Here is a 144,179-nt window from a genome sequence, read left to right on the forward strand (position 1 = left end):
CTATGAAAGCATATAACAAGGAGACTTGATTTAGTGTTGGCAATCAGGAAAAGTTTCCCAAAACAAAGAACGTTTTAACCAAGATTTAAGGAAAAAGTAAGATTTGGTATCTGTGTGTGTGGATGGTGGGAAGACTGCTAAGAGGAACAGCATTGCAAAAGGCCTGTGGCAAGACAGACCCATTAGAGATCAAGTCCAACCCTTCGAGTTCCCAATGAGGAAACAAAGGTTCAGAGTTTATGACATGCCTGGTCATACTACATTAATGGCAGAGCAGAGGCTAGAATCCAGGACTCTTACCTCCAGGTTTAGTGTTCTTCACATTCCACTATGTACCCTAGCAAATAGAGGGAATACTAGAACATTTTATATAACGACATTTGTCATTTTATGGCCCATGACATATTATGGGCAATCCATCATTTTGTAATTTATTTTCATTTAAAAATAATTATAGCCAAAATTTTATTCATGATATACTTTTAATTGCTTTTATTGTGCCATAAATTGTAAATAAACATACAAGAGAGCACAAAATAGGAAAGAATGAACATTCACACATTTTGCACGCAGAAGCCACAACAGCGTCATAATGGCCTGGGAGTGTTAACGTGGCTTCCTAAGTGGCTAAATTACACCCCGGAGATTCTCGCTCAGCAGTGTAAGCTGTTAGTGCTTTCAAACATTTTGGGAAATGCATCCATTGCTCCATTCCAAGCTTAATTGGCATAATAAATGTCAATTAAAGCTCTTTTAAGATTTAAACTGTGAAACTGAAGTGAAACTATGTATAGACTCACATAAGACTTCTCTACGTGAAGTCTCTCCCACAAGAGACATGGTGTATTTGCATTTACCATGGGGTAGATACGTTCTAACATGGATACACATAGCAAACTTGCTTCATGTAGAAAAGAAAGATACTTTCTCTAGCTGTTATCCTCAACGCATCACTCTTACATGGCCTATAAACTGTTATACATTTTTACGCGCACATAGAATTCCGTTTTCTTTCAACAAGTGTATAGAGGGCACCAAGTATGTGCCAGGACTAGAAATACAGGAGTGAACAGGATAGAATGCCCCCTCCCATCAGCATGGAAAGATCCTCTGAGATGCTACCAGGAAGCCTCTTCCCATCCCTGATTCTATGTCTACATGCGATTCTTTGTAACTTTTACCTACAAGCCTTAAAAGACAATTACTCATCCAGTGTAAATATAAAACAAGGTCTTTGTTAACTTCTAAACATTGCAAAAACATGTTTTTTGTGTGTCTCATGTACAGTTCATTAATTTAGATGTCAACAAATTCCACTGTAGTTTAAGTAGCCCAAGCTGCCAATTGTTTGATATCATCATCCTCTTCTTCTGCCCTCCTGGAAGATGCTGGAACATAAAATAGATAAAAATTAGTAAGCAGCGACATTCCCACTTTCACCAGAGAAAACAGGTATGAATACAGGTATCAAAAGTTATACATCTATGAAGTAAAAAGTAAGTGTTAAAAGGGATGGACCTGGGTAATTACTTTAGGCAAGTATCTGACTGTAGGTAGTTGAGGTGTGTAACAGACCTGCTCGGGATCGATGCGCAGCAGAAGACATGCCTGACGTTCGACTCGGCATTCTAGCCGGCTGTGCGGGGAGGGAGGAAGAAGGCACATTTGGCAGGTGGATATTTGTCATCTTCTTATTTAATTCTTCCTGCTCCAGTTCTTCAAGTTCTGCCATCAACTCATCCTGAACATAGGAGAAAGAAAGAATTATGAAGTTAACGTTTCAAGAAGTGGGTTTCCTCAAACACAATAACAAGAACATCTGCTACCCAATTGATATGTGAGAACCCAGTGAAACGGAATATTTATTTTAAGACTAAGTCTTTTTTTGCAACACTGAGCAATGATTAAAAACTGAATATTTTGGTTTGTGCAAATTGGTTGTAGTTAATCTTATAATACTTCAGTAAACAGTTATTCAAGTAATTTGTGTTAACTGAATTTATAACTTCCACAGTTTCTAGGAAATTTGCACCTTGCCTGTCATTTTTTCCACTGTATCTTTCCTATTGTAAAAAAGTAAGAATCTGTAAAACTTTAATTGGAGCAAATAAGTACTTCCATCTGGGCTAATGCTTTTGAAAACAGAACAACAGGTATAGCAGAGCCATAATGTACAGAAAGTAAAAAGAATCAAAGATACTATGGTGTCTTTGTTAAATTACCAAAGCCAATATAAATCATGCTGTGTGTTTGGGTAAAGAAAACTGCACCTCAAGGTAGGTACACTGTACTTCTTTCTTTTAGCTATAGTCTCAGAGAATCTGGCTTAATCCTAAACTATTCTCTGTCCTAAGAAGCTTAGAGAAGCAAGACTAGTTTGAGACTTTAAAAGCATAAGTCACCTTATAGCAGATATGACTATGGTAGTTCAGATATAACTGGCTCCATGAATACTCAGGTAGAGTCCAATCCCCACTCAGAGAGCTTGAGAGTCAAAACTAAATTTGTCATCATTTGAATTCTGAGGTTGTCACCATCAGAAATGACCTAAGACACTCATGTTTATTTGACCAGAGAGAGTCTTCATTTATTCATTCATTCATCATTGAACAAATTTATTGAGAGCTCACTCATGGCCAGGTATTGAACTCAATGCTGGGGATGCAAAGCTGAATCAACAGTCCCTACATTTAAGAAGTTCATTATTGAATGTGGGAGAAAGATACATAAATAAATCACCATCTCGTATTAAAATGAGAGTAACGATACTACGGGCCAAGACAGGAGGTACTTAAGCCAACCACAACATTTGACCAAGTCAATGTATATCAGATATGCAGCAAGCCTAATGATTAACCACTGGTAAATCTACCTCATGAAAAGGAAATAAATCATGAAAGTGTATGTCAACAGGCCATGTGAAATAGTATGGTCAGTGTACTTGTGAGCTTTCTGGTTTCCCACAAGCTATATGAATAAAGGGCTTACAGATTGAATACTCTGAGGCCTATTTTTGCTCACAAAACAATTAGGAACAAATATAGTAAACATAGTAATGGCAGAACACACTATTCCACATTGAAGGTGTGCCCAGAATTGTCAATAGCGCTTGAGAGCTATCAACAGTACAAAGAAGATATTGATATTTTCTTTAATAAGTATGATGACAGAATAATCATCTCCTCCATCGTTTACAGCCTTTGAATACCAAACACTCATCCACTGATAAAATAATTTTAGAATTAAGAAACTTCAGAGATAATCTAGCAATCCAGTAATTTTCATTTTATAGATGAAAAAACTAAGGGTCAGAAAAGTGAAGGGGCTTACACAAAGTTTAGTAACAAATGGCAGAACCCAGATGTCCTTATGAGCCCAGAGTCCTTTCCACCATATCATAATGCACTCAATAGGTGCTTATTGGGCTAACCAGGGGTAGGCAACCTTTCTTTAACGGGCCAGATAGCAGTATCTTAGGTTTGCTGGCCACATACAGTCTCTGTTGCATAGTCTTCTTTGTTTCTATTGTTACTACTGTTATTTTCTGCAGTCCTTCAAACATGTGATATCCTTAGCTCACGTGCCATACAAAAAGACTATGGGACGGATTTGGCCTGAAAGCCAAAGTTTCTAACCACTCATCTACACCATTTTGGTGGGGGGAGGCATATTTTTTATTTTAACTCCAGTATAATTAAGCCACAGTATTATATTAATATCAGGTGTACAATATAGTGATTCAACAATTCTATACATTACCCAGTGCTCACCATGATAAGAGTACTCTTCAATCCCCATCACTATTTCACCCATCCTCTCATCTACCTCCCCTATGGCAACCACCAGTTTGTTTTCTATATTTAAGAGCCTGACTTTGTTGGTCTCTTTTTTTATTTTGTTTTGTTTCGTAAATTCCACATATGGTGGTCTACGCTATTTTTAAAAGTTGATAACACTCAGTTCTCATTTCCTAGGCCTCCATGGAACCACATCTTACTTAGTAGAAAGTCAGGAAGTCAGATTCTTTCTCATACTAATCAGACAACTGGAAACATTTCAAAACATATACTAGTCCTACTCACGTGTGCTTTGAGTAGAACAATTGAAATTCACAGTGCAGACACCACCATTATAATTATAGTCTCTATTATTGGACTGATTAATCTAAATGGAATGTGTGTGTTAATAATGCCACTCCACACTTATTTTGTTTCATGGCCTGAGTAATAAACAGAGGCAGACTAACCTCTAATTTAACAACTACAGAGCATGATACGTCTGTTCCTTGCAGAGCGACACAGTCTGCTTTGCTTTGCCCAGATGTGCGAGCACTTGATTCCTTGTAATGGTGCTATTTAGGCTTCAACCATTAAAAGTCACTAACTTTACATAATCACATACTGCCTTTCCTTAATAGCTGAAAACTTAATTAGGGGGTGGTTTGCTAGACTATATTAATCTTTCTTTTAAATCAGAGCTACCAACACTTTCATTCCCCCCTTGTGAGAAACACATCACTAACAAATATCACTTATTCTTTAGTGATGTTTAAGAAAATATTTATGAAAACCCACTTGCTATATATGAGAGGAAGCTATCCTTTTTAGTACCCACAATACTCCATTCTTTACACTGTGTTACCTACCTCATCAAAGTCATCACCAAATCCAGCCCGTTGAGAAAAGGCTTCTGAGATTTCTTGGGCAATATCCTGCTGCTCTGTGATTTCTTGCATCAAATCATCTATTTTGTTCAGATCCCTGGGAAATAATATGTTGTTGAAATATTTTCTTTTCTTTTCTTTTAAATGTTTGTTTATTTATTTTGAGAGAGAGAGAGAGAGAAGATGCGAGCCAGGGAAGGGCAGAGAGAGAGAGGAAGAGAGAGAATCCCAAGCAGGCTCTCTGCTGTCAGGGCAGAGGCTGATGTGGGCCTCAAACTCACGAGCCATAAGATCATGATCTGAGCTGAAATAAAGAGTCAGATGTTTAACCAACTGAGCCACCCAGGCACCTCTAAATATTTTATAATTTTACTTTAAAATTATGAATTCGGGGGCACCTGGGTGGCTCAGTCAGTTGAGCATCCGACTCTTGATTTTGGCTCAGGTCGTGATCCCAGGTTTGTGAGATCAAGCCCCGCATTGGGCCCACACTGAGTGTGGAGGCTGCTTAAGATTCTCTCTCTCTCTCTCTCTCTCTCTCTCTCTCTCTCTCTGCCCCTCTCCCCCACTTATACACACACACACTCTCTCTCTCTAAAATAAAAATAATAATAAAATGAATTCAGCTATAATCCCATATGAAAAATGAGTCAATTTAATGTGAACTCTTAGTTATTTCAGTAAGATAATAAAAATTTCTGGTGATAGCATTTATCAACTTTAAAAACAACTTGCATTTTGTGAAAATTAATAAACCTGCATACACGCATATATTATAAATATTTGATAAATGGCCATTACATTTGGGACTCACTAGAGACTATAACAACATTTGTCGATGCATTTTGGAATTTTGTCTGGTAGAACATATGTTGAATTTAATATATGCTGCCATGTATCAGTTCAGCAGGAAATGGTCCCATGGACCACCAAGGACCACCATGACCAAGATAAGCCGTGGCAACTCTCACCAGTAACTATCCGACAGCAGCCTTTTAGAGAAGCTAAACTCTGGAACTAGAGATCTTCTAGAATGCTTAGTGGCTCTGAGATCCTGACTCCCTGAGAGCTTTCCCATGGCTGCTGATGCCCAGGGAGAATACTAATGAGAGCAGGATGAGGCCTCCGAAGCTCTCAGAAGAATCCTCAACCTCAGCACAGGAATCCAGGTAGCCACAGGCCCACAACGGACAGCTGCTTTGAAGACAGCTTCTGGCACCTGAACCCCACCGGCCTCTAACCACCAGCCTAAGCAGGCAGTGTCTGAAGGCCAGGATCTGAACTGCTTCACTACCATTCTGTCTCTGAATCATTCCTCCAACTCTGAAACTAGGGCAAACTGATTGAATACCAGAGAAGTGACAATTTACCTCATTATTAAGCAAACTGAACACTGAAATTTTGACTCCCAGCGGAATAAATATTGTGCAAGTTTTCCAGACTCTACATATGGGAAGACAAGTATTTTTACATTAAAAAGTTTTCTTTTAGCATCCGCCTATCACCCCTCATTTCCAATTATTATCATTATAACAAATATACAGTGAGCTTATTTATAAAAAGGAGTATGAGAAAGGCACAACTGAAGTTTGGGCCTGAGGTTGAACTTTACTCCAAAGGAATACAGTGGCATACTGCTGCTCAGCTACCTGGAGAGAGAGGCCATGATTCTGTACTACAGTTTAGACCCAGCTTTACAGCAATGATAGATTTTTGACTCTGACAGTGACTCTAGTGATCTTTCTGAAGCTATCAAAATGACAGCTGATTATCAATGAATTATCAAGGCAAGAAAATGCTAGCAAAGATGTCTTCACTGACCCCAGCCTCCCCCTCTCCCATTTTTCCCATCCACAGACACTTCTCTACATCCTTCAGGCATTTTTGCTCTTATACATCTTTGACCTAGACCTCACTGTCCTATCTAATCTCAGGAAAGAATCAGGTCTCAGTCACTGATTTCCCAACGTGAATGTAAAGCAAATTATCACCAGCCCCACTACCACTATGAATATTGGTACTAAGTGCTTACTTTGTGCCAGAAACTATGCTAAGTGCATTGTATCTAGTATCTCATTGAGTCTCACAATAACTACATGAAGTAAGTACTATTATGATCTCCAATTTACAGCTAAAGAAATTGAATCAGGGAGAAGCAAAGTAATTTACTCAAGGACAGTTGGCAATGAAACTGGGATTAAATGTAACTCAGCAAATCTAACCTCAAATTCAAGCTCAAAGCTATTATTCTAGGTCAATATTTCTCAAACACTGGTTAGTATCAGAATCACCTGGAGAATGTGGTTAAAAACAAAAAGGCTCAATCCCTACCCTTCTTCAAGGATCCTGGCCATCTGTGTTCTCTTTTGTAGTTTTCTGGGTTTGACAACCACTGTTCAGTAATTCTAACACTCTCACAGGTGTTGACATTTAGACCTTTTTAAAACAACAGCATGGGGGTGCCTGGGTGGCTCAGTTGGTTAAGCGTCTGACTCTTGGTTTTGGCTCAAGTCATGATCTTAAGGTTTGGTGGGTCCGAGCCCCCCATCGGTCTCTGTGCGTGGAGCCTGCTTAGAATTCTGTCTCCCTCTCTTTCTGCCTCTCCCTCGCTCACACACTTTCTGTCTCTTTCAAAATAAATAAATAAACAACAACAACAACAACAAAAAACAACTGCTGTGTGAAAGCATTTACATGTGGAGTGTCAGACAATATTGAGGCAACTGGGAAACATTAAGAGCAAAGTGAACATCTTCATTTTTTCATGGTCTTTTTTTTTTTTTCCCTACTCTAACTTCTAATCTTTCTCCAAGGGGGCGTTCCATTCCAACATGTCAAAAAGCCTGAAACGAGTAACTCCATTCCTGCCAAAATCATCACATAATTCCAAAGGCTCTTCCCAACATTGAGGGAACTTATGACTTGGAGGGAGACCAAATTCACTCACATGTTTTCATGAACTGCTTTCATCGCTTTTGCCGCAAAGCCCATGTTTCTTAACACCTCGGTGTTGGTGTGTGAGTTTTCCAGGGCTTCTCTCTGGAACTCAATGGTGGAAAGTGTGCCATCAATCTGAGTGAGCTGCTTCTCAAACCTCTTCTTTCTCTTTAGTGCCTGTAATGCAGCTAAATAAGGGAGAAGCCACATTTATCAGCAGAAAGCCCAAGCCACAAACTCAAGAGACATCTGCCCAACACCAACCATAGATTCAGCATTGTCAATCCCTACAGACAATGAGGGTGCCAAACAAAGCTGAGAAACACTAACATCTGCCCTTTCAATCACCTGCAACAACTACTACTCATCAAACATCTTGTTATTCTTTTCTTCCAAAGATCTGGCAAGTGTAAGAGGATGAAAAGTCAGTTTTCATATTTCATAAAATATATCACAGCAGTGTTTCTATCAGTATAGAGTTTTAGGGAAAAGATGGATAAAAATATCTTTTATAGATTTTGAAAGTATGATCCTTTATATGTTTTGGGGAGCTATGATAAGTTTCATGGCAAACAGTTGGAATTGTTAGCTTTTTATTGTCATCAAAGTACATAAAAATCCTATTAATTCCCTTATTCTTCTACTTCCCTTAACTCTGGTATACACCAAAAAGAAATTTTTATTTTCCTTCTTTTATCATTATAAAATAATAAAGGTATTTTGCTAGTATGGAAAAAAATGAATAAAAATCATGCAGTAGAAAAACAAAACTTTAGAGGAAGAAAAGAATCTTAATAACTGTCTATTCTAGCCTGATTTCCTTATTTTAAAGACAAACTAATTGAGATCCAGAGAAGTTATGTGACTTTCTTGAAGGTAGATGGTGAGTGGCAGCTGGAACCCAAACCTAGGTTGATGAGCTTCATGTCTTGCTCTAAAATAATTATGAGCTGTCAGCAAGGTTACATCTAACCATGAGCACCCATGAAATCAACACTGCTAGAGTAAAATTCAAGAATTAGTAGCAAGCTGGTGAGAGAAAGAAATGTTGCCTTCAGAAAAATATCCAAACATCCTCCCATCAGCTCTTAAACAAAATACCCACTTCATTTGAAAATCACAAAATCACAAAACTTAACGAAGTTTTGACTATGGCACCCTCCCCAAAATAAGACCCTAAAATATGAGCTTTAATAAGACATTTAGGGAACGTGCAGGAAAAGAGAAGCAGAAGGATGTTAATATAAAGATAATTAAATGGAACTGACAAAAGAACTCAAGTAGCTTTATGGTTTCAGAGAGAAGCATGTAAGTTATTGCCACAGAGATTTTTAAGAAAAGGCTCTCTTCTAACTCTGTTTTCGTCAATTCATTCTTGTAATCCCAACAGATTTAGTTTGCTTACTCTATGCTTTTTGTTTGGTACACAAAGACTCATAGTCATTATAGTTTGCTAGATTTTACTGGCTATCAGTGTAAAATATTACTGTCTGTCCCATTTAAATCTTTTTGCTCTAAATTCCATTTTGCTTTATATTAATGTTTCAGCTTTCCTTTTGTTACAATTTGCCTGTAATAATTTTATGGGGACCTATATTTCATAATTGTTTTCTATTTGCTCTTTTTTGGTATACCTATTTCAAATAGCATATACTTGGATACGTAGTTTGTGTGACTGTTTTCAACCATTCATATAGTCTCCTTTAATATAAGATTTTAACTCATGTTTATTTATTGTGATAACTGGTATCTAATATCGTCTTTCTATTATCATCTTTTTTGTGTTTTCTGTTATATTTTTGTTTACTTTTTGCTGTCTTTTCTTTATGTATATTGATCAGTTTTTTTTGTTCATTTCCCCCCTTTAATTTGTTAGACCATTATATATACTAAATGTATTCCCCTAAGTATGCTCTTATATTTAAAATATACACATACAGGGCACCTCGGTGGCTCAGTCGATTGAGTGTTTGACTTCAACCCAGGTCATGATCTCGAGGTTCATGGGTTCAAGCCCCACATCTGTCTCTGTGCTGACAGCTTGGAGCCTGCTTCAGATCCTCTGTCTCCCTCTCTCTCTGCCCCTCCCCCACTCATATTCTCTCTCTCTCTCTCTCTCTCTCTCTCTCTCAAAAATAAATAAAATTTTAAAAATTTTAAAAAATTAAACTATACACATACAATTAAGTTTTCTATGTTGAAAATTAATCAAAATTTATAATTTATTGTTCACAAATAAGATTCATTGCTCACCCCAGACCTTCCAATGTTTGATTAAAATAATCTTCAGTTTTATTAGTTACAGATGATTACTGGTTGTTTTACTATCCTTTCAATTTTGAAGGAAACTTAATTCTTAACAATTGCATTAAGTTTGACAAACACAATTTCAACAGTTTACAATAAACTATAGAATTTGCTGGCTTAATTCCTTACTATTGCCTCTTGTATCCTACATCATCCTTTCACGGAGTATTTGTACTTTACTAGAATAAATCTTAAAGGTTTTTTTTTTCCAGAAAGGTGCACAGATATGAATTCTCTAAATACCTATAGGCTTGAAAACGTCTTCATTTTGTTTCAAACTTGAATAATAGTTTGGATTTTTTATAGAACTCTCAGTTCAAAATATTTCAAAAATTCTGACTATTCCATTGTCATTAGGTAATCAATATTTGAAAAGTTAGATGACAATATTATTTGTATCCCTTTGTAGAAAATTTGTTAGCTTATTTCCTCTTTGGAAATGTTTAAGATTTACTTTCTTACCTTAGAGTTATGAAATTTCACCAGCCTAGGTGTAAGCATGTGCCTTTTATTTTTTGCTTCTCCCAACTAAGCATTCAGTGGGGTTTTTTTTATTCTGAAGAATTAAGTCTTCCTTCAGTTGGGGAAACTATATGCTTAAATTTTTTTTTTTATACTTCTTTCACCAAACCATTCTCTGTTTTCTCTCTTTTGAAATCTCTATATGATGGATGTGGGATTCCTTGGCTCTATCCTTCAATCTGTTAGTTTATCTCTTTTTGTTCTATGTTCTAGGAGAATTACTTAACTTTATATTCTGGATTACCAATTAGTCTTCAGCTAGATTTATTCTACATTTTACCCTTTTGTTTATTTATTTTTAATTATGCTTTTTAACTTCTAAGAATTTTTTTCTTCTAGCTACTCATTTTTATGGCAGCCCATTCTTGCCTTATAATTCAATAGCCTCTTGAATCTCCCTGAAGATACCAAAACAAGTTTTGTGTTAACATGTCTTATTTCCTACATCATCTCTTTTCTCTTGAGTTTGGTTGTTTGCTTATCTTAACCCTTCTCTTTCTTGCAATTATCTTTCACTGAATTTCTTCTGAGTCTGTGTTAAAAGCTCATATTTATAAATGAAAGACTAGAATAGTTAGTATAAATAGCTGGGCCTCTTGTAGTTACATAAGTGTGTTTTCCCGTGAGGCCTCTCTCTTGAAAGGCAAGGCTGCCCAAAGCTCTGCAAAAGAAGTGGGTGTGGTATGCCATCAGGCAGGTTTCCTTCCATGGGAGGGAGCAAGTAGACAGGCTTGACAAAGAAAGGCTTTATTTTAGGTGTGGAACATTGTTCTATATTTCCCTGGTAAGTGGTAATTTTCTTCCCCCACGCCTCCCTGCCCACCGTGGAGGTCCAGGGTTATCAGGCTCTGCTCTGCTTCCCTCTCCAGGTGCAACATCACAATTCAAGTCCCTGCTGAACAGTGCTTACACGTCATTCATGAAAGAGTTTTATTTGTTTAACCTGTCCTTTAGGAAAGAACTAAAACAATTTTTAAAAAATTACCTGGCATACAGACCTTTCTATGATATTACACAATATCACCCTGTACAGAGGCTTATCACATTAATGACCAGAGCTGTGTGAAAGTTTTCCCCCCAACATGGGGAGAATTACCAGTTGGTGCTCTGTACTAACACTGCGTGTGGATCCATTTCTACTTCTACATTTATCACACTGCATTATAATTATTTGTAAAACCTTTTCTACCCCACTTCCACTACACCAGTCATAAGCCCTTTGAAGAAAGATGTAGAATCCTATTCTCCTGTTTCCCCAGTTCCTGGCCCATGGCCAATAAAATACATAACAAAAACTAACTTTGAGTATTTGTTACATGCCAAACTGCTGCTAAGTGCTTTGTGTGAATTATGCCATTAACTCACAAAAACTCCAAGAGTAGGTACTATTATTGACCTACTTTACAGTAGATAAAATGAATGAGTATTAAATAAATAAACTTGACAATTTTGTGTACACGGTATAATGACAGCATGGCATAATAGAAAAAGTATGGCCTTCAAGGCCAGAGTGAGACTTCTTCTTCCATAGATACATACGTCTGGGTAACACACTTGCTTTCTTTGAGCTTCAGTTTGCTGTTCTGCAAATGGGGATATAATCACCATGATGCTAGGTGATTGTCTTAAGAATTAGGGATAATTTATGGAAAACACCTCATATAGTGCCTATGCAAGGTAGACACTTAGAAATTACATATTATCATTACTAATAGCAATATATAACATTCATTAATTTATGCAATTGTGTATCTTATTTCTGAGACCAATGAGCAAGAAGTTCCCTGGCTTTTTTGCCATAACTCACCATAACCAGAACATAATACTAGAATACATTTAAAAATCTTAGAAATATCAGAAAATCTTAGGAAGCTAAACTTCAAATACACATCTCCACCCAACATACCCAGAAATGGAATGTTCCAAGTATGTCTCCTCCCTATCTTCTTGGGCTGGTTCAGTGTCTATACTTATTTGGAATATAACTGGTATCCATCGGCCCAAAAGCATTTTCCTTTTTTTTTTTTAAGAAAAAATTTAAAGTTCTCTATTAAAAAATGCACTGTGTTTCCTAGTTAGAATTTTAGAATACTTAGAATACTTAGAAATTTTAGAATTTTAGAATACCTAGTTAATTTTAGAATACTTTCTGAAAATAAAAAAAAATGCAATTTGATATAAAGGATGAGACTTTGGAGTCACTAGAGTTACATTTTAATACTACTCTACCAATTAATAACTGTGCATAATAACCTTGGTGTGTGACTTAACTCTTAAGTGATGTTCCCTACTTGGGTAATAATAATAGTAACAACAATAATATGTAGATGACAATAGAACATTGTGCACTGGAGTCAAGTTGCCTACTTTCAAACCTAGGCTCCATCTATCCATACCTATGTGACCTATGTGCAACATAAGTTGCTTATTGGAAAATGAAGATATAACTCATTCAGTGGTGAAGGATTAAATGAAATAACATATACAGAGTATTTAGTGCAGTGCCTGACACATCATGAGTGATTACTAAATACAAGGGAGCTTCATAATCGTCATCTCCTTCACAGGATTGTCAGAACCATATGGTGGGAGCCACATGGTATAATGCCCAACTTTGCAAATGGTTGTTGTTAATAATAATGAGTTCTGGCTTGGACACAATTTTAAATGCCTATGTTAACATATGGCTTCTGACCTTCAAAATACTCGGGAAAAAATTTGAAAATTCACTAAGAGTTCAGATCTCAACCTATACTTTAATTCCCATACCACACACTACAGATTGGCCTACACCAGTGTTCTAATCTCAGAGGGACCCAAGCAGGTAATGAAAGTTAAGTGAAGCAGAGAGAGGTTAGGGAGAAAGGCCTTTTTTGTTTTCTCACCTGTGAGAGAGAAAAAGATAGAGGAATATTAGTCTATATGATAAGAAATAGTACAAGAGCGATAATAAATGGCAGTGGACCCTGACCCCTGCATCAGGGAGTCAACAGCAAGAAGCAGGGACTCTGGTGACCAGCAGAGCATAAACCTTACTGGAAGCCACACTGCTGAGCTCCAGTCCACCGTGACATGCCCAGCCTTCCACAAACTCAAAAGAAGCAAGAAATCTGGATTTGCATGCAAAATCCTCCAAATTTAAAAGCTGATTCACATTTTTCCAAACACCTTGTGTGAGCAAACCCAGTGATTTCTGCATGGCTGGATCTGGCCCCAGGACGCCTGACACTTGCTGTGACTTCTGCCTGGCACGGTACGCTTCTCCCAAACACTAAGACAAGAGGCTTATGTTCCAAACGCCAAGAAGTGTATGTGAGGAGTCTCCCCGTGAGCTTGCACAGGAAATGATGATGCCTCAGACCCACCATGAGTTAGACAGGCTTTGATTTTGTTTTCTAACACATGATTTGGGGAAAAAAAACAGCTGCATATTTTTAAAGACATGGAACAAATACTGCAAATTAAACTTTGCTCCTGATTTGGCAAAGAAGGACGTTTTTAGAGCCATGTAATTTAACCGGTATAGAAGGTGCAATTCAATCTTCCAACTCCTGTATGTGCTTTTAAGCAGCTGGTGAAACCTGTATAACATTCTTTCTAAAACAAAGGGATCTACTATATTCCTTTGCAGTGGAGAGACAGCCAGGAGTTTTGTCTCTTCACTTAACAGTGACGTTCCTTCAGCAATGGAGATACAGAACCGTGACCTGTATATTCTGCTGCTGGGAGACACAGCAAGAGTTACTACAGCCCATTCAGGACTGCGGCTGAAATTTAAGAATTACTCACTTGAACCAAAACTCCACTAGCCTTAAGCAACTTTACTCAACTACTACTTTGCCAGAGGAGGAAGGCTTCCAGTCATCTATGAAAAACAACTAAAGACAGAAAAAAGTTACAGTTTCATTGTTCGTATAATGTACAGGGCATCGTGGTTGTAAAGGTCAGTCTGTTCTTCACTCATTCGGAGTGCACAAATGTGTGCATCGCTAATCCACTAGTTTGCAAAAAAGGAAGAACATTATAGAAACCATCATATCCAGTGACTATAGACAAAACTGTTTGTGAAATATGAAGCTGCATTATGACAGCTCTTCTCTCTACCAGGAATGGATGGTCTTTAGAGAAGGCCTAAAAGACCGGGCTTGGAAGAGAAATCCCAGAGAGTGCTGAAGATATACATGTCCTATCAGATGAAAGGCTAATATCCAAAATCTATTAAGAACTTATCAAACTCAACACCCAAAAAATAAATAATCCAGTTAAGAAATGGGCAGAAGACATGATCAGACACTTCTCCAAAGAAAACATACAAAATGGCTAACAGACACATGAAAAACTGCTCAGCATCCCTCATCATCAGGGAAATAGAAATCAAAACCACAAAGAAATACCGCCTCACACCTGTCAGAATGGCTACCTAAAATTAATAACTCAGGAAACAACAGGTGTTGGCAAGGATGTAGAGAAAGGGAACCTTCTTACACTGCTGGTAGGAATGCAAACTGGTGCAGCCACTCTGGAGAACAGTGTGGAGGTTCCTCCAAAAGTTAAAGATAGAACCAGCAACTGTGCTAATAGTGCGTGTGTCAGAGGGCACACACCCCAATGTTTACCGCAGTGCTATCGACACTAGCCAAACTATGGGAAAAGCCCAAATATCCATCAACTGATGAATGGATAAAGAGGATGTGGAATATATATACAATGGAATATTGCTCGGCAATCAAAAAGAATGAAATCTTGCCATTTGCAACACTGCGGAGTGTTGCAATACACTCAGAGAAAGACAAATCAGAGAAAGGCTCCATCAGAGGAAGACAAATATCATATGATTTCACTCATATATGGAATTTAAGAAACAAAGTATATGAACAAAGGGGAAGGGAAGGAAAAATAAAATAACAGAGATGGAAGCAAACCATAAGAGACTCTTAAATATAGAGAACAAACTGAGGATTGCTGGGGGGGTGGGGTGGGTGGGGGAATGGGCTGAATGGGTGATGGGCATTAAGGAGGGCACTTGTTGTGATGAGCACTGGGTGTTGTATGTAAGTGATGAATCACTAAACTCTACTCCTGCAACCAATACCACACTATATGTTAACTAACTTGAATGTAAATAAAATCTTGGAAAGAAAAAAAAGAGATACATGTCACACATAATTTGTCATGTCCTCTTTTGCTTTTAACTAGGAAGTATCATAATCATGTTGTTTTACTTGAGAAACTTTAAAGTAAGCCCTGTTCTTACTCACATACAAATCATTTCATTAATTAAATAATACTTTCTATTTATGTCACCTTGTTTTAGTTCTTGAAAAACACAGTCTGAATAAGCATCCTGATAAGTACAAATGGAATAAAAGCAAAATGTTTCTGTTCAAAGTCACAGGTTAGATAGAAAGTAGCTGGGAGAATACTAGAAAATTCCAAGGTTCGTTTGGCCAGGACCGCCCCATTATGAATTTCCCTGGCCTTCTTCAGTTTAAAAAAATATTCTTTGTCCACTCATTTCAGCCGCTCCACAAGTATATACTGTAGATCTACCACACTGCAGGGAAAAGAAATGAGGCTATAATCTCAGAGGATGCAGATATGAAGTGGGCATTCAAACAGCTATTCATCAGTGAACAAGCATTTATTAAACACCCACTATCTTACAGAAATTGTGACCACAGATACTAACATGTGTAAGTTACATTTCAAGTAGCAGAGGAGACATAGAGGGAGAATGACAAGAGACATGTACAAGGTAGAGTGGATGCGCAGAGAAATGTACACACTCTCCCTGGAGGGTGAGGTCAGACATCAGAAAGGAGGCGATGTAAATGAAGTCACAGTAACAGTCTACACTTATAATCACCCACACTAGTCAGGAAGGCACATGAATGATAAAGTGTCACACAAAGGATTCCTCCTAGCCCCCAACCTTCTTCCTGATGCAAATCTCCTACTAAACCATGTGAAGTTTCTGGCAGAGATATATTAGAAGCTGGAATCTATAAACCCCAAAATACAGCAAATCACACCGGCTTGCCACATTAGGTGGGTCTTATAAGCAACCTCCATATTTTCAGAGGTCTCACCAATAGTAAATGTCATCAGGACATAAGCTGATGAAAGGACATTTGCAAGTGGGATACTGCTGTAAGCAAGCCAGTAATGTTGGAATGAATTTTATATAAAAAACAAGAGAAATGGTGATTAATATTATAAAGTATAAAAGATTAGAAAGTGGATAATTAGTGCCCTCTTCCATCTCCAGAAAGATAGGAAATGGGCAAAGGATATTAAAGTTATTTTCCAACAGAAATGATGCTACTCTCCTCTTTCTAAAAAGCTCACAGCTTCTTTTGGAGATGAAGCAGTTCTTACCGCCAGGACGTTACACAAGAGATTCTTAAATCTGAGAGTGAAAGGTCATGTCCAAAAAGTGCTATCAGCCTTGAGTTGCCAAAAAAAGGAAGAAATGCTTGCAGAAGACTCATTTTGAATATCCACTGAAATTCTTATCTCTTATAATTAATTGCTTCAGAGGTCAACTGCCAAGCAAGTCGAATTAACCTGCTATTGGAACAACATACCAATGTAGTAATTAAAATGTACTTGATATTCCTTGTAAAAATCCAGTTACTGTTTGACCAGGCAGAATATATAACTAATTGAGTGGATGAGTTTTCTACCTGCCACTAGTATTATTAGTAACCTCACGCACTGGTAACCTCTATGAGCTTGCTATTGCCTAGAATGTAGGGAAAACAGTATGAATATGAAACCAGCAAATATTAAACAGAAAAACTCAGAAATAGCTGATTATGATTAATTCTACAGGATAAGCACATGTACCTATAGATGAAATTCTATATTGCATGTGTATATATGTATACATGTATACAGATGTGCATATATCTGTATATACATGTGTACATGTGTGCACAGGTGTTTATATTTACATGTATGTATTTGTGTATGAATATGTGTATGTATATGTATAACATAGTTTACTTGTAGCATATTCCTTGCTCACATGATGTGCCAGTATTTCCTACTACTGTGTCCGTGATTTGCAGGTGCTCCTGAGGACCAACAAACTATATCTGTATAGTGCCTTTCAGCTCTCACTGTCTAGGATTCTATGATTATTCCCTTGGGATCCTAAGATCAACACATCTTGAAAAACATATAGCTCCTATCCTTAAGATCACTATTTCTATTTGAAATTCTTTATGAATAGGTTTACCTTGCAATTGGTGATGAGCTGCACTATTCTTTAACTTTTCAAGTGTAAGTGGGAGAACGATGCTCAACAAAGGAAGATAGTTTACTTAAATACAATTTTTCAAATTGCTTACAAAAAGATAAGCCAAAGGCTCTTACATATGTGATCTTTAATATGTATAAATTGGTTTAACATAATAATAGCATTTTTTCTTGCTGCGGTGAACAAAATATAAATTTTAATTAGGATAATATCTTTGTTCAAACTCCAAGGCTATATTCACTTTCACTTACATGTACTAAATATATGGCAACAAATGGTCATGGGGGGCACGCCTGGGTGGCTCAGTCAGTTAAGCAGCTGCCTTCGACTCAGGTCACGATCTCGTGGTTTGTTAGTTCAAGCCCCACGTTGAGCTCTGTGCTGACAGCTCAGAGCCTGGAGCCTGCTTCGGATTCTGTGTCTGCCTCTTTCTGCCCCTCCCCTGCTCACACTCTGTCTCTTTCTCTCTCTCAAAAACGAATAAACACTTAAAAATTTTAAAAACAAAAGACCTTCAAATTAAAAAAAATTGGTCATGGAATTAGCACTGCTCACTGAGAAAGGCCTTTTGAACAATGTAACTGCTAAAGCAAATAAGACACACCTGTAACAGATATGTAGCATATCGCACTGCGTGAAAGAATCAAAGGGATTCAACAGAAATTCATGTTTAAATAGAGAATGAAGTATCAAAAGTGTTCAGTATTTGGTTGCATAATTATATTCTTCTAAATTTATATGAAAGACAAACATAAAAGTATAAACTTTATTTCATTTAAGCCAGGTGGCTAACATTCAATTTTATTTAAGTTTTTATTTATTTTATTATTTTTAATATTTATTTAGTTATTTATTTTGAGAGAGAATGCATACCTGACAGTGGGGGAAGGGCAGAGAGAGAGAGAATCCAAACAGGCTCTGTGCCTGGAGAATAATAATAAAAATGACTATTCCATAATATATAATGCTGCTCCAAGTTCACAAAGGGGGAAAAAAATAGATGTAGTTACATAACACAAGGAATGGTACCAATTACCCTACAAGAAGTAGCTACAAACTGGTGATGTTGACATCACCAAACTGTCAACATCTGTGCCATGGATCCTTGAAAGAATCATTCTAGAAGAGAAACACCCTACACTCCAGTTTCTGGGAGATTAGAAAAGAAGACAATGATAACTAGAAGCCAATATGAGCTCCCAAAGATGAAAAATACCAAAGTAATGTCATTGGCTTGTTTTCTTTGGGTGACTAGATGCTGACTCAAGGAAAAACCACAGACCACCCACTAGCCTTCTAACATTATGCACATCAAAATCAACCAGAAAGCCTTGAATATCACAATCCTAAACTTATCCCAGATTTCTTGAAACAGAATCTCCTGATGTGGCATTTTAAAAAGCTCTCCAGGTAAATCTGATGAAGCTATCAGTTCATAAATGGGCATTTGTGAAGCAGAGTATATGCATATAGTTTGGTTTCAGGAATAGAACCCACAAGGTATACTGAAGCATCCTTAGGGGAAAGAGAAAAAAATGGAGAAAAAAGATGATATGGGCTAAAAATGTAGATCAGGTCTATTTATAGCTAGATAAATAACTGAATTCATTGAGCGTTGATCTGTCAAATTGGTAATCATGCCTTAGCCCAATATTAGATGAAACATTGTTACTGTAATGCAGAGGTATCCTGGAATGAAATCTTTAGAGGCATGCCATGAGGCTCTGTCCTTGGGTTCTGTCTTATTCAATATATTTTAACAAAGTCTTTGTCAGGGAGGAAAAAAAAAAAAGCCTACTGATCAAATTTGCAACCAGTTCAACTAAAAGAAATAGCTCACATATAAGACAATAAAATTAGAATTTTAAGACTTAATTAAAAATAAGATGATATGTAACAAATAAATGTAAAATACTGAATGCAAGCTTAACACATTGATTTAAATGGGGAGAGGATAAATCTGGCTGGGACTTTTAACTCTGAATCCACTGGGGAGAAGCAACTGATCTACCTATGAAAAAGCATATGCAAACTGAGGCAGTATTAACAGAATAAAGGAGATAAAAAGCCCAGGGCATTCTGCCACTTGTACCTAAGTGTGTGAATAAGGGCGTAGGTCCACTAGGATCCCTGCCAGGGCTCAGAGCGGGGAAGGCAGGTAGTACGAAAGTGAGAAGTTCTAATACCACAACTTCAGTGAATAGGCTCCCAGGGCTGGTTCAGATGTTTTAGTTTCCTCCACCATGGAATGAAAGCCCAGGAGAAGCTCCTGAGGTGGGAGAGAAACTGGGGGGGAAAATGGAGGAAGGGTCACATTTCCATTGATCTATGTTTGCCAGAAGAGAGAAGACCAGTTGACTGGAGAAAAAGACCTGACCCCTATGTGGGTGCTGAATGCCCCAGGAATAAAACTCTTTCTTTTCTCTGGTGCCAGAATACACAGGGTATGGTACAAAATATCAAATAATCAGAGGAATGCAGAACACTTTATGATGGTGCTTGGTTGTAATTTGAATATTAGAGAACTCTGAGACCCTTCAAAAGGATTATGGAGTAGTATGCACTTCCCTAAAGAAAACAAATTCAGATGGCGAATGAGGATCTGTCAAAGCTTTGGAAATGTTTCTTCAGCAGTCAACAGGAGGGAGGTAGGTAGAAATTTCTCATCTGGGTCTCGGGGTGATGGAGGAGGAAAGAAGAAACAGGAGGAATGTTGAGGGAAGAAACAGAGTAGAGAATAGAGGCTTCCAGCTTAGCAGCTCATTGAACAATAAACACGTCCTATGTTCCCAAGCTGTAGTCGGCATCAGAATCATTGAGTTATCTGTTCAAAGTTCAGCTTTCTGGGCACTACACTCGACATACTAAATGTGAATTTTGAGGGGGTCCTTGTGAGTCTACATTTTGACAAACATCCTCAAAGAATCCTCACGTAGGTGATCTGAGGGCCACATTTTGAGAAACTCTCTTAAGAAAGGAGGTCACAAGGTAAGTAATATCTCTCAAGGGAGCTCCCATCCATCAGGGCCCTGCATTCTGTATCAGTCTCGTATTACATGAGCCATGCATGCTCTTGCCCTCACTACTTTGGCAAAAAAAGCTGACACACAGCTGACACAGATGTGATTCTTTTTATACAGAAGTCCTTCTGGTCCCTCGTGTCTGAGATTGCAGAATTCAGCTCCATGACAACTATATAATAAAAAGCAAACTCAAGAGCCCCAGGAGGTTCATACACTGGGCCAAACCAGTGGGATCGTGCATGCGCCCCAACTCCAAGGAAGACCAAGTCTCAGTCATGACTCTGGAAGCAAATTCATCCTTGGCAATAAACAGTACAGGCTTCAAAGTGCGCTGGCTCACTCAAATAAAAGACTCTCTGCCCTAGGGTCCCATTCACCAAACAGATACCTGATGAAGAGGTAGAATGGCCTCAGAGCCAAGTTTCCCTGGAATCATGTGTAATGATACTGAGGAGGGATTGTGGCCAAATTTGCTCCTTCCTAGTCTCCACCTTTCATCTCTATCTGCCCACTTCCCACAGCCTGAGGCCTGGGGATAATCCCAGACTGGATCCGTATCTCTCCACATAATGATATATTTGAAGTTCCTGCTCAGCTTGGGACAAGGTGAGCAACAGAGCCAGGCTGGGGGGAGAGGAATGAGAGGCACTTAGGGTACAAATTTAAGGGGGCACTCACTCTCAAGGTCACCATAGACCCGGTCCTGGTTAGCAAACCTCAGCACAGTAAGGGGTGACTGAGGAAGTGACTGAGGAAGGTGAAGTTGAAGAACAGGAGACACAGAGAAATGGCTAATGTCCTCAAATACATGAAAGGTCTTCACATGGCAGATGGAGTAGATTTATTCGAAGTTATTTCAGAAGACAAAATTTGAGGCAGTAAGTAGAACTTAGCAGGAAGCCAATTTCAGCTTTAAAAAAAAAAAAAATGCTACTGTTATCACAATGACTGATACTTATAGAGCATTGAATTAAGGACTTTACACAATAATGTCATTTATCCTCACAACCGTGAACATCAATCTTATCCTTGCCATCGATAGGCCTCATAAATGGTGTAAGGTCACACAGTGTCTAAGTGGCAAGGCAGAGCTAGGAATCAAACCCAGGTTTGTCTGCTTTGAAGCCGAACTCCTAACTAAGACACTAAGTTACTCTCTATCAAATGTGTAAAAACTGGATCATGACCTTACATTTAAGCACATTATAACTATGGCCATCTCTTAGGGATATTATTTTCTAAGAGACCTCATAAGGGAGGTTAGAGTAGTGACCCCTCATGGGATGGAGCCCTGCATCAGGCTCTATGCTGACAGCACAGAGCCTGCTTGGGATTCTCTCTCTCTGTACCCACCAAAATAAAAAAAATAAATAAACGTTAAAAAAAAAAAAAAGAATATCGACCCCTAAAGTGTTCCACCAGACCAGTGTGGCAGGAAGGCGGTTGCAGTATGCTGAGATACAGATTCCTTCAGCTACAGAGGCCATAGCCTGGGGCGTCAAGAGTCCCCAAGCTGTTAGCCCCTGGTTATCCCAGTGAAGCACACAAATACTATCAGTGTCATAGATGTCCATATAGATGCCATCATGTGAAAACAGGAAGCATTCAAGACGAAAGGACCTTGTATTTCTAACTCATTAACATTACTATAGATTTAAGTTACTCATCCTTAAGCAGGCACTTTTAAAAATATTGATGACTGAGCCCCACTCTATTCAATTATATCAGAATCTATGGGTGTGGGACCTGGGCATCAGGGTGACTTAACATTAAAAACTGCTCCAACTGGAGAGTGTGATGCTAAGTGAAACAAGCCATACAGAGAAAGACAGATACCATATGTGTTCACTCTTATGTGGACCCTGAGAAACTTAACAGAAACCCATGGGGGAGGGGAAGGAAAAAAAAAAAAAGAGGTCAGAGTGGAAGAGAGCCAAAGCATAAGAGACTCTTAAAAACTGAGAACAAACTGAGGGTTGATGGGGGGTGGGAGGGAAGGGAGGGTAGGTGATGGGCATTGAAGAGGGCATCTTTCGGGATGAGCACTGGGTGTTGTATGGAAACCAATTTGACAATAAATTTCATAAAAAAAATAAATAAAAACTGCTCCAGATGATAGGGCTCAAAACAGAAAAATTGAGCCACCTGGGTGGCTCAGCTGGGTGAGCGTACAACTCTTGATCTTTTGGTTGGTGGGATTCAGCCCTAAGTGGGGCTCTGTGCTGATAGCATGGAGACTGCTTGGGATTCTCTCTCTCCCTCTCTCTCTGCCCCTCCCCTGCTCAAGCTCTCACGCTCTCTCTCTCTCTCTCCCAAAATACATAAATAAACTTTAAAGAAAGAAAATAAAAAAGAATAAAAGTTAGTGGTATGTAAAAAGTTTGCTTTTCCATAAAGGAGATTACCAGCTATGAAGCAGGGGTAATCTACATAAACTGCATCAAGTAATCTCAGACCTCCTAAAATTTATTTTTATTTCTATTTTTTTAAGTTTATTTATTTTGAGAGAGGGGTGGGGGGAGAGAGAGAATGAGAGGGATAGGGGCAGAGAGAGAGGTAGAAAGGATTCCAAGCAGGCTCTGTACTGACATAGCACAGAGCCCAATGTGGGGTTCAAACTCACAAACTGTGAGAGCATGACCTGAGTCGAAATAAAGGGTTGGATGCTTAACCATCTGAACCACCCAAGCACCCTCAGACCTAAAATTTCAACCAAATTATAAATCTTGCTCCAAGTGTTAATCTTAAAGATCAACAGGGCCTTGAATATCATGGGTGTTGCGAAAACAATTTGGTGGTGCACATTCAGGTTCTTTTTGGTAGATTATGGTAACTACCAAAGAAGTTTGAGGTGAGAATTAGCTATGCCTGAACAACCTTGGCATAAGATACAGTGAGAGCAAGTTTCAGACTAAATGCTGCATAAACAAACATACACCGCAAGCAGGCAAAAACTCAGGATTCCATGAGTTCAATGAAGTCCCAAGTGTATGTCTCTTCAGGGCCTCCAATATACCTTGTATGAAAGGCTCCCTGAAGGCAGTAACATCCCCTAGTAAGGTGCTGTGCCCTGTGGGAGGTGCGCTGGGGCAGAAATACACGTGATCCAAGGACTTTTTTTTTATGTTTGTTTGTTTGTTTGTTTATTTATTTATTTATTTATTTATTTATTTATTTTTATTTTTGAGACAGAGAGAGGCAGAGCATGAGCAGGGGAGGGGCAGAGAGAGAGGGAGGCACAGAATCCGAAGCAGGCTCCAGGCTCCACACTGTCAGCACAGAGCCCGACGCGGGGCTGGAACCCACGGACTGCAAGATCATGACCTGAGCGGAAGCTGGACGCTTAACCAACTGAGCCACCCAGGCGCCCCAACACGTGATCCAAGGACTTGACATGGCACTGATCTGAGATCAAGCCTCAGGTAGCATTCTAAGTTGGTTATACCTCTAGTAGATTCTTACCACCTGTTCTTACATTGGGAAGCAAGGAAGTGTCTCAAACTATTTTATTCAATCCACACATTTAGGATATCTATAATTTCCCCAATGAGATCTCATTTCTAACATTCATTGCGCTAATTTAAAAGTTACTCATTTTACCCATAAAACCCACTTTTGACATTCAGAATGCTGGCAAAGCTTCTGTTGTAGAGAAATAGATTACTGAAGAATTTGTAGTCGCTAGGAGTGTGGTTCTTTCTGATACAATGCTAGCTGACCAGCCATGTCTAGAAGTAAAACTTTACTGCACATACATTATATCACTCAGGTTATAATGTAAACTACAGCTCTTATACCACAATATACGGCCCTGTATTATATACAGCCTTGTATAGCACAAGGTCCATTTTGTACTAATTATATTGGGCCTGATTACACTATGTGTGTGAAAATATTTCTTGGTAGCTAATGGAAAACAGAAACTATTGTGTATATGAAGCTATCTGGTTTATTTGGAAGATGCTGATATTGACAGGGTTTCTGATGCAGAGGCCCGTGAATTCTTTCCATAGTTTAGAGTACAGAAGAACTCATGCTAACTCCCCTGTTTCTACTCTCAGGATCACTGTAAAATCAGGTGTGGGCTAACACCAGTGAAGTTTCCAAGGATAAATGACAAAGAATAAGTGAATTTTCAAACCCCAATTGATTATTTGCACATAATACTTGCATCTGTAACTTCTCTGATTTAAGAAAGTTATATTGATGCTCTTAATTAATGTTGTCTTTAATTATGGGGGTGGGTCTTTATATAGTCAACCTGTAACGCACTTTAGTGCATTACCAATTGGAGACCATTTCTGAAAAAAAAATCAATAAAACCTATATTATCTTACATTTTTTATCTTCTGAAAGCAAAACCTACATTTTCACCACTTCTTAAGAACAGATGTTCGATTTTTAAGATTTTTTAAACCAGTATTTACTGAGCAACCACTGTATATAAAGCGATATACAGACCCAAAAGGATGACAGACAGAAAGACATCCCTTGACAGACGTTATGCAAATTTCAGAGTGCACATCAAACTGAAGAGGAAGAGCAGAGAAACAGAACTACCAATGACTTTTTAGCAAGCCATAATGGCATGGTATTCTCTTTAGAAATTGCCATTTAATAGCTTCCCAAAGTATTTTCAGACATAAAGTAAAAATAGAAACCAGCATTTAACTCTAAAACAGGCTATAATGTAGACGAAAGTTATATGCAGTAGCAGAGAAAAATGAAACTTGGCCGTTTTATCGTTGGTAATAAGTGGACACAAATGTATCAGGCACATTTTTATGGGAAGCAGCAGAGTTTTTCAAGGTCAACTCCAGAAGACATTATTCCTTTCCTGCATTAAACAATGGCAGCATCATTCAGGGCTAAGTAAATCTTCCCAAGGCTTTGTTATGACTAAAGAAGCCTGACTTGCGGATACAAGTTCAGGGTTAGGTGGTGGACACAGTTCTGTATTACCGCTTCTGTTTCTGAGGTGGCCATTACAAGACCACTTCCATTTCTAGTGTTACCACACCAAATCACTTCAGCTTCTCCCTGGGCTTTTATATATGTGCTGTTTAGGTCTATTCTCTATAAAGAGAGCAGTACACTGAAGAAACCAATTAACTCTGGACAATAACAAGGGTTCAAGGTGTGACAGGAGCACCAAGAATCATTACTGGTTCAAAGTCCCTTGTGTGGTAAAAACCAGTAATAAGAAATATAATATTTAATTCCCTGCTTTTTTTAAAAAAAAAAGTAATGTCTCAACTGCACAGCAGCCAACTAAACTTTTCAATGGCTGAGGAGCCAGGTAAACCAGAACATACCAGAAAATACTCCACTAGAGATTTCCATGCAACTTAAAATGTATGATTTGATATTTATAAACACACAGCAGAAAACCTGATATTTGAAGTCTGCAGGGCTGGACTAGGGTAAGTCAGAACAGGAGTAAAATTTAAAGGGTACCAAAAGTTAGTAATCAAGATAAATAATATTTTAATGCAATGTTTTTAAAAATAAAAATCAATACAAAAAATTCATGATGGACAAAACATTACATTTCTAAAAAAAAGAATGTTAAATAAAAAAGTGCTTTATAGGACGACATAAGAGCCAGAGGCAAAAAGAAAAAGAAATCAACAATACCAATTGTCTTTATTTAAAATTTTTGATATTTTGTTCATCATGAGGTTTTTGCATTAATTCTGAACTTTTAAAATATTGCATTAAAATACTGTTCATCTTGATTGGAACTATCTAACATTTTGCTATCTAGGATTATGCCTGGCTCAGCTCACTCCAGTTTTGGCCCTGGGGGGGGGTCAATACCAGTTCCTAGAAAGGCTGTGGGAGCAAATCTGGCCTCCTGGGATACAGGTGCTGTGGGCAGATTTTCCCCCAAGGAAAGGGCTGGGGACAGAAGGGGGACAGCTCACGTCTGCGGCCAGATCCCAAGCCTACCTCGCTTATTCTGCGTGCCGTGCTTCTTGGCCAGGGCGAGTTCTCTCTGGATTCGATTTTCCAGGTACTCTTGTTTCTTGCTCAGCATCTCCTCTGTCTCCCGAAGTCGGGCCAGGGCCTCCTGGGGGCTGGGAGCAGCTCGGCTCTTAGAAGAGCCTCCCCCTTTAAAGAATTTGCCCAACTTGCTCATGGCTGTGGATCTGAGGGGCGAGGGGTCCCGGGAGAGTCTCAGGAGCGCCCGGGGCCGCGCCCGGGGAACAGGTGAGCGAGATCGTCCTCTGGTCTCGGGGGCCCAGAAACTGAAAGGCAGCGCTCCCAGGGAGTCAACAAGCCGTCGGGGGCAGGTGACACACACTCCTGGGCATTTCCTGGCAGCCGGCTGGGCCCCGCCCCTCCGCGCGGTTAGGGCGGAGAGGCCACTGGAGTAGGACGTGGCTGTCCGGTCCGGCGCCGCCCGGCCGTCTGGGAGTTAAGGAAGAGCACAGCAAAGAGTTGAAAAGATTGCCGAGACTGCAACAAAGTTGCCGTTTGATCCACGCTGAGGACACACCTCAGGGGGAAGGACTGCCCCGTTTGTGAATGGCTCCGAGAAAAGCCCTTTTCCAGGGGACTCCAGCGGGGCCTCGAAGTGTGTGATAAGAGCGCTTTACCGACCCAGATTTTTGAAAAGTACTTTATTCCACGTATGTGTTTTTGTTTGTGACTGCTGTGAGCACAGTGTTTCTGTATTCAGATCTCTGACTATTCAGATGTGTTCGTCTAAGTGTATACCGTGTGGGTGTGAGTGTGCAGAGGCACGGGCTTCCAGGACGTTTTTCTGCCACTCGGAGGCAGGTGTGTGGCCAAGCGGCTTCTTCTAGAAGCCACGAGGCTGACTGGGCTTTCCCCTGCAGATGTAGACTCTGGCCAGGTTGATATGTGCCTGGATGCCGGTTGGCATGGGTCGGTTCTGGATCATCCTCACATGGCTTGAAGTGGCTGAAAGGTGGTATTCATCTCTTTTCCTATCTAAGGTCAGGACACAGTGTGTTGCATTCAATTCTGTAATTAGGCGTCTGAAGCTTTCAGTGTGGATGCTGGCATATCAAAACCTTTAATGGAGTGCCATTGTGTTTGGATCTAAGTCAAACATCTTTATGAAGACACCCAAGTAACAAAAAGGAGAGAGGGTCCTAGAGAAAAGAAACGCTCTTCTGTTCATGCTCACCGATCTCAGTCCCATTTATTAGAGCTATAAGCAGAGAGTGGTGAGATGAAAGGACAGCAGTAGGTATTGATTATGGATGATGTCATACAATTGAACACCTGTGCTGAGCATGCTGCAAAGAAGTGGAATATGGAATGGAGTCTCTGTTCTAGTTTTTAAGAGCTAGTATATACTCCCACGTAAGACACCCCTATTTGAGACACATTACCCAACATCATCAGAACCTATTTGTGATGTTAGCTAACCACTGATTGTTAAAGCAGGGGAAAAAAGCATCCATTACTATAACAAAGACACCTTGATACCCAGGATCAATAACCCAATTTTGCCCGCCATTATAGTAACACAGAAGCGGCAGGTTAATCCATTTTATCCAACATTGGTGTAGCCAGCATCAAATTTTGACAAAGAAATACATTTTCACAGGAGGCTCACTCGTGTAGATCTCACACACACCAACATGTGAACATATCATTTTCCAATAACTCCAGCCAGCCACCCCTTATCTTTTCCTGCCTGGCCATGCAAAGCACTTATGGTTGTAACACATATGTTACTATAATTTCATATGAATTATAAACTATAGGAAGTATTCTATCTCATTATTATGTAAATATTTCATGAATATGTCTTGGAACTTACTTTCTTGCTTAGACTCTAAGCCCGATGAGAGTTGAGAAGGAGCATATATTCTGCCACAGTTCCCATTGTTGGTCAGCTTAACCAATCTTTATTAAGAGTATTCAGTATGTAAGATACTAGAAATGCAAGTGTAATCTGCCCTCTAGGAGCTTACCTTCTAGTGACAGTAGTAACAACTGCTATCTTTTGAGCACTTACTATGTGACATGCATACTACATGCATCATTAATAACCACTACATAAACCACACAAAATACGAATTGCTATTTCTGTTTGACAGATAGAGAACCAAAAGCTTAACTGGTAACTTTGCCAGGCTCACACAGGCAGTTAGAGGGTAAGAGAGCTTTATATTTTAAAGCTTATGGTCTTCGCATTATTTACATGACCTTCTTTCCCTCTATATGGCTTGGTCTAGAGGAGAAACACATTAAATATTTATTTAGTTAAATAAAGTGGGGGGGTGAAGAGGCTGGTATGATGCATTAACTTTAAGGGATCCTACAAGCATTAATGAATTCATTGAGGGGTATATTTAAATAAGATCTGTTCCAGTATAGCAAAACATTCCTTTGTGGTTCACTAACAACTAGTTTTTGTTGGGAGAGCACTCAACAAGTGGAACAGAGGACTGAAAGTTATAATGAGGTATTGCTTAATCATTCTTCCATCCATGTTTCATTTAACAGATATTTATAGAGCATCCCTTTGTCCCAGGCATTATGCTAGATGTCAGAGAGACCATTAAGAAAGAACAAGATAGAAGCACACTTGGTGGCTCAGTTGGTTAAGTGTCCAACTTTGGCTCAGGTCAACATCTCATGGTTCGTGGGTTCTCCCCATGTCCGGCTCTGTGCCGACAGCTCAGAGCCGGGAGCCTGCTTTGGATTCTGTGTCTCCCTCTCTCTGTGTGCCCCTCACCCACTCACGTGCACGTGCTGTCTCTCTCCCTCTCTCTCAAAAATAAATAAACATTTAAAATTTTTTTAAAAACAAGAAAAGGAGATATTTTACAGTTTAGGGGAGAAGACAGGAGTTAAGCAAATTATCTCACAAAAAGTAGAGTTTATAAGCTAAAATCCTAGGAAGTTCTATGGAGAACTTAGAAATATAGAGAATTGTAAGAACAAATAATAGAGAAAGCTGATCTTGTCTTAGGAGGGTCAAAAAAAGGTAGCCTGAAAAGGTGATATTTAAGCTGGAATTAGGATGATGAATACAAGTTACCTAGGTTTAGAGAAGGGAAATTGGTATACCAGGATAAGGAATCATTCATTCATTCATCATCTTTTTCTGAGTGCATACTATATACCCAACACAATTCTAGATGCTAGAGATTCAGCAGTGAAGAAAGAAAGATGAAAATCCATGTATTTTTTGCAGCCTACTTTCTAGTTAGGGGAAGATAGGCAATTGAGTAAGTAAGTAATGTACTATTTGTGTTATGCAGGAAAAATAAAGCAGGCAGTGTTAAAGAACTAAAATTTTAGACAATATGTGCAAAAATCTTGAATGTAAAATAGTAGGATTTGAAAGAAGACCAGGGTAGCTGGTGATTACCTTTAAAGGTAGGCAGAATGCAGATCACTTAAGGGTCCACATGATGTGCTAAGCATCTTGTATTTTATGCAAAGAGCAAACGAAAATCAATCAGAAATTAAAACAAAGGACTTAGTCATTAATTTATCATTCAATTAAAAAAATCAATTTTATGCAATTTAATGTGTATGTGGTATGCAAAGCAAGATACACTGAAATTAAAAAGCATTCCCTTCCATTAATACAGAACCTCAATGGGGAAAAGATAATTCTTGCAAGCAAGTAAACCGTCCAAATATATATTAGTGTTTAATCCAGCAGTGGGATATAGAGAATAAATTTTTAAATCAATGATGTGGGAGCTGAAAATAACCCATTTATCTTCATTCAATCCTCACCCTACAAATGTGGTTTCATAAAGAGTTCTCAGCATCTAGTGTATTTTTCATTTTCTAATCTCAATTGATCTCAGTTAATAAGGAGGCTGTTGTTCAAAAGAATGATCTTGTTCAGGATGATTTACCATGGTTAAGATGGCAAAGGAAATTGGAAATTTATAGATCTGTTAAAAAGACCTACATGTCAGGCTAATTGATACATTTTGGCCACTGCTTGAAATTACATCCATTCTTAGAATGCCAAATGAATTCTCTAAAGCAACAGAAGAAGAATTACCCTTTAAACATACTGCAGAATCATCATCAAATAGTTATTTATTAGGCAGCCCAACAAGCATGTGCACATTCTTTTCATCAGCAGTTCTTTTTGTTTCTTAGAACCAAATATTCATTGGACATAATAATCACAATAATGAGTACAAAACTAGCCCTTATGAAAAAATAATAATTTTGCAAAAATAACTTTTATTCCCCTAATTCATAATGAAGATATATGGTGCCTGTGGTTGAGTTTTGCCTGCATAGCTCTTTACCCATGTTTTCCCATATCTCTGTCTATCCTTGATCAGAAAGAAGTTAAAGAATCTAAGGGTTATCAGATTTGGTTATAGAATGTTTTTGATACCAACCACTTAATGAATATAAAATGAGATGTAGCCCTCTGCCTCAAGATCACCCTTATTACATAATCTACCCAAAGGTGATTCTTACACCTCCCTTTATCTCCAGAATTTGGTTATACCTGAGTGCAATCACAAGAGATTTTGTGCTTCATCGAGGAACACACAAATGGTTTCCTTCTCTTCTTAATTAACAATACCTATAGCCTTCCTTTTGTTCAGATCAAAAACCCTGGTCATCCTTCACACCTCCCTTTCTCTCACCTCCATGCAATCCATTTGCAAGCCCCATGTGCTCTAACTCCTACAAAAACCCGGTCACTCGCCACCACCAACACTGCTCCGAGCCACTCTCACCTCTCAGCTATCTCTCACAGACTTCTACCTCACCTCCCTGTGATCATCTTGACCTTGCTGCTATTTCCCTACATTGCAGCCAGAGTGAGCCTGGGTCAGACTCCCCCACCCCAAACTGACTTCCCATCTTCCTTCAGTAAAAAGCCAAGCCCTTTGCAAATGTCTTTAAGTCCCTACAGGGAGTGCTACCTACCCCCACCGTCACATCACCAGTACCTCCCTGTCCACATATCCTCCTCCACTGGCCTCCAGCCACACTGGCCTCCTCCCTCTGGCTGGACTTTAACCAGATGCACTCTCCCTTCAGAGCCTGGGCACTGCTCTTCTGTCCAGAAACCTGACCAGACATTGGTGTTCACTCCTTCATGTTCTGTAGCTCGCCATTTAAGTCTCCCCTACTCAATCCACCCGATTTAAAATTGCAGGCCTCTCCTCTCACCATCCTACTCCTACAGGACTCCTATCCACTTTCCCAGCTTTACTTTTCTCCATAGCACTTACCACTGTCTATCATATGCTGTTTTGATTTTGTTATTCTGTTTATTTTCCACGCCTCTCCCCACTAGAATGCTCCCCATGAGGGCAGGGATCTTTATTTGTTTTGTTTACCAGTGTATTCCCAGTTCCTAGAACAGATCCTGGCACATCAAAGGCTCTATATCATTATTTGCTGAATAAATGAATGAAGAAATATAAGTGATAAAATATTCAAACAGTGATATAAAATATGAAACTATTGGGAAGCACATTCTCTACATCCACTAATCTGTGTCATCATCATTCTGATACAGAAGAGAAAGTATACTTTGAAGCTTCAAATCTCTGAGACCAGTATGCAAAAAAATTTCTGGCCATATTAATCGGGGCAACGGAAAAACTTTGGACAGATGTTGCATCTAGCGTCTGAGAAGGAGGTAACCACTTTCTCATATTTTAAAAATATACTCTAGAAACTAATTCATATTTTAAAATATTTGTTTCCTTTTTTGTTGGTGGGAATTTCAAGGAGTAAAGTTAATAGTAGCTGCTATTACACTTAAAAAAAAAATCTTATAGTTAGCACCCTGCAAGCCAACATAGAGGGACCCTTCCCTTCCAGCTCTGCCTGAGAGGTACGGGTGTCTATTAAGAAATGATTCCCAGGGCACCTGGGTGGCTCAGTCTGTTAAGTGTCCAACTTCAGCTCAGGTCATGATCTCACAGTTCGTGAGTTCAAGCCCTGTGTCAGGCTCTGTGCTGACTGCTCAGAGCCTGGAGCCTGCTTCAGAGTCTGTGTCTCCTCTCTCTGCCCCTTGTGCTCTCATGCTCTCCCTCTGTCTTTCTCCCTCTGCCTCTATCCATCTCTTTCTCTCTCTTTCAAAAATAAACATTAAGAAGAAAGAAAGAAAGAAAGAAAGAAAGAAAGAAAGAAAGAAAGAAAGAAAGAAAGAAAGAAAGAAAGAAAGAAGAAAGAAAGAGAAAGAAAGAAAGAAAGAAAGAAAGAAAGAAAGAAAGAAAGAAAGAAAGAAAGAAAGAAAGAAAGAAAGAAAAAATGCTTCCCCATTTGGGTCTGAAGGGACCTGAAGGGACCTGCTGCTGGGCCAGGCTTGGAAGTTTGGACTTGTTTTGGAGGAAAATAAAGCCTCATGAATGAACAAACAAACAAACAAACAAACTTACAGTGAATTAATAACATGTGAGTATCCAATTTGTGCCAAACAAAATTTAAGTCATTTCAAAATAATTTTATGTATGCTTATGAGGACAACTAAATTACCTCCTAAAGAGTAATTATTTATGAAAATGTTACAAAGTCTCCTTCTGGAACAAACTGTTGCTAAAAAGGCTTGCTTTCCAAAATGCACACATGCATTGCACCCACACACGTGCACACTGGCTGCTGTAATAGTGGTGTGATGGTAGGTCTTGATGGGGGGGGGGGTCTTCACTTCACTCTTTTCTTCAATTCTGCTGATTAAGCCCCAAACGTTATAAGTGCTCTTTTACATAATACTGTTTCTCATTCTCCACCATCCTGTTGCCTTCCTTTAAACCTGCCCCAATCTACCTCTTCCACACTTGAAGTATAAAACCGAGCACAATATTCCAGGTGTTTTTTGACCTGTCAAGCAGAGTGAAACAAGCTATTATGTTGATGTTCCTTGTTGTGAAGATTCCATTTTTATTAATGCTGATTAAGATTAAGAATGCTCTTGGAGGGTCTGTCTGTCAATGTTGATTTGTTCATTCCCTGATTCAGTAGACAGGTATTTTTTGAGGCCTTACCATGTGTCAGTTCTGGGAAGTATGAGAACATATATTGGAGTAGTTAATATAATGATCCCCCAAAGTTGTCCACATTACAATCCCTGAAACCTAGAACTGTTTCTTTATATGGCAAAAGGGAATTTACAGGTGTGATTGAGTTAAGGCTCTTGAGATAGGGAGAGCCCCAGGTGGGCTCAATGTACCCGCAAGCCTTCTTAAAAGAGGAAGGCAGAGGGGTCAGAGCAAGAGAAAGTGATTGGTGGAAGGACAGGAAAAGAGATATTTGAGGATGCCATTTTGCTGTCCTTGAAGACGGAGGAAGGGGTTGTCGTGAGCCAAGGAACACAGGTAGTCTTTAGAAGGTGAAAACACAAGGAGTTGGATTCTCCCTTTGAACCTTCAGAAGGAACACGGCCATGCCAACACATGGGCTTTATGACTTCTGACCTCCAGTACAGTAAGGTAAAAAATTTTGTGTTGTTTAAAGCTACTAAGTGAGTGGTAATTTGTCACAGTAACAATAGGAAACCAGGGAAAAGGTCCTAAAAGCCTTTTTTTGAGAGCTGAAAGATGAGGAGGAGATGAGGAGGCTAGGTAAATTTGGGGAAAGGAGAAGGAATTCCAGATGAAGAGATTACTTCATGAGGTTCACCAGGAAGACAAGTGGTAAGTACAATTAAGTCAGGCGATGAAGAGGGAGAGCAGTTTCTGATACTGGGGACAAGGAGGTAGGAGTTGGATTATTCTTATAGGCCATTCGATGAAAGGAGAACAATAATATTGATCTTAAAGCGTTTTTTTAAAAAATGTTTATTTATTTTGAGAGAGAAAGAGCGTGTGTATGCGTGGAAAAAGGGCAGAGAGAGGGAATCCCAAGAGGCTCTGTCCTGTTAGCTGGGAGCCCAACGTGGGGCTACGAATGGTGAGAGATCATGACCTGAGCTGAAATCCAGAGTCAGGCACTTAAGCTTAACTAACTGAGCCACTCAGGCACCCCATCTTAAAAGTGTTTTTGTGAAGATAAAATGATCCATTTCAGTGCCTGGTATGTAATAAAGTAATCAGAGAGTTTAGCTGTTATAACTGTTAACGTTTGAACTTCTAGTGTTCAAAGACTTGATACAGAATATGTAAGATAAATTTATTCGGAGATATAACAAATCTATAGACGAGTGTATAGACATGAAGACAGATTAACCAGAATTCTACAGTGAATGTCTATATAACCACAAAATCAGGCCCCTGTCCTCACGGAGTTTACAGCTTGGAGGGGGAGACCAACATTAATCAAATAATCATACAAATACAAAATCAAGTCTGGGACAAATGCTTTGAAGAAGATACAAAGTGAATGTAATAACAGCAGGACTTGTCCTAGTCGGGAGAACAAAGAAGAGTTTCCTAAGGAAAAGATATTTGAGGTGACTGCTAAAGAAAAAGCAGAAACCAGGTGGAGAGTAAGGAGCATTCCTAGTAAAAGGAACAACACCTGGAAAGGGTCTGAGGCTACAGCAAGCACAGCCTGTAGAAAGGTCTTTGAGCAATAACAAGAAAGGGAGGTTGGGATATTCCTTCCTAGACTTTGTGAGCTCCTTGAGGTCAGAGATTGTGTCGTACTCAATTTTGTATCAAATCTAGAATGGGTTTGTTAAATTGACTTGGGTGCAGATTTTATTTTGTAGCTACTGGAAGCCACTGAAAGTGTTTTTTGGATCAGGTAAATTAAATACTGCCTGGTTAGTGCTAGTAAGGAGAGTATGTAGTGGCTGCTACCACAGCATGTGCCTGATACCCTGGAGGACTGAATTTTGCCTATGTACTCAGCTTTCTCAGTCGAAAGGATAACCGAATAATATTCTGAAGGTGGAGTAAAAGAGAAACCTGTGTTTTAAACTGATCCAACAAGAATGAATGTGAGAGGACTTGTTAAAGATCGAGCTTCCCAGGACCCATTCCAGACCTTCCAAATTAAACCCAGGGAGGGATATGGACAACGGTGTTTACTAACAAGCACCCCACCTGATTCTTATTTTCAAAGTTTGGAAAACCCTGGCATAGAGAAAATTCAAGGGAAAAGGAAAGGCATGTGTAAAAGTATGAGCCTATGAAAGAAACAGAAGATGTATTTAGGAAATTATTGGAGAGTGGGGTGCTTGAGGGGAAGTAGTTATTGCTGAGGCTGGAGATTCCTCATTAAGTTAATAAATCTTGTGAATGGAGAATCATTGGAGTATCTTAGGTAAGGAAGGGAGTCATTTGAGAGGAAGCAACCTGAGAAATTGAAGAGCACAGGTTTGCAACACTTCTGAGGCATAATTGATAGAGCTTAATGGCGACTTCCATGAGAGAAATAAGAAAGGAGTGGTAAAGAGCCAACTCAAGGTTTCTAATGTGATAGACTGCCTTTGTTAGAGAGGGAATGATATGGTAAGAAAGCATCCCATTTTGGCTCAAGTTTTATATGACAGATGACACCAAGTGAATATGCCAACAGATCGAAATAGAGACTTTCAGTTTGGGGAAAAAGTTCTCAGGATAGAGAATATGGTTATGGGAGTCATTTCAAATCAGGAGAGTCTCACTTGTATGAGGATGTAAGCTGATAAATGGACTACACACAAAATTAAGAGAAACTGACATATTGAAGTAGCACCTAGAGGAGAAATCCACAAAGGAGAACAGAGATGAAAAAGCTAGCAACTGCAATCTTGATTAGTCTAATCATCTAATGCTCCCTACAATTCCAGAGGAAGTGAGCTGAAAAAGTAAGAATATTTTAATTTTTTGGTTGGACTGATAAAATATTTGCCACCTATCTAGAACATTCTAAACACTTAGTAAAATTCTAGAAAACCTGCTATTGATTGACCCAAGCAGCTAAAAGAAACATACAAAATCAAGTTGCTGATTCTTAGATTCAAGAATACCAGAAGTCATTGATACTTGAATTTTAGTCCTGGCTTTTCCACTAATTTGGGCAAATCATTCATTTATTTTTAAATGGCTATTTATATTGAGAGAGAGGCCACATGAGTGGGGGAATGGGGGGAGAGAGAGAGAAAGAGAGGGGGAGGGGTGGAGAAAGAGCATCCCATGCAGATGCCATGCTGTCAGCCCAGACCCTGACTCAGGCCTCCATCCCACAAACCTTGAGATCATGCCCTGAGCAAAAATCCAGAGTTGGATGCTTAATCAACTGAGCCACCTAGGCACCCCTGGGCAAATCACTTAAATGCTATAAATCCATTTCCCCATCTTAAACAAACAAAGACATTGGGATAACTGATGTCTTAGGTTGCTTCCAGCTGTAAAATCTGAAGTTTTTCCAGAGACACAAGCAAATCTGAGATGGAGATCTTAAACAGATTTATTCAAGAGCAAATCTTGAAGTAATGATAATTGTTTCCCAATCTCACCCTTCCCCCATCCTTAATGAATATTGATTTGGATATACCCAGTTATAGACGAAGCATTGAATACTTTTCTAGTTCCTGTCATGAGTACATTTTTGATTGTCACTCATCCTACTCTGAGTCGTGTCTGATGTCACCTCAGTGGAATGGTATCCATTTGTACCCCACCTAGAAGAACCTCTACTTCCTTGGTACCTTTTAAAGTGGCTCATCAAGTCTGAAACTCCCCTTTTCCCCAATGGAATCACAAGCTTACTTCAGGGAGTTGGGAGATGGGACTCTCTAAACTGAGGGACTCAGTGCAGTTTAGTATACACTTGGGACCTCAAGAGCTACAGACTTAAAAAAAAAAAAAGATTGGGGGAAAAAAACTTTAAAAAGCCTCATGACTCCCTTGCAAGAGGCATTTACTTTATATCCACTGGTGTAGAACGCATACGGAATTGGATAACCAGTGTCCTCCTTCTCTTGATTACTGCAAATACTTGTGCCTGCCACAGTGCTGGTTTCCAGAGTTACATTAATTTTAAAAAGACAGTCCTTGTGAGGTCGGCCCCGATTTGAGTTGCTGCACAGAGGGAATTTCAGCATGCAATATTTTAGAAAAGCAATTGGGCATATCCATAAAGACTGGGCTCGAAGACCTCTGCCTAGGAAAAAGACAAACAGACCAACTCCTCTTTCTTTGCGCCGCCTCCCTAGGCGTCTGGAGTGCATATACACTGGTCACTCCAGGCACTCCCAACCGGATGACTGCTTCCGGTGAATGTACCAACCCACCTGCAGGCTCCGCCTCGAGGTCCGCCACCCTCCCAGCAGGCGCTGCGCATGAGTTGTAGCCCCGCCTCTTGCGGCGCTGTGCTATGGCGGAATTGGACATAGGACAGCACTGCCAGGTGGAGCATTGCCGGCAGCGAGGTGATCTAGCTGTCCTTAACTCTAGGCGTGGTAGATGTGTACCCTGCTGAGCCTCCACGGGTAGTGGCGGTGGGTGAGGGGAGGTCGTGGGGCGGGGTCGAGTCTGAGGAGGCAGGGCGGGTACGTCCCTCCTGGGTCGGCAGTGAGATGTGTTGGTATTTTTGTTGTCCCTGAGCCTTTGGCAGTCTGGCGGTCTCTTTGGAAGGGAACTATGCAATTTCTGGAAACATGGCTTGCAGTGTTCATTTTGGGTTTCGAGTGCGCTTTGCCAAGAAGTTGCGTCGCTCCCAGTCCTTTCTGACACTTAGGTCTGGGAGTGTGGAGACCTGTGTGCCCCTCTGGTCCTGCCACTGCGGCCTTGGGCAAGACACCTCTCTTTCCCAAACTATTTATCTGTTCATCTGTCAGATGAAGGAGTTGAGCGAGATCCGTTTTAAACCTGGTCTTCGCAGCTTCTAGTGAGAACGCCCTTAGCTTTGATCAGACTCTCCTCCTCGGGTTTCTACTAGGATGATCACCATGCTCACTCAGTTATGTCATTCTTTGAATATCACTGACTCAACATTTATTGAGCATCAGTTTTGGTGCTGGAACTGCATAGGAGGGTATAAAACATGATCTTTTCCATAGAAAAGCTTTCAGAATAATCGGCAGTTTGGAGCATTAATAAGGTGATGTTCTCTCTATGCTGAACTGAGAGACGATGTGATATACACACAGTCCAATGTAATAGTCAGTGGTAGTATGGCACAGGCCTTAGGATGGCCTGCGTCTGTAGCAGGCAAGTTCCCAAAGCATTACAGCTGTATAGAATGCTCAGTCTTTGGTACCCAAGTTTCACTCCCAAATGTGTGCTATGACTGTTGGTCACTGTTTGCCTGGGTGGCAAACAGGTTTCATCTCTCATTGCAGCCTCGGTTATTGGTAGTAGGTACCTGGTGAATGGAGTACTCTTGACATTTAGCCCAGATTTCATGGGAATGTTACAACTGATTCGTGATACCTGTTGTGGTCAGTGGGCAAAAGGGCACAATCCCTGGTAGGTTCTTGTTACCTACAGCACTCTATGTATCTTTTACCACTAGCTGTCATGGCCAGCCGTTCAGGAAACCTATTTCCTTGCACATCTTTCACAGAGAACCTTAGCCAATTGGGTTTTGACTGTAAGTTATGTTTATGTCTTGTATACCTGATTACCAAATCCATGGTATCTACCAACTTCTGATAGCTCTTAAAGTATAAATATATATGAAATGAGACCAGGGTGTATCTCTTTTGGACTAGCGGAGAGGGGTTTTTAGAGGGTATTATGTGAGTATCCTAAATTTTGTTTAGCTTTTGGTTGGATAGAGGGATGGTGTCAGGAAATTACCTTCATCTTAACTCTTCCCTCTGGGTCCTCTTGGTTTGCATTTAATTTTTAGTTCATCACCAAAAGTGCAAGCATGTACAATTTCTCCAATTTAAAAGAGGCATAAAAATTGAACAGTATTTTATGGTTCAGTTTCTTGTTGACAAATGAATACATACTTCCTTGGCCTGAAACATGCTCACAGTGTCGTACTTCAGAACAATGGTGTCAATTCACTTAGGCTACTTCTGAGGTATAAGAAGAGCTTTGTTCAGTCTCTTGTTCCACAAACTGAATTATCCAGGGATCCCTGTGGATTATAATAGGATCTCTTCTTTCTGTTTTGGATAAGGTATCCTGTAGGATGAGATCTTTTGCAAGGCAATTGTAGTCTTTCTGTAAAGTGTGGTGCCTTTTGTTTTCACTTTGTAAAGTGGTGTGATTGGACATTTGCAGATTCACTTGGCTGTATACTGTAATACGAGGTCAAAATAGTTTAAACAGTCAATAATTTGGAGAGTGATTGTATCTAGTGAGAGTGGATACTTTTGTGTGCTTTTCAGAAATTCATTTCCTAACTTAGTTGTTCCTCAACAGAAAGGAAAAACAATTCAGGACTAAATATGGCGGTATCAATTTATCTATTGGATTTCTGAAGTATCTTTGAACACATTTCCCCATAGTCACCACAGGATTTTTCTGAGTTCAGTGTATTCAAAACAAGTTAATTGTTGCAGTTATTACTAATTAGTTACTTCCTATTCTTATCTTTTATATCTATCTCATTTGGTTTTTGCAATTAACCTGTGAAGTACGTGTGACATACAGTATAGAAATATGTACACACATATAAACATGTACATACAGAAGACATGATATGCCTGTACCTAATATCTATTTATGTCTATACTACCTGATAATAGAGCTTTGGTTTTGTGTGCATACACACACACACACAGAGTACTATATTCTATATCAAATATATATCCAAAGCCCTATTTTTTTAAAATATTTTACTGAGTAATACAAATGGTTCATTTTATTTCCCTATAACTTTTTAATTGGCATAGTTAACATACAATGTTATTAGTTTCAGGTGTGTAATATATAGATTCAGCAATTCCATATGTATTACTCAGTGCTTACCATGATCAACGTAGTCACGATTGTCACCATACAATGTTGTTATAATATTATTGATTGTATTCACTATGCTGTACCTTTCATTTCTGTGACTTAATTACTTTATACCTGGAAGTTTGTACCTCTTAATCCCCTTTATCTTTTTCTCCTATCTCACCCACCTGTCCTCTGGCAACCAGCAGTTTGTTTTATGTAGTTGTCAGCTTTTTGGTTTCTCTGTTTTTGTTTTTTAGGTTCCACGTACAAGTGAAATCATATGGTATTTCATTTATGATACTCTTCTGGTTCATTTATGTTGTCACAAATGGCAAGATCTCATTCTTTACGGCTGAGTAATATTCCATAGTATGTATACATACCACCTCTTTCTCCATTCCTTTATTGATGGACACTTGGGCTGCTTCCATATCTTGGCTATTGTAAATACTGCTGCAGTAAACACAGGGATGCATAGAACTTTTTGAATTACTGTTTTCATTTTCTTTGGGTCAATAATGAGTAGTGAGATTATTGGATCATATGGTATTTCTATTTTTAACTTTTTGAGGAACCTCCATACTGTTTTTCACAGTGACTGAACCAATTTACATTCTTACCAACAGTGTATGAGGGTCTCCTTTCTCCACATCTTTACAGACACTTATTATTTCTTGTGTTTTTGATTTTAGCCATTCTGATAGGTGTAAGGTGATATTTCATTGTGGTTTTGATTTGCATTTTCTTGAGGATTAGTGATTTAAACATGTTTTCATAGTTCTATTGGCCATTTCTATATCTTTGGAAAAAGGTATATTTAGGTCCTCTGCTCATTTTTTTTTTAATGGAGTTATTTGTGTTTTTTTGGTTTTTGAGTTGTATAAGCTTTTTATTTGTTTATTATTTTTTTATATTTAGGATATTCACCCCTTGTCAGATCATTTGCAAATATCTTCTCCCATTCAGTAGATTGCCTTTTGTTAATGTTTTCCTTCGGTGCACAAAAGCTTTTTATTAGCTGTAGTCCCAAGTTTGTTTTTGTTACCCTTACCTAAGTTTTCTAGGAGTTTTATGTTTTCAGGTCTCACATGGAAGTCTTTAATCCATTTTGAGTTTATTTTTGTGTATGGTGTAAGAAATTTATTCAGTTTCATTCTTTTACATGTTCAGTTTTCCAAACACCATTTATTGAAGAGACTCTTTTTCCATTGCATATTCTTGCCTCCTATTTTGTAGGTTATTTGACCATGTAAGATTTTAGACCATTGTGTTTTCATTTTCATTTATCTTCATGTATTTTTGATTTCCTCTGTTGATTCATTATTTGATAGCATGTTGTTTAGCCTCCAAGTATTTATGGTCTTTCCAGACTTTTTCTTGTAATGGATTTCTCGTTTCATACCATCATAGTTGGACAGTCTTCCTAAATTTATTGAGACTAGTTTTGTGGCCTAATATGTGATCTGTCTTAGAGAATGTATTCTGTTTTTGGATGGAATGTCCTGTATATGTCTGTTAGGTCCATTTGGTCTAATGTTTCATTCAAAATCACTGTTTCCATATTGATTTTCTGTTTGGATGATTTATCCATTGATGCAAGTGGATTGTTAAAGTGCCCCACTATTTTTATATTGCTGTCAGTTTCTCCCTTTATGTCTGTTAGTAATTGCTTTATGTATTTGAGTTCTTCTATGTTGGGTACATAGATATTTACAATTGTTATATCTTCATGTTGGATTGTTACTTTTTGTCTTCATTTAGTAGTAGGCTTTGTCTCTTGTTACAGTGTTTGTTGCCTTGGCCTTTTTTTGGCTTCCATTTGCATGTTAGGTTTTTTTCAGCCCTTTACTTTCAGTCTGTTTGTGTGTCTAGGTCTGAAGTAAGTCCCTTATAGGTAGCATATAGATGGGTCTCGTTTTTCAATCCATTCAGTTGCCCTATGTCTTTTGATTGGAGCATTTAGTCCCTTTACATTTAAAGTAATTATTGACAAGTATGTAGTTATTGCCATTTTGTTACTTGTTTCATGGTTGTTTTTTGTAGTGCTCAAGTTCCTTTTTCTCTTCTCTTGTGGTTTGATGGCTTTCTTTAGTGTTATGCTTGGATTTCTTTCTCTTTATTATTTGTGTATGTCTTACTGGTTTTTGATTTATGGTTACTGTGAGGTTCATATATAACATCTTATGCATACAGCAGTTTATATTAATGTGATGGTTACTTAAACTTGAACATTTTAAAAAGCACTAAATTTTTACTCTCCACCCCCCACCCATGTTTTATGTATATATCATGTTTTACCTAATTTTAGGACTCATTTTTGTAGATATCCTTAATTACTGCTTTTTAATTTCCATGCTGGTTTTATAAGTGATTTATCTACTACCTTTATTATATGTTTGCTTTTACCTGTGGAATATTTTCCTTTCGTAAGTTTCTTCTACTTAAGGTGTTTTCTTTCCACTCAGAATTCCCTTCAATGTCTTGTGTAGGGCTGGTTTAGTGTTGATGAACTCCTTTAACTTTCGCTTATCTGGGAAACTTTTATCTCTCCTTCTATACCGAGTGATAACCTTGATGGGTAGAGTATTTTTGTTTGCAGGTTTTTTCCTTTTAGTACTTTGAATATATCATGCCACTGCCTTCTGGCCTAAAAAGTTTTTGCTGGTAGCCTTATGGAGTTTTCCTTATATATATGCCTGGTTTTTTTTTTTTTTTTTCTTGCTGCTTTTAAAATTGTCTTTTTGCCATGTTAATTATAATCGGTATGAACCTTCTTGAGTACATCTTGTTATAGGTTGTCTTCACTTCTTAGATATGGATGGCTGCTTCCTTCCTTAGATTTGGGTATGTTTGTTATTATTTCTTCAAGTAATTTTTCTGCCCCCTTCTCTCTCTTCTTCTGGGCTCCCTATCACGTGCTTATTAGTACGCTTGATGATGTTGCTGAGTTCCCTTATCCTATTCTCATTTATTGTTTTTTCTTTTTGTTCTCCAGCTTGGTTGCTTTTCATTATCCTGTCTTCTAGATTGCTGATCTGTTCCTCTGCCTTTACTAATCTCTTGTTCTCTCTAGTGTGTTTATTTCAGTTATTGAATTCTTCATCCCTGACTGGTTCTGTTTTACATTTTCTGTCTAAGTGTTGAAGTTCTCACTGATTTCATCCATTCTTTTCTCAAGTCCATTGAGTATCTTTGTGACTAATACTTGCTTTTTCGGGCATAGTGCTTATCTCCGTTTCTTTTAGCTCTTTTCTGTGACTTTGCCCTGTTCTTTCATTTGGGACCTATTCCTGCCTCTGCATACTGTGTAACTCTCCGTGTTTGTATTTGGGAGATCTGCTATGTATCTTGGTGGTGAAAGTTAGTGTACTTCTGTAGAAGAGGTCCTGTGGTGCCTTGTAGCACAGTACCCTCTGGTTGCTAGAACCATCTGTTCCAGGGATGTCTTCTGGATGGGCTGTGTGCACACTGTTGTGCCTGAGCCTCCTTTGCCTTCATCCCTGTTGGCTGCAAGACCTACTTTGCCTGCTACTGGGTGGAGTTTGGTTCCTATATTGTTGAGAGACCCTGGTGGGCCTGTAGGTGAGTGGGCCAGCAATCAGACTAGGTGTCTGCCATCAGCCTCTGTGGTCCCACTGAATGGCAGGGCTTTCCCTGCTGCGTGGCCTGCTAAAAGTTGCTGGAACTTTGGGCAGACTGGTGTGTGGGATTATCTCCATCTCTCCCCAGGGCAGGAGTCGCTTTGGAGTGACACTGGTCCCTGCTGGGACTGCTTGTAGTGTGACAGGAGAGGAGCCACTCTGGAGGGAGTCTGCTGAAGTGAGCGGGTTGGATGTGGTGGAAACGTAGGTGAATACATGGGCAGACACAGGGTGCTGGCAAGGTGGTCGGTAGTTAGTGCTCGTTTCTCCAAGCGTACAGCTATCTGGCCTGGGAGAGGAGAAGAGAAATGGTGCCTCCTAGCACTTTTGTTCTTGGAGAGGTCTGCTGGAGATCCCTGTCTCTCTAGTGCGCACTCTGAGATTAGCAAATGAATTGCTTTCATGAATACCCCAGGTGTTTTTCAAACTGCTGCTTCTGTGCTAGTCTCCAGCAGTTATTTATCATGTTGGCTCTTTAAGGGTCAGGACTCAATTTACTATTGCCTCCAGCTCTTGGAGATTTTTGAAGTACCTGGAGTTAAGCCCCGCTGATTTTAGAAATTTGCCAAGTTTAGCCTCCCTGGTTTTCAAAGCCAGATGTTCTGGGACTTCCTGTTCCCAGTGACTGGGGTGCACGGTATGGGCTCTGATCCTCTAGCTTTTCCGTGTTTTGTGGTGTCTCTTCCATTGATGGGAAGTCTTACACAGGTTTGGTTCCTAACTGTCTGCACCCCTCCTACACTTCTAGTGTGGCCTCTCTCGGTAGGATTAAGTGTGGAAAGTCTGTTCTAGCTGTCTTCAGGTGGTTTTCAGATGTAGCTGTTATCTTGGTTTGCTGATGGGAGGAGGTGAGCTCAGAATCCTCCTACTCTGCCTTCTTCTTTCCACCCCCTCCCACAAAGCTCTACTGTTAAACAGTTTGTAGTGTTGCTAGATTAATAAACTGTGGAATCATAATCGAAACCCAGGATTTTCACTTCAAATGCAGGACTTCTGCAGTATAAGGTACTCAGAGATAACACATAGTAAATCTGGTCAACCATAACAACCCAGAACTTTTTTTCTGATTTAGCACACTACAAGTAACATTTATCTTCTGATAATCCAGTTACTCTCCGTGCTTGAGGTTTTGATAGCTTTTGTTTAGCTACTTGTTACACTAGGATATTGGTCAAAAAGGAAAGTTCTCCAATAGATGTAGTTCAGTACTTCTAAAAATCTTTTTAAGGAAACTAAATCAAAATTGGATACTGACCAGTGCATATAACATTATAACATTTTCCCTCAATTTTAGATTTTCTCCCATTTGTTTGTGATGGTTGTTCAGGAGTATTTTGGTAAGTTAAATCTTTATGCAGCATTTGGGAATAATTTTGGTGTTTGTAATAAGACATTTATTTCTGAAAAGCAGAATGATTTAAAATAGTTCTTACTTCAGCCATTGATATTTTATATTCATAATTAGAAAAAAGATTAGGCATAGGCTCCACATATATTGTGGATATATGTGGCTAAACTTCAAACTTTCAGAAATGGATTTATGTGTGTGATTTTTTTTTTTGTGTGTGTGTGTAAAAGTTGTATTTGTGTCTTAATCGTAAGGGGAGAACATATCCACAATTCAAAGAATACGGTAGAAAAAAAAATCCAGGTATTGTTACTACTCTTCATCTTAGTTAATCAAATGAAGAGCCCAACCTATACATCTCTTAAGTTGGCTATCACATGTTCTTCGTACACATATCACATGCAAAGTAAAACCTGGGACCTAACCAAAGATTTTTGGAAAATGTGTTTTCTTTGTAATTAAACTTTCATGTTTTAGGCATTTCACTGATTAAATAGAACACTGAAAGAATTATTTTCAGAAGATCACTCAAAGATTTATTAGGATTAAATAAAAGTAATGCATATTTTTAAGTCCTTTAGAACAAGAGCACTTCTTTGACATTTTATTTCTGATGGTCTTTGAGAAATACAAAGAAACTTTTAACTCCTTTTATTTGCACACACCTTGGAGCACTCAAAGGAATCTTAGAGTGGTGAATCGTATTTGTGTACGTTCAACAGTTGGGTTTTGAGACTCTAGATGCTCTACCTTTTGCCATTTCAGCTTATTATATGCAGAGTTTTAATGTAGTGTAACTAATCTTAAGGATACTAACCACTAAAATATCTCCAATTAACTGTAGTTATATTTGATTGTTTGTATTTAAATAAACACTTTTTTTTTTTAAATTATTTAAGCCTTGAACACAGAAGCAGGGAGTCACACAGCTGTCGTGAGGTATGTTAATAGTTCTCCTAATAAAACATGTTTCTTTTTATGTCCTTTGATTTTGAATTTGATTCAGTTTAAAACCAGTCAGTGTACCACAGATTAAAATTTGGCATACTAAACTGATGATGTAAAGAGGCTCTTACTTCATTTTGTTATTTTTCATAGTTTGTTTTAAAGAAAAATTGGTCTCCTTAGTAATGACAAATCGTTAGAATTTTTGTATATTTCAGTTATGTTTACTTAGCCCACTTACAGCTTTAGGCTCTATATTTATAAATATACAGTGGAATTAACAGCCTCATCATATACTCCTTCCAGTTCACCTTCACTATTTTGTTCATTTTCCCTGGATCCTGGTGTTAGGATTGTGTGGTTGCAGATTGTTCTGACTCGATTGGCCTTAGATCACCAAGAACAAACTTGTAGTCCGATAAAAATCCCCACACCAATTCTGACCAAATTGAGACATTAATAAGGGCTGTTAAATAGAAGCCAAAGTATCCTCTTTATTACTCATAAAGGATAAACTGAATGAAGCTTAGTGTAGAGCCTACTAGGGTGCAAAGGAGATTCAGAATTAGGCAGATTTTCCCACCTATCACACAGTGCTTCACCAGGTTAGGCCTCGAAGAGAAAGCTGAGCCCAGCATGCCAAATGTAATTTTCTCCAACTCATAATAAGTGGCTCCACCTCCTTTGGTCCGAGAAAGGCAGAAAGTTAAACTGAGCTCACTCCATTTAGAAAGAAGCATTTGACCCACACTTTTCAGTTAGTATTTATTCCTGACCAGCAATTACCAAGCATTTTACTGAGGATTTTTGTATCTGTTCTCTCAATTACAGAAAATTCGAGTTAAATGAACTTCAGTTCAAATCTGGTCCTTTGAGGTTGAGGTGATTTATGTGATGAAAATAAAAATTAGCATATTGGTATTATGCAGGATTAGTTGGAGAGAAATAGTCATATAGTAAACATATTAATGTTTCTTATGCAGCTTGTAAATCCTCGTACTTTCCTTTTTCTTACAATATTTGACTTCTATGAACGTCTCTTGTGCAATGTCAATTAGATCTCATTAATTAAATAATGAATTGAAAATCGTTTTACCAGTGGACCATTAGAACAAATTTGGAAAAGTAGTTAAGAAGTTAACCCCAAGGGGCACCTAGGTGGCTCAGTCAGTTAAGTGTCTGACTGGATTTCAGCTCAGGTCATGATCTCATGATCTCCTCCTAACAGCATGGAGGAGCCTGCTTGGGATTTTCTGTCTTCCTCTCCCTCTGCATGTCCCCTGCTGCTGCTGCTGCTGCTGCTGCTGCTGCTGCTGCTGCTGCTTCTGCTGCTGCTCCTCTCCCCCCTCCCCTTCCCCCCTCCCCCTCCCTATTCCCTCCCTCTCCCCCCCTTCCCTCCCTCTCCCCTCTTGTGCTTGTGTGCTCTCTCTTCCTCTCAAAATGAATATTAAAATTAATTCCAACAAGGTATAACTACCATTTATATAGAGGAATGCCCTTTGGTTGTAGATTTTAAGAAATTATCTTGGGGCACCCGGGTGGCTCAGGTGATTGAGCGTCTGTCTGACTCTTGATTTTGGCTCACCTCCTGATCAGAGGGTTGATGAGATCCAGCTCTACATGAGGCTCTGGGTTGACATCACGGAGCCTGCAAAAGTTCATTCAACTCTATAAACATGGTTATTTAAAACTCAAACTATCCTGACCTGGATGTATATATTTTTTAATCTTGTAACATCTCTTCTTCTGATGTAATATTTGCTGGTAATACAATAATACATGCAGAATAGAGAATGTATCATTACAGAAACTGTCTTTAATCTTCTGTATCAAACATAATTTTAAGTGTTCTTTCATATATATACGTATTAAACTAAAGTCAGCGTAGAAAGTAGTTATGACTTGCTCTTTGAGGGTTGATGAGATGGTCACCTAAGCATATTATTATGGGGGCATCTTTGTTTAGGACTGGTACAGAGTAGAACTCTAAAATTATGAAGAGTAACTGAATAGTCATTTTAACTTGACTTAGAAGATAAATACACCATAGTAAGAAAGTTATGAAAATGTAGAACAGTCAGCACAGTAATCATTTATCACACAAACATTTATTATAATCTGTTAGGTGGGAGAATGTAAGTTGCTCTAACAAGTTTAAGCAAAAATGTTACATATGTTGCCTTCCAAAATAGATGTTGATTTGTGTTATATATGAACTCTATAATGCCATTTCTTCCTTTTTCCATTTTCAGGTGACCATAATCAATGAGAGACTGAAGTCGGATAAGCCCACGTCTTACCCATGCTCATTCAGGGACTGTGCTGAAAGAGAGCTTGTGCCAGTTAAATGTCCTTACTGTGAGAAGAATTTTTGCCTGAGGTGATCACTCAGGCCATTCAAATTCTATGTATCTGTTTAAGTCTTGCAAATACGTGAACTAGTGTCACTCTTCTGTTGCTCATAGGCACCGTCATCAGTCGGATCATGAATGTGAAAAACTGGAAATTCCTAAGCCTCATATGGCTGCCACTCAGAAACTTGTTAAAGACATTATTGGCAAGTATCTAGAAAGTTTGGTTGTTTCCTTACTGCTGTATATCTGTTAGTTATGGAGTCCTGCTTCTTATGTCAGCTTGCCACTTAAGGAAGGTGTTTTTTTTTTTTTTAATGTTAATTTTTGAGAGAAAGAGAGTGAGCAGGGGAGAGGCAGAGAGAGAGAGACCGACCGACAGACAGACAGCCAGAATCTGAAGCAGGCTCCAGGCTCTGAGCTGTCAGCACAGAGTTCAACATGGGGCTTGAACTCATGAATTGTGAGATCATGGCCTGAGCCAAAGTTGGATGCTTAACCAATGGAGCCACCCAGGCACCCCTGGAAGGTGTTTTTAATGGCCCCAATGGTTGCAACCTGGTATAGATTTTGATGGCATTTATGTGCCCATATTTCTTAGAATGCTGACCAATGAAAGATTGGAAATTCTATGGAAGTACTTACCCGATATTCTCTTTTACTGGGCCACTTAGATCAGCTGGTCAAGTATCATGGCTGGAAATGGTATTCATAAGGCCAGCGCAGTGGTTTGCTTTCTCTAAAGACTAATCATTAAGTCTCATCAGCTGTTCTGTGAATGCTGCTGATAATCTGAGGTGCTGGGAAGAATGTATCTGTTGCTTAAACCAGTCTCTCTGCCAACATGTTCAGAATTTTCATTCTGTATTAAGGATAGTACCTTTATTAAAATCTATGACCAAATCTTAAAAGTTTTCTGCAGGGGTACCTGGGTGGCTCAGTCGGTTAAGTGTCCGACTTCAGCTCAGGTCACGATCTCACAGTTCCTGAGTTCAATCCCTACATCGGGCTCTGTGCGGACAGCTCAGAGCCTGGAGTCTGCTTCAGATTCTGTGTCTCCCTCTCTCTCTGCTCCTCTCCAACTCATGCTCTCTCTCTCAAAAATAAATAAATATTAAAAAAAAAAGTTTTCTGTAGGAATGTTAGTGATTTGTTTTGGATTAAATAGGCTTAAATTGGAAAGGAAAGCACATAACAGTGAGTTTTTTCATGTAGAGATTGCTTAGATCAACCTTGATGATATTTTTATAATAGTCATGTATGATACCAACAAAAAAAAATGTGGTTCTGTATAACTATTATGTGTTATTTGTGTATATTTCAAAACTATAACAAATAATGGAACTCTGGAAATTTTTAATGTAAAAATTCTATGTGCTTATATGCTTATACTTATTTCTTAGATTCTAAGACAGGAGGGACAGCAAGTAAACGAAGGAAAGGTGCAAAAAACAGTGAAACGGCTGCAAAGGTAGCGCTGATGAAATTAAAGATGCATGCTGATGGAGATAAGTCATTACCACAGGTTGGTCTCAGATTTTGAAAAACAAAAATGTTTCAAATATAGCCCCCTTTTGACTCCTCCCACCCAACAAATAACAACTTATCTGAACTTGAAATGTATTGTTACTGCTATATGGTATATATCTGCGTAGATAATAATTTTGACTTTTTCACTTTGAGAAGTTACAGTGAACCAGATCAACTCTTTTTTTCACTTGGCATCATATTTTTAACATTTGTCTATGCTGATACATTTAGTTCATTCATTTTAGTAGGTATACATTATTCCATAGTATGAATATGCCACAAATTATCCATTTTCCTAATGAAGATTCAGATGTTTTTCAGATATTTTGCTATTATAAACTGTTACAACAGTGAACATCCTTGTGTATATGTGGGAATGTTTTTCTAGGGTGGTCCCTTTAAAACTCCATAATATCCATTATATTTTATAGAACATTCCAGTGGGTACTTGTGTACGTACATACTACATACCTATATACATAGCTTAACACATTATCAGTAATACGTAGCCTTACATGTTACATACTAGCCTTATGTGTTATATACTCTGATGTTTTTTTATTCTGTTTTATTTTAAAGACTGTTGATTTTATAACCCCTAAAGGATTGAGACCATCAGATTGAAAAATGCTACTTTAGGGAATGTACCTAGAAATAGACAAGCTGGGTCATGGAGTTTGCTTATCTTCAGCTTTATTAGACTGTTGTCAGTTGTTGTACTGATTTATCTCATTCCTACAATGTCTGAGAGTTGGTGTTTCTTGTTTCTAAATTTACTGAAGTTTAAAGTTGAATTTCCTTTGTGACTAATAACGTTCAGCTACTTTGCATTGACTTATTGGCCATTTTACCTGTGTAAATTATTCATATCCTTTGCACAATTTTTCTGTTGGGTTTTTTTTTTTTCTGGTACTGCTAAAAATTATAGGATTGTTCATATATTCTGAATTCTGATGTTTTCTTGAATAAATGGATGTCACATATCTTCTCAGTCTATGGCTTGTTTTCACTTTGCTTTTAATCTCTTTAGTAGTTCAGACTTCAGAATGTTAATGTACTCAAATTTATCGTTTTCCTTAATTTGTATGTTTGGAAATGAGATTTTCTTATATTTTCTTTCAGAAGTTAAAAAAAAATTAACTCTTTGTTCCATTTCGAATTTAGTTGTAAATAGAGATTTTTTTCCCCCAGTAGGGATTTCCTGTTGTCATAACATAAGATCATGAGTTCCTCCTTATAATGTCATACACCATATTGTTCTAGACATGTAAGACTAATTTAGGGATCTCAGTTCAGTTCCTTTGGTCTGTTTGTCTGTCTTTGCATTAATATCAAACTGTCTTAATTATCATAGCTTTATAATAAGGACAAGTCTGTCCATGTTACTCTTTCAGTCACATCTATTCTTGGCAATTTATTCATTTGTAAAAAAAAAAAAAAAAAAAAAAAAAACAACCCAAAATCCTACAACCACTTTGTCCCGTTCTTTGAAATTGCAATTTTGATAGGAATTAATGCTAAATTTTAAACTAGAGACAGTTGACATCTTTAGAATTTTGATTCTTCCCATCTAGGTCTATGATTGATCTTTCCAACTTTTCTTTAGGTCTTTTTTTAGATCTTTAACATTTTATAATGCATATATATATTACATATATATTTATATATCTTAGTCTGCTAATTGTTTTTGCTGCCATTGTAAATAACTTAAAAAATTTTTTTTCTAAATGTTTATTTTTGAGAGAGACAGCATGTGAGTGCAGGAGGGGCAGAGGGAGAGGGAAACACAGAATCTGAAGCAGGCTCCAGGCTCTGAGCTGTCAGCACAGAGCCGATGCCAGGCTCAAACTCACGAACTTTGAGATCATGACCTGAAGTCAGACGCTTAACCGACTGAGCCACCCATTGTAAATAACTTAAATGGTGCCCCATTGTAAATAACTTAAAAAAAATTTACTTTCATGACTGATTATTGCTCGTTGTTTGTTGTATGTTGTCCTTCTATCCAGCAAATAATCTTCCTAGGAGTACCCATAGTTAGATTTTCTGGGATGTTTTCTGTGTAGCCTTATCTTCTGCAAATGACAGTTTTGTGGTTGTGTGTGTGTGTGTGTGTGTGTGTGTGTGTGTGTTTGCCAAATTTTCTTTTCTCTTTCTCATTATTATTGTCTTAGTGTATTGGCTGAGATCTCCAGAACATCTTGAATAATGTGAGTGATAGTAGGATTCTTCATCATTTCTCTGACTTTAATGCAAATGATTATAAAGTTTCATCAGTAAATACTACATTTGCTGTAAATTTTCAGTAGAAGCCTTTATCAGGTGAGCAGTACTTCTTTCTGTTCCTAGTTTGCTAGGACTTTATATCATGAATATGTATAAATTCTTGCTGTGTGTGTGTGTGTGTGTGTGTGTGTGTGTGTGTGTGTGTGTTTATATTTTAGTTGTAAGAAGCATATCTTGGTTTGATTGACCTTTCTACTGGTTTTCTGCTTTCTATGTCACTAAATTCTGATTTTTATATTTCCTTTTATGTTGGATTTTCTGATCTTTTTCCATCTTCTCACCTTGACAGTGAATTTATTTTCAACCTACTTGTTTGAGTGTGGGTTTTTTATTTGGTAACTTGATACACTTTTAAACACAGAAGTTACAAAAGTAGTACAATGATTTTTTTTCCACATCCTTTATCCAAATGTACCAGTTACTTACATTTTGCTCATTTTGCTTTGTCATTTGCACTCTTTCTCCTGCCACCCCTCCCGTTTGTATGTATTGATATGCATGTCTGTGTGTACGTGTGTGCATACTAATTTTTGGTCTGCTTGATCTATTGGTTTCTGAGACTGAGGGTGTTAAAATCTCCTGCCACAACTGATTTTGTCAGATTTCTTTCTTGTAATTCTAATGTTTTTTCTAAATAATATTATCAGGTACATGAAATTTTTTCATCATTGTATCTTTATGAATTTTGCCTTAAATCCTATTGTGAATCATAATACTGTTTCACTAGCTTTCTTTTAGTGAATGCTTAACTGTTACGTCCTTTTAAAATCCCTTTTATATTCAACTTTTCTGTGTTTTGTTTTAGGGTGTCTTTTGTAAGCAGCATATAGCTGGACTTTCTTTTTTTAATCCAGGTTGATAATATCTCTTTTATAGGTGAGTTGAATCCATTTGTATTTATGGTGATCACTGATACATTTGAACATACTTCTTCCATCTTAAGCTTTCTGCTTATCATCCTTTTCCTTGATTTATTTCTCTCTCCTCACATCCTTCATGTTGATTGCATTTTCTATATTCCCTTTTATTCTGCTGGTTTAGAAACCATTGATTACAGTCTTCTTTTGTTAGTGATTGTTCTTAATATTTTCCTTTTTTTTTTTTTTTGAAAACTTCATTTGTTGGTTTTAAAATTGCAAATGTAGTACATGCCTTTACAAGTGTAACTTTTAACAGATCTGTAAGGAGAAAAACCAAACACACGCTCCTGTGTCCATGTCCCTCCCACTAAAGCAGTTGTTTTCAACTGAAGGTGATTTTGATCACAACTGGGCATGGGGATGCTATGAAATCTAGCGGGCATAGGCCAGAGATTAACTATACATAGGACAGTGCCCACAATAAAAGTTTTCTGACATTCCCAAATGTCAATAGTGACAAGGTTGAGAAGGGCTGCCCTAAAGTATCCAATAATATTGCTCAAATTGTTTTGCAATTATTTTATTCCTTAGGCATAATAGTAAAAACTTGTATAGCACTTACTTTGTTCTAGGCACTCTTCTAACACATTTAATCCTCACAACATGCTTATGAGATAGGAACTGTTATCTCTGCCTAACAGGTAAGAAAACTCAGGCACAAAATGGTTAAGCATAGCTAGTAAGTGGTGAATTACAAATTGAAACCAAGTAGGCTGGCCTCAGAAAACAGATTCGTGATGCACTTAATAGTTCATCATGGAGCATGACACATGTCTGTAGCTATAACTTTTCCCCTTGCATTAATGTGTGTCTTTATACACATATATATTTATACATATACATGGATGCATACATATATATGTGTGTATACCTGTGTATAATTTACATAAATGGATGTTTACTTGTATATGTATGCAAGCGCATAAAGAATGCTTTTTGGTCATTATTTTATAAAAATGGCATCATCTCATTTAGTCAATACTTTTTTTTTGAGCCCCTACTATATATCAGGCCCTGGGTATACAAGAGTAAATAGAAGTCCTTGCCAACATGGAATTTATATTCCAAGCGGTGAGTTAACTGTTAAATACATACTGCCATGTCAAATAGTGATTATAGCTGTAAGTGAAAATAAAGCAGGTTTTAGGTAGATTATTACCTGTATATATCCTTATTAATGCCCAGCAGAAATTTTCTCAAGGGAGCTGGTATAGCTCTAACTCATTCTTTAAAAACTAGATAAATATTCCGTAGTGTGGATGTACAGGTCTGTAGATTCTTACTTTGCCATTTTCCTATTGATGAACATTCACTTTGTTTCCAGTTTTGTCTACTGTGCTAAGTAGTCATGGTCTGGTTTCTTCTTTTTGTGAGATAAATTCCCAGGAGTGTGTTTGTTGGGTCAAAGGATACGTGTATTTTAAATCTTCATAGATGTTGCTAAGCTGCTTTATAAAGAAGTTGCAACAGTTTACATTTCTACTGGCAATAGTTATAATAGCCTTTATTGACTGATTACACTCTGCCAGCCATTGATTTTTGGCTTTAAATTTTTTTTACCTCCCTTAATACAACCTCCTGGTATATTATATATCCTCATTTCACACATGAATGATTTGAAGTTATTTAAGATCACTCAGGTGATAACACTGCCATCTTACCCAGTTTAATATACTGCCTCTTGTGGCCAGATATGAGGTACGCTTCCCCTCCTCCCATGGTTTCTAGTAGCTGTTATATGTTTTAATGTTCCAGTCTAATGGCTATAAAAAGATACCTTCTAATTGCTTTAATTCACATGTTCAGTTTGAGCATCTTTTATTATGTTTGTTAGCCATGTGTAGTTGTTCTTTCAATCACCCTTTGATCATTTTTCTTTTTGGTTGCCTGTTAATCCATACTGCTGTCTTTTTATTTTGTTTGGACAACTTCTTATGGAAACTCTTGCAATATAATAGATATTCTTTTTCCAAATCAGATTGATTATAGATATGTTTTCAAAATATATCAAATATATTGATTTCACTTATGTATCTTGTTGACATGTGTTTTAATTTTTTCTAAGGTGTGCCTTTTTCTGCTTCCCTGTACCCCCCACTTTGGTTTCTTTAGGATTTTTATTTTTTGGCATTTTGCATTTGTCTTTAATCCATCTGGAATTTGTTTGTAGCATGTAATAGGAGCTGAGGACCCAATCTTATTTTCTTCCAGTTTTTTAGCTAGTTTTGCCATCACCAATTATTAAATCATTTTTCCTTTTGAAGATGATAGTTGGTATTCCAATTCATGACAAGTTTAAGATTTATTTTTACTGGATCTATTTTTGGATTTCCTATTCTATTCCACTTATATTTTTTTTTTACTCCCAGGTCAGTACCAAATTGATTTGATGCAATAACTCTATAGAATGTTCTAATATATGATAATGTAAGTTCACCTATATTTTTTTCTTAGCAGTTTTTTTCTTCATATTTATTCATGCTTATTCTATTTAAACTAAAACTTTCTCTGAGATGGGGGGATGGGCAAATCAGGTGAAGGGGAGTGGGACATACAGGCTTTTAGTTACGGAATGAAGAAGTCATGGGAATAAGAGACATAGCATTAGGAATATAGTCAATGACATTGTAATAGCATTGTATAGAGACAGATGGTAGCTATGCTTGTGAGCATAGCATAATTGTATAAACTTGTTAAATGACTGCTTTACACCAAAACTAATATAACCTTGTGTATTAATTATACTTAAAAAAAAAAAAAACAAACCTAGGATTTTTATGGTTATCCTAATGGGACAAGGTTTTAAGTGACAGACTCCAGCAAGTAACGTTAAAGATCATAGGCTCTTTAAAGGAGAAATGGAGAAACTGAGAGAAATCATTATAAATAGCATGAAAACACAGTATGGTCTTTAGAAATGTGGCTTTCCGTGTCCCCCAGTTCCCACAAGGATGTAAGCTGTGAATAATGGTGCCAACAGGAGGTAAAGATTTGGCCATTTATGAGAAGCCCCCTTGGCTATTCTCAAGAGGATTTTTACCCTCTTGATACCTTCCTCTTTATCGTGGAGATTCTGGCCTCTCCCTGCTCACTAGGTATAAGTAACTGATGGAAAACCTCAATACATTATTTAGGGATTTCTGTAAAGTTAAAGTAAAATTCAGTCTCCCAACAAGTTCTGACTATTAGCAAGTCCTGACTGAGTATCATTCCTGAAGGATTCACTTTGGGTTTGTGCTATAGAACATTGTCTTCCTGTCTAATAACCTTGTATGCCTTTTCATCTATTTAAATCGTGTTTTAGTGACTTCTGTAACATTTTATGTTTTTCATTTAAGTCTTATTCCTTTTCATCCCTAATTATCTCCTGGGTTTTGTTTTGTTGTGAACATAATGTTTCCCCCAACCTCTATATCTAGGTACTTTTAATATAGAGAAAAAAGATGTTCAGTCACATTACCAGATACTTTTCTTTGCCTTCAGTTTCCAGGTAAACAGTCACACCCCATTAACATAAGGGTAGTTTTAATTTTTTTAATAATTATACTAGCTGGTTCCCTTTTTTGTACTGTATTATCTAGACTCTCCATTGTAATGTTTTATAATGTGGTAATAGACATGTGCTAACAATTTTAATTTTTAACATATATAACTAAATACCAATTTGTCTCTCAGAATTTAAAGTTACTTGGTATTGTATCCTCTTGAATGAGACCGGAGTTTGACATGCTTTCTCAAGTTGAATATGTCCTATCCCATCATCCTTGTTCACACATGATTTTTAAGTCAGTACTATAGCTATTTAAATTTGCCAACGTATTTTTTTGAATTTTTCCTTTCCTTAGGACTCACTTTTATTTTGGCTAAACTACTGGTAGTTCTTTCATTAAGAGTCTTCATTGGTGAACTCTGTGAGTCTTTTTTTTGTCTGAAAGTGCCCTTATTTTGCCCTCACTTGAGCTGGATTGTCCATTAGACTCTCTCAACTCTCTTAATATACTATTCATTGTTCCCTGTTGTCTATTATTGGGGAAACATCTGTCAATCTTATTGCTTTATGAGTAATCAGTCTTTGTCTAGTAGCTTTTAAGAGTTTGGTATTTTCCAATATCAGTGCAATGTTTCTACATCTGGATTTATTTTAATTACCCAGCTTGGGCCTGGAGGTACATCTTTAATTCCACTTATTTCTTCACTTTTGGAAAATTACAGTCATTTTCTCTGAATATTGCTTCCTTCTGAAATCTTGTTAGACCTATTTTTGGGATGTATAATTTCTATCTTTGTATCTATTTGTGCGGCATTCTAGAGGACTTCCTCAAATCCATCTTCAGATCAATTAAGCCTTTTTATTGAAGATTATCAAAATTTCTCCTGTTTGAGTTTATTTCAGAAACTGTACTTAAAAATTTTTATATTTCTCATTGGATCTTCATAGCTTGTCTTATTTCATTTGTTTTTGTTTCACACCTTCTTGTTCCATTTGTATGGATATTTCATAATTTAAAAAACTTTTAGGGGTCCCTGGGTGGCTGTTGGTTAAGCGTCCAACTCTTGATTTTTGGCTCAGGTCCTGATCTCATAGTTGTGAGATCAAGCCCCACTTTGGGCTCTGTGCTGATAGCCTGTTTGGGTTTCTCTCTCTCCCTCTTCCTCTGCCCCTCTCCCCACCAAATAAATAAACTTTTTAAAAATAAAAAAAATAAAAATAACTTTTTATAATGTCTTTTTGAATTCAGTTAGTTCATCTGCCCATAGTAAGGTTAACTTTTGAATTTCCATTTGTAGATTCTGCACGTTCATCTTGAGTAGGAGGTTCTTAACTGTATCTCACTGTTGTCACTCACCTCTTCCTTTGGAGCAATTCTGCATTTTCTTCCACTGGCCTTATTCAGGACTTCCATTCCAATCCAAGTTTCAGATTGGCAGTTTGGGCTTTTGCCCTCCAGAGGTTTTCAGATTATTGTGGATCCATTTACTGACTTGGAAGATGCTGGCTTTGTTTGCTGTCAAGAGGTTTTATCCGTGCTTCTCTGCCTTTCCTAAATATTACTTTCTGTAAGCAGTAGTCAGCATTCAGCAGCACCTTCTTCAACTTTCTTTCCTGGAGCACAGATCCACACTAGCTTCTCCTTCCAAGCAGTGAGCCGGAGCCAGGTACTTCACCTCCATGCAGCACTGGTTTCCCATTAACCCACAAGCTGAACTCTTGGCTACTACTTTGTCTTCTGGAACCTTGAAAGTCTGTGGCTCGGCCTACCTATCACTTGTTTGCATTTGTTATGTTTTTGATCCTCAAGCATATTTTCCTTGCGCCTTCCTGCCCACCTTCCTTCCTTTCAGTGAGGCTATAACTTTTACATTCTTTCCTTTTGTATTTTTGCTCTTGTTACCTTGCTTTGGAGCAGGAACTATTAAGTTATAGAATTGGCCCAAGGCTTGAATTTCTGATAATTTTTTTTCTTTTAATACTTGTTACCTGTTATGACACATTTCACTGGTTTTCAACAAATCTAAATTCCTTTGTGTTTAGATGGAAATCGTGTTGAATCTATTATTTCTTACCATAATTGTGATATTTCCCCTATAATTAAGAGATAATCCAATTATAACAAAATATTTATTGTAGCAGGAATTGGTCTGTAAAGCCACACTTTGTTAAAGCAATTGTTAGGAATCGGGGAAGATCAGGGGCCAAACACCTTTGCTTCTCTTTATTTTTCCTCCTGCATTTGTTAACTTAGCAAGAAAATACAATGTAAGGAAGCATATAGGGCATAAAATACTAGAGGAACCGTCTCCAAATCTCTGAATCGTTCTGTTTTGTTATGGTACTTATTTTATTGATTGTTTGGACCTTTTGTTCTCGAGAGCCCTGCTGCAACTAAATATGTAGTAAGGTCTTTCAGGTGAAATGTTGCTATGTATCAGGAAACTTTAAATTGCAAGTGACAGAAATTTGATAACAATAACTTAATGAAAACAATTTTTTTTCTCCTATAATGGGGAGTGATGCATTGATCTGATCTCAAGGGATGACTAGATTCCAGGACTCATCCTCTTGAAAGAGTCCATCTGTTTCCTTGACTTTTCTCTCTGTGTTGGAGTCCTTTCCCATTTGAGGAAACTTTTCCACATTAGTTCAGGAACAGCTAAGAGGGTTTGGAGGGGGATAGATAGGTAACTTCAGGTTTAATTCAATAAGACTTAAAAAAAAAAAAAAACAAAACCAAACAACCAGATTGCTCTTCCCTCCTTCTAGCTTTTGAACATAAAAAAATCCCAGGAGGGGTGCCTGGGTGGCTCAGTCGGTTAAGCATCTGACTTCAGCTCAGGCCATGATCTCACGATTTGTGAGTTTGAGCCCCACATCGGGCCCTATGCTGACAGCTCATAGCCTGGAGCCTGCCCCTTCCCTACTCATGCTCTGTCTCTGTCTCTCAAAAATAAACATTAAAAAATTTTTTTAAAAATCTCAGGAAAAGGCTTTGCTTGGCCTGTTTTACATTACATGCTTCTGTTTGCACAGACCACCCTAGCTAGGGTCTTCAGTCCTATGCCCATGCATTTAGGTGGATTCATGGGTACTATGATTGGTATTCCTACTAAAAGTTGTATCATTAGAGGGTAGTCCTCTAACCAGGAGAAGACAGGAAGAGAGGTCATGAGACAAAAAGAGATGCCTGTGTCATATACATAATCTATATTTTAACTTTTTATTTTTACAGAAAGAAAGAGTTTACCTTCAGGTTTTCTTACCTAAGGGGAGCAAAGAGAAGAGCAAACCAATGTTCTTTTGCCACCGATGGAGCATTGGAAAAGCCATAGACTTTGCGGCTTCTTTAACCAGTCTTAAAAATGACAATAATAAATTAACAGCTAAGGTAACAACTGGTCATAATTTTTTCGTAAAAGTTTTAGGATACTCTTTTACCAGCATGTTTGTTTATTACAGTATGATTTATTTCCCTTAACAGAAATTAAGGTTATGTCACGTTACTTCAGGAGAAGTCTTACCCTTGGATCATACTTTGGAAACCTGGATCGCTAAGGAGGATTGCCCTTTGTATAATGGTGGAAATATTATCTTGGAATATCTTAATGATGAAGAACAGTTTTTAAAAAATGTTGATTCCTATTTGGATTAGTCATGTAAGGATTCAAGCCAGAAATGATGAGGAAAATTCTGTTAAGTCCATTTCTTTTACTACACATATCACATATGTTTATTCCTAAAAGTTCCCTTTTAATTTATTTCCATTATGTCATTTCCATTATCAATTTTCAGTTAAATTGAATTTGAGTTTTTGTGTTTTAAGCTATGAACTGACATTCAATTATTAGCAAATTTTTGTATTTAACTAGCTTTTATTAGGTTATGGTTAGTAACAACAAAAAAGGTATATTTCATTTATTTTAATGTCAGCTGTTGATTGGTTGACTCTGCTGCATATCACCGTTACTCTAGGATCTAAGCTGAAGGAAGGAATGACTGCATTTTGGATATTGCTACTTTTACGACAGAGGAAGAAAGAGCTGACTTTTAGAAGATACACGTAACATGGCTAAGCCTAGCATCATGAGGCCAGGAAGTATAGCCTTAACTGTATGTCAATATGTGTAAATTGATGTGTGTACATGAATCATAGAAACTTACAAGAGTGAATGAGATGGTCTCCAAGTTTTTGGATGAGGAATCTCAGGCTTAGGAAGAGGAAATGGTTTTCTTGGTGTCCCCTAACTGCTTTGGGGCATATCTCTCTGATAAAGATCCTCTTGCAATAGGATTTACCTTTATTTATGTAAATGTATTACAAATGAGAGGAAAGGTGAGGTAGCACAACTTCATTACAGTGTCTTTATATCAATGCAAAATACATGCCAAAAATAACTATTTTTAAAATGATGTGTCTGATTGGGGCGCCTACGTGGCTCAGTCAGTTAAGTGTCCAACTTTGGCTCAGGTCACCATCTCACCATTCATGAATTCGAGCTCCACGTTGGGCTCTGTGCTGACAGCCCAGAGCCTGGAGCCCGCTTCAGATTCTGTGTCTCCCTCTCTCTCTGCCCCTCCCCTGCTCGTGCTTGCTCGCGCTCACTCTCTCGCTCTCAAAAATAAACTTAAAAAAATATATTTAAAGTGATGTGTCTGACTGATATATTCCATCAGTACTCAACAAAGTACTACCATATGGAAGGAATAGAAATAATTTCTATTTGTTTTTGTCCCTTGTTGGGGAAGGCTTTGTCCCTTTTCTATTTTAATTATCATGGACACATATAGTGGTTTTAGGTATAATTAAATAAAGGAATAAACTCAGAATATTCATTTTCTCTCCATCTTTCATGCAAGGAATGGAGATAACTTCTGACTTCTGTCAACTACTGACACATTTGTTTGGTAGGCACTCAAATAACTACTTTAACAAACAACAATTTGATTATAATTGTGGCGGTGAATATGATGAGATACATACATTCTTATAACTATAATACAAAACTCTGTAGCAGGTGCCAAATGAGTAAGCAGACAGTAAATATAGCTATGTTCCAGTGGCCCTTTTATCAGAAACTACAGGACCAGAAGTAGAAATAATCCTTAAATATATTCCCAAATACCAGAAAGTTTTAACACAGACTAAATACCTTAGCATCTGTTATAATTACTTACACATAGTAGGTGATCAACACATGCCTCATAAATTGAACTAAAGCTAAATATACCAGGAAAAATAGCAATGAGTGCTGAGAAAAGGGGAAGTAAGGCTGGCAGAGATTGAGGGGGAAAATGAAGAAGAGGTCCTATCCTTGATTAGAGAAGAGACAGCAGCATGGAGGGACTTGTGTCAATAGTGATACTGGTGGTAAGTTAGGTCAGGTCCCAGATAGTGGAGCAGACCAGTCTGGAAGAGACACAGGTACCAGCATCCTCAGACTCTAGGGACCAGGGGTTCCAGCATGACTAGTCCCCTAAAGAGAACAAGACTGTGGGGAAGAGAGAAAGTCTCTCTAGCTTCTCATTTCTAAACTACCCTGAAATCAGACAGCCTTCTCAAGCTTTCTTTTTAGGGTTTTTAGTTGAGTAAGCCTGGAGGAAAGAGATTAGATTTCGGCTTGATAAATCCAATCTGTTAAAGCTGTGGCTTTTACATTTTCATAACTACAAGTTCAACAGGTTGTGTTACTCTCTAGATACCTTTGTTTTTTTTTGTTTTTACCTTTGTTTAAATTTTTTTTTAATGTTTATTCATTTTTGAGAAACAGCATGAGCAGGGGAGGGGCAGAGAGAGGGAGACAATCTGAAGCAGGCTCCAGGTTCTGAGCTGTCAGCAAGGAGCCCAATGTGGGGCTTAAACCCACAAACCGTGAGCTCATGACCTGAGCTGAAGTCATACACTTAACCAACTGAGCCACCCAGGCGCCCCTCACTAGATACCTTTGTATTTTGAAAAGCTTGATAGTCATGCTCCTACTGGACTTTGATCCAGCAAAACAATTGTTACCTAAGGCCTATCACTTGAAAAGAATGTTCTGTAGCTTTTTTTAAAAACAGTTTTGCTGCATATGTGATTTATTTAAACTTTCAGAATGATTAGCAAACTTGTTATTTCCCTGCCTTCGTCCTGCTTTTGTGGTTTATGACTCTGGGAGAGGCAAGGAAGTCATTTCTCAGTGTTCTGAATAGAGCAAAGACTGAAAAACTATTTTTCACAAAGAATGAAGAAATGGTCATCAGAAGATCAAGTTAGGAGCTAAGTGGCCAGACTCCAGCCATCTCTTTTTGCAATTAGATGATCTTAAACTGCTTCAAGTGGTGACTGTGACAAAAACCTTATGACAGGTGAAGATGGAGACACAAATTTGAACATTCAACTATGGGATTCTGAAGGTAGGCAAGAAAGACTCATTCAAGAGGTAATGTTAAAGTCAAAGTGCCTAAACAAAGCAAAGATGGTCTTCAAGGCATTAATGCGTATTGATTGAAATACCCTAGTGCTTATTCTATCAACGTGCTTTTGGTTGCAATATTGAATTGCAGATGTTTCAAACAGTATGAAAGACTCCTTTGCCAGTAATTCTTGGCAAATTGGGGCAATTACACAATTTTTTTCTTAGGCCATTTTATGGATTTCTTTGGACACAGAATTTGGTGTTAAAAGAGGCACAACATACGCTTTGGATTTGTAATGACCTACACATGCCCAGGAGGAGTGGGGTCTATTTCTTTGTTCTGCTTCTAGATGGAGATCTCATTTTTTGCCATTTTGATAACTTCAACATTATTGGCCCTGATAATGATACTTGCCAATTCTTATATATATAGTAGGCTGTTAGGGTTACATCACGTACATTTCATGTTGCTGTTTCTAAAATTGTATCCATACTCCTTTTCATCATTCCATCGTCAGTTGGAATAGTCCTCAAGTGTAGCATACCTGAAAAAGCAAACTTCCTGGAGCGAATAATTAGACCTGAGTGTTATTTTAATGTTTGTAGGGATTTATTTGACTTTCAGAATGTTTCTAGAAATAACCTAGAGGAGCTTTCATGGAATGTCTTAGTTCCTGCTTTGGGTTTGTTATTTGGGTACAACTTTGTTAAAATTTTTGTGCTGCCTGTTCTTGTTTATAAAATTGTTGCTATTGAAAGTGGGATACCGTTTCTTAGCTCTGCCATTATTCAATTCTTTTTCACAGTCCAAGGCCGACTTAGCTTCTGTGGCTCCTTTTATAGTGGCCATGTATTCTGGATGTGAAATGTTACTGATCTTTCTGCTTTACAAGGCTAAGAAAAGATGTATTCTTATCATAGAAGATAAAAGGAAAAAGAAATCCCCTGGCCAAACTGCATTACTGAATTCCCACTCTGAATGAGATACTGTGGGAGATTCCAAGAATATCAAAAAATGATGCCTGTTTTCAGTTCACTACAGACCATTAATGTACAGAAATTCAGAGGAAGGTGCCCATTTTTCAAACATGTTGGTTTGGAAATGTTTTAGAGAACTGGATTTGAATAGGACACTTTATTGTCTCTTAAACGGGGACGAGCAATAAGAAAATATTCCTTCTGTAGTGATTGTGATCTATCCCAAGAATTTAGGGAAGGGATCTCCATAGAATAGGCAGACAGTAAATGCTCACACAGTGAATGAATATATAAATTCCTATCTGGGTCTCTCATTGGCTCATCAGAATCAGTACGTCTTAAATGTAGCACCTCTGCTGTCATAACTGTACTTACCTGGTCTTGCACATCTCCCACTCAAGACATTACCATTTGCCCTGAAACACAGGGTCATCTCTTCCTCTTCTCCTTTCTTCCTTCATTCTTTCCTTTTTAGTCAAATTATTTCCTACAAAAAGTTTCCTATGATATCTTTTCACCAATCTCTTCATTCCCAGTAATATCACTTTTGTTCTGCCCTATGTTGTTGCTTCCCTAAACCTTTAACTCGCTTTTGGTCCTTCTGTCCACTTTCCAATCACTATCAGGTTAATTTTAAAATCTAACTTTGATCATGTATCTTCCCTGCTACAAGCTTCTTTGCCTTTTGAATAAAGTTTGTATTTCTTAGTGAGGTGTTTATTATACTCCCTTACTTCACTCTCTCTTTCCAGTTTTATCTCCACTCCCACTTCTTACACACAACCTTGCTCCATTCAAACTGGATGACTTGGTATCTCATGAATATGCCTGTGTTCATGCTATTCCTACAACCTACAAGGAGGCCTACCTCCTCTTTACCTCGATTTTGACTATTCATACAGACCCGGCTCCAATGTCACCCTCTCCATGAAGCTTCTGCTAATCCCACTTAGCAACCTGTAAGTGAGATTTTCTCTAAATTTTCCTCACAATTGTTTATATTTCATATTTAGCCAATGTGGCTTGTTTTACAGCTGTTTATATTCCTGTCATATTCTGTTTTGCTATAAATTCTTGAACGTGAGAATTACAAACATAATATATAAACAACATGATAGTGTAAGCAGTATTCATTTTGATACTCCCCATGTCTAGCACATTTCCTGCATGCTTATTCAAATAAAGGGCTGAAGTACAGACTAGGCCCCAAATGAAAAGTGTGCTTGTTTTATAACACTTCTCAATTTTCAGTGGCAGTTTTTAGCATCTAGTTCATTTGTACTCCTCTCCAAAGATCATGCAGGCATCAATATTGAGAAATATTTCTGTAATCCTGCTCCTCACATTTCCTAGCCCTGGAGTAGGCAAGTTAATCTTTCTATAGTCCAGTATCCTCACCTAAAAAAATGGAGGTGGTAATGTGAACTCTGTCGAATTTTGTGAGAATTGTCAACTAAGAAAAAGAGGCAAAACTAAAGAAAAAATAAAGGTCTTTTCTTTGGAGTGTCGCAGTTGCAATTCAGAGAACACAGATTCTGTTAGCAACCAGAAAAGTGCCCCACTCATGTGGGCAAAGCAAGAGTTTATTCTGAGAAAGAATTGTGTTGCTTACGTGATTTTGATAAAGAGAAAAAAAAAACAAAACTTAATTGGTCCCTACCAGTTGAGCTGCTTTCGATTATTCTGACTTTTATTGGTGCTATCAAATGCAACTAATCTTACTATGTTTTAGTTAACTATTCTGTCTTCATGAAGTTCAAACCAACAGTTTTATGGTCCTAATGCCAGTTCTTTTTAGCAACACCTATAAAACAGTTGCCACTTTGGACCCAGTTCACGAATTCACTAGTTAGAAAGGAAAATGGAGTTTCAAAATGGGATCTCTCATGTTCGGAAATTTTATTTCACAGAATTAAATGAGATCGTATGTACTTAGAGTAGTACCAGCACATGGTACATGTTCAGTGTTAGCTGCTGCTTTTTTATCCTGGTTTAAACTTTGACCCTGAGATAGCTGTTGGTTTGAAATGTTAATCTGGTATCTCTGTATGGAGCCTAAAACTTTGAACATTTTCCTCTGTGATATTCACTGTCATACCCATAGTATTAGGGAAATTTTATTTAGTTTGGCAGCTAATATGACAACTCAAATTCTTTTTTTCTAATTTCACCAAACCCAGTATATGAATACCAAGATTTATAAAAGACCTGGTGTGGCATAGTGATAGATGGTTATTTATTTACCTTATAAAATGATAATTGCCTACATGGAATATTTTACTATTGACCCCTTTAAACAGAAATCTCTGCTTAGGAAGTTTATAATTAAGCTTATATAAATTTAACTTACATACATTTTCATGCACACACGTTACTGATTGGGAGACAAGAAATTGCCTTTCTAGTTACACTTTGTCATTAATCTTTATCATTGCATTGTGACCTCGAATAAGACACTTCTCTGCATTTCATTTTTCAAATCTGTAAAATGAACATATTCAAATGAGGTTTAAGATCTTGCTCAATTCCTTAAGTCTGTGGTTCTGGCCTAAAACTCTAGGACCTAACATCATAGGCAAGGTGATGGGGTGATGTGAAGAAGATTCAGGTTGGTGGGAATTAACCACTCATAGATGCTGTTAAGGCAAAAACAAAAATGAGAGCTTCTTGAGAGCAGGGACAAATGCTATTCTTTGAATTCCCTACCATGTTTACCTCAATGCCTTGAATAGAGATCTCATTAAACACTGAATTAATTAATGAGCAATATCTATAAATGTCAAGATCATATCCTGTGGAACCAGACAATGCCTGGGTCTGCAGTTCCAGTTCTGTCACCAGTTCAGTGACATTGGTCAAGTTACTTAATCTTTCTAGGCCTAAGTTCATGTGCAAAGTGGGGATAATGACACTACAATGATATTGTTGTGAAGGTTAAGTGAGTTAATATTAGTCAAAGGTCCTCAGAACAATGCTTAGCCCATAGTAGACTCTATTATTATTACTCTGTACATACTTGAATGATCTTTAACCTTAAAAGCAGCTGAATGTACACGGATGGAATTTGGAATATATTTTCTCTTACAGATGCATCCTGGAAGACAGATTTTTACATGGTAAAATTTAATATGGATGGGGATGAAGTTATTCAAGTTACCTTTTTTTTTTTTTTTAAATGAGGGGCATAGAGCATGCTGTCTGATTGCTTGGATTCATACCATTTTATATAGCCTTGATTGGTTAGACAAAAAGATCCAGAGATAGAGGGGTAAGATGCTTTTTTTATAAAGTTTCTTTCCAACCCTCAGGAGGGGGTGATTCTATGATACATTGTTCCAAGAATAAAAATTCTATCTGCAATTCCAACCTGTTATGTCAAAACACAAAAGCTTGTTAGAGATCCTGGAGACTGCATCCCTGAGGACCTGTACACTGTATGTAAATCTTTCATTTTAAAATCAAAGTCCACTAAATAATTAACTAATAAAGTCTTGGTATGTGGAATCTGATTTTTCCCCCCAGTAAAAGGAGTTGCTATTTAAAAGAAGTCAGCTCGGGGCGCCTGGGTGGCGCAGTCGGTTAAGCGTCCGACTTCAGCCAGGTCACGATCTCGCGGTCCGTGAGTTCGAGCCCCGCGTCAGGCTCTGGGCTGATGGCTCGGAGCCTGGAGCCTGTTTCCGATTCTGTGTCTCCCTCTCTCTCTGCCCCTCCCCCATTCATGCTCTGTCTCTCTCTGTCCCAAAAAAAAAAAACAAAAAAAACCAAAAAAAAACCGTTGGAAAAAAAAATTTAAAAAAAGAAGTCAGCTCCAGAGACTTAAGTAGAGTTAACAAGATACCCAAGATTGCTGGGAAAAGAATCACCAAGTTGGTCCCTCTTTTTTCAAATATAGGGTAATTGGGCACTATTACTCCTGCCCATGGGTGACCTTGGCACCTTGTGGCTGGGCAAAGGCCATTCCCCAAACCCCCTCCTTGTATAGTCAGGTGTCTGGGAAAGTATCAGGGGCATTGAGTCTCACCTCTTTTCCATTTTGAGGTTTAGTAGAATTAGAACTCTCATGGATGGAAGTCAGCTGGTAGGAAAGGATATCAGAGACCCTGAAGAAGGAACACGCATTTAGGGAAGTCTGGAATGGTGACCTGGCAGGCCCATCAGAAGCAGATTTTGTCCTGACATATTATGTTGCTGATACTGGAACCTGCCTGACCCCCAACCACCATGGGATAGCCAGATGATTTGGGACTTGGAAAAATGGCTGCAGATAGGGCTGTAGGTTTCAAAACTGTTCCTTTGGGGAAGCCGAGAGCAATGTACCAGGTACTGAGGTCTCTGCAGCCATCTGAACTACTCAGAGCACTGGACAAAAATCTTTTGGATTGTGTGGGGGACCAGTTTCCAGCACTGCCAAAACCAGATATGCGCGCTAAAAGATTATCCAATTTTAGGTGTTTGGAAGACAGACAGTCACTGAAGCAACACTGACTTGAACAATTGTGAAGTAGCATCTGAGGCCCCTAGAAAAAGATTGGACTTCCTGCTCATTTGAGGTAGGTAGCCTGAAGTGTTATTTGAATAAGAAGTAAGATTTGATCTTCTGACTTAACGTTGCTTACACTGACTTTTAGCAGCTTTGCCAAATCAGTGAGACCATGCTCATTTAAAGGAGGTATAAACAGGAGTCTGGTGACATTTTATGCAAATGCCTGGAAAATTTCATTTGGTTACAAATCAACACTAGTTGCTATGTAGTTGGCAAGATTATCATAGCTGTCAACGAAGAACCAGAAACCTAATTTCTCAAGTTTTCCTGAATTCCTGAAGACAGCACAGGCTGCAGAAAGGAGGTTAGAACAAAAAATAAAAAGAGGCCAAATCTCCAATGCCTAAGCAGTTCTGGATCCAGCGGTCAGGACAGGGCTAGAGCCTCAAAAGCTGCAATCTGGGCGGATCTATCCCAGACGGAGTCCCGCCTATGTGGGCGGGGCCGAAGGGGTGGGACTTCCTGTCCGGAGCATTTTTTTTCTCTCACAGGAAGAACACAGCCACGGATCCTGCCGGTAGTCTAGTGATAGAGTCTGACCTCTTCCAACTTAAGGTACGTCCTGCGTTCCTTCTACCCCATACCGGCTCTCAGGCGGTCTTGGCAGGAGCTTCGAGCCTGGGTGCTGCGGAGCGGCCCTCCGCGGGCGGGAGTGGGTGGGCGCGGTCAGTTGTGCAGGGGTTGGCGCCCAGGGACAGAGGCCGCAGCTGGGGCCGCTATATCTCTGCAGTGTTGTCCTTAACCCCCGCCGCGGAGTGACCCCACAGCGTGTAGCGATTTCGCTCGCGGGCTCTCTCTGCACCTTTGCGGCGGCTTATGTCGAGTAAGTTCTTTTAAATTTTACTGATTCCAAGGCAGCTCAGAGACCTGGCATATTCCCAGGGTCATGCAGTCCCAGTGTAACCCCCGATCCTGTCCTGTGCAGTCGTGCTGCTGGGAACTGGTGACAGGAAGGTGGCTGTGTTCCCACTGTCAGGAAGGCTGTGACCAGCACAGAAACAGTTGAAAATGTTTCAGGTGTGTTTGTCTTTAGGAAAATGAAAGTGAATAAAATACTTCTCTCTTCGGTCGAGAAGTCTGCTCAAAGTGGTTAGGAATATAAGACACTTAACACAAATAATCAAAACCTATGGAAGATATTCCTGAGTACCCTAAGTGTGATACACCAAGTTTTATGAGCTCTTCCAGGCCAAGGCATCTTCCCAGCTTCTCCCTGCATGTTCCTTCCTAAGGAATGTCATTGAGATTCAGGACTCGGTTGTTGCCTACTCAGGTGACTTCTATAGTATTTATGTCTGTAGGCCACACCTCTTCTATGAGTTCAGGATTCATACGTTCAACTGCCTAGTGATGTCTCCTTTTGGTTTCATAAAGTCTCTCCCCCTCTACTAATTAAACTTTTGATCTCCCTACCTCCTACCCAAATTCCCAAATTGACTCTTTTCTGTTATTCTCTGTTTCAAAAGATGTCGCTATTATCCATTCAGTTGTTAAAGTGGAAAATCTGGGCATCATTGAACTCTTCCTCTTCTTCCTAACCTATATCCAAATTATTGCTAAATGTCCCTAACTTTACCTCTCAAAGCAAATATCTCTTGATTATCTCAACTTCTCTCTCTATATCTCTCCCTCCATTCTCCCAAGTTCAAGCCAACTGTCAGGTCTTCTCTGGACTACTGCATTCTAATTCTAAATCTCCAATCCAGTCTGCCTAGCATCCACTCTCCACTCTAACCTCCACCCTCCAATCTGTTATCATCAGTAGCCAAGGTGAAATGATTCTTCAGGGCTCTCAAATCAAATGTTACCTCTAAGGCTCTGATTGGGATGATCCCTACTATCACCCCAGTCTCATTTCTCCTGCCTTTCTTTGAGCTCTGGGCTGTCACATTTAAGCCTTTTAGTTACTTTTCACTTACATCCCATAGTCTAGTCCAATTAGTTAATACCTGTTCATTTGTCCTTTAGATCTTGGTTTAATCAGTCATCAGGGCAACCTTATCTGATACCGAAAGCCAGGTTAAAGCTTTCCTGTTCCATGCTTCTCATTGCATTTCTCCTCCTTAGCCTTTATTTTTTTTTCTGGTGTTTTGTTTGTTTGTTTGGTTTTGGTTTTAATAACACCTAAGGGCACCTGGGTGGCTCAGGTCATGATCACCTGGTTCATGGGTTTGAGCCTCACATTGGGTTCTGTGCTGACATTGTGGAGCCTGCTTGGGATTCTCTTTCTTTCTCTCTCTGCCTCTCCCCTGCTCGTGCGCTCTTTCTCTCTCTCTCTCTTTAAATAAATAAATGGACTTAAAAAAATATATGTCTATCCGCTAGCGAGTAAGTATGAACTGGGCCTGTTTTTCCTCACCATGACACAGTATATAATAGGTATTCAGCAAGTAGCTATCAAATGATTAAATAATGAATTCTGAATAGAGAATCCGTAGAAGGAAGGGTAGCTTTTGAAATGGGCATTAAAGGATTGGTGGGAGTTATAGCCATGCTGTTAGAAGGTACAGGTATGAGTGGCTTGAGCAGTTTCTGACAAGGAAGCAGATGCATTGTGAGAACATCTAGATCTGTTAAGCCTGGAAGAGCGGAATAGGAGTAAGAATGGGGGGGGGGGGATGTTTGAAAACAGTTCTTGAGACACTCTAAGCAGTTACTTGTGTAACTCAAAAAGTGGCTTCCCTTTTATATTAAAAAAAGTTCTTAGGAAGAAAAAGGGACTACAAGCAGAAACCGCTCACTGTATATGCCCTTTGCCCTTTCTTCTCTTTCCTACACTGTGAATGCCATGGTAGGGAATTGTGAGTAGTCTTTCAGGTGAAACTGTGTGTCAGTTATTCTCAATTATAAAGGTGATACAATTGGAGTTGCTTTATAAATGACACATTTTTCTGAGTCTGACCCCTTGAAAAGCTTCACTGTCCCAGGTACCGATTTTAGAGTGTGGTCAAGCCAGTGGTGAGTTATTTTGGTATTTTTTTCAGAAGTCAGTAGAAAACTAGACAGAAGACAAAAATATGTTGGCTTTTTCTGGGAAATAAATTTCTTCATTATTTTTTTAGTCCCAAAATTTTCTTTCCCTCAGATTTTGTAATAGAAGATCAGAGGACTTTAAAATCAGAATTGAATTCAACTTCTGTGTCATCTGTCCATATAACCTTGGACAAATTATCATCTCTGAGCTTAAAGTTCTATATCTTTACAACCTCATTAAAAAACCTCATTAAAAAACCTCATATGTAAAACCCCAAACTGCCTGACGTTCATTAGTACATGTACCTTCTGTGCCTTCCTTTCAAAGCTTCTCTAATTTCAGTATTCCCAGTGTTCTTTTTTCACTTTATTCTCCACTCAAGCATGCACCTATCTTTTAAAATACTTAATGTGCTTCTTTCTCCATCCCCCAAACCAATGTTGTTTTTTAATTTACTTTTTAAGTTTTATTTTTAGAGAGAGCTCGAGCAAGGGAGAGGAGTAAAGGGAAGGAGGAGGGGAGGGGGGGGGAGAGAGAGAGAGAGAGAGAGAGAGAGAGAGAGAGAGAGAGAGAGAGAGAGAATCTTAAGCAGGCTCCACGCTCAGTGCAGAGCCTGACATGGGCCTCAATTGCATGATCCTAGTATCAAGACCTGAGCTGAAATCAGGACACTCAACTGACTGAGCCCCCCAACCAGCTGAGCCACCCAGGTGCCCCTGATTGTTTTTTTTTTTTTAATTTTTAATTTTTTTGTTTTTTTTTTTTTTTTTGAGAGAGAGACACACAGTGAGTGGGGAAAGGTCAGAGAGAGAGGGAGACATAGAATCCAAAGCAGGCTCCAGGCTCTGAGCCGTCAGCACAGAGCCCGATGTGGGGCTCGAACTCACAAACCATGAGATCAGACCTGAGCCCAAGTCGGACGCCTAACCGACTGAGCCATCCAGGTGCCCCTGTTTTTTTTTTTTTTTTAATGTGATGTTGTGGGCACTTTAGGAAACACTTTTATGGAGTATTTTTCTGTTATGTAAATGATTCTACAATGTAAGAGATTGAGGTTAAGAATATTCCTTAATGGACCTTGAGTGAATCTTGAGAAATATTGAACTCTAAGATACGGAAGAAGGCAAATCCAAAATGAAAGTATTTTGCTAACTGAGTTGTTTTTGTGAACTAACTGTTCTGTAATTAAGACTTAGGGATTTTTAACTGCTTTGTCCTGACTCCTGTTAAATCTGCTCAGAAGATGGCTGATCCTTGGCAGGAATGCATGGACTATGCAGTAACCCTAGCAAGACAGGCTGGAGAGGTATGAACGGAAATCTTGTTGGCCATTGTGTGTCGGATGTGGACAGCATGTGGTTGTTGTGTGAAATAAAACATGTATCTTGATCTACACTTGTTTTCATTTTACTAAACATTTTAAACGGAGTCAGTACTCTGATTTTATGTCACTAAACTTTTTGTGATGACAATTGTGAATCTAAAATAGGATGTATGATTTTATGACTTTCTACCTAGATCCTAACCACTAAAGGTTTATTTTGTGTATATTGTAGTAAGACATTTTTAAGAACATCATTTAAGACTAGATTGAATGTTTTAAACCATTTCTATATTTCACCTTTTAGTTTAATTTAAAATGACATGCATTTTCTATTTGCTTATCAAAAAAAATCTTTTCAGGTGGTTCGTGAAGCTATAAAAAATGAAATGAATGTCATGGTCAAAAGTTCTCCAGCTGATTTGGTAACAGCTACTGACCAAAAAATTGAAAAAATGCTTCTCTCTTCCATAAAGGAAAAGTATCCATCTCACAGGTATTTTTTATTTTAGTCTCACATGATAAATTAAAATGTAGTTAGAGTCCATGTACTAGACAAAAATTTTGAATCTAGACACAGAAATTGACTTTAGTTGACTTAAGCTGCAAAGCAATTTATTTGGAGGGTAGTGGGTGGCTCAAAAACCCTGAGATCAGGGCTTAGGCAGAGACCAGGAAGGAAGACAGAGCTGAGATGCCACAGGAGCCATTGCTTCACATACCACCAGTAGCCTCATTGTTGACTCTGCTATAGCTTTGGATGTCTTTGCCTCATTATCTTAAGATTACAAATCCTGGGAAGGAACATCTTGCTGAACTCAGGTTGTTTGCCCAAACTCAAGCTGCCAGGAAGTAGCAAATGGGATATTTGGATTCCTACATAGTAGGAGTAGTGTTTGGATGCTGGGAAGCTAAGGTCACAAATGTCTGCCATAGGCACGATTTAGAAGTTGAGTTTTATTCTCTATATTGCAAACTTTTTTACATTGTAGAGTGGTGGTAACTCTAACGATTTTGAGAGAAAAATACCAAAATCAGGGCTCTCTTACACACAGACATATTGTAGAAACATCATCATCACTTTAAAATTTTTTATTTTTGAGGAAGAGAGTGCGCAAGTGAGCGTGAGCAGGGGAGGGGCAGAGAGCAAGGGAGACACAGAATCTGAAGCCGGCTCCAGGCTCTGAGCTGTCAGCACAGAGTCCGACACAGGACTCAAACTTGTGAACTGTGAGATCATGGCCCAAGCCAAAGTTGGACGCTTAACCAAATGAGTCACCCAGACGTCCCACCACTTTAAAGTTTTAACATTGTCATTCTCTCCTTCTTGTTCATGCCATTGACTATTCCTGGTATTTTAGCCATTGAGAAGAAAAAATGTTTTAAGCTGTGGCTAAATATACTTCCTCTCAATAAAAAAGGTTTTACAGCTAAGTGAAAAAGGGATAAAAGAAAACCATAATTATAGGACAGTTCAGTATTGAATAAAGGAAATAAAATAATCAATAAAGGGAAAAAAAAGCCAATGAACTCAGACACCATTTACAAATTCACCTGGGATTTATTACGTAGCATGCTTAAGGAAGGCATGCAGACACAGTAATTTTGGTGGGTAATTTGCTTTCTCACTGACTTATTTAATGATCTCTATGTTACTTATTGCTGCATTAATTACCCTAAAAACTTTGGGGCTCTAGACAAGCATTTATTATCTGAGTTTGCTAGAGTCGGTAATATGGAAGTAGCTTGGCTGCATGCTTCTGGTCAGGGTCTCATAAAGTTAGAGTGAAACTGTCGGTCAGGGCTGCAGGCATTTCAAGACTCACCTAGGGCCAAAGGATAAGTTCCCTTATGTGATTGTTGGTGACTTCAGTTCCTCATGGGTTGTCTACTAACAGCTTTCCTTAGTTCCTTGCCATGTGGGCCTCTCCATAGCGCACCTTATAACATGGTGGCTGCCTCCCCTGCCCTGGAGCAAGAGAGGGAAGGCGAGAGAGGGAGAAAATAAATAAGATAGAAACCACAGTACCATTTGGTGAATGAGTCTTCAGAGTTGCATATTATAACTGCTGCTTTGTTCTGTTGGTTAGAAGGGAGTCACTCAATTCAAATTCACACTCAGGGCGAGGGGTGGTTAGGTTCTCCTCTTAGAAGAGCGTAAGAGAACTTGTGGATTTATTTTTAAAACCACATTTCCTTAATAAGTCCTCATCTGCGAGAAATGTGTGTGCGTACACATGTGTGTACCTTTGTTTTTCCTGGTATTCCATCTGAGAATTTTGAATTTTATTTTTCACATGACTTTGTTCCAGGAGAAATAAAGTTTTCTCATTGTACCGGTCTGAAGGAAGAAGGAACAACAATAGAAAAGTGGTACATGGACTTTTGTTATGTATTCTAGTCGTCTCTGAATATAAGGAAATGTAAAAGTTTGAAAATTGTTGAAAGCAGTATAAAGATTTTGAATTTTTCATTCTTGGTTTTAGTTTCATTGGTGAGGAATCTGTGGCAGCTGGGGAAAAAAGTGTCTTAACCGACAGCCCTACATGGATCATTGACCCTATTGATGGAACAACTAATTTTGTCCATAGGTATGTTTTTAAAATGTTAATACTGTAGTTACTGTTTGTATACTAACTGAATGGACCTTTAGAATATTCTGTTCAGACCTCGATGCTTTAGAGAATTGTATAATTTGTAGAGTGAAATGTATTATGCAGAATTTTCATCAGATATGGAAGAGGTGACAAAATATTCATGTCATGGACTTGTGCAGTGAAGTGCCCTGTTCACCATTCTTTTTCTCACTATTGGAGCCATATAAAATGTAAGTAAGTAACATTGCTGCTTTGAGATTAAGGAGCTAGTGGGATCAGTATGGGGGGGGTGGGGGTCATATAAAATGTTGTCTATATAGAGTGGGTTCAATCCAGGAGAGAAACTATTGAGCATGGGTTGCATGGTCAACAGCCTTGGGTTTGAATCCAGATGCCTTTTTTTTAAGTTTATTTATTTTGAGAGAGTGTGTGCATGTATACGCATGAGCAGGGGGAGGGGCAGAGAGAGAGGAAGGAGAGAATCTCAAGCTGACAGCATTGAGCCCAATGCAGAGCTCCATCCCACAAACTGTGAGATCATGACCTGTGCTGAAATCAAGAGTTGGATGCTTAACCGACTAAGCCACCCAGGTGCCCCCATATGCTCTTTTGTAGGCTTTGTGACCTTGGGCAAGCTATTTAATCTTCCTAAGTTTCAGTTGTTGTTTAATGTATAAAATGGACATATTAATGGTATGGTACCTGCCTCATAGAACTGTTTGTTCTTGAGATTCAGTGAGTAGTACTTTGAACTTAGTGTAGTGCCTGGCACAAAGTAAGTCTGCATCTCTGTGTAGTAGCACTGAAAGAGAGCCCAAGGGTATTGCCAGTGACCGTTAAAATGGGTAGTCTAGTTTGGTGGACTTACATAGATGTTATATTTGAAGTTGCCATGTAGGTATACGTATGTTTACTAATTCAGAGCTGTTAAAGTCTGTAAAGCTAAGATTTCAAATCTGTATGTGGAGTGTTAACATGGAAAGATGTTGTGATATAACCTATAGAAGACTATAATACAGAGGGTATATGCTACGATCCCATTTTTGTTACAATGAAAACTCAAATATTTCTTAAACTTTTTATTTTCAATAGTTGAACACATTTTTTCATATTTTCTTCGTCTTGATTCTGGAGTAGAAATTACAACCTATGTGTTCAAAACCCTCATGCAGCCACAGCAATAACTGTGGTTAACAGTTTACTTTTCAGATGTGAAGCTCCAAATTTGGTGTTAAAGACAAGAAACAGTTTATTCTGTACAATTTAATACCTATGTTTATAGGTCCCCTGTGGGAGAAATGACCAAAAGAGACTTTTTTTAACCATGGTCAATTAAAATTTTTTTGAATTTGTTTTTATTTTTGGAAAAATTATTTTATATAGTTACTATATTCATGACATATGACATTCCAGAGATCTAAAATGGCAGGCAGTGCAAGGTGTCCTTCCCACTTCTGACCCCAGTTTCTCAGAACCAGTTTCTGGAGGTGGCCACTGTTGCCACATTCTTGGGAATTCTTTCAGAGATGTTTCATGCCTATAGAAGCATCCTTTATGTATGTATGTGTATGTATGTATACACCTCTCCCCTCACTATTTACACAAAGATTACATACTACTCACACTGTTCTGGGGGAGGAGGGATGAGACTATATGAAAAAGTATGTAGTCAATTATGTTATGAAAGAACATGTTTATTGAAAGTAATACTTATCTTGATAAATATGTATATGTGTGTGTGTGTTTTTTTTTAAGGTTTCCTTTTGTAGCTGTTTCAATTGGCTTTACTGTAAATAAAAAGGTATGCTGTTTAAATGTATGATTGGTAAAATGCCTTGCTCTCATTTTCTGAGAAAGAGTAAATGTGTCTTTGTAATAAATTTAGGTTTGTCTCTACATTCAATTTACATAGCTGCATTATTTCAAAATACACTACGGAACTCTTAAAGTTGGCATGATACCTTTTCCAGTAAGAATAAAAATTTAATGTCTTCTGAGAAGCAAGAATTGAAAAAAACCTCGCAAGTAACTGAACTACAATTCAGTGTTTAATCACCATGATCTATTGTGATAGAGTCAGATGTGATGGGTGTTGTGATCTAAATGCTTAACACAAGTGGTAGGATTGGAGCTAGGAATGCCTTACTAGGCGTCAGTGAAGGGAGACTTGGAAAGACCAGAAAGCGGCAGTGGCCAAAGCATGCTTGGAAAATGCTGAGTGTGTTCAGGAACTCAATTACTTGCTATATCTAAAACCCAATAGAATATAATCTCTAGCTATTATGTTTCCTTGTTTGGCTATTTGGTCCAACAGTGATGTGTACTAACATCTTCTTCAAGGAGCTTGTGATAAATTTGACCAGCATGTATACAAGAGAGTCAATAAATCTGTGAAAATAAAAACGCATCTTAGGCACAAGGTGTGTTAATTAGTGAGAACATCCAAAAGAAGCGAAAGGAGCCTTGAGCATATAATCGGCCCTGGGCTGTGTGCTGTCCCTGCCACCGAACTAGCTCACACTTCGTGCAAAAGTTAGATGTGTAAACAGATAAATATGTGCTGGGGCTATGAAAAAAGGCTGTGAGAACATGAAGGAGGTATATCCAGTTATGCCTAGAGTGGTTTGGGGAGGCCTTCGTGACAGAAGGGGTCTTAGAAGTCAGTCATGTGAGTTTGGTCTTAGCAACTTAGGAGTTTGCCAGATAAGAAAAGGAGGAAAGCATTTGAATCAGAACAGCTTGGAGAAGAGCATGATGTGTGTGGGGAACAAGATGCTCATCGTGAATGAAACTCTGAAAGTGCAGGGGCAGAATTGGTGAGGTGAGTTAGCTGTGATTTTGTTGTGAGGCACTGTGGCCTGTCTGTGCCAGAACATTTGGGTTTTGTTTTAAGGCAGTAGGAAACCAATAGAGGTTTTAAAGTACAGAGTGACAGATAATTCCAGCAATGTAGAGATCATACCAGAGGGGTGCAAAGGGTGATTCTGAACTAAGATGGGGCAATGAGGATGGCTGAGGAAATGCCAAAATCAAGAAGTACTTTCAAGATAAAATTTGCAGAGGGAGACACACAGGGAAGGAATGAGGTGTGATCAGGTAATGAGTGATTTTTGACCTCGGGCTGAGGCTGCTGCAAGACTAACTCAAACCTGGCTTCCTACCTCTGATAATGGGGTTATTAGTGGCACAGGCCAAAGTTAAAAGTGGTAGTTGAATTTATAGACTGGAAAGAACGAACTTACAAGAATATAGAGAGCTAAAAGGGAAATGGAAGAAATGGAAGAAGGAGCAAATCCTGAGCCACATCACTTTTAAGGGTTGGACACAGAACAAGGTCCTTAAAAAAACTGACCCCAAGATAGATTAGTGAGTGAAGTAGGACTAAGAGTACTGCCAGAAACCTGGAGGTGCTGGATTAAGTAATGAAGAAGTGTGGATAATTGTCAGCAGGCTGCAGTTCTTCAGGGAAGGCATTTGGTCAATAGGAGTTCATGGGTAATTTCTTTGCAAGAAGTCTGAGGAGAGTGCATGATTAGGGCAGAAGCCAAATTGCAATTTTTCTTACTAGAAGAACAGGAGAAGCAAAGTATAGACTGCCCTTTAGCGGTGAAGAGAAAAGGAGAAGATAACATTTTGAAAGTTGTGCAAGGGAGCTAGAAATTGAGTGTGAAAGTACACCAGCATGGAAATCTGAGAGAAGAAGAATCAGTTGATGAAAGAATTTTTCAGAGAAGCTTGAGAGAGGGTAGGAATCATAATACAGAAGGAAGTACTCACCTTAGAAAGTAGGAAATACTTGTCTTTATCTGAGGCAGGAGGGCAGGAGGTCAAGGTGGGTGCTCTTAAATTGAGAAATAGATGGGACAAGAGTCAAGGATTCAAGTCTGATGACCTCTTTCCTCTGTTTAAGCTGGAAATTAGCATTAAGTATCCCACGGTAGTTATTTGAACACATTCTTAGCATACCTGATTTTTTTTTTTTTTTTATTGTCACTGCCTTAGAAAAAGTACTCATTTGATGATGAAAAACACTCAGGTTTGATAAAGGAAAATTCTTCCTTCTGCAGATGGAATTTGGAGTTGTATACAGTTGCCTGGAGGATAAGATGTATACCGGCAGGAAAGGAAAGGGAGCCTTTTGTAATGGTCAAAAACTACAGGTTTCACAACAAGAAGGTAGGTTTATCCTCTGATTTCTGATGTGATTGATATTACATACATGTGCTTTGAATTTTTTGAGTTAACATGTAGAGTTCACTCAGTTAACAGATTCATAAATTGTGTATACTTTCCTATTACTTCTTAATTTCCACTGCAGTTTTGAATGTGGTAGTAGGAGCAAGGATCTCAAGTATAGTCCAGAAACACCCCTTCAGCCCCAGCAGCTTGCTAAGTGCTGGGATAGGAAGATAAATAAGAAGGGCTCCCCGCCACCATGGAGTTCACGGCTCATTGTTTCAGCCACTGCATCTCAAATTCTTTGTCAAATTCCTCTGGTCTGATGCCACTGGGGCCAGTTGTCAGACCATAAATGTGGGAGAATAAAAGTCTGTTACAGTTGGGAATCATTAAAAATGACATGACACATACACATTTTTCATGACCTTGATGACTGGAGTTTTGTCTTTTATGTGACGGCTCATTGAGGCGGGAGTGTCCCCTTTTTTCCATAAACCGTGTCCAGCACTTCCCAGCGTGCACCTGTGGTTCTTTCAGGTGCAGCAAGAACTTAGACGCTTCAGAATCCCCCTCCACCTGCGTAATCTTTCTCCTCAGACACTTAATTTGAGAGCAGATTTTTAGTTCATTTAGTTCACTTTTAGTTCAGTTTAGTTTATTGAACTCGAAGACCCCAAAGATTGGAAGATGTGTCCTGATTTTTCAAGATGTTAACGTGAAAAAAGTGCATCTTAGAATCAAAGTAATATAGTTTTTAATTAGCTTATGTGGTATTAGAGGAAACAAAAGTAAACACATTTGGAACAAGCTGGTAAGCGTCCGTCTCCACTGGTGGGAGGAGATGACGCGTAGGGTACACGAGGGAGCCTGTTAGCCAAGAGGGTTGCGTGTGTCATGAGCTTCAGTCATGTTGTTTCAAAGAGGGCACAGATAGCATTGGATAAGCTGTCAAGTTAGTAAATGGAGGTCAGCCACCACTTAACTTTCGTTTTATTTCAAATCTATATTTAAATTTCCCCAAGTTTTACTTTTTAAATATTTAAGGTATTTGCTTGTTTCCCACGAAAGATACCATGCATGCAAGCAAATTGGTTATATTCTACACTTTGGGGGGATGATCTAAGAAGCAGATTCTTTTGATGATTATAAAACAACCACTTTGAGGATAATAAATTTATCAGAATTTTAAATACTTCAAGGCTTAGAAATTTGATACAACCAGGAAGAGGGATAAAAATGTCCTATTTTGTTCTAAATTATAAGTATCACATTTTTTATCAGAATTCTTATTAAACTCTAGTGATTATTTAAAACATTCTCTTTCAGATATTACCAAATCACTCTTGGTGACAGAGTTTGGCTCTTCTAGAACACCAGAGACTGTAAGAATTATTCTTTCTAATCTGGAAAGGCTTTTGTGTGTTCCCATTCATGGGTAAGCTCTTTTCATTTATTCCCTGAAGTTCCAGAGAATTTAACATCTTAAAGAATGAATTTTCCTTAAACTTTTTTTTTTTTTAACATTTATTCATTTTGGGGAGAGAGAGAAAGCGTGCGTGCGTGCGAGCAAGTGGGGGTGGGGCAGGGAGAGGGATACACAGAATCCGAAGCAGGCTCCAGGCTCTGAGCTGTCAGCACAGAGCCCGAGTTGGGGCTCAAACTCATGAACTGTGAGATCATGACCTGAGCCAAAGTCAGGCGCTTAACCTACTGAGCCACCCAGGCACTTCGAATTTTCTTTTAGAAGTTAAATTTTTTTATTAATAGGCTTGGGGTCAGTACCATAATTCTAATTTTGTAATGTAACTAAAAAACCTTTTTATTTGAGAACAATTTCATATGTGACAAAATTTGCTGAAATAATTAAAAAAAAATCCCTTTACTCAGATTCATCTGTTGTTAACATTTTACCCTATTTGCTTTATTTTTTCATTCCCTGTGTGTGTGTGTGTGTGTGTGTGTGTGTGTGTGCGCGCGCGCGCGCATGCATACATGCAGTTTTTTCCCCCAAACTAATTTAGGGTCAATTACTTACATCATGACTCTTTATCCCTAAATACTTCAGTTTATTTCTTGAGATTGATGAGAGATATTTTCTTCTATGATCACAGTACAATTACTGACTTTATAAATTTATTTTTTATCTGATGTACCATCTGTATTTAATTTTGTCACTTGATATAATGTCCTTTGTAGCCTTTTTTTTTTTTTTTTTTTTTTTAACGAATGTAAGATTCAGTCTGGGGTCAGGCATTACATTTAGTTATTATGTCTGGTTAGCCACCTTTAATCTGGAGTGTTTCCGCAACCTAAGAAATTACCCACTTCCTCTCAGTTTTCAGATTATTTGCATGAATGGATACAAGGTAGACTCTTATAATTTATTTCTGGTTTCTCTGTATCGATGGTTGTCTTCCCTTGTCACTTCTTATTTTTTATATTTGTGCTTTGTTTTTGTAAATCTTGATTAAAGTACTTACGTGGCTTGTCTTTTTTTTTTTTTAATGTTTATTTTTGAGAGAGAGAGAGAGAGAGAGCAATCGCAAGTGCGTAAGCGAGGGAGGGGCAGAGAGAGAGGGAGACACAGAATCCGAAGTAAGCTCCAGGCTCTGAGCTGTCAGCATAGAGCCTGATGCGGGGCTCGAACCCACGAACAGCGAGATCATGACCTGAGCCAAAGTCAGACGCTTAACCGATTGAGCCACCCAGGCGCCCCTCTTTTTGTTTTTGTTTTTGTTTTGTTTTTTTAGTTTTATCAAAGAACCAGGATTATGATTTATTAATCTGATCTATAGTTTTTCTCCTCTCTGCCTTATTATTTTCATCCTTGTGCCTTTCTTGGTTCCTTTTTAGGTAGAGAGTTTGCTTTTATTCTTTCACTTTTATTAATATAAGTATCTAGGCTATGAATTTCTGTCTTACCTCTGTGTTAAATGGTTCCGTAGATTCTGATACATAGGGTTTTCATTCTAATTATTTTCATAAAATCAGTAATTTGTTTGTATTTCCTCTTTCACTTAAGAGTTCTATTCTTAAATTTCTACAAAGAAAGTTTCTTTAAATTTCATTTTTTAATTTTAGTAGTTTTGTTACATTGTAACAAATCTGCTATGGAACTTACTAATGTTTTGTTTGTGCATTCTATAATTAATGTTTGTTACAGTTCCATATGCACTGAGTTAAAGTATATGCTCCATTATCAGGGTATAATGTTTGATATATAGCCTAAGGATTGACCTTATTGTGTTTATTTTTCTACTTCACCTGTCTCATACTGAGTGATATGTTAAATTCTTCTGTTACTAGTGTGTTTCTCAGTATTTCTCCTTGGAAATCATAAAGTTTTTTTTTTTTAATGTTTATTGATTTATTTTGAGAGAACATAAGCAGAGGAGGGTGAGAGAGAGAGAGAGAGAGAGGGAGGGAGGGAGGGAGGGAGGGAGGGAGAACAGAGAGAATGGAGGGAGGGAGAGAAGCAGGCTCCACACTCAGGGGGAGTCCGATGCAGGGCTCTGTCTCACGACCATGAGATGACCTGAGCTGAAATCAGGAGTTGGACATGTAACCCACTGAGCCACCCAGGCACTCCTACAACTCTTAGAGCTCTTATCTAAGGTGGAAGCAGTATTAATTTGATGCCTATACATAACTGTTACACCTTCTTGTATCATTTTAACTTTACTTACAGTATCCTTTGTTTTGTTTCATCCTTTTGGACTTAGTCTACTTTGACATCAAAAATGAAAACTCTGCCTCCTAACTATTATTGCCATTTGCTTGGTACATGTTGGTCCACTTTTATTTGTAGCCCTTTTGAATCATTGTTTCAAGTGTGTCTCTTGAATACAGCCTGGAATGGAGTTTTGTTTTATAATGAATTTAATTTTTTTTCTTTTAACGAAACAGGCCTGTTCAAATGTTAATATGACAGTTTAGTCTCAATTCCACCCTTTAGTCTTAGTTCTTTGTTGGACTTAACAAAAGGACTGCTACAGGCATCTTATAAAGTTTTCCCGGTCACCTTAAGATTGTATGAAGCTCATCCTTTATGGGTTCCTTGGGAAGGGCACATGTGCATAAAGTTCCATGAGTTCTGGCACGTTCCAAACTCTTCTTCTGTGGCTTTGAAACTTGAACAGCTTGGCTGGATGTAATATCCTTAAGAAACAAAGTATGGACTAAATTTCTTGAAAATGCTATTTTACTGTTGCCTTGCTTTGTATGTTGCTTTTGAGAAATCTGATGCCATTCTAATTTTTTTGGCTTTTTAATTCATGTTTTACTTGGAGGCTCTTTTTTGTTTTGTTTTGCTTTTTTGTTTTTTAATCTTTCTAATTGTACAATGATCTTGGAATTGCTCATTCTGGCAGTTTTCTCCTTTAACATGTACACTCATGTCTTTTTTTATTCAGGAAAATCTTTGAATTATAGTTTTAAAAATTTTTTATATTTATTTATTATTGAGAGAAAGAGAGACACAGAGTGTGAGCAGGGGAGGGTTAGAGAGAGGGGGGAGACACAGAATCCGAAGTAGGCCCCAGGCCCTGAGCTGTCAGCACAGAGCCTGTCGCGGGGCTCGAACTCACAAACTGTGAGATCATGCCCTGAGCCGAAGTCGGTCGCCCAACCGACTGAGCCACCCAGGCACCCCTGAATTATAGTTTTAAATACTAATTCAGTTCTCATTTTCATTTTCTGTTCTGTTTTCATTTCTTCAGGACACTAGTAGTAATGGTCAACCTGCTTTGTGTCATCTTTTTCAACCACTTTCTCTCTGACCCTTTTTACTTCTTTCCTTTATTGCTTTTCCTCATTGCCCTTCATTAGGTTTTTATTGGCATCTGTTCTCCTAAGGGTACCTTGTAATCTACTTTTCATTCATGATACAATTTTGTCTCCCCCCTCCCCCATCTTCTTTTCTGAGGTTTATGCATCTTTTATTTCTTCCTTTTCCCACCCCATTGCTACAGCAGTTTTTTTGAATTTCTGATTTAACTCCCTCCCCCACCCCCGTATTTACAAACATTTGTTTGAGGGTATTTAATTCAGGTTGGATTGATTTCATTTTCAGTTTTTTTCAGTCTCATTGTGGACTTTTTGGGGGAGACTTTATCAGGCAAAAAAAAAACAAAAACAAAAACAAAACACTTTCATTAGCAAATGTCTGATATTTTATAGTAGTTCTGTATGGATGTGGTCTCCTTTTTTTCTATTTCTGTTCATTTTGTGATCAGTGTTCCTGATTTCAGAACTTTTTATTCCCAGTTCTGCCCTTCTGTGCAGTTTCTTTTATGATAATCTATTAAGTTGTGGTGGGGATTGGGGGTTGGCCTATGTTTCACTTTTATTTCTGTAGGATCCTTAATTTTTCACTAATTCTTTTCCTTCACTTCCTAGTCTAAAAGGGGTGGCACTTTTCTTAAAATTTTTCTTGAGCTATAATTGACATATAACATTCCTTTCTTTTCTTTTCTTTTTTTTTTTTTGAGAGAGAGAGACAGCACGAGTGGGGGAGGGGCGGAGAGAGAGGGAGACACAGAATCAGAAGCAGGCCCCAGGCTCTGAGCTGTCAGCACAGAGCCAGACAGAGGGCTGCCACCCATGAACCAGGACATCATGACCTGAGCCGAGGAAGTCAGATGCTAAACTGACTGAACCACTCAGGCACCCCAGACATATAACATTATTTTAATTTCAGGTATACAGTATAATTTCATATTTGGATATATTGTGAAATGATCACCACCACAATAAGTCTAGTGAATATCTATCATCACATAATAGAGTTTTTTTCTTCTTGTAGTGAGAACTTTTAAGATCTACTTTCTTAGCAACTTTGAAATATGGGATACAGAATTATTTTTTTTACATTTAATAACTTGTTTTATTATTTTATTTTTTTAAATTTACATCCAAATTAGTTAACATATAGTGCAACAATGATTTCAGGAGTAGATTCCTTAATGCACCTTACCCAGTTAGCCCATCCCCCCTCCCAGAACCCCTCCAGCAACCCTCAGTTTGTTCTCTGCATTTAAGAGTCTCTCATGTTTTGTTCCCCTCCCTGTCTTTTTATTATTTTTGTTTCCCTTCCCTTATGTTCATCTGTTTTGTCTCTTAAAGTCCTCATATGAGTGAAGTCATATGATTTTTGTCTTTGACTAATTTTGCTTATTATGATACCCTCCAGCTCCATCCATGTAGTTGCAAATGGCAAGATTTCATTCTTTTTGATTGCCGAGTGATATTCCATTGTATATATATATACACCACTTCTTTATCCATTCATCCATCGATGGACATTTGGGCTCTTTCCATACTTTGGCTATTGTTGATAGTGCTGCTATAAACATGGGGGTGCATGTGTCTCTTCAAAACAGCACACCTGTATCCCTTGGATAAATGCCTAGTAGTGAAATTAATTGCTGGGTCATAGGGTAGTTCTACTTTTAATTTTTTAAGGAACCTCCATACTGTTTTCCAGAGTGGCTGCACCAGCTTGCATTCCCACCAGCAATGCAAAAGAGATCCTCTTTCTCCGCATCCTCACCAACATCTGTTGTTGCCTGAGTTGTTAATGTGGGCCATTCTGACAGGTGTGAGGTGGTATCTCATTGTGGTTTTGATTTGTATTTCCTTGTTGATGAGTGATGTTGAGCATTTTTTCATGCGTCGGTTGGCCATCTGGATGTCTTCTTTGGAGAAGTGTCTATTCATGTCCCCTGAACATTTCTTCACTGGATTATTTGTTTTTTGGGTGTTGAGTTTGATAAGTTCTTTATAGATTTTAGATACTAACCCTTTATCTGATATGTCATTTGCAAATATCTTCTCCCATTCTGTTGGTTGCCCTTTAGTTTTGCTGTTTGTTTCCTTCGCTGTGCAGAAGCTTTTTATCTTGATGAGGTCCCAGTACTTCATTTTTGCTTTTGTTTCCCTTGCCTCTGGAGATGTGTTAAGTAAGAAGTTGCTGTAGCCAAGATCAAAGAAGTTTTTGCCTGCTTTCCTTGAGGATTTTGATGGCTTCCTGTCTTACATTGAGGTCTTTCATCCATTTTGAGTTTATTTTTGTGTATGGTGTAAGAAAGTGGTCCAGGTTTAGTCTTCTGCATGTCGCTGTCCAGTTTCCCAGCACCACTTGCTGAAGAGACTGTCTTTATTCCATTGGATATTCTTTTCTGCTTTGTCAAAGATTAGTTGGCCACACGTTTGTGGGTCCATTTCTGGGTTCTCTATTCTGTTCTATTGATCTGAGTGTCTGTTCTTGTGCCAGTACCATACTGTCTTGATGATTACAGCTGTGTAGTATAGCTTGAAGTCTGGGATTGTGATGCCTCCTGCTTTGGTTTTCTTTTTCAAGATTGCTTTGGCTATTCGGGTCCTTTCTGGTTCCATACAAATTTTAGGATTATTTGTTCTAGCTCTGTGAAGAATGCTGGTGTTATTTTGATAGGGATTGCTTTGAATATGTAGATTGCTTTGGGTAGTGTTGACATGTTAACAATATTTGTTCTTCCTATCCAGAAGTATGTAATCTTTTTCCATTTTTTGTGTCTTCTTCAATTTCTTTCATAAGCTTTCTATAGTTTTCAGTGTATAGATTTTTCACCTCTTTGGTTAGATTTATTCCTAGGTATTTTATGGTTTTTGGTGCAACAGTAAATGGGATCAATTCCTTGATTTCTCTTTCTGTCGCTTCATTGTTGGTGTATAGGATTGCAACCATTTTCTGTGTGTTGATTTTATATCCTGCAACTTTGCTGAATTCATGAATCAGTTCTAGCAGTTTTTTGTGTGGAATCTTTTGGGTTTTCCATGTAGAGTATCATGTTGTCTGTGAAGAGTGAAAGTTTGACCTCCTCCTGGCTGATTTGGATGCTTTTTATTTCTTTGTGTTGTCTGATTGCAGAGGCTAAGACTTTTAATACTATGTTGAATAACAGTGGAGAGAGTGGACATCTCTGTCTTGTTCCTGACCTTAGGGGGAAAGCTCTCAGTTTTTCCCCATTGAGGATGATATTAGCATTGGGTCGTTCATATATGGCTTTTATGATCTTGAGGTATGCTCCTTCTATCCCTACCTTCTTGAGGGTTTTTATCAAGAAAGGATGCTGTATTTTGTCAAATGCTTTCTCTGCATCTATTGAGAGCATCATATGGTTCTTGTCCTTTCTTTTATTGATGTGATGGATCACATTGATTGTTTTGCGGATATTGAACCAGCCCTGTATCCCAGGTATAAATCCCGCTGGGTTGTGGTGAATAATGTTTTTAATGTATTGTTGGATCCAGTTGGCTAATAATATCTTGTTGAGGGTTTTTGCATCCATTTCGTCAGGGAAATTGGTCTGTAGTTCTCCTTTTTAGTGGGGTTTCTGGTTTTGGAATCAAGGTAATGCTGGCTTCATAGAAAGAGTTTGGAAGTTTTCTTTCCATTTCTATTTTTTTGGAACACCTTCAAGAGAATAGGTGTTAACTCTTCCTTAAATGTTTGGTAGAATTTCCCTGAAAGCCATCTGGCCCTGGACTCTTGTTTTTTGGCAGATTTTTGATTGCTAATTTGATTTCCTTACTGGTTATGGGTCTGTTCAAATTTTCTATTTCTTCCTGTTTCAGTTTTGGTAGTGTATTTGTTTCTAGGAATTTGTCCATTTCTTCCAGATTGCCCATTTTATTGGCATATAATTGCTCATAATATTCTCTTATTATTTTTATTTCTGCTGTGTTGGCTGTGCTCTCTCCTCTTTCATTCTTGATTTTATTTATTTGGGTCCTTTCCTTTTTCTTCTTGATCAAACTGGCTAGTGGTTTATCAATTTTGTTAATTCTTTCAGAGAACCAGCTTTTGGTTTCATTGATCTGGTTTTTGGTTTTTTTTTTGGTTTTGATACAAGCATTAATTTCTGCTCTAATCTTTATTATTTCCTGTCTTCTGCTGTTTTTGGGTTTTATTTGCTGTTCTTTTTCCAGCTCCTTAAGGCATAAGGTTACGTTGTATATCTGTGATCTTTCTTCCTTCTTTAGGGAGGCCTAGATTGCTATATACTTTCCTCTTATGATCCCCTTTGCTGCATCCCAGAGGTTTTCGGTTGTGGTGTTTATCATTTTCATTGGCTTCCATATACTTTTTAATTTCCTCTTTAACTTCTTGGTTGGCCCATTCATTCTTTAGTAGGATGTTCTTGAGTCTCCACGTATTTGTTATCTTTCCAAATTTTTTCTTGTGGTTGATTTTGAGTTTCATAGCATTGTGGTCCGAAAATATGCACGGTATGATCTCAATCCTTTTGTACTTACTTAGGGCTGATTTGTGTCCCTATATGTGGTCTATTTTGGAGAACGTTCCATGTGCACTGGAGAAGACTGTATATTCTGCTGCTTTATGATGAACTGTTCTGAATATATCTGTTAAGTCCATCTGGTCCAGTGTGTCATTCAAAGCCATTGTTTCCTTGTTGATTTTTTGATTAGATGATCTGTCCATTGTTGTAAGTGGGGTGTTGAAGTCTCCTACTATTATGGTATTACTATCGATGAGTCTCTTTATGTTTGTGATTGATTTATATATTTGGGTGCTCCCACATTTGGCACATAAATGTTTACAATTGTTAGGTCTTCTTGGTGGATAGACCCCTTGATTATGATATAATGCCCTTCTGCATCTCTTGATACAGTCTTTAAAGTCTAGATTGTCTAATATAAGTATGGCTACTCTGACTTTCTTGTGTTGAGAATTAGCATGATAGCTGGTTCTCCATCCCCTTATTTTCAATCTGAAGGTGTCTTTAGGTCTAAAGTGAGTCTCTTATAAGCAGCATATAGATGGATCTTGTTTTCTTATCCATTCTGTTACCCTATGTCTTTTGATTGGAGCATTGAGTCCATTGACGTTTAGAGTGAGTACTGAAAGATATGAATTTATTGCCATTATGATGCTTATAGAGTTGGAGTTTCTGGTGGTGGTCTCTGGTCCTTTATAATCTTTGTTGCTTTTGGTATTTATTTATATATATATATTTTTTCATCTTTTCTCCCTTCAGAGAGTCCCCCTTAAAATTTCTTGCAGGGCTGGTTTAGTGGTCACAAACTCCTTTAATTTTTGTTTGGGAAACTTTTTATCTTTTCTTCTATTTTGAATGACAGTCTTGCTGGATAAAGAATTCTTGGCTGCATATTTTTCTGTTTCAGCACATTGAATATGGGATACAGAATTATTAACTATAGTTACCATGTAATATATTATATCCCCATGAATTATTTTATAACTGGAAATTTAAACCTTTGGACCCCCTTTATCCATCTTGTTCACCCTCAACCCCTGGCACCCACCAATCTGTTTTCTGTATCTAAGCTTGGTTGTTGTTTTGTTTTGTTTTAATGTTTATTTTAGAAGGAGAGAGAGCACGTGCACGCAAGCACAGGGGAGGGGCAGAGAGAGGGAGACAGAATCTGAAGCTGGCTCTAGGCTCTGAGCTTTCAGCACAGAGCCTGATGCCGGGTTTGAACTCAAGAACTGCAAGATCATGCCCTGAGCCGAAGCCAGATGCTTAACCAACTGAGCTACCCAAATGCTCCATATTTTGTTTTGTTTTTACATTGCACATATACATGGAATAACCAGTCTTATTGGACTCCCCCCAAGAAGTACAGCTTCCTTGAAGCTGTGCGGTTAGGTTCTACTTTTTTTCTAGTGCCTTCTCTGTAAAGAGAAGTCTTTACATACATAATCTTGCAGGACTATGAATTACCAAATTCTTACCTGTTTTCAGAATTTTTGTATTTGTTGTCTCACTTTTTCTTTCTTAGGGTAGTTAGCTTCCCTGGGGCTGCCAGGTTAGGGTCTGCATATTTTCCAGTTCCTTCCATAGTAGGGCTATGAATTACCAAATCCTTATATGTGTTCAACATATTTGTATTTGTTGTCTCACTTCCTGTTTAAGGTAGTTTTGTCTGTGTTCCTTCTGGGTCCTCTGTTCCCTTCTTGCGACAGTCTTTTCTGCCTCCTCTCCCCAACTTAGCAGCTACAAGCTTTCGATGCTCTGTTAGGATTTTGTTTGTTTGTTTGTTTGTTTTTCCCTTTACTTACAGGTAGTTTGAAAATTTGTGTTTTCTGGATCCTAGAACTGCTGAAGGAATTGATCCTGTGGGTTTTATTTGTCCTTGTTGATTTTTATTTTGCTTTTTGTGGAAAGATAATATGGGGTTTTAAAATCAGAATGCCAGGAGCACCTGAGTGGCTCAGTTGGTTGAGTGTCTGACTTCAGCTCGGGTCATGATCCCACCGTTTGTGGGTTTGAACCTCGCAGCAGGCTCGTTGCTGTCAGTGCGGAGTCCATTTTGGATCCTCTGTTCCCTGCCCCCCCCCCCATCTCTGCCCCTCCCCTGCTCATGCTCTCTCTGTCAAAAATAAATAATAAACATTAAGAAATAGAAATCAGGATGCCACTATTATTCCCCAAACCGGAGTGCTTCTTTAATGGAAGTTTTGTAAATGAAGAAATTCAAAGCAAATATTACAGTTATATACATTTGTCCTTAAAAGAGAAGCTAGAGTTTTGAGATTCCTAAATTTAATGTAGTTAATGTCTATGTTAAGTACCATTTCTCTGACCTTTATTGTAGTTGTTATCATGAAAAAAAAGACAATACTAACCACAGATTTTTGTATTTTATTTCACTATCAATTGTTTGTACCTTTTTCCTTCTGAAAATATCATTCTGAGAACTGACCAAAGAACATCTGAAAATGCAGACTTATTTGTAGGTGAGTTGACTAAGGTTCAGAGAGATGTGAGATAAGGTAGATGTGGTATAAGGTAGATGGAGATGTGACTAGAACCCTGACTTCCAGACCATTTCTCTTCCTTCAACATTAGACTTTTCTTTTTAGGAGTCAAGACATTCCATGTATAGTTTGGCCATTGTACAAAGTATAATTCTAGGCTGTAAATCTGTGATCTATATAGTAATAAAATAGAAGAGAAGAGTTTGTCAAGAAGGTATAGGACCAGGGCGCCTGGGTGGCTCAGTCGGTTAAGCGTCCAACTTCAGCTCAGGTCATGATCTCACAGTCCATGAGTTCGAGCCCCACGTCGGGCTCTGTGCTGATAGCTCAGAGCCTGGAGCCTGTTTCAGATTCTGTGTCTCCCTTGCTCTCTGACCCTTCCCCATTCATGCTCTCTTTCTGTCTCAAAAATAAATGTTAAAAAAGAAAAAGAAAAAAGAAGGTATAGGACCTAGGGGTGCCTGGCTGGCTCAGTCTGTAGAGCATGTGATTCTTGATCTTGGGGTTGCAAGTTCAAGCCCCATGTTGGACATGGAGCCTACTTAGAAAAAAAAGCTATAAAACCTCCCAGAATGATGTCCTTGAGGGAAGAGCAGTAGGATTTTAAAAAAGCTTGCAGCTATGATGTGCTGTTTTAAAGCAAGGACTTTAACTGTGGGAAAATAAAATGGTTATGTTATTCATAAAGGAGCTGCAAGCACTCTACAACTTTAACCTTTTATGTTTCCATTGAAGTCAAAAGTAAACAGTGTGACCTTTTAGTTTTGGATTTTCTTAAAATTATAAAGAAATATGCCAGGAAAATATTACCAAGGAGAAATGCTAATTTATTGATTTTTTTTTTCTGTGATCTTTTGTATTTTGCTGATTCTTGAGTTTTTCAATGTGAATTCAGAAGGGTTACACACACACACACACACACACACACACACACACACACACAAAACTAAAGGGAGTCATAATTTGAATGCATGCCTTAAACAAGTAGGAACAGTCTAATAGGTTCCTAATTAGGAAATGACATTTATGAGGCAAAGTTAAATCCTTATGCGTCTGTTTCCTTTAATTTTGGGAGACTTACTTAGGTGAAATGCACTGTTTGTTTACTGCTGTGTTTTCTGGCATCATGGTTTAGGGAATAATTTCATCTTAAATATAGTCTATGAGGTCCTTTTATATGCTCGGCACTCTCCCAGGTGCTTTACATCAGTTTATTATGACTATTAAAACAGTGGTTCAAAATAAGTTGGTATCCCCATTTTGATGACAAGAAGAGTAAAACATGAAAAGGAAACTTTTTCAAGATTATAGTTTTAAGCAGTGGCACAAACTCAAATCTCTAAGAAGAACTATCTTCAGTATCACAATTCTATAGAAGCATCAGACTAAGATAGGATTCCGAACACATTTGTACAATGTAGACCATAGCCTTAATTATTTGGTAATTGAGTACTCTCTGGTAATATTTGTCTGGAAAAGAATGTTCTTTCTGACTATAAGACTCCTTGCCTGAGAGCCCATTGTATTTATTAGAAATGGACAGAAGCATTACCAGTATGTATCGCTATTGTTCCTCCAGCCTACAATTCTATCTGAATAGAATACCAAGGGGTTATTCATGAAAGATCTTGGTATTTGCTTTCTAGGACATGAGCTATGGACCATCACATGTACCGTGGGACAAGGGAGAAAATATGCCATTCTTCATATAAACTAACAAAAGCCACTAAAGTTAATTTGGTTTTATGTATTTGGAAAGCAAACATCCGTTTAACATTTGTTACTAGTTCTTTCTTAAATTTGATATACAGTAAGACAAAGGCAGTAAAACCTTTGACATCAAATTTTAATCATTTTTAAATTGCTTTGGTACAAAGGATGTACTGAGGTACAATGTTATTTTTTTCATATTTTAGATACAAAATAAATACATTAGTCATAAATTCCTGTTTCTTTTTAAAATTTTTGTGTTTTTTTAATTGAAGTATAAACGTATGGTAATAGATTAGCTTCAGGTGTACAACATAATGATTCATCAATTCTGTATCTTAGTGCTCACCATGGTAAGTATAGTCACCATTTGTCACCAAACAATGTACAGAATTATTGATTTTGTTCCCTATGCTGTACTTTTCATTTCCGTGAGTTATTTCATAACTGTAAACCTGTTTTCTTAATCCCTTTTATCTATTTCAGCCATCCCTCCACCCACCTCCCCTCTGGCAACCATTATTTTATTCTCTATTTCTAAGAATCTATTTTTGTTCATTTGTTTTGTTTTTTAGATTCCACATATATTGAAATCATATGGTATTTGTCTTTCTCTAGCTTATTTTGCTTTGTGTAATACCTTCTAGGTCCATGCATATTATCACAAATGTCAAGTCTCATTCTTTTTTATGGCTGAATAATATCCCATTATGTCTGTCTATTCTATTTCCCATCTTCTTTATCCATTCACCTGTTGAAAGACCCTTGGGTCGCATCCGTATCTTGGCTATTGTAAATAATGCTGCAGTAAACATAAGGATACATACATCTTTTTGAATTAGCGTTTTCATTTTCTTTAGGTAGTGCATCCAGTAGTGCAATTGCTGGGTTGTATGCTATTTCTATTTTAATTTTTTTGAGGACCTCTCATACTGTTTTCCACAGTAGCTGTGCCAATTTAAATGCACGAGAGTTCCTTTATGTGAATGCTGCAGCTAGGACTCCTAGTAGCATGTTTAAGAAAAGTGGTCTTGTTCCTGTGCTCAGAAGAAAAGCTTTCTCAGGGGTGCCTGGATGGCTTAGTCAGTTAAGCATCCAAATTTGGCTCAGGTTAGGATCTCACGGCTTGTGGATTCAAGCCCTGTGTCGGGCTCTGTGCTGACAGCTCGGATCCTGGAGCCTGCTTTAGATTCTATGTCTCCCTCTCTCTCTCTGCCCCTCCTCTGCTCATGCTCTGTCTTCCTCTCTCTCTCAAAAAATAAACATTAAATTTTTTAAGAAGAAAAGCAGGGCATCAGTATTTCACCACAGTATGATGTTATCTGTGGGCTTTTCATATATGGCCTTTATTATGTTGAGGTATGTTCCCTGTAAACCGATTTCGCTGAAGATTTTTAACATGAACGGATGTTGAAAATTGTCACGTGCTTTTTCTGCATCTGTTGGGATGATCATGTGATTTTTATCTTTCATTTTGTGGATGTGCTGTATCACATTGATTGATTTGCAAATATTAAACCATCTTTGCATCCTTGGAATGAATCCCACTTGGTCATGGTGAATGATCATTTTAATGTATTGTTGAATGTGGTTTGCTAATATATTGAGGATTTTTGCATGTTCATCAGCGATAATCGCCTATAGTGTTCTTCTTTTATAATGTCTTTGTCTAGTTTTGGTATCAGAGTAATGCTGGCCTCACAGAATGAATTTGGGAGTTTTCCTCCTTCTGTTCTTTAGAATACTTTGAGAAGAATATGTATTGTGTGTGTGTGTGTGTGTGTGTGTGTGTGTGTGTGTGTGTATTTTCTTTTAGTATTGACTCTTTAAATATTTGGTACAATTCACCTGTGACTGCATCTGGTTCTAGACTTTTGTTTGTTGGGAGTTTGATTACTGATTCAATTTCGTTGCTAGTTACTGGTGTGTTCAAATTTTCTATTTCTTCCTCATTTAGGTATGGAAGTTTATAGGTTTCTAAGAATTTATTCATCTAGGTTGCCCAGTTTGTTGGCATATGATTTTTCATAATATTCTTATAATCCACTGTATTTCTGTGCTATAAGTTGTTTATCCACCTTCATTTCTGATTGAGTCCTTTGTTTTTGTTGATGAATCTGGCTAAAGGTTTGTCGGTTTTGCCTTTGTGGAGAACCAATTTGGTGTCATTGAACTTTTCCATGGTTATTTTTAGTCTCTGTTTTATTTCTGCTCTAGTCTTAATATTTCCTTCTATTAGCTTTGGGCCATATACTTTGTCTATATTTCTTAATTTAAGGGTTTGTAAGGTGTTTGGGATTTTTGTTTCTTGAGTTAGACCTGTATTGCTATAAATTTCCCTCTTAAAATTCATTTTTGCTGCATCCCAAAGATTTTGTACAGTTGTATTTCTCATTTATCTCCATGTATTTTTACTTCCTCTTTGATTTCTTGGTTGACCTATTGATTGTTTAGTAGCATATTGTTTAGTCTCTGTGTATTTGTATTCTTTGCAGGTTTTTTCTTGTAATTGATTTCTAGTTTCACACTGTTGTAGCCAGAAAAGATGCTTGATAGTATTTCAATCTTGAATTTATAGACATTTGTTTTATGGTCTAACATGTCCTGGAGAATGTTCTATGTGCACTTGAAAACAACGTGTATTCTGTTTTCAGATGAAATGTTTCGTATATATGTTAGGTCCACTGGTCCAATGTGCCATTCAGGATGCTGTTTCCCGTTAACTTTCTGTCTGGATGGCATATACATTGATGTAAGTGTTGTGTTAAAGGCCCCTACCATTATTGTATTACTGTCAAATTCTCCGTTTAGGTCTGTTAGTAATTGCTTTATATATTTGGATGTTCCAATGATGGGTGCATAGATATTTACAATTATTAACCCTGTTTTTAAATTTTTCCCTTTATCATTATATGATGCCCTTCTTTGTCTTTTGTTACAGTCTTTGTTTTAAAGTCTGTTTTGTGGGATATAAATATTGCTGCTCAGGCTTTTTTTCCACTTCTGTTTGCATGGAACCTTTTTCCATTTTTTAAGTGGTCTAAAGTGAGCCTCTTACAGGTGGCAAATGGATAGGTCTTTTTTTTTTTTTTAATCTGTTCATTTACCCTGTATCTTTTGATTGTAACATTTAGTCCTTTTATATTAAAAGTAACTATCCATAGGTATGTACTTATTGCCGTTTTTTGTGCCTTATTTTCTGGTTCTTCAATATTCCTTTCTTCTCTTGCTCTCTCTTGTGGTTTGATGGCCTTTAGTATTATGCTTGGATTCCTTCCTCTTTTTTTGTGTTTTCCTATTTATTATAGGTTTTTGATTTGTGGTTGCCATTAGATTCCTATATAAAATCTTATGGGTGTAGCAGTTTATATAAAGTTGATGATTGCTTAAGTTTAAACATATTCTAAAAGCACTAAATATTTACTTCCCCACCCTTGTTTTATGAATGTCATATATATATATGAATATTTTTTTTTAAGTTTATTCATTCATTTTGAGAGAGAGAGAGAGAGCAAGAGCATGAGCAGGGGAGGGGCAGAGAGAGAGAATCTTAAGCAGGCCCTACACTCTCAGTGTAGAGCCCAGTGTGGGGCTCGAACTCCCGAACCGTGAGGTCATGGCCTGAGCTGAAATCAAGTCAGACACTTAACTGACTGAGCCACCCACGCACCCCACGAATGTCATATTTTATGTCATTTTATTTATGTGTATCCCTTGACTCATTTTGTATATTTTACTACTTTCATGTGTTTTTTTACCTCCATACTGGTTTTATAAGTGATTTACCTGCCTTTATTATATGTTTGCATTTATCTGTGAAATTTTTTCTTTCATAATTTTCTTATTATTATGGCCTTTTCTTTCCAGTCAGGATTCCCTTCAACATTTTGTGTAAGTCAAGTTTGGTGGTGATAAACTCCTTTAACTTCTGTTTGTCTAGGAAACTCTTTATCTCTCCTGTTCCAAACAGTTCTGTTGCTGGGTAGAATATTCTGGTTGCAGATACTTTCCTGTAAGCACTTTGACTGTATCATGACATTACCTTCTGGCCTGCAAGTTTCTGCCAAAAAGTCAGCCAGTAGCCTTATGGAGTTCCCCATGTATGCAACTGTTTTTTGCTCTTGCTTTTAAAATTCTTTTAATAATTAACATGGCAAGGGGCACCTAGTTGGCTCAGTTGGTTGAATGTCCAACTTTGGCTCAGGTCATGATCTCCCAGCTCGTGAGTTCGAGCCCTGCATCAGCCTCTGTGCTGACAGCTCAGAGCCTAGAGCCTGTTTCAGATTCTGGGTCTCCCTCTCTGCCCCTCCCTCACTCATTCTCCCTCTCTCAAAAATAAATAAACTTTAAAAAAAATTTTTAAAAATAACATGGCAAAAATGATGTAGGGAGGTGTGGACTTCCTTGGGTTCATCTTGTTGGAGGGTCTCTGCTTCCTATATATGGATGTCTGTTTCTTTCAGGTTATGGAAGTTTTCAGCTGTAATTTATTCAAATAAGTTTTCTGCCCCTTCTTGCTTCTCCTTCAGAGAACTAATGTTATTATGCCTGATGAAATCGTTGAGGGAAATGAAATGCTTTCCATTTCCCTGTCTTCCAGATCACCAGTCTGTTCTTGTGCATCCTCCATTCTGTCGTTGATTCCCTCTAGCATGGATTGAGTTCTTCATCTCTGATTGGTCGTTTTTATATTTTTTCTCTGTCAAAGATCTCAGGGATCTTCTACTTTTTTTTTCTCCCAAGTCCAGTGAGTATCTTTATGGCCATTACTTTGTATTCTTTATCAGGCATATTGTTTATCTCCATTTCATTTAGCCTTTTTGCTGTGATTTTTTTTTTTTGTCCTTGTCCTTTCATTTGGAACATAGACAAAATGAGGAGACAGGACTAACTCTCTGTGTTTATTTCTGTGTATGAGGAAGGTCTGTTTCCTGCTCTTGAGAGAAGTGGCCTTGTGAAGGGAAGTTTGTGGTGCCATGTAGCACAATGCCCCTTGGTCACCAGAACCAGGCAATCCTGGGATATCTTCTCTGGGGGCTGTGCACACCCTACTGTTGTGGCTGAGTCACGTTTGCCTTTAATCCAGTTGGCTGCAATAACCTATTGTGTGTGCTGTGGGCACACCGTGCTGGGTTTGGTCACTGCATGCTTGTATGTGGGAGGTGTCTGCACCTACTCTGCCCTAGCTGTGGGCCCACCAAAGGGCAGAACACTCTCCCTGTGGGGCTCCCTGAGAGGCTTTCTTCGGAAGGGGTGAGCAGCCATACTAGATGTCTATACCCAGTCTTGTCTGCTGTAGCTGTAGGCTCACCAGGTGCAGGGCACCCTTCCTGGGTGGTCAGCTAAAAGGTTTGGCTGCTGGAACTGTGGGTGTGCTGGTGTGTGGGGTTATCTACCCCTCTATCCAAGGGAGAGTCACTTGGTCCCTGCCCAGGCTGCTTGCAGGATGTGGTGGGGCAGGAGCTGCATTTGGGGAATGCCTGTCGAGTTGTGGGAGGACTTGTATGGGGTGGGTCTGCAGGTGAATGTGGGGGTGGGGCAGGTGGTTCTAGCAAAATAGAAGGAGAATGCACAAGTTCCCACATGTATCTGGCTATTTAAGCTGGGGGAGATGAAGGGAAGTGGTGCCTGCCTTCACTTTTGTTCTTGGAGAAGTTTCCTGAAGATGTGTCATTGCACCACATGTTTTGTGATAGTAAATAAATCTATCCACATATACCACAGGCACTTTTCAAGCTACTGCTTCTATGCTGTGTCTAGGCTGAGATATTTAGTATGGGTTACTTATTTTGGGTTGTTTTAGGGTAGAGACTGTTTCCTATTGTCCTCCAGCTCTTCCAGAACTAAGCCTGCTCATTTTAAAAGTACCTGGGGTTAAACCCCACTGATTTTAAAAGCTTGTGAAGTTAAGCCCCACTCATCTTCAGGGCCAAATGTTACAGGGACTTGTCTTCCCGGTGTGTTTCCACAATGCCTAGGGTACATGGCACAGAGCCTGATCATCTCACTTCTCCATGCTTGTGGTGACCTTCCTGTTTGTGGTGACCTTCCTGTTTGTGGTTAGCCTCACCAGAGGGCTTTGGTTCCCAACTGCATGTCTGCCCCTTTTACCCTTTTGGTCTGGTCTCTCTATGATTAAGCTCTGTTCTGCCAGACTCTGGGTCCTTGTTCAGTTCGTTGCACAAATGTAGCTGTTGGCTTGGTGTGTCTGTAGGGAAGGTTGAGCTCAGGATCCTCCTAGTGTGCCATCTTCCAGCTCTCCCCCAACTCCTGTTACTTCCTTTTCTGTGAACAGATAGCATTGCCTTATATTCAGAAATTTAAACAATTACAAAAGGAATTTGAGGAAAAACCATTTGAAAATTACTTGCAGACATGATGAACCCTTTTTCTTAAACATTTCAGTGTGTGTTCCTTTAATAAGGGGGATACTCCCTAACATAACTACAGTTATAAAAATCAGGAAATTAATGGCGATATATTACCTAATATAGTGGCCTTACGCAAATTTTGAAAAATAGATCCAAGATCCAATCTAGGATCAAACATTGCACTTAATTGTCATTTCTCATCAATTGTCTTTAATCTGGAACTATTGCTTAGTCTTTGTCTTTTATGATCTTGCTATTTTTGAAGAATGTAGGCCAGTTATTTTGTAGTATGTCCCTTGATTTGGGTTTGTCTGGCTTTCTCAAGATGAAAGTTACATAGGGACATCTGGGTGGCTCAGTTGATCGTCTGACTTTGGCTCAGGTCATGATCTCATAGTTTGTGGGTTCAGGCCCTGCATTGGGCTTTGTGCTGACACTCTCTGCTCCTTCCCCACTTGTGCGCGCTCTCTCTCTCTCTCTCTCTCTCTCAAGAATAAATAAACATTAAAAAAAATTTTTTTTTGAGAAAACAAAAGATTAGAGTTACATTTTTGTCAGGAATGCCAGACAAGCAATGTTGTCTCTCAGTGCATCATAGGAGGAGGTCCTTGATACCTTTTTGTCCCATTGGTGATAATAAATTATATCACTTGATAGTGGTAGACCATTATAAAGAAGGTTTCCCATTATAAATGCAGGCATATCGCAGAGATATTGCAGGTTTGGTCCTAGACCACAGCAAAAAGGCCAGTCAGATGAATTTCTTGTTTTTTTCCGGTGCATATAAATTATGTGTTTATTTTACCATGGTATATTAAGTGTACAACAGCATTATGTCTAAAAAGGCAGTGTGCATACCTTAATACTTTATTGCTAAAAAATGCTAATCATCTGAGCTCATCATAATCACTGATCACTGTAACAAATGATGAAACAAATCATGAAATAATTTTTTTTTAACATTCTCCATATTCACTCAAATTCTCTCAATCAACCCTTAAACTAAAGGAGGAACCTGTTTGAAAGTTTTTTTTTCAATCTTATTTTTAAATGTTATTTGGTAGGATCCGAGGTGTTGGAACAGCAGCTATTAATATGTGCCTTGTGGCAACTGGCGTTGCAGATGCATATTATGAAATGGGAATTCACTGCTGGGATATGGCAGGAGCTGGCATCATTGTTACCGAAGCTGGTGGAGTGCTAATGGATGTGACAGGTAAAATGATGGGACGCTGAAGCATTTTTCTCTCTGTTGGACTTTCCTTTAGTTACAGCTTTTTTCTTTTAATGTTTAACATGTACTACACTTCACCTGTTGAAGGCAAAACAAAAACAAGCCATGTGATTTTCTGCAAAATCAGGATATCAAATTTTGACAGGCAAGGAGGATAAAAAGCTAATTGTAATGTGGGACTAATAATGATAGATGGCTAAGCCTTTTTAAAGGTACCAGGAACTCTTGAGAAGCTATTAGAAAAGTAGAGAAGGTCACTGAATCTGAGGATTGTACCAAGAGCTCTTTGAATGGTGATCATGGTGGTAGTTGACAGTGAACTGTCTCCACCATCACTTTGTGCCTTGGGCCTAGAGATGCTGACTGCTTGCTTTGAACTGATGAAGTTTTTTACAGTGAACAGTGAACCAGGCCCAGAAGTATTCACCAGTGATCTGGGAGAAAGGCAACGAAGAAGGGAATGGAAGAAGAGTGGTATGAAATGCTTTGGAGGCAAATTTCATGAACATAGGTTCCCAAACATTAAAGAGGTAGTAAGAGTAATAAAAAGAATTGAAAAAGAACACACAAAAGAAGGAATAGATGAAACTAATATTACACTGATGTTAACTGGAATTTAAATAAAGACTAAAAACTATAAAGATAACATTTTTCAAACTGGTATGACAGACACCACAACCCCCTCAAAAAAAACCTGGTACTTATTAAAATACTCTTAAAACTCATTTATGCATCGCCAGAGCTTAAACATTATGGTTCTGCGACAGAGTAAAGGAAACTGAAAGTATTAAAATACTATGATTGACCATAGTACATATTGCTGTACTAGTTTTACAGGAATTCTTGTAGGAGATATAACCATTTTCCATATTTGGTTTGATTTTAGGTGAGCCATTTGACTTGATGTCACGAAGAATAATTGCTGCAAATAGTAAAACATTAGCAGAAAGGATAGCCAAAGAAATTCAAGTAGTACCGTTTCAAAGAGATGATGAAGATTAACTGCAACAGCCTCGCGTATTCAGTCACGGTTCCATCGCCCCTGTATTTGCTGACACACTGATGATGTTATAAAATTTAGGACGTTTATTTCAGATGTATAATACGATTGGCTTAAGTTGTCTTTGATATCCAGATTAAAAAATTGAAGTTTGTTGTATATTTTATTAAGACTAGGTATGCGAGAATACATGAAATGTTGCATTGTTTTAACAAACTTTGCTTGTGAGAGTGCACTTTGGGAAAGATATACAGGTAGTTGATAAGACAAAGTATCATTGACTGAAATAGCAGTTTAGAGTTTCTAAGTATATATGAGCCTCTGAAATTCTGACTGTGTACATAAGCATTCTTAACTACAAAGTCAACTTTTTGGAAAAAATTTTCTTTAGTTCCCAAAGCCATATTTAATTAAATTTGTAAGAATTGATGGGTCCTTCCTAGACCAAGGTTTTTTTTCTTTGCAGAGAACCTTGTTTTATTCATCAGTGTACATGTAGCACCTAGCAGAGTATTTGTTAAATATGGGCAGTCTAAAAATAAGCATTCAAAAGATATTTTGAAGGTAGCAATTCCTAGTTATACATAAAGCAATGAGCTCACCCTTTATTTTTACTTCAGGTGTTAAAGATGATCTCATCCTTTTCATATTTTACGGTATCATTCCTTTTAACTCTTCACATTGCCATATCATTTCAATTCCTGTACCATCAGGTATCCTTTCTACTTGTGGGCATTTCTGCAGTTAATGTTTTCCAAGACACTACAGTATTTGTTTGGAATCTTTTAAAGTCCCAATGTTTAAAAAAAAAAAAAAGTTTCAAAACATTATCAGGCATCTAATTTAAATTCTATAGTTAGAGTATAAAATTGTACTAAATTCAGGGGCTCCTGGGTGACTCAGTTGGTTAAGTGTCCGACCTCGGCTCAGGTCGTGATCTCACGGTTCGTGGGTTCGAGCCCCGCAGCGGGCTCTGTGCTGACAGCTCAGAGCCTAGAGCCTTCTACAGATTCTGTGTCTCCCTCATGCACTCTCTCAAAAACAACCAAACATTAAAAAAAACTGTACTAAATTCAATATTAATGTTTGAAAGTTGTTCCTACTGATCTTGTTGCGCACAGGAGACCTACAATCTGGCAGGTAAACTGTATTATTAATTGGTGTTTTTTTCCCCAAACTCCTTAATTTTGTTGCCACTGGATTCTATTCAGTCTTTAAATATTCCTTACTAGTCTTTGTCTTAGGAAACTCAAAGAAAATTGTTCTGGTTTTAAATAAGGTCAATTGGCTGCTTAGCCTTGTCCTTTGACACTTGAATAGACTATTAATTTTTGTTAGTCTCATGTGAACCTTGTATTTGATAAAAGGAAAAGTACATTTATAAAGTAGGGGATTATTGTGCACTTCATTATACTAAGATTTGAGTATTGTAATTATTTACTGTTGGTCATGTGCAGTAAAAATATACTGTATTCTGTGGTTAATTTTGCAGTTAAATTTATTTAAGATTCATAAAATTTTAAGTATAACTGAACATTGTTAAAGTTTATAGTTTATGTTTGAGATTTGTGTTGAGTTGTAAATGTTGATACTTGCAGTTGTGGCTGAATATATGTTCTTGGTTTTTTTTTGTCTAGAGTTTTCTCAACTTTTCTAAAAGTCTTTTAGAATAATTTTCCAAAAAGTAGCTTTTTTTCCCCTAAATGCAATTAATTAGATAATTTGTGGCTGAAATTTCTTTAGACATTGAAAAAAGAGGTTTGACAAGTGAGTTATCTGCCAATAGTTTGTAAACCTTCTAGCAGTTCCTTCTAGTATTTACCTTCATCATTTTAAAGGTATATTAAAGGATATTTAAAGGATATATTTAAAGGCTATATTCTGCTCTATACTTGACTTTATTCATTATTTAAACTTGCTGTTATGGAAGATGGGGATTTTGTACTTCTAACTCCCCCTTGAGCTACCTTTACATCCTCCTTTTCATCCTCTTATAGTAATTACTAATTTACTTAATATAATCTTTGTTATTAAGTTTATATTCAGTGTTCAAGGACTTTCACTGATTAACCAACTAGTATGTTATATCTTCTTACCTGTGTAATTTTTGTTCTTCCTGAGATTAACACATCATCCCCAAGATTATAAAACCTCTTTATTAACTGCTTTCTTTTCCTCCTATAGATACATCTTTTGGGGCCCTTTTCCATCTCTTCCAGTCTGAATTGGTTACTAAGTGTGTTCATAGTAGTCCTCCTGGGGCTTCTCTTTGCTTCTCTTATGTTCAGTCATCTGTGTCCTTCATTTTTTTTTGTGGCAGTCCCTTATTTTGCTGAGCCCATCTTCCAGGGGTTTTCCCTGAAAATGCACTTGAGAGGGAAAGTTTTGAAATCTCACAAGAAAATGTCTATTCCTTCATTGATAGTTTGGCTAGGTCTAGAATGCTAGGTTGAAAACAGTTTTCCCTCAGAATTTGCCTCTCTTTTGTTCAAAATTATTGATGAACAGTCTTTGAATTTGCAATCCATTAACAAGTAGTCCTTTTCTTTTTTTAAGTATATTTATTTTGAGAGTGTATGAGCAGGGGAGGGGTGGAGAGAGAGAATCCCAATGAGGGGCTCCATCTCACTAATTGTGAGATCATGACCTGAGCTGAAACCAAGAGGCAGGTGCTTAACTGAGCCAACCAGGTGCCCCACAAGTCTTTTTTATTGAAGATCTTAGAAAACTCCAGAAATCAAAAGAAAATCCTGAATTTCCTGGTGATAAGATTTGTCTTTTTTTTTTCTTCCCCCCATCCATTGTGCTAATCACATCCTTTCATTCTGGAAAGTTTAAGTCCTTTACTGTTTGGCTGCTTTAATACTTTCCTCTCTTCCTCATACTCTGTCCTCTTTTTCTGGAATTTCTCATATTTAGGTATTGGACCTCCTATGTTCATCGTCTTATTTTCTCTAACTTCTTTGCTTTTGTTTCCAAAGGATTTCCTTATCTTCCAGTCCTTCTATTAGCTTTTTTTTTTTTTAATGTTACTCTATCCCTTTATTCCCTACATTGTCCCTTTCAAGTTCCTCTGTTTTCGGGGGGTTTTTTTTTATGAAAATATTAAAATTTGTGGGTTGCATGTCAAGCACTGCTGATAGGGAAATCTATAGTCAAATACAAGGCAAGAAAACAGTATAAGGATTGAGTGGAGAAATAAAGTTAATTCACAGTCAATGGGATGGAAGATCCTTTTGGATTTTCTAAGTAGACAAAACTTTCTAATTAGTGTTTTTGGTGGTGTTACTAGAGGTAAGGTCAATGCAAAATCAATGTAAGGTAATCCTATGTATAAGCCACACCTAAGATAATATTTAATGAAATACATAATATTTTAAAAACTATCAGTTACCTAGGAATTAGTCTCATTAGACTAATGAAAGATGTGCAAGAGCTCTACACAGAAAAAATTACTGAGAAATTTCTGAACTCTGAATAGAGTAATAATACACATTGGTTTGAACACTAGTTTTTAGATATTCTTGTTAAATTGATGTAGATTCAGTGAAATCGACCAAAATCCTAATATTTTGGTGAGGACATAAGGTGGGAGGGTTAACAACTTACATGGAAATATAGAGAGCCAAAAATAGCAAAGACCATCTTAAAGCACAATAGTGAATTTAGAAGACTACACCACTAGGTATCAAAACTTGTTACAGAGCTACTGTAATTAGTGATATTAGCACAAGGATAGACAAATAGGAAATGGAATAGTGTTCAGAAATAGACTCAAACACAAACTAGATAGCTCTATGATAATTGTCAATGTAGTACAGGAAGGAAAGGATGATCTTTTCAGTAAGTGTATGGAATCAATATGAGCATCCAAAGGGGGAAAAAGCTTGATCACATCATGCACAAAAATCATAAATATGAAAAATAAAGCTTCTTAGAAGATAGAATATTTTCCTGTCCTTGGTAAGTAATGATTTGGTAAACAGGACACACAACATTGGCCATACAGGAAGATTGATTAATTGGGCCACATTAGGAACTTTTATCATCTAAACATACTAGTAGGAGATTCAGAGGGCAACCTCCAAAGTTTTCAATAATATGTCTGACAGATTCTTTCCAGATTATATAAATAACTCCTACTTATCAATGAAAAAGTGTAGTTGGGACTCTGGTACAAGATAGCTATATAGGAAGACCCTGAACTCCCCTCTTCCACATACCATATCTATACCTATATGTAAACCAATTCCTCCTGAAGAACTGAGGGCTGACTAAACAGCTTCTGCACAACAAAAGATAGACCACCTAGAGAAATGGCAAGAGAGAGACACGGTAATGAAGGGACCCTAACCCCACCCCCACCCCCCGCCTCCACCCCCAGGCACACACTGAGGTGGGGAGGGATAGTACTGAGGGACTATGAGCAGGTTTTCTGCCGGGGGGGGGGGGGCAGAAAATAAACAACAATGGTTTAAAAGAGCAACTAGAATAGAACTAGCCCTAGAATCCTGCCAGATACCAGGGTTGCTACTGGAACTCTCCAGGTCAAAGGGGCTGGTGAACACCATGATTCATCTTCTCCTTTCACCTTGATAGGATGGAGGAGAAGCAATATCTAGGTGCCAGAGCTGGCCTACTCCCTCATGTGCTCCTAGTCCCTAGCCTGTACCAGCCCTAGGTGTCCCACCAATTTGTGTACCAGCAGGATACACACTGGGACACCCCTAGTAAGTGCTTATAGCTCTGGCTGCTAGACTAAGGTGCAACAGGCACAAGCTACCCCAGAACTCTCTAGAGACCACTTTGACTCTAAGTGGCCTCCTAGGGCATCTCTGGCACAGTACTTTGGGACTTCCTTGCTCACCTCTGCTTCAGCCACCCCACCAAGTAGTCCCTTACACACCTGATTGGCACTGGCCTTGGCTCCACTCTGCCTGGGCATCCTCTTGTGCTGAGCGCACTCTGGCTGGCACCCACTTCAGCTTCAGCTGTATTCCCAGGGTCCCCCCCACACACAGTATGGAGTGCCCCAGGACCCTCCAGTCTATGCCCCCCTCAGTTTCAGCTAACCCACTAGGGTACCCCTGTGGTACGTGCCAAGAACTTCCTGTCCTGGGCCTCACCTTGGCTCCAACTGACCTGCCAGGGTGCCCTGTGTGTGGAGAACCCTGGGAAAACCTGGGTTGCACCCACTTCAGCTATCCTGCCAGACTGTCTTCTACACAGAGAACCCAGAGAGTGCCCCATCCCATGCCCACCTTAGCTTTAGCTGTCCTACAAGAGCACTCCCTATGCAGAGAGCCCCAGAATCGCCCCAGTTCATGCCCACTTAAGCATTGGCCATCCCACCAGGGCAGTGCCAGCAGAGTATGCAGGGACCCCTATGCCAGTCACAGCTCTAGCCAGCCAGCCAAAGTTACCAGGCACACAATATGCACAGGGGATGACCATACACAAGACCATTCCTTCAAGTTTAGAAGAAATAGCTATGTTTCATAGAAACAAACACAGTCAAGCAAAATGGGGAGACAGGAGAATATGCTCCAAATGAAAGAACAAGATAACCTCCCGCAGAAAATTTTAAAAAAAATTAATGTTTTATTTATTCTTGAGAGAGAGAGAGCATGAGTAGGGGAGGAACAGAGAGGGGACACAGAATCTGAAGGAGGCTCCAGGCTCTGAGCTGTCAGCACAAGCACAGAGCCTGACACGGGCTTGAACTCACAAGCCGTGACATCATGACCTGAGCCCAAGTCGAAAGCTTTACTGACTGAGCCATCCAGGCACCCCAAGCTCCCCTCCCCCAGAAAACTAAATGAAACAAGGATAAACAATATGCCTGCTCAGAGTTAAAGTAATGATTTTAAAGATGCTCACAAGATTGGAAAAGAAAGAACAACATGAGAACTTCAACAAAGAGATAAAAAGAATATAAGAACCAGGGTTGAAGAATACAATAATTGAAAAATACACTAAAGGGAATCAACAGATTAGTAGATGCAGAAGAGTGGAACATCAATTTGGAAGACAGGGTAATGGAAAGCACCAAAGCTGAACAGCAAAAAGAAAAAAGTCTAAAAATTGAGATTAGGTTAAGGGAGTTTTTGGACAACATCAACTGAACATTTACATTTTGGGGTCCCAGAAGGAGAAAAGAGAGAGAGAAAGGGGCAGAAAACTTATTTGAAAGAATTAATGGCTGAAAACTTCCCTAACCTAGGGAAGGAAATAGATATCCAGTTCAGGAAGCACAAAGAGTTCCAAACAAGATGAGCCCTAGGAGATCCACACCACAAACATAATAGTTAAAATAGCAAAGGTTAAAGGCAAACCAAGAATTTTTAGAGCATCAAGAGAGAGGCAAAAATGTATACACAGGGGAATTCCATAAGGCTATCAGGATATTTTTAAGCAGAAATTTTACAGACCAGAAGGGAGTGGCATGATATATTCAAATTGCTGAAAGGAAAAAAACCTACAACCTTCTACCTGGAAGCTTATTCAGAATTGAAAGAAAGATAAGTTTCACAAATAAAGGTTAAAGGAATTCATCACCACTAAATAAGTCTTATAAGATGTTAGAGGGAATTCTTCAAGTGGAAAAGAAAAGGCCATAATTAAAAGAAAATTATGAACAAAAAGATACAAAATATGAAAACATATATACATAAAATGTGGAGGAGGGAGGAAAAAGTTCTTTTAGAATAAGTTCAAACTTAAATGACCATCAACTTAATATAGACTGCTGTATACTTAGGATCCCATATATGAACCTCATTGTAACCACAAACCCAAAACCTATAGTAGGTACACAAAAGGTAAAGTGAAAGAAAGCCAAACAAAACACTATAGAAAGTTATCAATTACAAGGGAGGAAAGCAAAGAAGAAAGGAAAAGACTATAGAAAAGAAAGAAAAAACAGAAAATAACAACATGTCAATAAATACATACCTATGAATAATTATTTTAAATGTAAGTGGTCCAAATGCTTCAGTCAAAAGATATAAGTGGCAGAATACATTAAAACACAAGATCCATTTATGCCTACAAGAGACTTACTTCAGACCTAAAGACACATACAAACTGAAAGTAAAAGGATGGAAAAAGATATACCAAGTAAATAGAAGCAGAAATAGGAAAAAAAAACAAACAATAACAAAACCACGCCAGGGTAGCACTACTTACATCACACAAAGTAGACTTCAAAACAAAGACTGTAGCAAGAGACAAAGGAAGGGCATTACATAATGATAAAGGAATTAATCCAACAATGGAATATAATAGGTGTAAATATGCGCCCAATATTGGAGCATAAAGCAATTATTAACAGACCTATAAAGGAAGAAATTGACATTAATATAATAATAGTAGGGGACTTTAACACCCTACTTACATCAATGAATAGATGATACAGGCAGAAAATCAATAAGGAAACAGTGTCTTTGAATGACACATTAGAACTGATGGAATTAACAGATATAGACAGATCATTCCATCAAAAACAACAGAATACACATTCTTCTGAAGTGCACATAGAACATTCCCCATCATAGATCACACATTAGGCCACAAAATAAATATCAATAAATTGAAGAATATTGAAATCATATTTTGAAATCATATTATGAAATCATATTATGCAACTTTTCTTCCCACAGTGGTATGAAAAAATCTAGGGGAAAAAAAAACACACATGAAGGCTAAACAACATGCTATTAAACAGGAGATGGGTCAAAGAAATCTAAGAGGAAATCAAAAGATACATGGAGACAAATAAAAATAAAAACAGTCCAGGGGTGCCTGGATGGGTCAGTAGGTTAAGCATCCAACTTCGGCTCAGGTCATGATCTGTGCATGGTTCATGAGTTCAAACTCCACCTCAGAGCCTGGAGCCTGCTTCCGATTCTGTGTCTCCCTCTCTCTCTGCCCCTCCCTTGTTTGTGCATTCTCTCTCTCAAAGAAATAAATAAATAAATAAGCATTTTAAAAAAGTAATTAATTTAAAAACTTACAAAAAGTCCAAAGTATTTGGGATACAGAGAAACAGTTGTAAAAGGGAAACTTATAGTGATACAGGCCTACCTCATGAAACAAGAAAAATCTCAAATAAACAAACCAAGGAGGGAAATAATAAGGATCAGAGCAGAAATAAATGAAATAAAGAATAAAAAACTAGGTCAATGAAACCAAGAGTTGGTTCTTTGGAAAGACAAACAAAATTGATAAATCTTTAGCCAGACCAAGAAAAAAAGGCATAGGACACAAGTAAAATCAGAAATGAGAGGAGAAGTAACAACCAACACAACAAAATACAAAAGATTATGAGACTGATGTATAATTTTATGTTAACAAGTTGGGCAACCTAGAAAATAGAAACATGCAATCTTCCAAAACTGGGAAAAAACAGAAAATCTGAACAAGCCAATTACTAGTAATGAAATCAAATCAGTAATCAAAAAACTGCAAACAAACAAAAGTCCAAGACCAAATGGGAGGGAAGAGTGGAGTAGGACGACCCTAAGCTCACCCTGTTCCAGAGAGCAATCCAAAGACTGGAAGAACAAACTTCACAAATAAATGTAGAGAAGAAACCACATTGGAGAGGTGGTGACTGGGAGCTGCCTGCAGGAGGGAGGGAGCTGTGGGCATGGAGAGGGGAAAGCACCAGGGAGCCCATACAGGGAAAACAAATCTCCAAGATGTCTGGCCTTGAAACCAGAGGGGCTGAATTCTGGGAGTTTGTGTAATCAGCAGGACTTAGAGCCTGGAGCTTTAAAAGTCAGCTGACTTGATAGTGGGAGAGCCAAGAGGGCAAGTGATAACTGGGTCACCACTCTTAAAGAGACAATAGCCCACAGAGAGGCAACATAGAATCAACAGTTTGCACAACGCCTGGGACAAATGGGAGGGATATCTGTTTATAAGGATTTTGGAGCATGTTGAGGGACTTCTTCAGGAACAAAGAAGCTGGCAAGTGCCATTTTATTCCCCCACGCCCCCAGCATAAACACAGAACCACCTGCAGGAGGCAACCCTCTACAGACACTTGCTACTTAATCTGCTAGCAGTGTACCCCACCCATGAGTTCTCCCAAGGACTTGCCCACTCTAAACCGGCTGGCCTTGACCCTAGGCTCAGTGCAAAAAAAATTTTTTAACACCAAGCACATCTCACATAGCCACTCCCTCCATGCTCCATGCTCCTGGTGGCCATTGCAATCTGGGGCATCTGGCCTAGGACTAGCAGCTCAGCACAAATTTTGCTAACATGGCCAGCCCACCCCTGAGCCCTTCTGCAGTCTTCTGCCTCAGAACCAGCCTGCTTGGGTCTTACTAACATCAGAAAGAGCAAGCATGGCCCACAACAGGCAGAGAGTCAGTGCAGAAGTCTACACTGAATAGAAAAGAGACTCCTACACCAAGATGCAGGCAACACACATAGGAGATTCCCCTGAAGTGTCAGGTTCTGTGAACAGGGGACCCTGCATTGTAGGACTCTACAGAACCTCTTCTCCATAAAGCCACTACTCTCAAGAGCAGAAGATATAGCCTGACTTTCCTAACACAAAGAAACAGACACAAAAAGGAATACAAAATGAGAGAGAGAAATATATCCTAAATGAAAGAACATGACAAAAATCAGAGTAGGAGATCTAAGCAAAAAAGAAATAAGTAGAATGCTTAATAGAGAATTTAAAGTTATGATCATAAAGATTCTCACTGGACGTCAGAGGAGAGTGGACATCAGAGAGGCCCTTGACAAAGAGATAAAAAAAAAAAGAGAGATAGAGATGAAGAACTCAATAATTGAAACTAAAAATACAATAGATGAAATAAACAGTAGGCTACAGAAAGCAGAGGAACATTATCAGTGACCTGACCTGGAGGATAGAGTAATGGAGAACACTCAAGCTGAACAGATGAGAGACAAATACTGAATAATGAGAAAAGACTTAGAGAACTCAGTGACTCCATCAGGCATAACATTCACGTTATAGGGATCCCAGAAGAAGAGAGAAAGAGGGGCAGAAAATATATTTGAAGAAATAATAGCTGAAAATGTCCTGAATCTGGGGAGGGAAACAGAGATCAAGATTCAGATGGCACAGAGATCGCTAAACAAATTCAACTAACAGAAGTCCACACCAAGATACATGGTAATTAAAATGGCAGTAATAATGATGATGATGATGATGATGATGATAAGGAAGAATTTTAAAGGTTGCCAGAGAAAAAAAGACAGTTACATACTAAGGAAATCCCAAAGGCTATCAGCTGATTTTTTCAGCAGAAACTTTGCAGGTCAGAAGGGAATGACAATATATTCATAGTGCTAAAAAGGTAAAATCTGCAGCCAAGAATACTCTATTCAACAAAGCTATCATTCAGAATAGAAGGAGAGGTAGAGTTTCTCAGACAAACAAAAACTAAAGGAATTCATAACCACTAAACCAGCCCTATAAGAATTAGAGGAGTCTTTGTGTGGAAAGACCATAGGTGAGATTATAAAAAGTAAAAGACACAAAAGCATATAAAAACATTTCTGTAAAGATCAGTCAAGGGATTCATAAAATAACAGGATATAAAACAGGATACCAAATATCTGAAACATTGAGGGGAGAGGAGTAAAGAAGTTCAAAAGTAAACAACCATGAGCTTAATATAGACTGCTATTCACAGAAGATGTTAATAAGCCCAATGGTAACCACGAGTCCAGAAACTGTAATAATATAAAAAATAAACAAACAAATAAATAAAAAGAGTAAGGAATCCAAGTGTATGACTAAAGAAAACCAACAAACTATGAAGGAGAAAGAGAGGAAAGGATCAGAAAGAAACTACAAAAACAACCACAAAAGGGGTTAAACTGGGTAGCTCAGTCAGTTAAGCATCCAATTTTGGCTCAGGTCATGAACCCACCACTAGTGGGTTCAAGCCCTGTGTTGGGTTCTGTGCTGACAGCTCAGAAACTGAGCCTGCTTCAGATTCTGTGTCTCCCTCTCCCTCTGTCTCTCCCCTGCTCACTTACTCTCTCTCAAAAATAAATAAAAATATTTTTAAAAACCCACAAAAGTAAAAAAAAAAGGCAAATGCATATCTATCAATAATTACTTTGAATGTAAATGGACTAAATTCTCTAATCAAAAGACATAGCATGACAGAATTGATAAAAAAAAAAAAAGAGCCATCCATATACTGCCTTCAAGAGACTCATTTCAGATCTAAAGATAACTTGCAGATTGTAAGTGAGGGAATGAGAAGTATTTATCATGCAAATGGATGTGAAAAGAAAGCAGGAGTAGCAAAACTTACACTGGACAAAATAGACTTTAAAACAAAGTCTGTAAAAAAAGACAAAGACACTATATAATAATAGAGGGAACAGACTGACAAGAATATAAAACAATTGTAAATATTTATGCATCCAACACGGAAGCACCCAAACACATAAAACAGTTAATAACAAACATACAGAAACTAATCACTAGTAATACAATAATAGTAGGGAAATTTAACCGCTCCCCCTCCCTCCCAATTACATCAATGGACAGATCATCCAAACAGAAAATCAGCAGTAAGGAAAGAGTGGCTTTGAATGGCACACTGGACCAGATAGAGTTAACAGATAAATTCAGAACATTCGATCCTAAAACAGCAGAATACACATTCTTTTCAAGTGTACATAAAACATTCTCCAGAATAAATCACTTATTAGTCCACATAACAAGCCTCAATAAATTAAAAAAGAGAAGCCATACCATGCATCTTTTCTGACCACAATGCTATGAAACTACAAATCAACCACAAAAAACAAAAACAAAGACAAAAAAACAAAAACAAATCTGGAAGAAGCACAAATCTATGGAGATTAAGTAATATGCTACTAAACACTAAATGGGTCAACCGAGAAATCAAAGAAGAAATTAAAAGTACATGGGAACAAACAAAAATGAAAACACAATAGTCCAAAACCTTTGGCATGTAGCAAAAGCTATTCTATGAGGGAAGTTTATAGCAATAGAGTCCTACATCAAGAAGCAAGAAAAATCTCAAATAAACAACCTAAGCTTACACCTAAAGGAGCTAGAAAAACAACAAACAAAACCCCAAACAAGCAGAAGGAAAGAAATAATAAATATTAGAACAGAAATAAATGATATAGAAACAAAGAAACAAACAAAAACCCAACCCAATAGATCAATGAAACCAGGAAATGGTTCTTTGAAAGGTCACAAAATTGATGCACGTTTAGCCAGATTCATCAGAGAGAGAGAGAGAGAGAGAGAGAGAGAGAGAGAGAGAGAGAAAGGACCCTTTCAAGATCAAATCAAATCACAAATCACAAATGAAAAGGGATAAATAACAACCAACACCACAGAAATACAAGTAATTGTAAAAGAATATTATGAAAAACTATATGCCAAAAAATTGGGCAATATAGAAGAAATGGATAAATTCCTAGAAACATATAACCTACCAAAACTGATGCAGGAAGAAATAGGAAATATGAGCAAACTGATTACCAGCAAGGAGACTGAATCAGTAATCAACAGACTCCCAACAAACAAAAGTCCAGGACCAGACAACTTCATAGGCAGAAGCTACCAAACATTTAAAAAAGAGTTAATACCTATTCTTCTCAAAATATTCCAAAAAACAGAAGAGGAACAAAGACTTCTGAATTCATTCTGTGAGGCCGGTATCACCCTGATACCAAAACCAGATAAAGACACTACAAAAAAAAGAGCTACAGGCAAATATTTCTGATAATCATAGATGCAAAAATCCTCAACAAACTACTAAGAAATTGAATTCAGCTATACATTAAAAAAAATTATTCTCCATGATCAAGTGGGATTTAATTCCAGGATGCAAGTGTGGTCAATATTCACAAATCAATCAGTGTGATACATAACATCAATAAGAGAAAGAATAAAAAACATATCACCACTTTAGTAGATGCAGAATATGCATTTGTCAAAGTATAGCATCAAAATAAAAGCCCTCAACAAAGTAGGTGTAGGGGGAACATACCTCAACACGATAAAAGTCATATTATGTAAAATTCACAGTTTATACTCCATTAAAAAAACAGATCTTTCCCCCTGAGGTCAGGAACAAGACCAAGATGTTCACTCTCACCACTTTTAACCAACATAGTACTAGAAATCCTAGCCACAGCAATCAGACCACCACCACAACAACAGATCCAAATTGCTAAGAAAGAAGTAAGACTTTCACTATTTGCAGATAACATGATACCATATATAGAAAGCCCTAATTACTCCACCAAAAAAAAAAAATACTATAACTGATAAATTAACTCAGTAAAGTCACAGGATACAAATCAATATGCAGAAATCTGTTGTATTTCTATACACCAATAATGAGGCAGCAGAAAGAGAAATTGAGAAAACAATCCCATTTACAACTACACCAAAAATACTAAGATACCTAGGAATAAACTTAACCCAAGAGGTGAAAGACCTGTACTCTGAAAACTATAAAATATTAATAAAAGAAATTGAAGATGACACACACAAATGGAAAGACTTTCCATTCTGATGGATTGGAAGCATATTATTAAAATGTTTATACTATGCAAAGCAATCTACACATTTAACACAATTTATAAAAATATCAATAGCTTTTTTTTGCATAACTAGAACAAACAATCCTGAAATTTATATGTAACCACAAAAGACCCCAATAAGCCAAAAACAATTTTGAAAAAGAAGAGCAAACTGGAAGTATCACAATTCCAGACTTCAAGTTATATTACAAAGCTGTAGTAATCAAAACAGTATGGTACTAGCATAAAGAAGACCTATAAATCAGTGGAACAGAACAAAAACTCAGAAATAAATCCACAATTATATGGTCAATTAAACTCTGACAAAGCAAGAAAGAATATTCAATGGGAAAAAGACCAAATGGTGCTGGGAAAACTGGTCAGCTACATGCAAAAGAATGAATCTGGACCACTTTCTTACACCATACACAAAAATAAATGCAAAATGGATTAAAGACCTAAATGTGAGACCTGAACCATAAAAATCCTAGAAATGAGCATGGGCAACAATATCTCTGATATTGACAGTAGCAACATTTTTCTAGATACATCTCCTGAGGCAAGGGGTATAAAAGTAAAAATTAACCACTGGGACTACACCAAAATAAAAAGCTTCTGCTCAGCAAAGGAAACAAATCAACAAAAAGAAAACACAACTACAATTGGAAGAAGATATTTGTAAATGACATATGCAATAAAGGATTAGTATCCAACATATATAAAGAACTGATACAACTCCACACCCCAAAACCAGTTAAGAAATGGGCAGAAGACACAAAGAGACATTTCTCCAAAGACAACATACAGATGGCCAGCAGAAACATGAAAAGATACTCAATATCATTAGAGAACTGCAAATAAAAACTATACTGAAGTATCACCTCACACCTGTCAGGAAGATTCAAGTAAAAAACACAAGAAACAACAAGTATTGGTGAGGATTTGGAGAAAAAAGAACCCTTAACACTGTAGGTGGGAATGCAAACCAATGTAGCCACTGTGGAAAACAGTATGGAAGTTCCTCAAAACTTTAAAAATAGAACTACCCTGTGATCCAGTAATCACACTACTGGGTATCTAACCAAAATATACAAAAACAATAACTCAAAGTGATATATGTACTCTTATGTTTATAGAAGCATTATTACAATAGCCAAATTATGGCAACAGCCCACAGGTCCATCGATAGACAAAAGGATAAAGAAGATTTGGGGTGTGTGTGTGTGTGTGTGTGTGTGTGTGTGTGTGTGTACAGACATATACACACACACGAGAATATTATTCAGTCATAAAAAATAAAATCTTACCAATTGCAACAACATGGATGAAGCTAGAGAGTATGATGTTAAGTGAAATAAATCAGAGAGACAAGTACCATATGATTTCACTCATATGTGGAATTTAAGAAACAAAACGAAACAAATGAGCAAAGGAAAAAAGAAAGGAGGGGAGATAGAAATGAAGAAACAGACTCTTAACTATAGAGAACATATTGATGGTTAACAGAGGGGAGGTTGGTGGGAAGATTGGTACAGTAGGTGATGGGAATTAAGGAGGCCACTTGTGATGAGCACTGAGTGATGTATGGAATTGTTGAATTTCTATATTGTACACTTGAAACTAATATAACACTGTATGTTAACTATACAGGAATTTAAAACTACAATAACAAAATTACAACAAAAAGAGTGTAGGACCAGATGGAGTCATAGGTGAATTGTACCAAACATTTAAAGAAGAGTTAATACCAGTTACCTATTATTCTCAATCTAGTCCAAAAAAATTGAAGGAGATCTTCCAGATTCATTTTATGAAGCTAGCATTATCCTGATACCAAAATCAGACAAAGATTAGAAAAAAAGAAAACTACAGGTCAGTATCTCTGATGAACATAGATGTAAAAATCCTCAACAAAATATTAGCAAGCTGCATTCAACAGCACATTAAAAGGATCATTCACCATGATCAGTTGGGATTTATTCCAAGGATGCAAGGATGGTGTAATATTTGCAAATCAATCAACATGACATACCATATCAACAAAATGAAGAATAAAAATTAAATGATAATTCCAAGAGATGCAGAAAAAGCATGTGACAAATTTCAACTCAGTGAACCCACTCAGTGAAGTGGGTTTACAGGGAATATACCTCAACATAATAAAGGCCATATATGGAAAACCCACAGCTAACATCATACTCAATGGTAAAATACTAGAGATTTTCCTCTAAGAGCAGGAACAAGACAAGAATGCCCACTCTCACCACTTTGCTTCAACATACTACTAAGAATCCTAGCTGCAGCAATCATACAAGATAAAGGAATAAAAGGCATCAAAATTGGTAAAGAGGAAGTAAAACTGTCACTGCTTTCAGATGCCATGATACTATACATAGAACACTGGAAACACTGCACCAAAAATACTATTAGAATGGGCAAATGAATTCAGTAAACTCACAGGATACAAAATTAATACACAGAAATCTGTTTCATTTTTTTTTAAAGTTTATGTATTTATTTTGAGAGAGAAAGCATGCAAGTAGAGGAGGGGCAGAGAGAGAGAGGGAGAGAAAGAATCCCAAGCAGGCTCAGTGATTTCAGTGCAGAGCCCAACCCAGGACTCAATCCCACAAATTGTGAGATCATGATCTGAGCTGAAATCAGGAGTCAGATGCTTAACCAACTGAGCTACCCAGGTGCCCCAGAAGTCTATTTCATGTTGGTACACTAATAATTAGCTGAAAGAGAAATTAAGAAAAGAATTCCACTTACAGTTGTGCCAAAAAGAATACAATACCTAGGAAAAAACTTAATCAAAGAGGTGAAAAAGATCTCAGAAAACTATAAAACACTGATGAAAGAGATTCAAGACAACAAAAACAAAATGGGAAGATATTCCATGCTCATGGATTGGAATAATTAATATTATTCAAATGTCCGTACTACCCAAGACAATCTACAGACTCAATGCAATCCCTATCAAAACACCAATAGCCTTTTCCATGGAACTAGAACAAATAATTGTAAAATTTGTATGGAACCACAAAAGAGCCCACATAACCCAAGTATTCTTGAGAAAGAAGAACAAAGCTGGAGATATCACAATCCCAGATTTCAACATATATCACAAAGTTGTAATCAAAACAGTATGGCACTGACACAAAAATAAACACATAGATCAATGGAAAAGAACAGAGAACCCATAAAGAAACCCACACTTATATGGGCAATTAATCTACAACAACTCAGGCAAGAATATACAATAGGGAAAAAGACAGTATCTTCAATAAATGGTGTTGGGAAAATTGGATAGCTACATTAAAAACAATGAAACTGGACCACTTTCTTATACCATATGCAAGAAAAAACTCAAAATAGATTAAAGATCTAAATGTGACACATGAAGCCATAAAATTCCTAGAGGAAAACATAGGTGGTAATTTCTTAAACATTGTCCCTAGCAACATTTTTCTAGATATGTATCGTAAGGCAAGGCAAACAAAAGCAAAAATAAACTACTGGCACTATATCAAAATAAAAGTTTTTGTACATCAAAGGAAACCATCAATGAAGTGAAAAGGCAACCTATTGAATGGGAGAAGATCTTCACAAATGATATCGCTGATAAGGGGTTAATACCTAAAATATGTAAAGAATATATAAAACTCCACACCAAAAAAAAAAAAAAAACAATAATCTGATTAAATATGGACAGAGGACCTGAATAGACATTTTTCCCAAGAAGACATATAGATGTTCAAGCAACACATGAAAAGATACTTGACATCACTAATAATCAGGAAAATACAAATCAAAACCACAATGAGATATCAGCTTATAGAATCAAAAAGACAAGAAGTAACAAGTGTTGGTGAGGATGTGAAGAAAAAGGAACCCTCATGCACTGTTGATGGGAATGTAAATTAATGCAACCACCGAGGAAAACAGTATGAAGTTTCCTCAAAAAATTAAAAATAGAATTACCATGTGATCCAGTAATTCTACTACTGGGTAATTACCTAAAGAAAACAAAAACACAAATTTGAAATGATATATACACCCCCATGTTTATTGTGACATTACTTACAATAGCTAAGATATGAAAGCAACCTAAGTATCTATTGATAGATGAATGGATAAAGAAGATATGGTACATATATAAATGGAATATTACACAGACATAAAAAGGATGAGATCCTGCTATTTGTAACAACACGGATGGACCTAGTTGGTATTATGCCAAGTGAAATAAGTCAGACAGAGAAAGACAAATTCTATGTGATTTCACTTGTACGTGGAATGTAAAAAACAAAATGAATGAATGAATAAAAGGTTGAAACATACTCATAAACATGGAGAACTGATTGTTGCAGGGGTGAGGAGTGGGGGAATGGGTAAAATAGGCAGACAGAGGTGGGAAATACAGGTTTGCAGTTACGAATGAATAAGTCATGGGAATAAAATGTACAGCATAGGGAATATAGTAAATGATATTTTAACAGTGTTACATGGTGACATATGGTGGCTACTTTTGTGGTGAGCATAGCATAATGTGTAGACTTGTTGAATCACTATGTTGTATACCTGAAACTAAGGTAATGTTGTGTATCAACTATACTTCAATGAAAAAGGAAAAATATAATTGCAGAATAGACAAATAATTTGAACACAGACTCCACAGGAGTATATATGCAAAATATAAGCCCATGTAAAAATGCTCAATATCGCATTATCCAAGAAATTCAAATTAAAATAATAATATACCACTACACACACAAGAATGACTAGAACAAAACAAAACCCAGCGACATCCAAAAGAAACCAAATAAACCCCCAGTGATACCAGAGTTGATAAGGATGTGAAGCAATTGGCACCAATATCATTCCAATAGTTTTGCCCTTAAAATTTTTTAATGTTTATTCATTTTTTTGAGAGACATAGAGCACAAACAGGGGAGGGGCAGAAAGAGAGGGAGACACAGAATCCGAAGCAGACTCCAGGATCTGAGTTTTCAGCACGAAGCCCAATGCAGGGCAAGAATTCACCATCCGCGAGATCATGACCTGAGCTGAAGTTGGACGCCCAACCCACTGAGCCTTCCAGGCACCCCTTTGCCTTTTTTGCAGTTGGCAGTGATGTCCTAATTTATAGAAGCTGAATCTTTCCTGCCTCTAACTTGACTTCTCGGCAATTCTTTCCCCTTGCTTGTTGCGTGTTTTTAAAATCACACTTAAAATTCTCTCCACTGTGCACTTCTCGGCACTTTGCTGGCTTCTCTGCCTGTGGCAATGATGCTGCTCTATATAGCATGTCATCCGTGATCCGCTGTCCTGTCAAGTCACTGAGGAAACACATGCATGCTCAGGACTTCAACTCTCACACCTATTCTACTGGTTCCCCGATCTTGATCCAAGGCCCACATTTCCCTTCTGAGTACTCACCCTGATTCTCTGGTTCCTTACTGGACATCTCCTTCTGAATGTCTTCTCCTTTTATCAGCTCAACATGCATCTAACCAAACGAATTAATTTCTGCTCAGAATTTTCTCCTACTCTCCTGTAATGTATGCATTTCCTCCCCACTCCCACCTCCTTTCACTTTCAAGTTAGAACCTGCTACATTTGATGTTTCCTTTACCCTAGCCCCTAATACCCAATTTATCCTAGCCAAAGTTTTTCATAACATGGTCCCACCTAATATTCCCATCCAATACTGAGCCAAATAAACTATTGCTCTTTACTGGAATCCTCTGAGTCTTTTCAGATATTTTTTCTTCCTCAAGTCATCTATAGTAACAATAGATCTTTTTTTTTCTGATTGTAAAGATAACTCTAAGTCACAGTGATTTCCTACTCTTTACACACTACTGCCAGTGCCTAGCACTTCACTACTGTCACAACATCTGTAGAGATATGGTTCTGCTCCTAATTTAGGAAATAATATCTGACCCAAGCAAGACAAATGAAACGTGTTAGGGAAGTGACCATTTTGAACCCAATGACAGGGACTGGGAATGACTGAGAATAATTTACTATGCTACAAAGCACTTTAAATTTTCTTTTTGAGAGAGAGAGAACACAGAGTGTGAGCAGGGGAGGGGCAGAGAGAGAGGGAGACAGAGAATCCGAAGCAGGCTCCAGGCTCTGAGCTGTCAGCACAGAGCCCGATGGGGCTCGAACTCATGAACCGTGAGATCATGACCTGAGCTGAAGTTGGACGCTTAACTGACTGAGCCACCCAGGTGCCCCATATGCCCTACAGCACTTTAGATCAGCACCAAAGAAGTCATGTGCTCCTTGGGGGATGGCTGATCTGGGCATCAGCATTCAATCCCACAAGTCTTCCAGTTTAAGAGGAATAGAAATGTGCGGTATATAATATGTTCTAATTTCTAATATGCCATATGTTATATGTTCATATCCCTTAGGTTGTTTATTCCCTTAAATAACTCACAAACTATTTTCCTTTACAGTAATACATAATAATAAAATTACTATTAATATTTAACATTTGTTTTGAATACTCTGTACTAGGCAGTATGCTAAACACTTGACATTTATGATATTTAATCCTTGCAATAACCCAAGGAGGGTTGTTACCCTCATTTTACTGAGGCACGTAGATGTTACTTCATTAGCCTAATTTCCCTGCTCAAGGTTACATAATAACTAAGCACTGACACTCATGTAGTGATGGAGCTGGAATCACAGTCTTTTTTTTGAGAGAGAGGGCATGAGTGAGGGCAGACTGAGAGAGAGGAGAGAGAGAATCCCATGAGGGGCTCAGAGAGAGAGAAGGAAGGAGAGGGGGAGAGAGAGACAGAAGGACAGGGGGGGGAGAGAGAGAGAGAGAGAGAGAGAGAGAGAGAGAGAGAGAGAGAGAGAGAGAAGTGGGGCTCACCTGTATTCAATCAAAGCAGGGTTCTAGCTCACGGATCATGAGATCATGACCTGAGCCGAAGTCAGATGCTCAACGACTGAGCCACCCAGGTGTCCTGGAGCCCATAGTTTTAACCCATTACCTGGTCATCCTTACCCTGGCTGCATACTAGAATAATGTGGGAGTTTTGAAATATGCCATTGCTGGGTCCCACTTGAGTGAATCTGATTTTCTAGGTCTGCGGTGTGGCTTACCCACCTGTACTTTTTAAAAGTTTCCCAGGTGATGACATGGGGTAGACAGAATTGAGAACAGAATTGTGTTAGTTACACACTACTGTTTCCCACAAGTAACTGCTATCTTACCAGTTTCCTATTCTTGCATTCACCCAGCCACTCCCTCACCTCCACAAACCTCAGAGGGTCTCAGGGTATAATTTGATGTCTTAACATGGTGAGCCTGACTTGAAAATTACTGTACCAGCCTTTTTTATTTCCACAAATCAACACTAGATGGCAGACTATACATAGGGAATCATGTTAAGCATTGTCATTTCAGAAACATTTTATTTTTCCTTTGAACAACCTCATTAGCCAATATTCCAGTTTAACAATATAGTATTAAAGCCAGGGTAATTTTTCCATAAATTGACTTACTCTGTATTATGGGTCAACTCGTATTACTTTTTTAAAAAATGTTTATTTCTGAGAGAAATAAACAGGGGAGGGGTGGAGAGAATGGAGGAACAGAGGATCTGAAGCAGGCTCCATGCTGACAGCGGAGAGCCCGATGTGGGCTTGAACCCACGAATCGTGAGATCATGACCTGAGCTGAAGTCAGATGCTCAACCCACTGAGCCACCCAGTTGCCCCTCAACTCATATTACTTTAAGCAGAGCCATGAATATCCTGTATATACTACGGCCTGGACTTGGTCCTCTTCCAGCTCTAGCTGTAAAAGGGGTTTATTAATCATAAACATATAGAAAGTGATATATTTTTCCTTTGTTGTTTTACTTGAGAACACTTTTCCACTAATAGATTTCAATGTCCCTGTCAAATAATTGTCCCATTAATAGAAACATTTACAAATATCCTGCTTACCTTTCTTAGGGATCTTGTTACATCTCCAACCTGCAAGGCAGGGGGCACTTAGTTCTATATGCCCATTTTCCCTTCTCCTTAGAGACTCTGTTTGCTTGGATATTGGAACTACAGATGTGGTGTATGTGAGGCACAATATAAGAGGAGCATATTAACATGATCATTTATTTAGGATCTCACAACCAGCAAAGTATCTTCACCTTCCTGACCGCAAAGGGGTCCAGCTACCTCCAAGTTAGCATACCCGGGGCAGCCAAGATAGGGCATACCTGTGTTGGACTCTTTCAAGGTGCAATGGGATTCTCCATTCTAAATTTTTTTCACTACCTTAGATTTCAAGTGTGAAACAATTAATATCCTTCCTCTGACCCTATGCATGATGAAAGATAGGACTGGAGAGATTTAGTTTAAGCAATCTTTCTAAATGCAAACAAATGATCACCAGCTCAATGGCTCTCCAATTCTCCTGGGATACAGTCTAGATTCCTTAATATGGATTATAAGGTTATTTAAGATCTGCACCTCCCCCCTCCTTATCTCCCAGGTTTTTTACTCCCAATTGTACATACACTATGTGCAGCTTCAGCAACATACTTTCTTCTGTTTCATGAATGTTCACAATGAGCTGGGAGGTTTTTTGATAAACATCCTCTCCCATCTTCCATTTTGAACTCCATCCCAACCCATGCTTAACCTACCTTTACATGTTTAATTTCTACCTACACATTAGGTCTCAGCTTACATGTAATTTCCTCCACCAAGCCTTCCCTGACCACCGAGGTATAGTTTTGTTTCTTCTCTTGAGTATTCTGCATTTCCTCCTTCAGACTATTTGCCACACTATGTTATAATCACCTCTTTTCACTTCTGTAAAGATAAGACTGCAAACATCATGGAGGCAGTCTTGGCTACTCTTGTATTCTTATCATCTAGCTCAGTGCTTGGCAAGTACCAAGCTCTCTATAGATATTTAATGAACAAATGAGTGAGGTCTCAATATCTAATAGCAGCCTTCTTAAGTCATTTTGTACCCAAGGCTTGACAGCAGTAATTTTATGCACACCTGCAAGTAATAGATTGTCTAAAACCAGCCCAAACTGTCCCTTTCCTAGAAAACCAAAAGAGCATCTCAACCAATTCTTGATTTGTTTAAAAAAAGAGAACGTCTATGAAATGCTACAAGGTCTTGCAGATTCACTTCAGATTCAAGGCGGCAAGATGGGAGACAGGAAAAACAGAGTACAATTTAAGTCTCTTTTGCTACACAATTGAAATGAAGGAACCTTTACAAGATCATGAAAAGTTCGTGTGTATGAAGAACGTCACCACCATGAGAACTTTCAGTGATTTCGGGTCACTAAAAACAAACTTCGGTCTTCCCATAATAAGGATGAGCTCACTTCTTTCCATCCCCACCCTCTCCCTACCCCTGCCTTTTGCCTCCCCCCTCTACTACAATTTAAGCTGGGAACAATACAATTCCCCAAGAATAAACTTAAGAGAAGAGTAGCTAGACTACATCTCTTCAAACTCATATTCTAGGTTGTAGATAAATCTCCGTGCTTGCTTGCATACTTTGCTTGCATACTTTGCTGACAGATTTCCTAAGAACTTGTTCATTTTTAGCTCCATGTAAAGATAATGGGATTGAGTAGATTTAAAATCCTTTTAGTTCCTATCGTGGGTCAAGCCAAACTAACAAAAATCAAGTTCCTGGAGAACATCATTATGCTTCTTGTTGCCTCTTTATCAACTCTCAACATAATTACTTTCACATAACTGTGGATGACAAAACCTATTTTGAAGGTTATTATAAGCATCAACCTGAGGGCCTCTGAAACTCATCTTGAATCTCTGTAAGAATGTTCCTTGGATTTCACAAGGTCTCCTTTGTCACTCCCTAGAAGAAAGTCCTGGAGATCTTAATATCAAGAATAATTGTTCTTGTCCTGAGAAGTTGGTTTCCTTTTATCCGAGAGAGCAAAAGAACACATTAAAATTATAACTCTCAGGATCTCACCCCAGATCTACAGAATTTGAAATTCTATTGGTGGGGCCCAGGTGATTATAGTTTTATAAGCTCATTAGGTGATTCAGATGCACATACACGTTTGGGAATCTCTCTTATAGATGAGAATTATGTAATTGACTAGGTTTCTCCTCAAATTAGGCCACTGGAATGCTTAGAATGCAAATTTATGGCTGACGGGTAGCAGCTATATGGATCATTCTTTTATACTTTTTAATTATTTTCCTGTCTCCCTATGCTTGCATCTTTGGTTTAATTTCTTCTTTCACCTCACTTCCAATTTAAATTCTTGTTATAGTACATAACCACATAAGCCATCTTAAATTCCTTTTGGAACATGTCAAGAAATAGGCAGAGAGCCAGACAAATATGTAAATAATTATGACACTCAGCTTCTGTAGAGAAAAAAATATTCTTGGCAATTGGTACAGAATAAGCACCCTTGGCTGACCTGAAGAAAGCCTCGTGTGTGTGTGTGCGTGTGTGTGTGTGTGTGTGCGTGTGTGAGCACACACACATGCTCACTCATGTTCCAGGAAAGGGGAGAGGCGGCCATACATGTGAATTAGAGAACCATTGTCTTTCTGCTTATCAGTGAATGACTTTTACATTCCTCTATCAAAAAGCAATTGTACTTCTTTGATGCTCTTCATTAAACTTGTGGTACATGTACCAGCTAGAGAATTCATGTCTGAAACAGTACTGTGGATGGATGTTAAATGAGACTACCCTTCTGTCTGTTGTGCCCTTTTTTGCTTAGCCCCCAATTTTTTCCATCTTAATCCCTGTCTTATCTTCCTATACTTCTAACTAATCCCCAACAAAGGGATAAATTTATAGGAGCTTTAGAGAGCGATTCCCAGAATTACTGGAAGGGAAAGGGACCCATAGGTCGTTTTGATATGTTTCAATGAGGGGAAATCACTCTCTGCCATTCTTTCTAAAACCACCAGCCTTTGAGAATCACTGCAAGTGGGGCTAAGCCTGGGAATTCTATCACATGGCTAACAGTCTGCTTTATTTATCTGAATGACTGATCATGTGTCTGTGGCTGGGAGAACCAGATATTCATCTCCTGTTTTAGTCTCCGCAGTCATTCCCTGGAGGAAGCTCTGGGACAACCAGCTCTGGGACAACCAGCCCAAAGGCCTCAGGGAGCCTTTGGGTTAATGTAGACTGACACCATTTCTCTGGCTTGAGGCTGTTAGACTTCAATGCATTTGCTGGTTTTTTACTTTTTGGATACCTACTTATCATACAGCTCCAACTGGTCTGCAACATTAAGTGATGGTTAGGCTTCACCATACCAAGATGAGCTTTATAATAATTGGGTAAGAATTGGGTCACTTTGGTCCTGCCAAAAACCTCAGAATCTGGTAAATCTGATTGGGAGTTGTTCATCGGTGCTCTGTAGGTCAACACAATGCTTGTCAAACCGCTACTCAACTTTGAGGTAAGTATTAAACAAAAGGATCCACCTAAAGGCAAGATCCTTCAATACAACCAGCATTCTGAGAACCTATTTTGTATAATGCATGGGCTAGACATTGCAGGGATCTGCAGACAAGAAGGCTGATAGGATTAATAACAAGAGCCAGCATTTAGTGAGCATCTGGCAGTTCATACACTCACGTTAATTTAATTTGAAAAGTTGACCATTACTCACTTATTACCACAAGAGAACTAAGTCCAGAATGGATGAGAAACTTGCCCAAAGTCACTTATATAGGGTGTTAGAGTTAGGATCCAAAGCTGCTGCTTTTCCCTAACTAGGGTACCACCTGCAGCATGGAAGTGTGTGTGTGGGTGTGTGGATGTGGGTGTTGGTGTGGTGGGGGTGTTGATGTGGTGGGGGTGTGTATGGGTGTGTGGATGTATGGGGTGTGTGGGTTGTGGAGGTGGGCATAGGAATGAGGGTGGGTTTGGGGGTGGGTATAGGTGTGAGGGTGAGTGTGGGAGTGTGTGTTGGGGTGTGTGTGGGTGTGGAGGTGGGTGTGGGGGTATGTAATAAGATATGTAAATCAGTAACCACATACCAGGAAGAAGAAAATAAGGGAAGTATGATGGGAGAAACACCAACAATGTGCTAAAAAGAGATGGAGGGAAAGATCTTCAGGAGGAATTGGAAACTGGCTTTGGAATTGAGTTGAAGACCTTAAGAAATGGATGGAGTTGGGGAAGAAGGAACTGAGACTGGCATACCATGAGGAAGAAACAGTGTAAGGTAACTCCCGGAGATGAGAGGACCAGTCGCTTTAGGAGAGGGGGAGATCCCCAGTTTAGTGGGCATTCAGGGTAGGTCCAAGGGCCCATGGTGGAGAGCTCTGGTGGTGCAGCTGGGCCGGGGAGCGTCTCTCTAATTCGTTAATGGGCTACTCATGGTTGTTGGGCGGCAGATTGACGGCAGTTGTGCCTGAAATGAATGGGCAGGTTGCCTACAGGAATGGTATTTGGAAAGCATGGAGGCCAACTAAAAGAACTTCAAAGAAGTCCTAGAAAGAGTGAGAGCAACTTGACTGTGGGCAGCAGGAATTCATGGAGGGGGACAGATCCAAAACCCATACTCAGGGCTTCAGCAATGATTAGAAAGAGCAGGAGCAGATCTGGGGATAAGTTCAGTTTGGGATACGTTGAGCTTCAAGCAAGAGCAGGAAATTCAGGTAGAGATGCCCAGAGGGCAGCTGGAATCACCACCTACAGTTAGGAAAGGGAGGTTTAGTAAAATGGGAGAGAATTTTGCATAGAGGTTTATAGGAGGAGTTTTGTACTAAAGGAGAAGCCAGGACCGCAGAAAGGCAGAAGGAAGAGATTGGAGATAATAGGTGGTGGTTATTAACTGTAAACACAATGTGACTGGGGAGAAAAAAATATGGGTGCAACAAAGGAAGAGCTGTGATGAATTAACTGGCAAACTTGCCTTTACAGAACTAACTCCCCATACACAAAAGACTTAAGGAGGGAAGAACCATCCCTACGATCTTAATAAAAGTTGGATGACAGGCTAGGCCTCCTGGTTTGTGATATTCAGGATTCCCTCGGGTTGTTTTTTGTTGTTGTTTAAGATCGGCCAGCCTGAAATAACTTTTCAGTTTTCTCCTTTTGGTTTGTTTCATTTCCTACGTCTTGGGTAATAGGAACAGACACCAGCAATTCCTCTTTAAAATAGAAACCTAAAAGGTAGGCTGAGAGAGATCTACCCCACAAGCTATTCCCGCATCTACTAATTTTTCCTGCTCGCCCCAGCGCCCCAGCGCTGGAAGGTGATCCCTGCTTCATTACCAAGGAATTACCTGGGCATTGCTGCAACTGAGCAAACATTTATTCAAGCCAGAAGCACTTCAAATGGCAAGATTACTCTTTCAATATTCACCATCCTGCCCTAGGCAACGTAGGCCAGAAGGCTGCTAATTACTTTCAAACTCAGAAAGAAAGTTTAATAGATTTGAATGATCGCTATCGTGCTCTTAAGTCACTTGGCAAGTGGCGAATAATGGTATAGGGCATACCACGACTGAGGGAATAACTACTATAAAATAAATAACTAATACCATGCAAATTGATCTGTTCATACACGAATTGGTTGTACTCACCGCAGGAGGGGTAGCTCCTGAAAGGGCGGCACCAGCACCTCTCTCCACGCTCTGGTCTTTACCGCAAAGCATCAATGGCTCTTAAATGGGGAATCCACCTGGCCCAGAGTTGATTTGGCTTCTTGCTGTCTCCTCTGGCTGTAAAATTTAGGAGAAGAGGCAAATGAAGATCTGTTTGAAGATTTTAAATCTTCTAAAGAATCAGATCCGGTTCATTTTAGACTCCGTTATCTTCACCTCCTCTTTAAAAAACCTGGCGGTGACATCTAACTCCAAAATAATTCACAAATGAGCCAACCAGTAAGGGGTTGCTGTCTGCATTTTGGATACGCATGGAAGTTAGAGTTTCTCGGTTAGAGAAAGGGCTTTGGAGTCAATTAGTCCTGAGTTCAGTTTTCAACTCATTGATTACCATTAAGCCACTTAACCAAATTACTCTGGAAAAGAGCTGTGGCAGGCTGTAGGCTCTGGGTTACGGTGATGAACAAGCAGACACAGTCCCTGCTTTTATGAAGCATTCCTGTTAGTTGGAGGAGATAGGCAATTAAAAAAAAAATGCTGTAATGGACATCAAAACAGGGCCACGAGGTTCAGAGTTCCTGTGGGGTCTTGTCCGGGAAGGTGTTGGAAGTGTTGCTTACTTCTCCCTCTCTATGTGTGATCTTGGGCAAATTTCTTTACCTCTCAGCTTCCTCGTAGGGCTGTTGGGATGATTCGGTTAAATAATAATTACAAATCCCTAAGTACTAATCTGGCATGTGGGAAACACACAATGAACACTATCTGATACTATTTTAAGCTCCCAGTGCCAGTATTTTGAATCATTTTCTTCACTCACTGCTACATCCCCAGTGCCTAGAGTTGTGCCTGACACATGGCAGACATTTAATAAATGTCTGTTGGCTGAATAACTTTAATGAGGAAGATAATCATGATGGGGAAAAAAAAAAGACAACAGGGGAGATAAGAGTAAACAACAAAAAGTTTCTTAGACTACTTGATGGAGCCCTGGTAACTTGGGTGCAACAAAGTAGAGCTTTTAAGGGAGAAACTAAGCCCCAAAACAGAGTGCTCAAAAATTGAAACGGTAATTAACCCTCAAATGAAGGAATCAAATACTGTCTTCTCTCTCTTTATCCACTAGGGGGAGTATACTCCTTACCGCAAGTCAGCCTTTCCCAAGCTTTGTAAAATAAGGAGTTAATGGGACAACAACTAGAACCTGAGGCTGCAGCCTGTAGGTTTAAATTTAAGCAGATAGTTAAAAAGAAAAGAAAGAAAAAGAAGGAAGGAAGGAAGGAAGGAAGGAAGGAAGGAAAGAAAGAAAGAAAGAAAGAAAGAAAGAAAGAAAGAAAGAAAGAAAGAAAGAAAGAAAGAGGAAGGAAGGAAGGAAGGAAGGAAGAAAAGAAAGAAAGAAAGAAAGAAAGAAAGAAAGAAAGAAAGAAAGAAAGAAAAAGAAAGAAAGAAAAAAGGGTCTCAGATAAAATCAAGTGGTAGGCAAAACAATTGATCAACATGTGATTTGGCTACTCTTTCAATCTTTGTAAGAGAAGAATAAAAATTAAAGAAAACCATTATTTCATTAACTGTAAAAAGAACAAGCCCTATTACGAAGGGTGCATATCTGCTCATTTCTTAATCTTTGGGCACTCAAAGTAAGATGTTCTAAAAATTATGGAAATATCATTACTTGATTGTTTTAGAAATCTAAGTTTGCCAATATTGATTTTTTGAACATTTCTAAAATATTTTATTTTTGAGTGATCCCTATACCCAAAACGCACAACCCCAAGATCGAGAGTTGCACGTGTTACTGAATGAGCCAGTCAGGCAAGCCTTCACATATTTTCTTGCATGCTTGATCCAGATCATTTGTGAATTACAATATTTTGCTTTTCATTAAAGCTGCTATCTCATATTCATGGATGGAGCTTATAAACCACTATAAAACCTGTGTTGAACATATGTTGAAATGATGAGGCAAGAAGCATAAATAGAGCGATAATCTCTAACAGAGCCTGGTAATCCTCTAAGCTCGAGCGGCTGTTGGCAAATGTGGCCTCTGCACGCCGCACAGGTAAATCCCAGGTTCCTTCCATGATGACAATGATGTGACTTCCTGGAACTCTCAGGTATGACACACTACTACTTAACTGAAAATCATTTTTATCATAATAAGAACAATTTTAGAAATGCCTTTATTTTATTATGTATGTATAAATAACAATGTTGCGTGTTTTTCATGTCGGTTACAATTTCAGTGACTTAAAGCTATGAACAAAAGTCATTCTATGCTTCAAATTCCAAACTCAAGGAGGCACCTGTGTTAGAGCCAGCTCCCTCCCCAAAGGTTAACTAGACAGACACCTGTCAGGACTGACTCTCTCACCAAGGCGTACGATGCTCCTGAGAGGGGAGAAGGCAGCCTGTCTTAGGAAGTGCAGTTTGCAGAGAGTCAGATGCTTTGCTCCCCAAAACCCAGAGAAGCACAGATGCCAAGAGCATCCTCATAAGGCTTGGCCTCGCCTGAGACAAAATGGACACTTTTCTCCTTAATTAGATGTCTGCTTTGTCAGGGACTTGTCGATCTGTCTCATTCTCTCGAAGCAGTGGGAAAGTTAACTGGAGTGAACCTGGCGTCACAGGGATTGCCAGGTAAGGAGGGGAGTCAGGGCTATTTGGGGTTTCTGGGAGGTAAGGACGATGGATCCCACCGGTCCTGCCTGGAGATGGCTGCAGAGGGAAGATGAGATTCAGACCTATAGAGTTGCCTGGAAACAAAGCAAGAGTAGCTAAGAGGTGTAGGCAAAGGAAAGCCACATGAATGTGCCAGCAAGGGGTCAGCAGTGGAGGTGGCCAAACTTAAGGAGCAATGCCCAGGAAAGCTTCAAAGGCTTGAGCCTGGCTGGAGCAGGGCAGGTTGGAGCTATCGTCCACCCTTAATGGCAACAATCCTGGTGAGCAACTATGGTCCACCAGGGAGACACCTGTAACCTCACCCAGTTAAGTAAGATGTTTATTCTTGTCACAACACTGAGGAGCTAGCAGCTAGAAGAGAGAAAAGGGAAAGTTTTGTAGAGAGCAAACCATGCTCCCTCCCCCAAAGGAAACCATAGGAGCCATATAGTTGGATCTAGTCAAGTCTGGGGCCATCGGAGAAAGCTTTGAACTAAATATGCAGTTTAATTTTTAAAAATGAACAGAAAAGAGTCTTTAAAAGATGAAACAAGACTTCTGTGATAACCAAAATTTATTGGAAGTTATCAACTGTGGTCACTAATCATGAAGGGACTCAATATCCATTAAGAAAGGGAAGTTCCAACCCCGTACTCATGGAGACAGCTACTAGAAGAAATTAAAACCACTTATGTTCAAACCCTCAAATTTTTTTCTTAAAACTATCTACTTTAAACAAATTTTAGGGGAAAAAAGGGAAGATGGTATTCACTCCAGTCAGGAATCGAGTATTGACGTTCTAAGGCACATACCTGGTTTCTTGTGGTGCCTCCCATTATTACTCTGTCAATTGCACTTTGTTGGGTTCCTGTGAGTCATGGTGGCTTAGAGGTCTGAGTGAATCTCCCTTCACATTCTAGTCCATCCACTGATAAGATAAATGTGCTCTTCTCAAATCCTTCTTTTCCAATCTAAGTCAGATGACCTATCTAAAATCCAGATCTTAGCCACTTGCTGTAACACCTGGGTGAATGATGTAACCTCGTTTTCTCATTGACAAAATCCAGGGGTGACTCTATGAGCCTTCTGACCCTTCTCCTTAGTAAGGAAGAGACTTTTAGGATGCATTATCCCGAGATATAGAGCAAGGTGGAATTGAAAAAAAAGTTTAAAAGGTGTTTAAGTGGACTCATGGCTAACAGATGAGACTATAAAGAGTAATGTAGACAGAAAGAGATGAGAAGCATAGGCGAGAATCTGGTTTTGGGAGTGAGCATGTTTCAGGACACTTTGAGGAGAGACAGATTGTAATTAAGTTAAAGGGAGGAGGGCAATTAGGTAATGAGGGCTAAGGGCTTTACAATGTGAGATTTTATAACCATATTTGAAAAAAATTCCCCTGGGCTCTGAGAAAAGAAAGCATATAGGGAGGCTCAGGAGAGAGAGAAATAGTTTATGAGCTTGGGAACTAAGGAACAAAATGAGGATGATAGTTTAGGAGTGACACAGGAAGAGCATTCACATAGTTTGATAAAATTAGCATCCAAACTGGCGGGTGAAGAGAGGATCTCCCGAAAACAGCCGGAAACACAATAACATCAACAACTGCTATAGCAATTTAAGGGTTACAAACCATTCTAATATGGTCCTCAAACTGACCTCAACAGGGCAACCACAGAGGGAGTCAGAGGCCAGGGTTAGGGGCAGGTCTCTGAAACTTGGTTCATATGTCCAGTGAAGAGGATGTTAAAACTGATAGGCTGAGCTTGCAAAAGTCAATTTTCCTTCCGTCTCCTAAAACCCTTCGTAATCTTAACTACAATACATATAGGATAAGGAAAAAGAATTGAAAACATAAAACTCACCCCCAAACTCAAGTGCTGTGTTAGGGCTAAGCACTAAGTGTTTCAAGGTTATTAATAGGAAACAACCAACAGAGATTTCCGGGGGGGAGGGGGGGTGGTGCGGATAATAAGCTAAAAGCAAACACAAATATCTTTATGCATATTGAGAAGGCTATATTGGTAGAATATACATGACACAACTCACTGCCATTCTTTTGCAACATTCATCTTTACATCAAACCATGAGGAGCATGTTTTTCGGGTGCTCTTAGGGAATGTACTCAGTCATCTTTGTCAGTGTTATTCTAGTCCCAGCTGTGATTCACTGGTTTGCTTATATCTGAATCCTGACTATGTGTGTGGGGCTTTGTAGGTGTAGACAAATTTGTATTAGATAATAATATGTATCCCTTTCCTGTGGCTGCTATAGCAAATTCCCGCAAACTGGGTGATTTAGAGCAATAGGAATTTGTTTTCTCAGTTCTGGAAGCCAGAGTCTGAAATCAATGTCACTGGACAAACATTACAATGTCAGCACCGTATGTGCCTTCTGGCAGGACTGGGGGAGAACCCCTTCCTTGCCCCTTCCAGCTTCTGCTGGAATTCTGGCGGCTTCTGCAGTGCTCAGCCACTTGTGGCCCCGTGACTCTAATTTTTATTTTCACAGCACCTTCCTCTGTATGTGTATGTGAACATCTCCTGTTTCCTCTCTCTTACGAGGACCCTTGTGACAGCATGTGGCACTCCCTCTGTTAATCCAGGGTATTCTCCTGTCTCAAGATCCTGAATCACATCTGCAAAGTGTGTGTGTGTGTGTGTGTGTGTGCGTGTGTGTGCACGTGTGTGCACATATGGGTGGAGATAAATATCTTTTGCTATTCAGTTAGTGTTCAGCTGAGTCTCCTTAACGGTCTAGATGTCCTTCTCAGAAGTGGAGAAGTATGGCCATCAGGTGTTATACTATGATTTGATGACCACTGTCCATCCATGTGCCTTAGTCCAGCACCTCAGGCATGTTTCTCTTGTCTCCTGTCCTGTGGTGCCGTTACCTATGTGGTGACTCTGAAGTCACAGCTCACTACCTACTCTCAAATCAGGAAACTTCTCTAATTGGCAGTTGCTTGAACCCCAAAGTACACAGCAACACAGAGCCCAGACCCAAGGGTCCTTTAATGTTGTGAGTGGCTTTCTCTGAGTGCTGGACCCTTGACTTCTGAAGTTCTCTGGTGCCAGAAAGTCTGTAGTGACAGGATTTCAGGGGCCTCCGCCCTACGAGTTGATCACGTGCCTCTGGTAAACAAGCATTCTTATCTTAGACACTGGGAATGGCTGCTTATCAGGCAAGACTTTCACTGACCCGATTAGAGGCACAGCTGCTCATCTGCCAGGCCCTAGGAAAATTACTGAACTGTATGAAGGCTGCAAAATCAGTGGCCAAGGGCTCTGCAGCTTGTCTTTGGAACTGTTATTGTGACTCCAGACTTAGCCTCCATTGAAGACAATTGTGGACCGAGTTCAGTCATAAACATGCTGGGATTGCCATCAGAAAAGGCAAGCTCACACTAACAGGTTTCTCTTTGGTGAGCTGGGACACGCCCCAAATGAGAGTTGATCCGACTGAAACATACACTTGGAGATTGACTTCCATGGGTTTCTGGATGGAAGGTCTCCATTTTTTTCATTACCTTCCTTGCTTGCTCACATTCTAGGAAAGTACCTCTATCGTTGTACAGATGATGAAACATAATGGCATAACATACTGTTGTGACAAAGATGAAGAAATGTACATTTTAGAATGAGAAAGCCTACAAAGTGGCTACTGTGGGTGTGAATAATCTTCACATGACGCATTTCTTAGGGAGGATTTCTGAGACAGTATGCTGATTTTCTGTGTTGACCTGTTTGCATAGTTCCTAGTTTATTCCATTAGCTCTGCCAAACCTCATTTACTTTGCCACTTGGTATGGTAGGTCGCTTGAGCCCTAGACTGGGAGTGAGGTCGTATTTTTTTTTAAGTTTCTTTATTTATTTTGAGAGGGGAGGGGAGGGGCAGAAAGAGGAAGAGAAAATCCCAAGCAGGCTTCTCACTGCTAGCATGGGGCCTGGCACAGGACTCGAACCCACAAACCGTGAGATCATGACCTGAGCCGAAATCAAGAGTCAGGTGCTTAACCCAGTGAGCTACCTGGGAGTTCCAAGGTCATGTGCTCTATTCCAATCTCCTTTAGAGAGTAATCTATGCCTCTAGAAAAGTCACAGGCTCTTTTTTTGTTTACTCCTTCTCTCCATTAAATACACGTTATAGCACGTTATTGATAAGGGTCTCCTCAAAATGGAAAAGATCAGGGCAACATGTAGGTCTTAGATTTTTTGAGAGAAAAGAGCAATATAAACGCAAGAAATGACTGCTATTCTACATACACATTATATTAGTTGTAGACATAAAGGTTGACTACTGAGATTGTGTTATTCTAAATAAAACATAGGAAAGGGGATGGGTGAAATAGGTGATGGGGATTAAGGGCACTGCGTGTTGTATGGAAGGGTTGAATCACTAAATTGGACACCTAAAACTCATATCACCTGTTAACTAACTGGAATCTAAATAAAAACTAAAAAAAAGAAGCATATTGGAAAAAAAATAAAACACGGCAAAAAGAACATTATACTTTCAATGTAGGGATAAGGAAAACGTGTATCTATGGGGGAAACTATGTGAAAAATACTATGATTTCCAAAACAATTAAATGACAGATTTCTTTTCTTCGAAGGACTCTTAAATATAATAACCTTTTGGCTTATATAGACAGTATAAATAAGCAAAAAGAATGTATTTGCTTTTGAAAATGAAATTAATACAGAGCTTGCCCATTTTGCCTCTTCTCCTAATAAGTACAAGGATTAAGAAGTCTTTATTGGTTCCTCATTTCTCTCCTACAAACAACTTAACATTTTTCTACCCCATTCTACTATCACACATTACTTGCATTTCACAGCTGGCGTTTAACAGCTTGAGCTGTGGGGTCAATATCTCTGGGTTCAAATTCCAGATCTACTCTTAGTTATATGACCTTGGGCAAGTTTCTTAATCTTTTTGGACTTCAGTTCTGTCATCTGTACAGTGGGGATAATAATAGTACATCCCTTAGAATGTTGTAGTGCATATTAGTGCTTGGTTCCTAGAAAGCTCTCAATAAATCTTAGTTACTAATATTACTTTCTTTTAATAGATGACCTATTCTTTCTTGTATGAGACTGATTTATGTTTCCATTTCTCCCACTAAGTTATTGCGAAGAGAGAGATGGGACCGTGTCTTCTTCACCTTGTATCTCTCCCATGTGTTTAGTATAATGCATTGCACATGGCAGATACCTAGTAAAGATTTGTAGAACTGAATTATCTCAAGCATTTGGAAAATGTATGCACATGTAGTCGCATGAAGTTTCAAATTAAGGATCAGAAATCCATTATATTGCAAAAGCCTATTTTCATGGGAACAATATCACCTTAAAGACTGCAGTTGAATCCTTCCTCCCTCTTGCTGCCCTCAGACTCAAACTGAAACCAGGTGTCACTCATCTGCCATTTGCACTTTGGTCTCTAGACACTGTCGGTTAGCCCATCCAGTACCACAGATAGCTCCGCAGCTCATTCTCCCCGGGAGCCTCACACCAAATCATGTCTTCCTCCAGAATGTGTGCTGTTCCACAGCGTCCTCCACTTTGGTTCTTAGAACCTAACAAGTAGGGCCTCCCAACTCTCTTAGGACCCAGTTTCTATCTAATGTGGCCTGGGATTTGCAAGGTTTAACACTCATGAGTCCCATTCTACGTGATCACAGAAATACATATTAAATTGTATGATTCTGTTAAACAAGTTTGAAAGCTCTTCCAGCTACACATTTGAAGCTGTAGTCTTTGCGAAGAGATGTGTTTTTTTTTTTCTTTTAATGTTCTCTGGAGGCATCTGGTCGAAACCCCTAAGCAACTGGAGCGGGTGAGGCATTGCCATGACAAGGGATTTGCTGCATAATGCTTGGGTCTAAGAAATGTCACATTCCCTTGTTTGTTCAAAATCAAATTAAATCTGGTTGTGAGCTTGATTTCTCCAATCCCAGTCAGGTTTGGAATTCCTTCCCCTTCCTCAGGGTTAAGCAGGAGGATATTTTCACAGTTAAGGACGTTTGGGAATAGGTATTTTTAAAAATTTATTTATATTGAGAGAAGAGAGAAAGAAAGACGGTGTGCACGTGTGTGGAGGAGGGGCAGAGAGAGGGGGAGAGAAAATCCCCAGCAGGCTCCTCACTGCCAGCATGGAACCTGATGCGGGACTCGAACCCATGAACCCGTGAGATCATGACCTGAGGTGAAAGGAAGAGTCGGATGCTTAACCGACTGAGCTACTCAGGCATCCCAGGGGGTAGGTATTTTTGATCACAGTTAATGCTCTCCCCTTCATCTAGATTCTGTAGGTGGGCAGCTCCAGCCCCCCAGGCTGAGTAGTGGCATCGGAGCCCTTCTGAGCTGCCTCCTCCCTCATTCCCGGTATCCAACTCAGACTTTACCTGTTCTTGTTGGCTCCCCCATTAGAGTTCAGCATTTCTATTCAGCAAGAGACTCTGGGCCTCTACCACTCTTGAAACCAACCCCTTTTCAAATCTGTCCCCCTCCCATCAATCTTCTCTTGCCCTGGTCCTAGAGGTTTGCTGTAGGGTATCTCCCAGGCCAAGCTGTCCAAAAAAAAAAAAAAAAAAAAAAAAGTCCTACTATTTCTCCCTTGTGAACAACAGAAGCCTTCAGGATGAAAGCTTGGATAAAAAGCATAAGGAAGAGAGAAAAAAAAACTGCTCTCTGTCCTGCGTCTCACACAACAGGAAAAATAAGAATATAGTATCTCTATAAATTATTCTGCTGTGCATTTTATTAAAGTCCCTTGCCTTACTACATATTCTCTTTCAAGCCAAAATCAGAAATATGGACACAAAAGCCCATTGCAAGGAGACAATGGGGCAGGGTGAGCATAGGCAGGACTTGTATCCAGCATGCATCTGGGAGCTGTTGACAAAACCTTGTTTTTCTTGGACAATAGAAACCTCCAAAGGACTAGATTGTGAACAGTATCTGGATTCTCAATGGGGAAGTATGAACTTCTTCATTGGGGTGAGTCAAAACAACCAAAGGAGACTAAATTCTGGTCTTTCTTATCTTTCTTGCGATGTCTATATTTTAGCCAACATTAAATGTCTTCTCATATAGGGCACAACAAAGCAGTTCTGAATAGACCACTGCCTTTGGAATCAAAGAAATAGTTTTATTTAATGGGCTCATTTTGCTGATAATATATTCAGAGCAAAGATTTTAAGTTGTATTTTTAATTTATTTTTTAAAATGTTTATGTATTTTGAGAGAGAGAGAGAGAGAGAGAGAGAGAGAGAGAGAGAGAGAGACAGAGCGCAAGCAGGGGAGGGGCAGAGAGAGAGGGAGACAGAGAATCCCAAGCAGGCTCCAGGCTCTGAGCTGTCAGCACAGAGCCTGATGCGGGACTCAAACTAACAAACCGTGAGATCATGACCTGAGCCGAAGTTGGACACTCAACTGACTGAGCCACCCAGGTGCCCATATTTTATTTTCTAAACCTTACTTATTTTCAGAGAGAGGGAGAGGGAGAGAGAGAACGCATGCTAGTGGGAGGGTGGGGGGCAGAGAGAGGGGGAGACAGAGAATCCCAAGCAGGCTGTGCACTGTCAGTTCTCAGCCCAATGCGGGGCTCGATCTTGCAAACCGTGAGATAATGATCTGACCTGGAATCAAGAGTCAGACGCTTAACTGACTGAGCCCCCCAGGCCCCAAAGATTGTAAGTTTTTTTTTAATTTTTTTTTAACTTTTTATTTATTTTTGAGAGAGACAGAGACAGAGTGTGCGCGGGGGAGGGGCAGAGAGAGAGGGAGTCACAGAATCTGAACTAAGCGCCAGGCTCTGAGCTGTCAGCACAGAGCCCGATGTGGGGCTCAAACTCACGAACCATGAGATCATGACCTGAGCCAAAGTCGGTCGCTTAACTGACGGAGCCACCCAGGCGCCCCCAAAGATTGTAAGTTTTAAGGTCAATTTTCACTATTTTGGCTAATCCTTAGGAATCGCTATGAATTAAAAAAAGTAAACTAGAAATTAACCTAAAAATACATAATTGTGTTAGTTTCAATTGAAGCATTAATATATTGAACTAGTAAAGCAGCACCAAATTAAAAAATTAAAATTTTTCTTTTAAAAATTAAACATACTTGTAATCAGATGCTGAGAATTTGCAAATAGATTAATTCTAAGATTTAGGACCTAACTTGAGTATAATTTGGGAATTTAGGTCAATCAAGCTATCCTATGCTTATTCTTTACTTTTTCAGGGTATGGAAAATGTTTTTTATGGTTTTTTTTAATTTTTAAAAATTGAGGTATAATTAACATATAATACTTTGCAAGTTTAAGATGTACAATGTGTTGATTTGATACATTTATATATTGCAGTATGCTTACCACCATAGCATTATCCAACACCTCCGTCACATCACATAATTAGCATTTCTTTTTTGTGGTGAGAAAGTTTAACATCTAGTCTCTTAGCAAATTTGAAGTATATCGTACAGCATTGCTGGCTATTATCACATGCTGTGTGTTAGATCTTCAGAACTTATTTATCTCCCAACTGTAAGTTTGTACCCTGTGACCAACATCTCCTTAATTCCTCTACCCCCTAGCCTCTGGCAACCACCATTTTACTCTCTGTTTCTGTAAGTTTGGCTTTTTTAGGCTCCACATATAAGTGATAGCATGTGATATTTGTGTGTCTCAGTCTGACTTATTTCACATAGCAAAATGCCCTCAAAGTCCATCCATGTTGTCCCAAATGGCAGGATTTTCTTCTTTCCCCAGACTATACAAGACAACCTCCAAAACAGAGAATTATCCGGTCCACATGTCAATAGCTCCGCTGCTGAGAACCCCTGGTGTTTACCAATACCAGGGGTTGACCCAGACCAGACAAAGTTGTCTCCTTGACTTTAAGACAGCAGTTGCCGCAACGGAGCAGTTGTGTGGCTACAGCAAATCCAGCGAGAGTGATGTCAGCACGTGCCAGGAGAAGCCCCTCTATGGCCAGAACACTGACTTCAGTGCCATGATTTGAGGACAAGGGGAAGGACTGAGGGTAGAGCAATGGAAATGTAACATGGTCGTAGCCTTTTGAGAACACCTGTGGAGAAGGCAGGCGGTGTTGGGGGGAGAGATTTCCGAATGAAATGATAGTCTGGGGACTGCACTCTTCTTCTTAAAATAAACTTTTGGGGTGCCTGGGTGGCTCAGTCGGTTGAGCGTCTGACTTCGGCTCAGGTCATGATCTCATAGTCCGTGAATTTAAGCCCCACGTCGGGATCTGTGCTGACAGCTCAGAACCTGGAGCCTGTTTCAGATTCTGTGTCTCCCTCTCTCTCTGAACCTTCCCTGTTCATGCTCTCTCTCTCTGTCTCAAAAATCAATAAAGGTTAAAAAAATAAAAAAAAAACCTTTAGCTTTAGTTTCCCTTTTGTTTTTTATTTCTTCTGTCAGAGAGAGAGAGAGAGAGAGCACAAGTGGGAGAGAAACACAGAAAGACTGAGAAAGAGAGGATCCCAAGCAGGATCTGTACTGTCAGCATGCAGCCCGACATGGCGCTCAGTCTCAAGAACCATGAGATCATTACCTGAGCTGAAATCAAGAGTCAGAGGCTTAACCAACCAACTGAGCCACCCAGGTGCCCCTTTAATACATTTTAAATCAGTATGTTTCTATCTCAGCCTTATCTCAGAAGAGCACTCAACTTCTTTTTGTGAAATAGCTTCTAGGAAACAACTGTTACTCCAGGTTTTTTCAGCATATTAAACAAAAAAATAAAAATAAAATAGGCATTTCTTTAAGGATAGAAGCCCAGCTTCAGATTATTGTTGAAAAACATATATTCAAAGCTTTGACTTCATATTATCAAAGAAATTTCTCAAGAAATTCCACTTCCAAGCATTCATTTGTCACAGTCATCTTGTTTTTATCCTAATTCAAGATAATTCAATCAAAATGTATTTACAACATGGTCATTAATAATACTAAAGTGTTTAAAGATGAGTGGTAACATTCCAGTAAGAATATAATATTTCATCTGAAAAATGCTTAACAGGTGCCAGACAAATGATAATCAAGAATTAATTGTATAAAAAATGACGTTTGCTTTCAAGGAGATTTTTTATTTGATGATTTTCTCAGGGAATATTTGTCAATCTAAATATTTTGTGTCTTGGCTGAGAAAATTAGAAAACAAATTAAAAACATGTTTTTAATTTGAAAAATTTTCTTAGAGATTGTTTCTTTTTCCCCATTTTAGAAATAAGTCTTCAGTTAGGGGCGCCAGAGTGGCTCATTCAGTTCAACATCCAACTCTTGATTTTGGCCCAGGTCATGATCCCAGGCTCATGGGACTGAGTCCTGTGTTGAGCTCTGTGCTGAGCACGGAGCCTGCTAAAATTCTCTCCCTTTCCCCCTCCGCCACTCCCCCCACTCGTGCACGTGCTCTCTATCTAAAAAAAGAGAGAGAGAGAGAGAAAGAAAGAAGTCTTCAGTTACTTAAACTCTAGCATATATATCCACAATATATAGAGAACTCTTTAAACAACAGAAAGAAGGCAATCAATCCAAGCACAGATTAGACCAAACACATTGCCAAAGAGGATATATGTATGGCAAATATGAAAAGATGCTCTAGATCATTAGGCAGTAGGGAAATGCAAATTCAAGTACTAACTACCTATTAGAATGATTAAAATAAAAAATGCTGATAATACTAGGTGCTGACAGGGATGCAGAGCAAGTGAGTCTCTCACATACTGCTTGTGAGAATATAAAAGGGTACAGCCACTCTGAAAAAGTTTGGCAGTTTCTTAAAAATTTAAACATGGAGTTACCATCTGACTATACAGTCACATCCCTGGGTATTTATTCTACAGGAATGAAAATTTATGTTCACAGAAAACCTGTAGATAAATGTTCATAGCATCTTTATTTGCAATAGCCTAAAACTGGAAACCACCTAAGTGTACTTCAGTGGGTGGCTAGAGAAGCAAACTGTGGTAATCCATACAATAGAACACTATTTAGCAATAAAAAAGAACAAAGTATTAATAAACAAATAACTAGATGAGTCTCAGGCATTGTAATGGGTTAAAAAAGCCAATCTTAGAAAGTTACATTCTCTATGATTCCATTTATATAACATCCTGGAAGTGACAAAGTTATAGTGGTGAAGAAGAAAGCAGTGGTTGCTAAGGATTAGGGCTGGGGGTGGGATGGGAAGGTGAGTATAAACGGGTGGCATGAAGGAGTTTCTTAGTGGTGATGGAACAGTTCTGTATCCTGTTTGTTTTGATGGGTACACTAATCTATACATATCATAAAATTTCATAGAACAATGCAGCCTAAAAAAGAATGAAATATTGTTAAAATCTGACTAAATCTGTGTTATCAATAGTATTGTACCAATATCAGTTTCTTGGCATTTATTTATTTATTTATTTATTTATTTATTTATTTATTTATTTAAATGTCTATTTTTGAGAGAGAGAGAGAGAGAGAAAAAATGAGAGTGGGGGAGGGGCAGAGAGAGAGGAGGACAGAGGATCCAAAGTGGGCTCTGTGCTGACAGCAGAGAGCCCAATGTGGGGCTCAAACTCATGAACCATGAGATAATGACCTGAGCTGAAGTCGGGCTTAATGCCCAGGCACCTCAGTTTCTTTGCGTTTATGATGTGATGTAAGATGTTATCACTGGGGGGATCTGGATGGAGTGTACATGGGAATTATCTGCATTATTTTTGAAATTTCTTATAAATCTAAAAGTGTTTCAAAATGAAATGTTGAAAAAAATCCAGGGGTTAATTAAAAATCTGGTTACAAAATGACATGGTCATTTGGCTTCCATACTCTTTCTTTTTTTAAGTTTATTTATTTATTTTGAGAGTGTGTGTGCGCATGTGCATGAGTGGGGGAGGGGGAGAGAGAGAGACAGAGAGAGAGAGTCCCAAGCAGGCTCCACACCATCTGTGCAGAGCCCGATTCTCTCACAACCGTTAGATCATGACCTGAGCTGAAACCAAGAATTGGACACTTAACTAACTGAGCCACCCAGGTCCCCTGGCTCCCACACTCTTCTTCTATATGCATTTTTCTGACCTTAGAATTCTTCTCTAGGAAAGAATTAAAGAACTGTGTGGGGTGAATCAAGTCTCCTACAGTAGATATTACCAAGCTCTTTCCAATTTGGGAGTGTTCTGCCGATTCAGTCTAACATGGAGCCTTCCCTAGTGGGAAAGTGAAATATATACA

At 38.5% G+C, this 144,179-nt stretch overlaps 4 protein-coding genes and 1 long non-coding RNA gene across 11 annotated transcripts in view; 3 read left to right on the plus strand and 2 right to left on the minus strand.

Moving 5' to 3' along the window:
* Positions 1–498: 498 nt before the first annotated feature.
* CHMP4C (charged multivesicular body protein 4C) lies at positions 499–27,064 on the minus strand. The gene is made up of 5 exons (XM_015080685.3): positions 26,669–27,064; positions 7,611–7,788; positions 4,646–4,760; positions 1,576–1,741; positions 499–1,388 (listed from the first exon to the last, which is right to left on the minus strand). The coding sequence occupies exons 1-5, from the start codon at positions 26,856–26,858 to the stop codon at positions 1,324–1,326; spliced, it is 714 nt and encodes a 237-aa protein (XP_014936171.2). The 5' UTR covers positions 26,859–27,064; the 3' UTR covers positions 499–1,323.
* Positions 27,065–37,920: 10,856 nt separating this feature from the next.
* ZFAND1 (zinc finger AN1-type containing 1) lies at positions 37,921–61,640 on the plus strand. 3 transcript variants are annotated; one of them, XM_027064310.2, is made up of 9 exons: positions 37,926–38,009; positions 45,415–45,457; positions 46,368–46,407; positions 48,666–48,793; positions 48,879–48,970; positions 50,168–50,289; positions 60,229–60,384; positions 60,478–60,688; positions 60,969–61,640. In XM_027064310.2, the coding sequence occupies exons 1-8, from the start codon at positions 37,955–37,957 to the stop codon at positions 60,646–60,648; spliced, it is 807 nt and encodes a 268-aa protein (XP_026920111.1). In that variant the 5' UTR covers positions 37,926–37,954; the 3' UTR covers positions 60,649–60,688; positions 60,969–61,640. The 3 variants fall into 3 exon arrangements, with proteins under 3 accessions (XP_014936170.1, XP_026920111.1, XP_026920112.1); XM_027064311.2 differs by having other exon boundaries at positions 60,478–60,652; XM_015080684.3 differs by having other exon boundaries at positions 37,921–38,009; positions 60,478–61,640.
* On the plus strand, positions 61,062–64,836 carry SLC10A5 (solute carrier family 10 member 5). The gene is given in 10 exon segments (XM_015080673.1): positions 61,062–61,106; positions 63,097–63,250; positions 63,253–63,333; positions 63,336–63,504; positions 63,506–63,668; positions 63,670–63,840; positions 63,843–63,973; positions 63,975–64,027; positions 64,030–64,183; positions 64,185–64,836. Coding segments are annotated over 10 exon segments (1,311 nt in total). The 3' UTR covers positions 64,375–64,836.
* Positions 64,837–68,153: 3,317 nt separating this feature from the next.
* Positions 68,154–103,949, plus strand: IMPA1 (inositol monophosphatase 1). Of its 5 annotated transcripts, none has more exons than XM_027064314.2 (10): positions 68,154–68,919; positions 69,404–69,467; positions 73,127–73,192; positions 73,570–73,703; positions 75,694–75,798; positions 77,560–77,605; positions 79,872–79,980; positions 81,310–81,418; positions 100,914–101,065; positions 101,970–103,949. In XM_027064314.2, exons 3-10 carry the CDS (start codon positions 73,130–73,132, stop codon positions 102,083–102,085), a joined length of 834 nt encoding a protein of 277 aa, XP_026920115.1. In that variant the 5' UTR covers positions 68,154–68,919; positions 69,404–69,467; positions 73,127–73,129; the 3' UTR covers positions 102,086–103,949. The 5 variants fall into 5 exon arrangements, with proteins under 5 accessions (XP_026920115.1, XP_026920113.2, XP_026920114.2 ...); XM_053208690.1 differs by lacking the exon at positions 68,154–68,919 and adding an exon at positions 69,643–69,735 and having other exon boundaries at positions 69,409–69,467; XM_027064312.2 differs by having other exon boundaries at positions 68,154–69,467.
* Positions 103,950–128,886: 24,937 nt separating this feature from the next.
* Positions 128,887–144,179, minus strand: part of LOC113600674 (uncharacterized) — a 261,381-nt gene continuing 246,088 nt past the window's right edge. The window contains exon 3 of the long non-coding RNA XR_003421783.2: positions 128,887–129,398. This is a non-coding gene — a long non-coding RNA (uncharacterized LOC113600674). The remainder of the gene's footprint in view (positions 129,399–144,179) is intronic.

The sequence above is a fragment of the Acinonyx jubatus genome, chromosome F2 (genome assembly GCF_027475565.1).
Source record: "Acinonyx jubatus isolate Ajub_Pintada_27869175 chromosome F2, VMU_Ajub_asm_v1.0, whole genome shotgun sequence".
Classification (NCBI taxonomy): Eukaryota; Metazoa; Chordata; class Mammalia; order Carnivora; family Felidae; genus Acinonyx; species Acinonyx jubatus.

Excerpts from the sequence above, each read along its gene's own strand:
- CHMP4C (XM_015080685.3), bottom strand. The coding sequence starts at position 26,858 with ATGAGCAAGTTGGGCAAATTCTTTAAAGGGGGAGGCTCTTCTAAGAGC. Across the intron at positions 1,742-4,645 it reads TTGGTGATGACTTTGATGAG|GATGAGTTGATGGCAGAACT; the intron begins GTAGGTAACACA and ends TCCTATGTTCAG. Across the intron at positions 1,389-1,575 it reads TGCGCATCGATCCCGAGCAG|CATCTTCCAGGAGGGCAGAA; the intron begins GTCTGTTACACA and ends TTTATGTTCCAG.
- ZFAND1 (XM_015080684.3), top strand. The coding sequence starts at position 37,955 with ATGGCGGAATTGGACATAGGACAGCACTGCCAGGTGGAGCATTGCCGG. Across the intron at positions 48,794-48,878 it reads GAGAAGAATTTTTGCCTGAG|GCACCGTCATCAGTCGGATC; the intron begins GTGATCACTCAG and ends TGTTGCTCATAG. Across the intron at positions 50,290-60,228 it reads GAGATAAGTCATTACCACAG|AAAGAAAGAGTTTACCTTCA; the intron begins GTTGGTCTCAGA and ends TTATTTTTACAG.
- IMPA1 (XM_027064312.2), top strand. The coding sequence starts at position 69,345 with ATGTGGGCGGGGCCGAAGGGGTGGGACTTCCTGTCCGGAGCATTTTTT. Across the intron at positions 69,468-73,126 it reads CTGACCTCTTCCAACTTAAG|AAGATGGCTGATCCTTGGCA; the intron begins GTACGTCCTGCG and ends AAATCTGCTCAG. Across the intron at positions 79,981-81,309 it reads ACAGGTTTCACAACAAGAAG|ATATTACCAAATCACTCTTG; the intron begins GTAGGTTTATCC and ends ATTCTCTTTCAG.